Genomic DNA, 140,509 nt, shown 5'->3' with positions numbered 1-140,509 from the left:
AACCAATCCTAGACTTTAATCCATTGGTTAATTCCAAGCGAGGTTTAAACTGTCTTTGTGCAACCGGCCCTAAATAAGAAAGTTGACGTTGCGCAGTTCGACCATGCGCATATTAAATTTATGCTATATACCAATGTTTTTTTTACTTATGGTTTAAATTTGAAAGAAATATCTTCATAAATAACAAGGTTGGCATTTAGCAATCTTGCGTATGGTCACATTTAATTTATGCAATGTTTATTTTTACTAGAAGCGTCTACGATTAACATTTTGAAGAGATATCTTCATAAGTAACATAAGTTGGTATTTGGCAGTCTACGCATGCGCACATTTGATTTTTAGTATGTGCGATATGTTTGCCTTGAAAGTTAACATTATGCGACTTGTTTTTCTTAATTAGAAGATGGTTAAAAATTCCAAGAAATACTTTCATAAATAAATTGAAAAATTAATTGTGAGAAATGTACAAAAATAAAAAGTTTAATGAGTCAATAAATAACTACACCTTCAGTTACAATTTAACACCCTTAATGAAGTAAGAAAACCACATAAATCCGGTCATCGCAGATAAACTAAACCATGTTATTATGTACGATAAATGTTCATTGCGCAATGCGATTCTTGTTTGGCCACCAATAGGCCCACCCTTGACATCGCAGGTATCTACAGCATCCAAGAAAATGGGATCGGCTCCCGTTACATCACACATCTGATTTAAATCCCTAAAAATACACAATTAACGCCCCATTATAATAGTAAGTAGTGTTACCTGTAGAACCAAACATTTGCGAGAGGTTTATTTGCTGGCACAAACTGTGGTCTATTCTCGTGAAGGCGAACGACACCCACTAGATCGATTACTCCTTTTATTTGACCTAGAGGACGGGTTGCAGGATCCTTATTTTTAGTAGAAACCCACCCACGATTTACCAAAACTGTCGTGCTATAAATAATGATGTAACGTAAAGGAACTCGAGTGCTGCATAATACTCACTCTCGATTTTCCAACTTGAAGGGGGTTATAACTAAATAACCTTGTGTATTACTTTGCTTCGTAAAAAGAGAACTGGAACTAACTGCGTCGCCATGATGAAGTAAGGAGCGTGGACCTATATAAAGTTCTTTGCTATGATCAAATTCTCCTCTAATGTGAATAGGATAAAATTCTAGTTCACTTATTTCATCTATGCTATAAAAACCCTGTTAGCTGGAATAACACTAGCAGTTTGATACCTTTGCGGAAGTTCTACAGCAGTTGCGTTAGTCCTTTTCTCAAGCTCGGCAATTAAAGATTCTTTCCATCGTTTACGTTGCACTTGCCAAGTACCTAGCGCGAAAGTACTACTCGGTATTACCTAAAATTAAAACGATACAGCCAAAAAAGTTTTGTAGTCTACAAAAGTACAAACCAATAAAAACCAGCCCAAAGGCCCAATTTCCTTCTGTTTATTTATTTTGAAGGTTTTTGAGTAATTACGGGATGCATTTTGGAAATTAGCTCGAAGTTTAAGCCCTAATTTCAACGTTCTTTGAGAAAAATGCAAAATACTTGACATTTTAAAGGTTATGGTTATTTTGAATTTTGACTAATTTTTAAGGTTGTCGGTAACTAAATATACGTCGACGGTTGCTTATGTTCATTGTTCAATCACTGGGCTTATCCATACTTGTCTTCACCGTAACACTGTATATTTATATTTATTAGTATGCAATGACCGTAGTATAATTGAATTGACGAAAACAGAACATAATTTACTATTTGAGAGGATTTCTTTTTCAATACCAAGTTGAGTGTGTATTTAATTACGAAGTTGTATGTATCTATTCACAAAGGGAACCTGACGAGGTAATACTTTCACCCCAAAGGCCCATTGTGCCTACTCCCTTTTCTTCGCAACTAGGTTCAGAGCCTGTTCCTCTAAATAAAGGATAGGGCCCTGTTTAGCTTTTTAGTTGCTTCACTATCCCCTGTGTCAGATTCAGATACCTCTGGTCAAGGAGCTGATGTCTGTCTCTGATCAAGATTCAAGGCGTCACAGAGACAGACCACATGCTCTGTAATTTCATCTATCTAGCCAGAGAACCCGCACGTGGGCTCCTCTACAAGCCCAATGTTATGCACCATCCAGTGTCCCTTGAGGAATCCGATATATGATCTTCGCCTAATCTGGCCTCTATTTCGTTTTAGAAGTTTTAAGAGACCCATATTTGCCGAGGAGTTCAAATAAGAAAACCCTGAACTTAGTTACCACTGAGCCTGGAATTGAATGGTCGCCCAGTGTTTAAGTCTGGTCCCGGCAACGGAGAGGGAAACAACAACCCCCCTAATGCCTTCGCGACCCATCTCTTTCGCTCTTTCGTTCGTTATTAGAAACAAGAATAAGAAAAAACTACCAATATATTTATACAAAAGCTTTTGGTCATTAAATAATTTAAAACATTTCTAGTAAATTATATATAGTAGGTACTAGTTGTAGCTATCATGGAATTAAAGTGTCACCAATTAATGGAATAAAAAATTAGCCAAAGCTTAAACGTTAGAAAGGGTACGTTTTTCTTCTTTTGTCAATTCCGGATGCCAGAAATCTATAATTAAAATTAACCTGGTGGAAGTTCCATTATGCCATATTTCGTGTTCGAAACTATCGTCAAAAATCAAAAATTCACCTTCCACCCAAGACCTTTAATTATAAAAATTATATTGAAACATAAACTTTTATTTTATTTGTAAGTTGCTATACCTTATTTCGTTTGCAACACGAATAAAGACACCGGGAGGTACCTTGAGACCCAAATGTGATCGTAGCCTGCAATTTGTTGGCCCACAATGAGGCCACACATGTGTGCCAGGTTGAACAACGCTGAATTTAATTTGACCTCTTCTACATCCGGTAGCGTCGGGAAACGTTTCAATTAGCTGGCAAGTTTTGGGACAGCGCTTACAATTTTTTTGGTTTTTTACGCCGCGTGCGTAAAGTTCAAATTGTTTCCAGTCACCTACTTCACGAAGATCTTCACTCTCACTTTTAAACAGGCCGTCAGTATCTAAGAGACTGAGCCCCTCATCTCGAATCGTAGTCCACTTTTCCTCCAATCTTTTAAAGAAATGCGCATTGGACAACTGCTCTTTCTTCCACCACGGTCTTCCTGTGAGTCTATCGACATTATGCAATGAGCGTTGATACTTGGAGAGGAACACTTTATTATTAACACCATCAATATGTATCTGAAATGTGGAATTAATCTCTAAGTGAATTTAAAAATAACTTACATACTGCCATAGCCTCTTCATTCCTCCCTAGTCGTATTAATGCGTCGCCCAAATGATAATAAAATCTTCCATCAATTACACCTGGATCTCTGGTGGAAATTCCCTTCTTTAGGTATTTAACCGCTTCTTTTAAGCTTAGATCATAACGCTTTAAAATAAAGCCATAGTTCACCATGGCAAAACCATCATTCGGCCATTTTAAAAGTATATCATGTAACACTTTCTTGGCTTCGTAAAAACTAAAACCACCTGGATTTAATTTGAAAAATCGGATAAGCAACTAACTTGTTCATTGTTAGATAAGTGACTGCCAGTTCATTTTGATAATCTACGTTCTCAGGAAACTTCAAAATTAATGATTTATGAATAGAAATGGTTCTCTTGTAGTTTCCTTTAATATCGTTCTTGTTAAAGAAAAATTATGGTTTTATTAATCCTACCTCTGAATCGAAGTCGATTAATGCATCGGTCGGCAACTTGTATAAACAAGACGTCCGTTACGTCAGGCAGTACAAGTGTCTGCTCGTAGGCATCGATTGCAGCCTCCAAAAACTTGTTACTTCTTTTTTGTTCGGCTAAAAGATCTAGTGACTGCGCCCTTCCATATAAAGCACGGGGTGAGGCGGGATAGTTCTCAACAATTTGGTTAAACAGTGTTAAGGCATAAGCGGCATCCTATATTAGAATTTATTTTCTTAGTAATTAGGCAAACAGTTTGGACTACTTATATTGTTTTAATTCATTGACACATTGATTTCTGAGCAGAACTTAGTAATGAATTTGAGCAAATGTTTGGTACATAAAATAGAACTCTTTGTTATACTAATGATGTATACTTACTAAATGGCGATCAGTGTATGGTAGTGACGAATTTTTTACTTCTTTCTGACCAACACTGTCTTTCTTTTTAGAATGTTTGATTCTCTTAAAATTTTCTAAATCTCATGTCAATTTGTTATAGAAGCAATTTCTAAAATGTTGCCATAGTAATCATTAGTCTCTCATCCATTATTCCAACACAACAATATATATGTACTTGTCCAAATTTAGAAGCAATATTAGGGGCATATAGGTATAAATGTTTGTCTATAACGGATAAAGTGCCTTTTTTTCATATAGTGTGTTATTATTTATCAAAATAAACATTTCAAATCGCAATCATTTCAAAGTTAATGGCTAAGTTATTATCACAACGTTTTTGTGTCAATACAAAAACACATCAAACAGTAATAACATTCCACTTGTTTTAGATTAATATCGCAATTCACATAAGTCACACAATCAACGCTTTTAGTTTAAAATAAAAAAAATCTATAGAAAGGAATTTTAAAGGTTCAGGTATTCTCGACTTATTCCTACCAAAGAATACGAAATGTAAGCAACATCAAATAACATAAAATTGAAACTTGGGCGTTTTGTCGATGTTGTCTGCAGTTTTTCTGGAATTTCATCTCAACAAGTAGACAACATCGACTGTCACCAAGTAGGCAATGCTTACATTTTTTAAATTATGTCCAGCTCGATCGAGTTCATCTCTAATTTTCCAATCGTTAGTGTTTGTAATATTACTAAAATCATAATTCGTCTGTCCACTAGATTGTGGATTAGCCCAACTATTTTCGTCTTCAGAATCAGAATCCTCAATTGGGACAAACGTTTTACCTAAAACCGATAAGATTACATGCATTATTAGACTATCACTTTTAAAATTAACAAAAGGAAATATTTGACAAATGGTTTTTAATGATTAGGAGAAATAAGTGGTATACATATTACGTTTCCAGTGATCATAATTTGTACTTCCATCCTCTTCATATTCTTCTTCCTCATCCTCTTCGAGTTCTTCTTCCTCTTCTTCGTCTTCATCCTGATGCAACGCACCGTATCGTTCTTGCAATCGTCTCAGTAGCTCCGCGTCTTCGCTTTCAGATATAATTTCGTCATCTTCGTCGCTACGATCTGCCTCCTCCTCTTCTTCACATTCCTCCTCGTCTTCTTCCTCGTCTGGTTCATCCTCGTCTTCCTCTTCCTCCCCCTCTTCCGAATTATTATACATCTCTCTAGGAATCCAATCAGGTGATAAATTGTGGGAATATGCGGATCGCAATTGTTGATATTCTTGCCTTAAAGCAGAGGAATCGAGCGCTCTCTCTTCTTTAGTTTTGCACTCTTCATCTTCGGAATAATCTGACAAGGTTATGTCTCATTATTATACACTTTTATGATAGAACCAAAATTCCAACAGTAAAATACCTTCTTCGGTTTTTTCATAATCTCGTTCAATTTTGTCTAGGTCAGGTGGTAGTACTATTGTATTTCTTCTGGTTAGGTCTAAAACTTGCACATCTTGAATGCCCCCTTCTGGTTGGTTAACACTTATCTTGGCTAAGTAGAAAAATCCAAAAATAAAATGTAGACCATGACCAAGGGCATTTTGGGGTTATCACACAACTAAGTATATCAGGAAATGCACTTCGTTAATTGCGTTATTATTGTTACATTACAGCCTCTTATTTGAAGGATTATTTAAGGGTTAAAAGAACATGCGACAGTTATACCGACCAGATCTCCACTTCTTAATTAGAACAACGTGTGCCACGATCAACAATGCCGTTCCAACACCGAATCTTACGACCACTGCAACATACAGCGGTATTTAGAAACAATTTGCATTTCCTGATCTTAATTACATACAAAATCATTATTAACCATTTGTCAAATAAGATAAACAACCAAGTACTCACTATTAGAACTTTCTTTTACTGTTTCATCAACGTCTTCCGTCTGGATTTTTTCAGGCAGCTCCTAAAATGTACAGTATAACGTTTTTATTTCTATTTAAATCACGCGTACCTTTTCGGAAGAATCCATAGTTTCTTCACTACGGTTTTCTGGTTCTTCATCGGCGTTTTCTTCGGCTTTCATTTCATCCGAGTCTGGTCGTCGTAATCTTGCGGTCTCAATTTCTGTGTCATCTTCTTTACTTTCAACGGAATCGCTTACTTCGTATTTTTCTTCGGTATTCGTCACTTCTTCCGCTGTTTCTTGATCTTCAGGAGTGTCCGATAGTGGTATATCACTTTCTTCTTGTGTTACCGAATCAGTTTCGCGCGTTTCAAGTTCTTCATCGTCATCCTCTTCGTCTTGTTGAACTTGCTCCTCCTCTTCGTCTTCTTGGGTTGCATCGTATTCTTCTTTTTCCTCATCGCTTACAGTTTGACTGTTCTCTTCCTCTGAAAGTTCGTTAAGATCATCACTTTCGTTGTCATCGTGGTGCGAGGAGTGGTCGTGTTCATCGGCGTCGTCACCCTCCTCGTCCTCTTGTGAATGTTCCACACTAAGCGTTTCTTCGTGCTCGTGGGGATCGGGGAATTTCTCTATCCAACCTTCAAATATATGAGCAAATGCCGATTCTGTCTTGATAGTATCCACTAATTAAATAAAAAAGTAACTAATTACGAAACTTGTCAGTTTAGCTGAGCTTACGGTCTGTAAGTCCGCGATGTTCCGTAATTATTAATCCTATAAGCGTACTTAGAATTGTTAAAAGAACAAAAAATACTAATTTCGCACACAATCCTCCCCCTGTCGTGGCTTCTTTGTGCAAATGTATATTTAGGTCGTCGGCGAGAGTAGGTGTTATGATGGACGGCTGGGGTATAAATTCTTCAGGTCCATCTTCTGCAATAAGAATATGCGAGTAAATATGCGACGATGACACGCGCCTAATTAAAGCGCCATACAAGATCTAGAAGTAGTGCGCAAAACTAGCTGTGAGTCTATTTTAAGCCTGACATTTTCCAATTTTTTAAGAGTTTTGTTAATATTCATTACGCGTTAGTATTAGAAAGTTTAAAATCTAAACGTACCTTTTCTTTTCCTTTTGTCGCGTTTCTTTTTCGTTTGCACGGCGCTAGCCATCACCTACACAGGGTTATAATTCCTAATTTAGCCTTACACCTGCGTTGCGTTACCTCCTTCTGATCTCGCCTTTATACCTAAAATCAAACATATTAAAATTTTAGTTGGAATAAAGTATCGAAGCTGTTAAGCAACAGCACTGGCTTTAGAATTACGTTTACTGTCCACCATTAGCGAGAAATCACGATCTAATATCCGCACGCGTCGTCTATTAATACCTACATCGTTGGAGAACAAACGTATTGTCTTCAACCACCTTTTACACGTACACATCACACATGTAAAATTCAGGGAGATCCCTTTTGGCCAAATTAAAATGTTTGTTAGAATTAACGTTTTTAGACGCCTTGGTACTTGGGTACGCGCGAATTGATTCCAAAGGTACCTCCAAAAATTTGAGAGAAATTCGATGGGTTTAGACATAAGCACCGTCCAATTAGATGAAAGGTACGGTGACGGTATGCCTTCAAAAGCATAGGTAAATACGAGGGTAAATGTTTTTTTGTGAATCCTTTACGCTGTAGAGTGCTATTCTTTGTATAAATTGTTTTTATATTGCCAAATGCGTACCAAATTATTTTACACTTTGAAAAATTTGTGTTCAAACTTGTCTAGAAAGCTTTTGGAAATCGGTGTATTCACTTATTTACAATTAAATTCGTTTGAACAAAACAATTTCAATTGATATTATAGAATGGCTAGCAAAAACTGATTCAAAATAATTCGGTACTAATCAAATTGCGAAGTAGTACAATTCTAAATTGATTACCATTACCATTCAAAGGTAAAATTGTAAGTTTGCGCTTAAAAAAAAATAGTGTAGGGAGATATGGTTATCCCTCTTTGTTTCGAGTTGTGGTGCTTGAGGGGTGAACTCAGGCAATCGTGGGAAATGCGGCTTTTCGTCCGTCACACGTCGTAGTGCCGCCACGCGACCAGACGGATCCCATCGTATACTTTGGGGCATTCAAATGATAAAAAGGCCATTACGTTTACGTAATTAATTTATACTTTTTATTCTCCATACACCTATCATTATAGACATTTGAAAAAAGGGCTAAGACAATTTTACGAACACAAATCTGTTATAAGCATCGCCGGAGTTAAATTAGAAGGGTTAAGCACCAGCGACGGCATTCTTTTGTTAAGGCTACCTGAATTTTAGAGAACTAGTTTTACCTGGGAATTAGAAAATATTAATTTGTAAGTATGGGATGATGTTTCATCGATTCGATCGTTCTTGAATGGTAAAGTAAAAAGCGAGATTTCTCTGTAGTAAAAGGCGCAATAGATTTATGAATGAAATTAAAAAAGGATAAAATAAGGGTCAGCACGAGGGTAGCGTTCGCGTGCTAATTCGACAAGTGGGGGTAAGAGTAGGGGTAAAAACGTGCCAGAACGGCGTTAAGACGGCCGTCAAATCAACAGGCCAAGATACATTCGATTGCGTACGGTACACACGTCGAAACGTCGCTGTGACAGTCGTCCGACACGCGTTTAATTCCGTCGCCGTTTTCTTTAAACAAGTGATATTAGAACGACTTAACAAATATCATACCGTTTTTGATAACATGGATCATTCTTCCTCCCACAATGCTTCGATGCACTGGAATTATTCCGCTGCGAATACGACTGCTTCCTGGACTCCACCGTCTCGACCTGTCAAAAGACCACTATCTGAAAGTGATGATTGTGACGAAATATTTTCAGAAGAATCATCTAAAGACCAGTGAGTACATTTATTATTAAAGTGACTTTTATTTATCTGGGGCAATTTTAGATGCACATCTCCTGGTGACACCGATAGCTGCCAAATGCTCTCGAGGAAAAAACGTCGAGGAGTAATTGAGAAAAAACGGCGCGATCGCATCAACACTTCGCTTTCGGAGTTGAAGCGCCTCGTTCCCAGTGCTTTCGAAAAGCAAGGTTCCTCCAAATTAGAGAAAGCCGAAATTTTGCAAATGACTGTGGATCACCTGAAAATGATTCATGCCAAAGGTAACGACATTCTATTGCTAATTTAACGCTAGGGTGGCGAAATTGTGGAAATACTATACGAGGCCCATTCTTTTGCATACCTGTTGCGTCACAAGTGTCATTAGAATAAAAACACAACTGTTTACTTAATCGACTTCCGGTTTGAAATGCTGGTGAAACTGATAATAAAAATTTTCAAAATGAACGTACACCAACCGTTATTGATTTGATTAATATTAATGCCTTTATTCACCGTGACGGTTCCCTTATTTCTACGCGGTTGCAATTACCTGCCCCAATTGTACGGAACATATTTCAACAGAATTTGCCTTTCAGGATTGGATGCACTAACCTACGACCCTCATAAGTACGCGATGGATTATCACGGGATGGGATTTCGAGAGTGCGTCGCGGAAGTGGTGCGTTATTTGGAAAGAATCGAAGGGTTGGACATGCAAAATCCGCTAAGATTACGACTGACATCGCACCTGCAATGTTGCGCGGCCCAGCGGGAGTTGGCAACGAAACAGGCGACCACAGCTGGACCGTGGAGTTACCCCGCAACCCAACCGTATCCACCACTAAATCCGTTACCATCACCTGTAGGACCTAATCACGGTCCCATAGGAAATTTGGGGATACAGCAACAAACGACATCCGGATTACACCATCAAAATGTGCACCACGATTTAGGCAGTTTTGATGCGACGACCACTTGCTCACAGACGTCGGTATCCCCTGCCGATCCTTCGGCACGTTTAGCTCCCGTGACGACAGTTTTAACGCCGTTAACGACGAGCACCGCAACATCTCTTGGTTACCCTCCTCATCAATATACGCCAAATTCATTCAGTGTACCAACAACAAGTCACCATCAAAATTACAATCAAAACAATACGCAAGGGATGAAACCGTATAGACCTTGGGGCGCCGAGGTCGCGTATTAGCGAATAAATAAGCGTTACTAAAAGTGCCTGTGGTAATTAGTGGCCTATTATAAGACTACACATTCGCACCTAATGGTGTTTTAGTCATTTTTGTACCTTAAGCTATTTATTTTAAAATTATTGTAAGTGTTTAAAGAAATATATTTTTATTTTTTCTAAATCTAATCATTTGGCAATTGTCGAACTATGTTCACATGGTACGTACGCCGCAGCTGTGGTGCTAAACAAAAGTTTTTCATGCAAAACATTTCGTACAACTGGAAAAACTGGTACAAATCGTATTGTAAATAGTGAAGTGGAAGTGCAAATCCCTGGCGGACTTGGAATCTGCAACCCTTATTGTTAATGACTGTTTAGAAACCTGTTTCCTTTTAAACAGCATCCCATCGACCGTAAAAATATCAATGGAGACAAAGGATTTTTACACGCGTTTCCGTAATTTTACTTTTGTGAAACTGGTTGTTTTTGTCCCATACCCCTAATATAACAAAGAAGGGTTTTAAAGAAAAATACCTCAACGTGGCGAAACTAAAAATTGCGTACTAGTTTACAAATGTAAATTCTGCAATGCGAGCGATTTACGCGAAGTTCTACTAATCGATAATATAAATAATAGAAATGTAAATAATATTTTATCCTGGGTGTAGGGTTGGAAGGATATGACTTAGTTGGGGTGGCAGAACGTGGGAAATGGACGGGCAACCGGCTCTCATAAAGGTAGCGTCCGGCCTAGCAGCACACGCCAGTAGAGGGTAACATTTTGTCCCGCATATTAATGTAACGAACCTGCTACACCGATACGTTTAATTACAATGTAACTTCCTTTAAAAATAATTTAAATTCGTAATTAAATATGGAAAAAAATTAGCTTATTGAACGCACGGTTCATATGACTTTATAATTTTGCTCACGAATTTCAAAAGGTTGCGTGTACTTTTTTGGAAATTACACTTCATTTTTCCAAGTGTTGAACAATAATGGGTAGCGAAAAGATTTACCTGTGGTAAAATCTTTCAGGTGCTGAGCTTAAATTGATGCTTATTCTGAGCACCTGTTGGATTTACACAAAGAAAAACCCTTTAGTCCTTTCTACGTCACGCATTTTGTAATCATTGAATATGAAGATTAGAAAGCCGAACATTTGCACATAGGTACCTATACGTACTTAGGTGCTCTTGGTGGTTCAATGGCAGAAGTGCCAGTGTTGAAGTCGGGGTCATTTGGAGACGACAATGTTTTTGACAATCAAACCATTGTAGGTAATCATTTTATTTGGTTCAAAAACACTATCGGAGGTAAGAGAAGTTAATAAAAAAAACAGTATAGCCAAAATCCCACCCTACAGTATAATACTCTTACACGACAATTCAACGGAATCGGCGCAAGACACGTTAACATTTTCATTTTCATTCATCAGGGCCTATCATGGTAGTTGCTAAATGCCTAGCATCCACTCCGATATGTAATTTGTAGTTGGTTAAAAGTGCGAGGGGTAGACGGTTTGGTAATTTTGTTGTACTTATATTTTAATATTTTGAAAATTTAGTATGATTTCTGTTTTTATCGCTCTTGTCTGAATTGGCTCGGGACATTGAATAAAAGGTTAAAGTTTTATTCAATACTCAGGATTAGACCAGCCCATACTGAAGATTCGTTTGTCACTAGTCGGCACCTGTATTAAGTTCAAAATTAAACATATTGTAACGTAAATTTAATTACGTTCTTTATTTAATAATTAGGTATATATATTTTAATAATTAACAATGCATTTATAACAGTCCTAAGAAGGATTAATTTATAACAGTAATTTTTATTTAGCACTCACAAACGCACATATACACAATTTCGTTCTTTATCGCCGCTGACTAATTTTTCATGGCGCCTCGATGTGTATCAGTATCAGGATTTCTGAAATATTCACTGCCTTACCCTCCTCTTAAAATTGCTGCGTCTCGCAACACGGACGACGGTTGTAGCGGAGACACAGTCCCAGGCAACCCTTGTTCTACAGTGCGAACTTAATGGTGGTACTTACACAACGACCCCCTCGTGCATCTTACATTCTTGAAGAACCAACAATCCATCGTCTTACGAATTGATTGCGGGGCTCCTCTGGGGTTAAAGCAACAGACCGCGGTGCCCTGGAATACTACTTCCAGCATGTTGCGCACAACTCACCAGTCAAACCTATCAAGACCATATTCGATCTTCGGAATTAGCCAGCTTTGTAAACGCCATGAATCTGTAGTCGATTCAAGTTCTGTAGCGCGTTCCAAAATCTTCGTAACTAGTTTCTCTTAAGCACCCAAATTAGAACGTAAATCATCGTCATGTACTTGAGCCGTCCGGGGTTTTTGCGGTGCCCAACCATCATCCACAAGTACCTTGCGTCGCCCAGTCTCCGGGGCCCAACTTTCTCGCCCCTTCCCTTTGATCCGTTCTAGTTTTCTTGGATTATTCGTTACTATATTTTCGCCGTTTTTACCACAGCTTCCCCATCGCAATCCTCATCGTTTTGTCTAACTGCTCCAATCTTTTTACTATCTCTCTTATTTTTTGTTGCTTTCGTCCCTACCAATAGCGTGCACGCGCGTTTTCTTGGCAGCATTAAACTCCAGTGCATGCGCCAAAACCGTTTCCAATTTCTCATGCCGCGCCAGTTTCAAAGTTATCTGCGTTTCCCCGTCGCGAACGCCACTGATGAATGTCTGCAACGCCAGCTGCTGTATTAAGCTTTCTGGCGCTGTAGGATACGCCAATTTTATCGACCGGGCTATATCGGCTTCGAGTTTTTGCAAAGTTGCAACCGTGATACATTTTCTCCAAGTCCTTTTGCTGGTTTCCACGTAAAGTAGCTATCAGGAAAGTTGCCTTCTCTTCCACTGTCCACTTATTTGTACCTGCAGCGGCCTCAAACTGTCTCAAGTAGATGGACCACAGTGATTTTCCATCGAATGTTGTTGGCTTAACGTGAACCAATACTTTCACATGGTTCGGAGGCTTGTTTGCGGGACGATTGTGGAACAGCAAGTAGATCTTGTGTTATCACAGATGACATATCACTCCTTTTGCGTTCTTCAGTCAATACCATAAATCGTTTTCGTAGTTCATCGATTTCGTTTTCTATCCTATGAATTTTATCTTGGACACCCTGCATTTCGTCTTGAATCATATGCCTCTCACTTCTTGTTGACATGCTTCTATTTTAGCCTCCATGGATTGTTGACCAGTTTCGATTTTGGCTTCCATTGATTGTTGACGAGCTTTCATTTCAGCTTGACCGGCTTCGATTTTAGCTTGACCCCCTTCCATGTCTTGCATTAAGTGCAGCAGTTGTTCCATTTTTTTCTGACGTAGATCTGATCACTATTGGCGTACACATTCATTAATCGTTCACTTGAACACAACCCCACATCTGACACTGCAGTATAACGTAAATTTAATTACGTCGTTTATTTATTTACAAATAATTAAAATCAAATTTATAACAATAATTATTATTTCTCACTCACATATACACAATTTATAACAGCGCGAACTATTTATTACTTAAACGTACAACAAGATTCTTTCTAGAATGTTCTAGAGTGCTCAAGGGCGCTTCACACTGTTCTAGAACAAACACCTCATATTTCCATGAAAGATTGCGTCACATCCGCCCTCGTTCTTTATAGCCTCTTTCATGGCGCCTCGATGTCTATCGGGATTTCTGAAATATTCGCTACAGTATTTGTTTGATAATTCATTAATTCTAATTAAATACAATGATCTAGATTTTGACCAGCACCATACAAACAAATACAAAACGCAAAATTCAATCGTTCAATAAAATCGTCTTTTCGTCGCCGTTTTGAGTTTTGTAAACAGAAAAGACTCCGTGTCTAACAGCAATGCCGTACGTTAAAGTCAGAATTCCGAGCAGAATTCTTTTCGTAAAAAAATTTTTGTTTTCTAAATTAGAACACAGATTCGTCGAACTTGTATATTTAAAATAAAACGAGATGCAAAAAAAGTACGTTACGGCATGATAGTGAATGAAATAAACCAGTTTTAGATGATAAGGCGTACAGTGGAATTTTGTTAACAGTTGGGCCCTTGACAAATAAAAAACATCATCTACCAGATCTCTTTTGGGAGTGGACTATATCGATGTCGAACCTTTTGGCACGAATTATCGCTAGTAAGCAAACGATTCATTACTTTACCCACATCAGATTAACTAAAAAGTCTCTGCTTTACCGTTTACCAACTTAATGAAAATGAGAGTATGACAGGGAGAGCACACAAATTGAGCTCAAATCAATGTGTTAAGCAGTTTTTCCGACGAAATTGGTGAATAAAATCGCCATACAAGGTTGTACTCTTCTTTTCTTCGACGCTGCGTACCACCAGCTACTAAGCCATAATTCTGGAGGGTGCACTCGAGAATGATGGTATTGTAGTAAACCAAGGGTAAATTCATCCTTTGTTCATGGTTCTTCGAACCAAATGGCGGTGTAGTATAAAAGTTGAATAAAAAATGAATTCACTGTTGGTTTACTACAAGACACCCTACAAAATTTTGGCTTAGTGGGTGGGGATATTTAGAGTCGCAGCAGATTACTCAACATAACAGCCTTATGCATCGGTTTTGCCGCTTGGAGAGTACCCTGAGACTCAATAATGGTTGTGAATCTGCTTTATTATTAATAATTTTACAATATGGCGTATTACTATTTTTGTGTGACCATGTTATCAGCCTGTGGTTATACTGGAAGCCAACGAGAAAGACAAACGACAAAAGAAAGCGCAACCGACTAACATCCGTAACATTATTTTGATTGTATATTCGCTCTTACAGAATGTCTGTTGAAATCGCTGAAGTTATTGTAAACTCACGGAAGCCAGTGAAGGAACTTCAACATTAATACAGAACGAATCAGAGAAACCGCACGGTTTGACAGATTTATAAAGGATTGGGCGCGAAATGTGGTCCTATTGGCATACCCCTTGTTCTGAATAGAATACTTTATTGCTCTTCATGTAGTGACACACTGCCCACACTCCACATTCTATGTAATTACAAAAGCTTACGTAATGTATAGAGCTGGGGGTGTGCTCATTAACTTAAAAATTTAAGCATACCTAGCTCATAAGAAGGTCTTTTTCACCTGCTTCCTCATTGTATACCTACTTACGCATATATTGTAAGGGGAAGTATTCAAGACGGTCTACTTAATACGGTCCTGATTTTTTTGTATAAGGATATTAAAAGTCGGCCATTATGGTCTCGTGGCTGCCTCATACTGGAAACAAAGACCGACGATCAGCGTACGCTAGTACACGCGTCGCTATAATTACGACTAAAATTTTGGGTTGCGTCCTTTGTCGCCAATCAGCCCTTACGGATGAATTTGTATTAACGTGTTTTGTAACGAGTCGAGCGCGTTAATTCGTTGACAACGAAAGGAGTGAAAATGAAAAACGGTTAAAAAAGAAATGATTCATAGCAAATAGTTCAATTAAAGATGAGTGCAAAGGGACATACTTGTTACATATTGATTAGCCATTGGTCAATATGATTAGACTCTGGGGAAAACCACTAAAAGTGCGCAAAATTTGTATTGCATAATTAAAACACAGTTGTCAGAGAGCTTTATGTTTATCTACTCGGGACCTTTCTCGATTCTGTTATTAAAATATGTAGGTGGACATTGGTCAGTGGCATCACGAAGTTAATCACCCCAATGCATTGAAATCGAAATCAAACAAGAACATTATATGGCATCTGCCCTCTTCACGGACCGTAAATTTTGATGGCCAACTATTGATACTAGTGATCGCCATTCAAATATGACATTTTTATATTTGCTGACTTCTGTTAATCTTTTCACTGCTGTACTTAAATCTAGTTTATGAATTATATAAATGTAAATTCGAAACGCTTTTGCATCGTAAACCGTCACTAATTGACGTATAAGTGATGTAATTAAAACACATTGTCCATTCATCGTCATAAATTCAAATGTCAAGAATTCGTCACTTAAAAAACAACTTGTCAAAAAAACGCACATTCAAATGCATCCCTTTCGGAATAGTAACCCCTTCGTGCTAAGGGTTACGCATACCTACCTCTCTTTAAACTTTAATTTAAAGAATGGAACGTAAGTAGTACATACATTTTCAATAATCCGATTTGGGCAATTCAGAAAATTGTGTATCAGTTGTAACCTTTCTCTCACAACAAATACTGAATTGTAAATTTTACTATATGGAAAATATTTGAGGGTGGCTATGTCCAAATGCGGTCAAGCAACTTACATTCACTTCTTCAGTACAATGCAAATCAAATATAGCGAAGTTCTTAATTTAATAACGTTTTATAACGTAATTTATCTATAGAAAAGTAAACGTACCTACGTTGCATACGTGAAAAGGAAACGAATGATACATTACCAATTAGTTTTGAATTAAAAATAACCGATCATGCCCTAACAATTTATCAGTTTAGTGACATCCAAATTCAATAGAAATTTTAGATTCGATTATTGGAATTGAGACCTCCCCAATTGTAGTTTAACAAGTGATTGATTGGGTTTCTTTGAAATTATAAAGTTATAAGAGGGATATGTAGGAAAAGTAGTAAGGCCCATCCCTGTATATACGATAATACAATTACTGTATGTTCGTTATGAACTGTTACACAAACTTAGGTCTAATCATTCTTGGACGAATTCTATAGTACCTGTATAGGTATACTTGTACGTTAACTTGTTGGAGTTGAAATCACGCTGTATTGTACTACATCTTCACTTTATTATTTATTCCCAAATTAAATAAACTACATAGCAAAGACTATCACGAGTCCAGCTGAAGAGCGACCATCTTACTTGCTTTGGTTTAGGGAACTCCATCAGGGGTAAACGCACCAATACTTCCCGTCATTGCAATGAACGGAAAATTATAAAATAAAATTAAACCACCGAATGCCATTCAGTTACGCAGGGCCGCCTTAGCCTCGACGGGCCTCGGGAAGATTCTGATGATCATCCCTACCTACCATATAAATTAACCGATTTCCTTCTTGACTACTGGAGAACTTTTGAATAATTTATACATGCACAGCAGTTTCTATAATTTATTATACTTTATTTAAATAATCGAAATTATAACACATTCGATCAATCAATTTCTCTTCAGCACGTATAGGAACATTCGCAAAAAAATTGCTATTAAAATGCAATTGAACATCAGGTCACTTTGGGCCGGGTTTCCAAGGTTTGCACCGGACATTTACCCCCGCTTATGCCCCGGCCCCGTATTGGTGGACATGGACGGTATCACAACCATACAATATGTACGAGAGAGTAATTACACTATTAGTATAAATGTAGTGTACGTATATAATCAGAATCGAAAATATCTAAATTTAACGCAAATCTTTGGCTATACTTGCACCATTGTATTATTTTGTCTTTTTTTAAATTAGTTTACTAAGTGCGGTACCAAAAATAATAATTAAAAAAAATTTTCTATGTTTTGGCCCATCTTGCCGATTTTTAAATATAACTTAAATACGCACATGCGCCACTCACATTCGAGATCAGGCACCAATACCAATTTTATATTAAAATAAAAGAAGGGGAACGATTGACAGACAAATTAAAGAATTTAAACTATATAACGGAACTATAAATAGCTACATACGCGATTAGCCGCTTTCAAATGCACGAAAATTTTTAATTGTCTGAATTTTTTAACACATCACCACATCACAAAGGATCGGCACAGATTAGCGAAAGAGAGTAAGTAAACAAAAGTGGGTGGGTGCACTTATCAAAGCTACTGTTGTATGCATGGTTCACGAAATATTCCTTAAATTGGTAGAGAACTTTTTCAACATTGTTAGTATCTATAACTTTTCCTGTATACCATTTCCGAACAAAGTTTGGTATACTTGACCTCTTGACTCGTTAGATTTACGGCTACTGTTTATTCTGCACCTATAAGTGACATTAATTTATGGATCACATCGACGTACGTAAGAAGTGTTGCCTAAATGCACGGGCATAACTATTAACTATGCATTTACAAAAGCACTAATAGTTTTGTGTTTTGGTACATAGGTAACATAGGTTCTCAATTTCGGAGATTTTCAATTCATAGGCAAAGAGTACCCTTTGTCATAGGGAAGTTACTGGTTTCTCCTACTTTTCTCCAAATGAGCTAGGCTGCTGTATCATGCTTTCCTTTGCAGTTCATGACTTCTCCAGATGTTCACTTCTTAGCACACTTTTGCAAATTTATTTGTAAAAAGGTAGCTTTCAATCTCAATTTGGCTGGCTGGCTGGCAGCAAATGCGAGCCCGTAGAAAGACGAGGAGTCTACATGTACCTATACCTATAACCGAGGTCGTGTAATTTACAACTTTAGGAACGGGGCAACATGGTGGGGTCGGCTACACCTGGGCGCGATCCCCGGGCGTGGTTTACGAACCTGGTGATCTTTCAATTTTTTCCTATCTCCTTCTACAGTTTTGATTCGATTATTTTCCATCTGGTGTCGCCGAAAAGATCTTGTAAACGCGCACAACTCCTCCTTTTGCAAGGCGCATCTTTCCTCTGCGAATTTTGTCACGCGGTTTAAAATTTCTTAAAGCTGTCTTTCTCGTGTGGCCAATAGAAGCTCGAGCTATGAGAAGTGCCCCAAAAATTGAATATTATTTTGTGGTGAGTCTTTAATGAAATCCACTACTATTTCGGACACTGTTCCATTATGCTTAATTCTCATCTCGCGAAATAATAGTTTTTTAAACTTGCGGAAAAGAAAAATGGATAAACAAAAATCTACAAAGATACGGGCTACATTATCTAGATAAATTAAAGAAATGATCTGTCTGAGAAATCAAAACAAGGTAACAGCCTGTGCTGTGGCTTTTGTAATGGTTTAAAACTGTATTAGAAATCTCAATAAGTACTGCAATCCACTGCTTAAGTGAAAATAACTAAAAACTGCCACTATTTCTAGAAAATTTCAAGTAGGCGTCTTGAACCTCAAATATTTTGACGCACTCTATATTGCTTTGTAAATTCAGAATAATAATTATTTGTGTGATTCGATTTTTTTTTGGAAATTTCTGGTCAGTATTAATGAAGTCCTTATTGGTTTTATCACATAAAGGGCGGATGAAAAAGAAAAATCCTGTCGGAATACTCTCCGTATTTGCGTGCAGGTAAATTTAGACTTTCCTTCTTGTTTATATATTCATTACAAGTATTTCCTCCAGTTCCGCCTTCAGAATTATTATTAGCGGTACCCCGTTCGGTCTCAGAGCTGTAGGTAAGTATTCGGTTTTATGGCATCTATCGCATTTATATACATAGAGTTCCGATTCTCCTTCGTGCGTCAAGTGGTTCTTGTGGTATATGAATACCATAAAATGCCTCCGAAGATATCCCATGGCACGGACCGCATTTTGCTGGATTGGTAACCACATTTCTGAGCACTTTATGGCACTAGAGGGAATCTTTCGAAGCTTCAAGTCCTTTTTTCCGGTATCGTCATCTTTCACCATTCGCCGTCTTCAGGGTTCAAATCTCTTCGCTCCAGCGCGTGTCGGTTCGACTCACCGTGTCGCCTTCTTGTTTTTTATTTACCATTTACCAAAGTAACGTAGATGCTGATTTTTGGCTGAATTATGAATTGCCTTCTACTTCTGTGACAAACCGTCAAGGTCCAGTACGATTGCCTTCATTTCAGGATTCCAACGAATCCGATGCAAAGATAGGTATTGAACAAAGCGTCATAAATACTGTTAATCGAAGTTTAATGTTTAAAAAAGTGACGGATCGATGAAGACTGACAATCGTTCGCTAACCGTTAGGTACCTCGCGCTTAGACGTTGACAACTAGCAAAAAATGGTAAAAAAAACTCCAAATTTATGGTTTGACAATATTACAGATACTTATACCTACGTAGGTAATACCATTGAATATCCAACTCGATATTCAATGGTAATACATATTTAAATATTCCCGATAATACGTGCGAATCCATTTACGAATGACCACTTGTATATGATATCTTGCGTTTAAAACGGAAGGAGGATCGGCTATATTATATCCTCGTAAGTCCAAATGATGAGCTGTATCAGGCATAACAATAGCATATACAGAACGCGATACGTTTTGCAAAACGCCACCTCCAGACCAAGGATCCATTAAACCATTTGTGAATATTATGTTGGAAGCAGCAGCTAAATGCTTGCCACCATACTCTCGAATGGCCAAATTCGGTCGCGCAATGTGAACTTTCCAAACTTCATAGCAGTCCTGTGAAAACTTGGTATAATTCCAAGCTTGTTCTTCAAACATGTCGCGTTTGGTCGAACACATTGGCATAATCATTTCAGTACAAGCCTAAAAGTGTCTTGTATAAAAGTTAATTAAATAATATAGGGTTACCTGAAAATTCCAAGCAAAATCGTCGATACCACCCCAGGAAGATTTGGTTATATTCACGCATTTGGTCTGTTTGGTATAGTTAGTGTATATATTTAATGCTCTTCCCAATTCTTCAATGAGAGGCTTTGGTTTATGTGTAGTTACAGGTAATTTACTACAAAATGCTTTAACGGGATTTGCGGGTAGCGTCGAGAGAAAACTGGTAGGATATGGGTAGTTAACCATTGCCAAATTGCCATACACATCTTGCAACCAATTAAATAGCACCTCGACATCGTTATCTTTCAAAGTATCGCAAAGCTTCCAAGTTTTTGTCAACCATTGGCGACCCTCGGCACTTCCAGTTACATTCCTTGAATGTCGTCTTTAATGCTTTGTAAATTATTATTTCACAACTTACCGAAGTGCTGACCAGGATTTCTTTATTACATCCGCACAGTCATTAGTTTCTGACGATGTTCGAAACACCGAAGTAACAATGCTACTAAATACGTCACAAGGTGTTTCAAATTGTAAGATTGGAGCCGACGATGCCACTGCGCCCAAAACACTGGAAGGATACTTCATTCGTAACCATGAAGACAACATTCCTCCGTATGATCCCCCAAATGCAATAACGGGATTTTTCGAATCATCCTCACCATTTCCGTTTAGAGTTTGTATATGGTCTATGACATAAACAAAATCGGCAAGCGCCTGTGCAGAATGTAAGTAACCCACATATATGGGATCTGAGAAAGATTTATCTCCAAACGGTAACGATGTTCCATAGTATCTGAAACACATCGACGATATCTGGTATAAAAGTCATCCTACAGAAAAGTTTAGGTACTTACCTGTGCTCACAAAATACGATTAAAGCCTTAAATGAGGGAGCAATTTCCCATATAAATCCAGAGTTTTGAGCAAACGTGTTAATATCCCCTTCGTTTCCAGTATAAAAAAATATCGGTCCATCGTTATTCCAATATGAACTGTTTATCAAGTATCTTAGCTTAAATGTGGCATTATTTGTAAAACTGTTGGAAAAAACATAATTATACTTTGCCGGATGTCTTAAAAGTCTTACCTGAAGTGATCTACTGGAACGTCGACATAATTTACATTATAGACGTATTCACCTGAACTAAAATTAATGCCAAAGATCAGTATCTCAATAAATAATACAGAACATTTCATGATTGAGCGTTGTTATTGAATTATCTTTGACCTCTTGACTAAGTATTACTGATAGAATTTAATCCAGCTTAATCCATGTACTTTACAAGAAGTATTAAAAACGTATAGCGATTTAAATGATATGTACAAATAAATTTGTTGCTACTCTTGATTAGAAATGTATCCATAAATAAACAAGTTCACTGATGCATGGTTATTATTTATATGCCATGGTGGTGTAGGTATACTGAAAGAAAAGTTTACTATGTAATTAATTGCAGTTATGAAATATCAGACTTAAATAGGCGTCAAATCAGTTGCTTTGTTACTGCTATTAAAATGGTTTGGTTACATTTTATTGGGCAGTGCGTAGCTATGGTAACGTTTTCTTACCAGTAATCTGTTATCAAAGTTAAGATTGATAGCTACTATTATTTATCTACTACAACTACAACAATATTTTGCCGGTGTAATGTTCTTAAATCGAACAAAAGTTGTGATTAGCGCTCTTCACGGCTATACTATTGTATGTGTACTAGTGGGTGGTTAGTCAGAAGATAAGTTGTGATTAGTAGAAGCTTTATTGTGCTCACTTCATGATGAGCTACGGCTACGAGCGTACAATGCTAATTAATGGCAATTGAATCACCTACTTACCTCGCTCTAAATAAATTGAGCCATATAAAAAAACTATTATTATTCTGTTATTCTAACACGTTCCTCGTTATTATGGATAATTTCACTCAAAAAATAGTACCTACGATTTTGGGGGTGAGATAGGTAGGTACTACATGCCTTTGGGAAGAACTGAAATAAAATAAATTGTTCACTGTCTTGGGTAAGTGTAGTAAACATAAATATGAATAGGTAAATAACAGAGTTTATTATGATGCACACTTATAATATAATAAATCAAATAAAGTAAACACCGTGAAATGAACTAAACAATATTCTTATTATAAATAAACGTGCAAAACCAAAATTTGAACTTGGTGTTAGTATTGCTTTTATTTCAAGTGTTTAGGTACCTATGTATTAATATATCCTGGAAAAAAATAAACTATAAACAAAATTTAAAAGAATTATTGGTGTCAAATTGTTTTTATAATTGCGATACTGTGAAATAAATCCAAATCTCCAATCAGTTGTAATAGCTAGTGACTCCTTAAGCTCTTTGACAAGCCTGCAGAATCTTGCATCGGCGGATATTTTAACTAAAATGTGTCAAGAAACGGTTATTGCAATTGCGTCCAATGGCACTGTGGTGACGTTTGTATGGATACCGGCACATGTAGGAATTTTAGGAAATGAAGTTGCAGATCGAGCCGCAAAAAGAGCAGCCTCGGAAATAGAAATAGATGTTCCTGAAATTAAAAAAAGTGATCAAAAAGTGTACATATTGCAACGCATGAAAGAACTGTGGCAACAATCATGGCAAGAAAACAATACCTTCTTAACTCAAATTAAGCCCAGTGTTGTAACAACATCACCAGCGTTAAACTTACCACGTCAAGAAAGTGTGCGTCTCCACCGGCTTAGAATGGGACATACTGCAATTACACATACTTACCTTTTAAAAGGCGAGAACCCTCCACTGTGTGATCTATGTAGTAATGCCATGTCTGTAGAACATATATTATGTAACTGTCCAGCCCAAACCGTGCAACGTAACTTATGTGACGTACCACAAAATCTGGAGAATTGTCTCACAGACGTCCAAGGGATCAAGAGTACGTTACTATACTTAAAGCAGTCGAGTTATTTCACTAAAATATAGTATTTCGCAAAGGTGGTCGATACCCGACAAGAATGATTATAAAAAGGATATAGTGATAGTGTAGTAACATGGTAGGGAAGGAATATCTTTGTAGAAACAGGGCTAATGACCAATGTAGTTGATGCCCACAAAAAAAAAAAAAAAATATGGAGGAATTCTATCAATTTGTAAAACCTTAGTTTAAAACGTATTTGGCTTATTGTAAATCTTTTGACGTTTATTTTAGTGCTTTCGCAAGAACCGCAGTAAAATACTAATAAATATTTTTATTATTATTATATGAAATTTCATTTAATTGCTTCCATAAATAAGAAAATTGGCACTGCACATCATGCACAAAACCAAATTTAGAAACTGGCGCTACATTTGCTTTTATTCCAAGTGCCTATGCATCAAACGGACAGACGGACAGACACCGCAAAATTATGAACTCACTAGGAGCTCGGTAATAAACGTGTAAACAAATATGGCAAACGAGCTCCTGGGTATGGCTATAGTATGTGCAAGACCTTCATAAATAAAAAAGTTTGCAATTCGTTTCATAAATGGTCGAAATGTGAAACGGGCACTGTGAATGTTGAATCGATTAGACTCAACTTTTGGAGTTGCGTATTATACAGCTAGAGCTATGCCCATTTGAATTTCATACAATTCGGCTCATAACTAACAGATATGTCAAAAGGGCCTTCCTTATTTTTTGACCTATATTGCCAATTCACGAACTGCGATCTACAAATTTGATAAAGCATCCACTTACAAAATTTCATCGTAATCGGTCCATTCGTTATCGAGACGGATGGACATACGGACAGACACCGCAAAATTATAAACTCGTTCATTAATAATGCATATATAAAGTTGATCAATCATTTATTGGCTTCATTTAAAAAGGCAGGAAACTTAGGTATCTTTAATAATTAATTCAGAATTAAGTCTTGCAAACCAAAAAAAGATGATGTCGAGAATATAAATAGTTTGCAGATCAAGTAGATTTAACATTTGGTAGATGACATAATAGAAATAAACGACGAAAGATAATATTGCTCTCAAGACTAATATTGTACACTGGTAAATCTCAATATACGTAACTGTTGTATAAATAATAAACATGGTCCTTCAAGCACGGATATTGAATTCACGAAGAAACTGGTGTACTGTGTTGCGAGGATTTTTGAAATTTTAGTTTCGAGAGTGAGTGGATGCAATTCGGATAGATCCCAATTTCCGTCCGTGGGACGTGTTAGTTTATTTTAGGATTATTATCCTGATTTTGTGTATTGTTATATTGTATAAGCAATTTTGTGCAGTTAACGGAATATTCTCAAGAAAACACATTGTATTTCGCGGAAAGAATGCCTCACATCCGTCGTCTTTTCTTGTCGCCGGTGAGTAATCTTTTATGGCCCCTCCATGTCTATCTGGATTTCTAGAATATTCGCTGCAATATTTCCATACATCTTTTATAAACAATCGATGAGTCCGACATATTGTCTACAAGAATAACGGTTCCTGCGTTTTAAAACAGTAGTAAAATAGGTTCGATTTGCGCACTCACTTCACTCGCTGTTTAACAAAGTTAATAACAGATACAGGTTTGGGCGTAATTATTGCATGAACTGCAACAACAAAAATGTGCGAAATAATCAAATTCGCAGAGTTGCTAATGTATGGTCGTAAGCTTGGTCGATAAATTCTGCAATCCCGCAAATCCCGCGGGATCCCACTCCATTTACGCACGGGATTAATCCCGCAAAAAAGCTGCGGGATCCCGGTATCTCGTGGCTGCGGGTGGTGGGATAATGCTTTTTAAGCAGAGTTCCATTACAATCAATAAGCACTATTATATTTATATATTTTTTATTTGCGACATTTTCAATTCAGCACGAAATTAGATCACTCACTAGTAGGCGGGGGACACTTTGTAACCCGAAGGCCCAATCTTCAAATAAGTATATAACTTTTGTCAGTGGCGTATACAAGGGAGGGGTTTGGGGGTTCAAACCCCCTCCTTTGGGTGATGCGCTCTCGCCTCGGCACTTGCATATTGCGGGGCACCCACAAAAACAGCAATGATGCTACGCGACAAGTCGGGGATATCTTGGATATCGATGGGGAAGCGGCAGTTGGTGAAATGAAAGTTTGGTGGCAATATATTTCTTCCTCGCACAGTTCTCCAAAAAATGCTCTGGACGCACTGAAAATGTGCCATCCAGAAATGTTCCCAACAGTGAATATCTTACTAAGAATATTAGTTACCTTATTACCTGTGGCAACTGCCACCAGTGAGAGATAATTTTCTACCCTGAGACAGCTCAAAATTTATTTGAGAAATACCATCAGCGAAAATCGCCTCAATGGTCTAGCTTTGTTGAATATTCACAGGCATATTGCTGTAAACATTGAGAAAGTGTTGGATGAACTTGCTCTCAAAAAAAGGAAACTTCCACTCCGCTCGTCTATCTTCATATTTACTTCTTTATATATTTATTACTTCATATCTAATATGATACGAAAATATGTTTTGTTTGAGTTTGATATTATATTTATAATTATTATCTATTCAAAATAAATTCTTTGATAATACTTATGAAAATAATCTTCACAAACTGAAGATATCCTTTCGTTCTAAACTAAGTTCCTATGCATATTCCTCCTTCAAGATTAGTTTAGAACCTGAAATCGTAAGTATACTTACAAATGAAGCAAATTCCAGAAGCACTAAAATATATCCTAAACCCCCCCCCCCCCCTCGACGACATTCTGGATACGCTAATGACTTTTGTTAGAAAAGTTATTTTAAAAAACTGTTCGACAATTTAGATGTACACAACAAATTTCGTGGAATTCTCTCCATTTTCGTTGTCCGGCCAAGAATTGCAGTGGAACTTTTTTTTTCGAATTTTCAAAAACTTATTCCAAATTCGTCATTTTCATGTTCAAAAACCCACAGAGGCCACAGATACCAAATTTCGTCGAAATTAGAATTTTTTCCCCCAAGTAGGGGTGCGCCCTTTCGTGGTAAGAATTTTGAAAATTTTTTTTCAAAATAGGATAGGGCATACCCGAAAACCTATTCAAAGAGGTGCCACCCATCTTTGTAACTCCTAATTTTACCACTTTCACCACTTCTTTAGGGGTGGCTAGCTCTCAAACGAAACACGTTGGACCCTCGGTTTATTGGAAAAAGTGCTTGTCCTGATCCTCATCTATCACCCAATTTTTTTTACATGCGGTCATATATGTAACTCCTTGTATACAGATTTATGGTAACAGACAATGGCGGAAGTGGAATCGCATCATAAGATCGACGCGACTTCTCACATTAGAATGCTGTAAAGGAAGGTCGGAAGAAATAAATGAATGTCGATATTATTTATCTCAAAGTTAGCAATTACAATATTGCAAAACGTTAAACATTCTGCATTGTTTACTCTGAGATAGGGACCAATAGTGTTACCCGATTCTCAAATGAAAAAAATTGCTGTGACCAGCACACATACCACCCGTACACATGCACGATTCTGCACGGCTCTTTCTTTTATGTGTAAGTCAGCGTCCACAACGCACCGCCCATCGCACCGCACCAAGACTTGCCCCTAGCCTGGTGTTGTCGAAGTAAAACAAATCATAGTTTCAAATACGCTCGCGTCGCACCCACTTCTCTCACTGGAGAAAATTAGTATTCTTGAAGCTTGGTGCATAGTACTAGGATCGCGCGATGGACAAGGACAAACAAATGCTCCTTCTTTGGGAGAGCGGTGCGGTGCGCCGTTATGGACGTACTCTATAAGACTATGTGCATCAAATTTGCTTCCAATTGGTTCAGTCGTTTAGTCGAAAATGATAGTGCAGACAGACCGACATTATCGACATTTTGTTTGATTCGGATTCCTGGTGGTTCAAAACGTGAATTTCCGTAAAAAAAAGTAGGGGCCCATTTTTTACACCAATGCAATACCCTCTCACTTACGTTCGGCTGGTAAAAATGTAGCGGTGTAATTTAGATTCTACATAATTTCCAGGGTCTTCTATATTAAATATGTAGGCGGGGTACATTTTTTGGAAACGATTTCGCAATCTTGTTTGCGTACGCTCCCTTTTAGTCCGCCACTCTGAGACGTCTATGGCGCGCTAAATCAAATTTGTCCTACCAATGGCAAATGTGTATAATGAAGTTAGCTATTTATTTCTACATAAATGTCACCCAGAAAAGAAATGTATGTATGATCGTTTATAGAGAACGTAAAATTGTTTGAAACCGCAGTGTAATTTCTGTTAAAAAGTATTTTGTACAGAGAAATCCACTTAGACACACAGCGTGCAACAAATTACAGTATCGTATGCAGGTTCATAATAAATTTCGTATAAAATGGAAGCTATAACCGCTGTAGCCCAAGACCCAGAATCTGATATGGATTGTTCTGATAATGAAGGTTTTGATGACTACGATTATTATAACGCAACAGAAGACAACGACATTGAACAGGTGGACCCTAGTAAAACGGATCCTGAACATTTCGAATATGAATGTCTCACAGAAGAACAGGTAGAGCGACTTCTCAACGAAACTGTCGAAATATTGAGTAACAATTTACAAATTACTCCTTCTCTTGCCAAAGTAAGTCTGAAAATGTGTTTTTGTTACTCCTGCAACTTTTTTTAAGGTTTTATTACATTCACATTCATGGGCCGTTACAAGTATTATATCCAAATATAGAAGTAATCCCGATAATTTACTTATTAACTCTAAAGTGAAGCCTGTAACAACCCCTTCTACTTCAAGCACATGTTCAAGATACATGACCTGTCCGGTGTGCGTCTCTCCGCAAGTCAACGAGAGGTTTTTTAGCCTTTCTTGTTTGCACTCATTTTGCAAAGACTGTTGGACAACGCATTTTGAAGTTCAAATTGGTCAGGTGGGTATTAGTTTTCATGTGTAGCCTTTTTATTGCGAGCTTTTTAGGGTATTTCTACTGCCATTAGCTGTATGGCTCGAGAATGTGAAGTGCTAGCCCCCGAAGATTTCGTTTTGAAACACCTTTCGCGTACAACAATGAGGGAGAAATTTCAACAGTACTCGTTTCAAGACTATGTCAAGTCGCATCCCGAATTACGCTTCTGTCCAGGACCGAATTGTCAGGTTGTTGTTCGTAGCAGGGAGCTGAAGGCAAAGCGATCCGTCTGTTGTCAGTGTAAGACGATTTTCTGCTTTAAGTAAGTATTTGTTTCAACATTTTGTGTTAAGGTGTCATCACATTTGATAATGTTGTGCAATGCCACAACGCAATTCAATTAGGGGAAAATTGCTACTGAAATTGTGCGCACTAAAGCCCTCTTTCGAAAATTCCCCTGAAAACAAAAACAAAATAAAAAATTTTCTCTTAATTATATTTTTAAAATCATCAGCGATTCACTGATGATGATAGCCTTGTGTTCGGTATTTTAATATATTGTTGTGTTTTGTTTTACTTTTTGTATACAGGGTCACTGATAAGTCTGGAAACGGTTGATTATCAGGAAAAATATACAAGGTATCGAAAAAAGGTTTATACAATTTAGGGTTCTTCAATGTCTACTATAAGGTGTATTCTTTTTACATTAAAGTGAGGAAATCGACTAACTTAACTAAGACAAACTGAGCTGAATTTATCTGAGTCAATCGCTCGCTAAAAAGAATATCTTTTTGGTACAAGCAAGAAAACATAACCTTAAAATGTTTGTTGATGAGTGATAATTCATTCTTTGTCTTTTTTAAATGTTAATAGTCACATCACAACTAACTGAAAATAATTTACACTGCATTGAATGAATGGGTACTAAAGTTTATTGTTGACATTTTTACACAATTATAACCTCAAACTTAAAATTCCAATCCGGCTCAATTTAAACTCTACCTAACAGCAAGCTCAGTTGGGGTAAAGGGGGAGGTAAAATGTCTTAGTTCGTCTCAGTTGTTGACAGCTAAAAAGAATAACTTTTCTCAATTAGTAACTGAGATAAGCTGAGACGCTCACTTAAAAGTGGTAAAAAGAATACAGCTATAGATAGTAATAATTTTAATTATACAGGGTTGGTCATAAAGGTGTGGCACACCCAAAGTGCATTTTTTAAAAATAGAACCCTGTACATTATTCGATATTTCCATTCTTCTCTCAATTTTATGTACAATTTGTAAGAAGCATAATGTACCTAAATTCAATCGTTTTTGGGCTAGGTATTGAATTTTTTGTGCATTCAGGTAGGTAAACAAATAACAAATTATACCTCTACAAATTTCAAATTTTTAAACTAATTTCATCAAAAGCATGAAAGGGTGTGATTTGATTCATTTGAATTCAAGTGGTACTTTTGGATTTCTGCAGGGAGGTAGCTATAGGTGTACCAGGGTGTGGGGGTCCACTTGAAAATTACCTGGTTAAATTACAGTAAAACCCCCTGATTATCCATGCTCCACGGAAGCGGACGAAACACGGATAAATGAAAAGCACGGATAATCCAGATTAATGTTTATTTCTTATATAGCTATGAACATATTGTGTGTCAAACCACAAACAATCGAAACGTTATTGGTACTTTCAAAGCAAGCAAAAATATCATGAAGAATAAATTTGTTTCATAAATCAATATTTAAAAAAAAATTCCCTCTTGTATATACCCCATCGCCTTACACACTGTATATATGCATGTTACTAAAAATGATAGAATTTCCTAATAAGCCCTTAATTTACAAATGTGTAATTAATGATCCAATAAACCCCTACAGACTAGTTTACTTGTCTACTTGCTTCTAAAGATTTTTGCGCAAACAGTACCATGGAATAAATAAGTAATTATTATTCCATGACAGTACCCATGTTGTTCCTCTAATAATAGACATTATTATCTGGTTAACTTTCACTTCCCTGTAATTATTAAAGTTGATGAAAACAGATCAAGACTAATGAGAGTTTATATACAACGCCTTGGTTTTTATACAATATGAGTCATGAAAAGTGTTTTTGGAAATGATGCAAAACAGTGACCACTGTTCCTCCAAACAATGGCCACTGTAGTTGACACAGATAGTACAGTGGCCAGATTACCTATAAACAAAAAATATTATTTAAATAAATAAGAGATTTACTTTGTATTGTCTTATATAAACATTATCAACATTAAAATGTGAACATAATTTTTGCACTAAATGCACAATAAGGAGCCATATGGAATTGGTACCATAATGCATGAAATGGTGGCCACTATGCCCCCTCTGCCATGGTGTTCGTGTGTTGCAAATTGCGTTTCTTGTTTTCTAACAGGCACACGTTTAATATTAAGCACTGTACTCACAAAGAAGTGTCTCGAAACTTCAAGCATGTGCTCTTCGTCAGTACGTACTTATGTGACCAAGTAATAAATTGATTGTCGAATAACGGATGTAAACCATCCCTGTGTGGCACTTGATGTCTCTCTGTTTGTATTTACCCCTACTAGTCCTCCAGTTTTTTCGTTGTGGTTTCATTCTTATACTGTGCAGCACAGCCTCGAGATCAGAACGACAAAAGATATTTTGGGTTAGCCACTTCCTTACCGAGTGTTAGTAATTCTATTCTATTCACAGGGGAGCCCGATCAGGTAGCACTTAAGCACACCAAAGGCCCATTGTGCCTATCCCATTTATTTTGTAACTAGGTTTAGAGCCTGTTCCTCTCATTAGAGGGTAGGGCCCTATTTAGTCTAAGTTGCCCCACCCTCCCCGCTTCCAGATAGCTGTCTCCAAGGAGCTGATGTCTGTCTCTGATCAAGGCGTCACAGTGACAGATCAAATGCTCGGTAATCTCATTTGCCTTGCTACAGAACCTGCACTTGGACTGCTCCACAAGCCCAATGTTATACAGGTGATAGTTGACCTTCCAGTGTCCCGTAAGGACACCAGTGATCTTTCTAATCTGGCCCTGTTAAGAAGACCCAGGACTGTCCGGTCCGGTTGCTTGTTGCCACTGAGCCTGGAATTGACTGGTTACCCAGTATTTAATCCTAGCCCTGACAATGGAGGGAGCAATTCCTAGGGTAGGGTCGGGCCAGACGAAGACCCCACCTCTGCCTTCACGAGCCAGCTCGTCCGCCCGTTCGTTGCCCCTTATTCCGTAGTGCGCTGGCACCCAGATCTAGCTTACCCTATTAGACTCGCCTAATCTATCTAGAATTCGCTTGCAATCAAGCGCTGTAGCCGATCGTAACTTGTCTGCTGACAGGGTCCTCAGCGCCGCCTGACTATCACTGCATATGTATATATGCTTATTACCATCTCTATGGAGGTTCTCCTGTGCACAGGTCATGATGGCTAACCTCTGCCTGAAACACGGTGCTATGCCGCCCAACGGGGAAGCTGACGTCAGCTCTTGCTCGATCACCATATATACCCATACCTGTTCTCCCTCCTGTTAGGGACCTGTTTGTAAACCACACGAGCCCCTCAGTTTGAGGAATGGGCAATCCGAGTTCAGCCACTGCTCCCTGTCCTGCAGAATGACTATAACTCTTTGGTCTTAGTAAGACAGCCCGGATCATATCCCTTCTTACGAGGAGGGGATTCGATCTGAGGGTTTGCCGCAGAACGGCCCGTGCCCGAGGTTGCCTCTGCCTCCACAGCTAAGTGTAAAGGCTTTGTTACAGGAGAGCCCCCATGGTCAAAGTTGGGTTGGTTTTCAGTAGTGGTGTGTAGAGGTAGTAATAATTTTCATTTGTGGTGTTGAGTAGTAGTTAGCTACTTGTTGCCAAAAAGAAAGACTAGAGCTGTGTGGGGATAGGGTAGGGGACTTACTTAAGTGTTTCATATGTTCTACAACGAAGCCGTCATATAGTGTCAGATTTCTTATTTGACACCTCATAAGCTATTTTCTGCTAGCAAAATGCGCCAAAAATGTCCTGGCGATCATTACTTCAACGTCCTTTCTGTACCTTGCACCAGCCCTGACCACAGTGTCATTGACTCGGAGCGGAGGTTAAAATGAAAAAAAAAAAACATCAAAGAACAATCAAAAACGGACATATCTAAAACTAGATAAAATTTGTAATGGCTAGGGGCGGCATGAAGTTGACTCCCTACATTATTAAAATTAATTTTTTATGACTATATTTGTATATAAAAATGCTTTCCAAAAAATTCTTCGTTAGGTATAACCGAGGGTAAAACCATTGATTATATACTACGTAATCAATGGTATAACTTAAATTCGAGTCTGACCCATTTTGTTTCGCGTAAGACAGCGAGAGGTACCAAAAGTTACTAGTTAACTCTGGTGAAATTCATATTTGCAAGGATTCCGAAGACGAATTCTGGACACTTTATTTTTAGGAATAATTGTAGAATAGTGTCAAATTGTTTTTCAATATTTACTTGAATAATGTAATGATAATGTTTTGAAAATTGTCAAAAGTAACTAAACTTTGACGCGTTGAATCTTTTTTTGTATTAAAACATTTTGAAAAGGTTTGATTAACACAATTGCCAAAAACATAACCAAAAAAAGTTCAAGGTGAACTATCAGGTCTGCGCAGGAACCCTTACAAGCATCTTAAATGCGATCCCAGTGTTAGCAGATATCCTTGTGCAAAAAAATCGATTAATCGTTTACTTGATTAATCGATTATTTAATTAATCAAGTGCTTGATTAATCGGTACAATCTATATTAAAAATAATTGATTATTCAAACCTGTAATCGCCCACCCCTAATCGTCAGAACGTGTTTTTAGTGAGCGAGGCTCTATTGTAATGATAATAGGGTTGGCCTTACTCCAGATCATGCAGTACAATTAATTTTTGCCTTAATTTGCCTAATAATAAGTGTATATGTTATTCAATAAACAATATATTTTTATGGTACATTATAAACAAAAGCTTTTTATTTTACCAAATCGTAGTTGTAAGACATGAATGCCGAGATGAATGCAATAAGTGCATAATGGTAGGTATTACATATAAGAAAAACTAAAAAAAATTAACTAGAAACAAATAATAAATCAACATCATTATAAACAGTGACAGATGTAGACAATTTACTGTTTATTCACAATTAATAAATAAAAAATTATTTAAAGCACTAGAAGTGTATTGAACTCAAGGTACACACTACCCAAACTAACATAAGTTTTGACCTAATGCCTAATTGCCTAATGATTTACTGTTAGGTGATTATTGATTAATCGATTTGCCTATTTGGACGATTTGTTGAAGAGAATTATTAGGTTATGAACGTATTGAAGAGAACAAACATGTTTCATTACTCCTTGTATGTGACAATTAAATATACTGTTAATCTTAATCGCTTATTTGGCAATAGAATATTTGATTAATCGATTATTTAATTAACCGAGCATTTGATTAATTGATTATTTGATTAATCAATTATTTAATCAATTATTTGATCAATCGATTATCTAATTAATCGATTAATCGGTACAATCGATCACCACCCCTATTAGCAAATATTGATTCACGACATTTGAATGATGTTATGGTTGTTCAACTTTTCAATAATTATTATTACATGTGCATTTTATGTTTCAGATGTGGAATGGATTACCACGCACCAACAGATTGTCTCACAATAAAGAAATGGTTGACGAAATGTGCAGATGACAGCGAAACTGCAAATTACATTAGCGCTCACACCAAAGATTGTCCCAATTGTCACATATGTATTGAAAAAAATGGCGGATGCAATCACATGCAGTGTTACAATTGTAAATACGACTTCTGTTGGATGTGTTTAGGTGACTGGAAAGCTCACGGTTCCGAGTATTACGAGTGCTCTCGATACAAAGAAAATCCTAACATCGCGCACGAATCGGTACACGCGCAGGCGAGAGAAGCGCTAAAGAAGTATCTGCATTACTACGAAAGATGGGAGAACCATTCGAAATCGTTAAAATTGGAAGCTCACACGTTGGAGAAACTTAAAGCACGAATTAATCAAAAAGTAATGTCCGGTTTAGGTACCTGGATCGACTGGCAATACCTGTTTACAGCTGCCGCACTTTTGGCAAAGTGTCGGTACACATTGCAATACACGTATCCGTATGCATATTACATGGAGACCGGCCCTCGAAAGGAGCTTTTCGAATATCAGCAGGCGCAATTGGAAGCGGAGATTGAAAATCTTTCTTGGAAGATTGAACGCGCCGAAACGACCGATAGGGGCGATTTGGAAAATCAAATGGATATAGCGGAGAAACGTAGAACTACCCTTTTAAAGGATTTCTTAGACGTGTGATATTTTATTTTAAGATATTTAATCAATGTTAACTTTAAGTAATTGTGTATGACTATGATTAACAGCAGCTTGTAAAGTTCGGTCAGGTTTATTTTACAAACTTATGCAGATACTTTTATATTGTCCACATTTAGCTTCTCAGGGTGAACCTCTACAGTACTGGCAGCTTATACTGTTTCACTTTTGTTACATTAATGATAGGATTGTAGGTTCACTCCATATCTTCACACTTTTTATAGATTCGCAGTTTAGCCTATTTTACCGTAAGAAGAAATGACGCTGGGTGTGTTATATTGATAACGTAAAAGACAAGATTGTGTATGTGTGAAGATTAGAAATCGAATGAACGATTAGTATATTAAACGCATTTGTGAATAACGTTGTAATGGCGGAGTATTAGCTGTTATTAATAGAAAAAAAAGAATTCATATACAAACAAAGAGAGAAGCATATTTGTGGCAATGAAAATTGTGTCCGTCCATCAGAGTAAAGTTTTGTCAGGTGTGACCTTAAGAAGCATGCTTACAGTCGACATGTGCAAAAAACAAGAAAAAAGAACACCCGTTTACCATACCATGCTCTCTATAATTCAGAAAATGTCTATGAAAAGTACAATAAATGTGAAAAGAAGACTTATTGGATTGTATGCACTTCACTTAACTTAACCTCTTTGCATACATTTTAATGCACTTTGAGATAGATTTTTAAATTTATATAATGTCTACCGCTTTGTTGTCCTTTTCAAAGTTGCATCATTTTAAGGCTTTGCGGAAGTTGCAAATTTGGTCTATTTATAATCGACAGCTCTTGCATCGCTCTAAATTTGATGTATGTATAAACAAGTTTACGTGGAAGTGTTTCAATCTTACGTATTGTCACTGTTTCTAAGTGATAGTTTTTCGAGTTTTACATCTTACTAGTAAGAATTACAATGTTATATACCATTACAGTTTATAAGTCACGTGTTACTTTTTTAACAGTCAACTTTGTTTAGTTGATGTTCACATGTATACTGCTTATTTTGTCTAAATCTTATAAAATATTTTAAAATTACACCAAAAATTTCTTTAGGTATAATATATATATAGTTAATTTAAAATATGTGTTTTAAGGTAGCCACTTTTATATCAAAAATTAAATACAAAACTATGGCAATGGTACATTTAATACTCAGAACCTTAGATACTTTGCAACGGGACCCCTTCCACTTCTGCGAGTGGAATATCCGAATAAGCAATGCAGATAGCATTCTGATAAGCTACAGACAGTAGTGTCAACAGCTTTTTAAGGGAAGCGCTTTGCAAAGATTAATTGTCGTGTTAATTGCAGCGTTTTCTATCAACTGTTTTTTATATGATATGACAAGGAACGATTTCAATAACTAAGTTTCACCCTCCAAAGCTTACTTTTTTGTGCCAAAGTATGTTTTTGGATAAAGCGGAGGTTTATACTGCTTCCATGATTGGTCGTCTGCTCCTTTGCAGGGGAAGTGGTTTTCATCTTGAATTCTTCCCTCCGTTGTCGGGACCAGAATTAAAGACTGGGGACTATAGTCAATACCAGGCTGAGTGGCAACAAGCAACCAAACTCGGACAGTCCAGGGCCTCTTGGCAAATCTGGGTCTTATAAGCTTCGAAAACTGAATAAAAACCAGATTAGGAAGATTACTGGTGTCCTTAAGGGGCAGTGGTTGATCAAGTGCATAACACTGGGCTTGTGGAGACCCCACGTGCAGGTTCTGTGGCAAGGCAGATGTAACTACCGAGCATGTAGTCTGCCACTCCTTGATCAGAGACAGACATCAGCTTCTTGGTTACTTGTACTTAGCACATTTTCCATGAATTGATCAGTATTTCCTGAAAGGTTATGTAACGGATATGTTTGCCTTCACTACAAGAATCTGTGGTTATCAAATTTCAAAAATATATCTATAAATCAAAAGTTGACATTGCGCAGGTCTCATTTTTACAGTATGCGATATGCTTGTGTTTACTAGACACATCTGTGGTTACAATGACAAAGAAATATTTCCATAAACAATAAAGTTGACTTTGCGCATGCGCACATTTGATTTTTAGAATATGCAATGCAATATGCTTGTTTTTAATAGAAGCATATATCTGAGTTGACATTACGCAGTGTGCGCATGCGCACGTCTGATTTTTACAATGTGTGATATGGTTGCCTTTACTAGACATTAAAAAAATTAAATATAATAACAATAAAAAACCTCCGAACAAATTTTTGAATGGTGGTATATTTTTTATCCGGACTCAATTTTGGTTCAGGGAGGGATGGTGTACCGGAATTCAATGTGGCAACCCTACTGATCGAGAACGTTCTTTCACCGATGTCGATTATAGGCACTCAAGTCCCAGAACTTCCAGGCGTATGCGTGGCTCTCGCACGTAACAATTTTTATGAAAGCGGGTGATCCGCCTACGCCAGGAAAGGGAGGGCTCAATCCATCGCTACCGATCTCGAAGGGGCGTCGGGCTTACTTCCGGCTCCCTCAGAGGTCGATCAAGATGTCGACGAACGTCTGGCTCGTGTGGCGGTTTTTGGCTTTGACAAGGGGCCTAGGGCAGCCAACTGGTTCCTAGAAATTGCATTTATGTCAATAGATGAATCAAGTCTTATTCAATGGTTGGTGATTTGTGTTTCAGGGATCTTGTGCCTGTAAGTCTAAGACTTCAGCTCAAAGATGGCACTTGGTGATTCTAAAGGTTCCACCTCTACGAGAGAGTTGACTGTGATGAGTTTATAAGTACCGTCGAAATAGTGACTTCCTCTTGTGGTTGGCCGTGATGCTAACGCATGTCATGTTGCGTGGAGCAACCCGGACACGAACTCAATGTGCGACCATCTTCTGGTGTAGATACTGTGTACTTGCCAACAACTTATTTGAATGTTTTCAATCAGGGAGCAGCCCTGACGTTGGGCTCCTTTTCAAGAGCTCGCATGATCACAAACTGGAGGGTGTCTGATGACTGATGAGCCATTGTTGTCGAACCACATTCTGTTCCAATCCTAACTGGTATCTCACTACAGGGTTTTAGGTTTCGGTATCCTTGATCGACTGATGAGTTGGACTACTATGTGGAGTAACTGTCAGAACGTTTGGATAGACTTTTGTATTCGCCATTGGTGATGTCGCCTCTGTTGTTTGCCTACGGGGGGCTTTAGCCTAATCATTCTATGCATAAATCTAACGAGTACCGACATAATTATTTATTTAAGTACACATAGATAGATTATCAAGTCAAGTTGTATGCAAATTATAATGAAAGATATAATTTATTTATTTGTTTAAAAAATACCTAGCTTTCTACACGGGCACAAACAATTTGGTCATTTACGCCTACGCTTAGCTATGGCGCATGATACGTGGTTACTGTGGACATGGCTTCTGTTTCGCATGTTAAACTAAGCTGTCTGAGTTGACTACCGCCATTGTCTATTTAATGAATAAACAATGCTTCCGCTAAATTGCGAAGATCATTTATTAAGTAAATCGCGTAAACCACAAAAATTGTCAAGCCTACACGGTTATTCATTTTGACGCGCCCTATATATAGTTATATGAAGAGCACAGAGTATATAATACGTCAGTTCATTTTGACACATTTTTCGACTCAAAAATGTAAATGTAATTTTTGTGTGGTGCAAATATGGCGTGAAGTTGTAAATGAAATGGATCATTGATAAATGCATTTATAAAAAACTTATCAGTATGTTTAAAAAGAATACACGCAGACGAAAAATTAAATTTCGTTCTGATGGTTTCGTAATATAAGTTAAAGTGTTATCCCTTGAAATATTTATAAATAAGTAAGTAGCTGGAGCAGGCCTGAAACTTTTATTTATATTTCCAATATAAACATTTACCATAAACCCAATTCATGAGAATTATGTAATTTTTTGTTTTCTTTTTAGGTCTCAAAACTCATTTTATGATCACAAATAAGAATTAATCTTCCTTAAGTAAGTATGAGATTTACTTCGTTATTGCAATTTTCTGTATTTTGAATATTAATACAATAAGGGGCAGTCTCGAATTAACTAGTGCAATTAGTGTAAAATGTGTTATTAAAGGTTGGATAAGTAATAAAATTCTGTTAATTGGGAACAGTAAACTAATCTCATAAAAATGGCAATAAAAAGTATTGTTTAGGATTTTAACGATTTGTAAAAAAATCTGCAAAATCAGTTCACTGTGATTGATTTATCAAGAAATTGCATTCGGAAAACGAAAGTTAAAGTCATTGTTTAGATTTTATATGACCGCATTGTAGTTGCCTACCTGATAACAGTAATGGCAAGTAACGTGTAAGTGATTGGCAGTCATGCACTTACTCGTGAATTATTTTGCTTTAGTGTTGTGTATTTGGATTTAAAATTTTGCAGCAGTAAACTGTGAGTATTCGTATTAGATCATTCACACAGAACACATTTGTGGATTGTAAATTAAACGATTTGGACTGGTCATGTTCAGAGTTAACAAAGAAGAACTAGCTCTGTTTTATGTTCTTAGAAGTTGTATCGACTTCGGTGCCTTACATGGAAAAATTAGTAGGTAACAAACGTTGTTGTTGTTTACAAGTGCATACAATGTGTGAATTGCAAATCTATTTTCTTAGTCATCGTATCACCATTGCATACCTGTAGTGCTATACTCTGATTCATTCAGCTGTTAAGGAATCGAGCTGAAAGTCATTGTGAATTAACACGTTTGTTGCTTGGCAGTTTAGTTTAGTAGTGAGCAAAGCAGTGTGCGGATTAACAGAAATGACAACCGAAATGGAGTATTTTTGGGGACCTTTTCTAGCTTGCGCATGGACGTTGTGGCTGTGGTTCCTTGCGGGGAAAATGTCCTTTTGGTTCTTGACAGGTATTCTTTAAAATTATTGATAAAGAACGTCAAGTTATTACTACAAAATCCACACCCAAAAAAATTATTTACGAATTTCCTTACATTTATGATCGATGTGTTTGGATCCCTATTTTTGTTCTAAAGCGTTCGTTTATTGGTGCACCAGAAAAAGTGTTGACACGAAACAGAGTAAAGAGTTAACTTCAAATACGTAATGTTTGTCTGTTTCGGTTTGCGATTTGTTTCATAAAGATAATTTGGACATCATTGGCGTCTGCAATGAATATTTCTACACACTCCCATGATTTAGTATTTGACCAGCCAAAATGTACACAATTTAGGTTTTATTTTGCCCCTTTATCTGATTCATGTCTATTGCTTTTTGTACAGTTATTCTTATTAATTGCGCTAAGATCACGTGACTGCTACACCCTATGGTAATGGATTTTCAAATTGTGGCCTACTTAAACTTTTCCAACAAAAAAAATAAAAACACACCCTGTGCACCAACTGACACCACATTTAAAAATTGCACCAAATTTGTGCAATTTACATTATACTTTTTTCGTCTACAAACTTTGACTAGAACTTGTACTAGACGAACTTGTTAACATTTTGACAATGTAAATCCGAAAATTCCGTCCAAGTTTCTAATCTAGAAACTAGATTTGAAACTCGATCCAGACCCATTTTCCATCCAACTAACGTACTTGTCACTTGCGCACTAGCACCAAATTAGAACAAATTCCGTGCTGCCAACAACTTTATTTTTATACTCTTGAACATAACCTCAAATATAAGTCTCTTGAATTGGGTACATGTACATAGCAAAAATGAATTTCTTTTGCTTGTTATTCATGTTTGTTTCCAAGCAATTTAAATTAACCTCAAAATGTACAATATTGAGATTTGTTTTCGGAAATTGGCAGCACTGCCATTGAAACAAAAAAAGGTAAATTTAAATTTCTAGTATAGTGTCGGATCTAGTACAAGGTCTACTCAAAGTTTCTAGACGAAAAAAGTATAATGTAAATTGAGCTTTAGAGGAAAAGGTTAGTAAGCAACATTGGAGAAATTTTGGTTTTTAATTGCTGCATAAGTTGCTCTCAAGTATTCGGTGGCCAATAGGATTCTATAATTTAGGACACCCAGTATATTTTTGTATTTTCTCTCTTTCAAAAATGTAGTGATACTGGATTTCCGAAAAGTGACTGAAAACAACATTTTTGATGTACGTGTCATTTTATTAATGTTTACTACAATGCATAAATAACACTCAACAATACGGAAATGTCGCCCAAAGGCGTGGGAACATATGGGCACTGTGTATGGAAAGAATTTCAATCTTTTTTGCAGAACGGTCAGTGGTGTAGTCCTTGGCACTTGGATCTCCTGGAATAATCATTTTACTGATTTGGTGGGAGTCCACAACATCAAGAAAGTTTTCTTCTGATATCGAAGGCCTTGCTTCTCACGTGGTTTCTGGTTCCCTTAAATTTTCCGATATTACGGAACACGTGCTCCACTAAAAATATTCTCTCGCGCTTCTCTACATAGTAGCATTGAATAATTTCAGATTCTTTATTCAATGATAGTTGTCTCTAACGAAGTGAAGTGGATAAGAAATATAGTGAGTGGGAATCTCATTTCCCCCACGTGTCTGAGTGATCCAGTCCACTGGAGAATAGAACAAAAGCTTACCTAAACGTTCTTTACTGTAACTTTTTGAACACCTCCTATACACTGTGTCCGGGATCTCGGAGTTCGGAAACCACTGTAGAGGATACGAAGAGCAGAGCCGTCTTTAGGGTGGAGCGAGTGGAGCGGCCGCTCCAGGCCTCGCGCCTTAGGAAGGCCTCGCGGGAAGCTTTTACTCGCGCCAAAAAATAAGTAAAAGTTTTGGTTGAATGAAAATAATATAATAATGTGCAGATATACGTGCCTAAAATATACAGGGTGTTCATTTGAAAACTTCTCACGTCAAAAGATTTGTGTTGTCAAGGGGGACAACTTTTTAACCAAAAACTACTTCACCTTCTGCCCCCAGGGTTATTCCTTGAAAAATTTTAAATGACAAATGGTACCAAGTAATAGCTTGTTTGAAAGGTCGTTCGAAGTCCTTTATTTTGACGTTTGATTTTTTAAAATCGCTGGAATCGTTTTCGATAAAATTAGAATAATTTCCACTCTTTCGGCTAGTGTATCAACCATTTTGGCAGTAAAATCAGATAAGAATCAATAAATTAATTTTCTCTATCACAAGATTGTCACAAAGGTAACTGACCGCAAATTAAATTCTTTCTTTCCCATAGCAACAAATAAGTGTAATTTTCGTTTGTTTTTGTTTTCTATCTGAACAAATTAAGATAAACAAACATTTCAATTCACCCGCGCTCCCCCTCGATCCCTCTGGTAATCGTTGAAAAAAAAGGCCCCGAAAAAATATTTCGCTCCAGGCCTCGCATTTGCTATGGACGGCTCTGACGAAGAGGGTCAAATTAGGCAAAAGTTGCGTAATTAAAGAGTTATTATCACGTTTTAAACAAAACCAGAAAATTCGTTTTACCTTTAGTTGCCACATAGGACCATGTTGAATTCTGGGACACCATCCTTAGGTGCACCAAAATTGTGACTGTAAAAATATACTACACTCAAAAATGTATAGGTAACTTGTGTGTAATTTTCATCATTTTGACAAAAAAATTCTTTTTTTGCTGCTATTTACAACAATCGACTGTCTCAAGATAAACATGGCACCCTGTGTATAAATTAATTAAGTGACATTCAAATATAAGATTACCAAACTGGAAGTCGAAAAGTTTACCGCAACAAAACAAATGACTGCTTATGCAGGTGCAGTTGAACCCCAATAAATCCCCTGAAACGGATATTTTTTCTTATTTCTTCTTCATTAAATGGGAACATCGTCCCCAGTTGCTCTTTCGTGTTTTTTTTTAAATAAGATTTTTATCCCCTCCCTGCTCTGGTTTTTTTTCATCGGAATGTTTTTTTATCATTCTCGAATGCTTTTTTGTTTTTTTTTCTTTGTCCCCTGCTCTTTTGATTTTTAAAAAAATGGATTTAATTGGGACCCGTGGGATCTTTCTCTTTTGTTTATTTTTTAATTTATTATCCCTCTATTGTATTATATTAATTAAAGTATTGTCTCTTGCTCTTTTGGTTTTTAAACACTATACAATTTAAAATGGGCCTTTGTCGAACAGTAACAATAACTCGATAGACTGCCCTAATTTTCGGACTTGCTTTGAGGTCAAGTACGAAGTCTGTTTTGTGTGGGTCGCACACCCCTGTTATAAATAAGCTGCCTTAGCGAGCTCTAATTAAACGTGATGTTTTCATGTTTAGCGATATTTCGTTTACCATCTTATTCTGAAGTGTGTAGTATCCGAGAAGTTCTTCTTTATTCTGAGAATTTTTCAGGCCTGCCAGAGTCATGAAATTTTGTTGCCTTAAATGAAAGGGAGGGGTTAAAACGTGCATAACTTTTACATGTGCGGCCCATTTGTCTCGGATTTTGCGTACGCATGCCTTTAGTGGGTGCCACTTAAAATAGAAAGGAATTGGTTTCTAGAAACTATAACTCTCCTCTGCAACTCCTTTTCGAGATGAATGGGTGAGAGCAGGGGTAGTGTTCAGAGATTGGTTTTATCTTTCATGGTATTCAAATTAAAGGTGTTAATGAAACAGTTTTCTACCAACCACAGTCCTGTTCCTCGACCCCTTATCAAAATTGTGGAGTTGGAGAAGGAATTCGTGTTATCCTTCATGGTACTCTAATGAAAAGTCTCAACAAAAGGAATTAATTTTTATCACCCACAGTCCTAATCCTCGATTCCTTATCGTGATCTGTAATAATTTCTTATATCTCAAGAGTGAAGTATCGGAAGAGGGTACTCACAAAGAGCGATTGGGACGTTTGGAAGAAATATATTCATGGGTGATGTCAAAACTTTAAGAGCGAATATATCGAAAAGGGTGTGTCGGAGAAAGCAGTTACTCTCTGTAAGCGCTCGTTGTGTATATAAAGTAGCGGAGGGTTGCTCTCTAAACTTAATTTTTATTCAGTCTCTTTTCAAAATTTCTTGTGTTAGTATAGCTATAGATTGATGCAATTTTTATTCCAGAATTGAATTCTACATCTTTGATGATTTAGTTGAAAATGATACCAAACTTGACTTAGTACCTAAACTTGAACAGTTATTAACCTCAAATATCACCAAGGTTTACCCCCCTCCCCCTCCCCACGTGCATCAAAAATTTGGGTGGCTCCGCTCCTTATCTTAGGAACACTAAAATTAATTCTTCAAAGGTAACCTTTGGTTCAGAAAAAGCCGTGTTTGACCTGTTTATATCATGTAGAAACATATCTTCAATTTTACGAATACTCATTGTGTGTCGTCCTATAATTATTTCAAATGGGCATAAGGTATAAAGGTGAAAAATTGGTTCGATTTTGGATCAATTTAATTTTAAACTACTTAATCTTTTTAGCCATGGCTCAACTCCAAATGCAGAAGCGGGGTCGTGGCAACAATACCAGTGGTGAACCATCAAGCTCAGGTGGGACGGCCAGCGCGACAAATCAATTACCGATTATGCCAACAAGCCCCGGTACATTGACCGACGAGTTAGCGGCACTATTTGAATGTCCAGTGTGTTTCGAGATTGTACTACCTCCGATTATGCAATGCCATGTCGGACACCTTGTATGCGCAAGTTGTAGGCCGAAGTTATCTTGTTGCCCTACGTGCCGGGGAACGTTAGGTAAGTTAGGGGTTACGCAATGAAATATTTCTTTGCAATTAAATACCCTTTATCGTGATATCCTGATAGGTATATTTTATCATATACAACATTCCACATTATAAATAAAACAAATCAAATACCTATTCTCAGGTGTATGTGATTAATTTGTTAATCTACCTCCACTAATTAGATTCCATGTTCTTTGTGTGATTATCAAGAGTTGGCAGGTGGTTGTTGATGCAAGTTACATAAAGTACTTCGGCTGTGATCTAAGTGCTGCATTTCTTTTGTTTGAGTCGCCCTTCAATATATAAATTGAAAATGGAAAGTGGACCTAATGGATATTTTGTAGTACTCACACCGGACCATAGAATTGAGAGTTATAGAAGGAAGCGTACAAACAAACATTTCCAGCTCATGCTACGACGTAGAAGAGGTAGTATCCTGTTTGTTTGATTGTTTAATGTGAACAGATTTTTTGCGATCTAATGTGCACTAATAATTTAGTTCATTTAACTGTAATCTAATTTGGGCGCGGTTTTAAAGAGGTTTTCTGAAATTTAATGATGATGCATCTCTGTTTTTGCATTGAATTCATCCATTGGAAAGGATAGATCTTTTCTAGAAATTACTATTAATATAGTATAGTTGTGCTTGATAATCAAAGGATGGATGAAGGTTTTGCAGATGCGAATAGAATATCAGCAAATTAACTCGTGAAAGAGGAGTGTTGTAAATGGGCATGGATTACTCTGGAAGAGTGTTCTTGGGGATGTTATTGACAAAACAGGAGGATTTCGTAAGATCGTAAGAGTTTGAACGTTTCTTAATCAGCGCATAGGATTAACAAAATGAGAAAAGAAGCGGGTCTTATTTCTAGGGAGCTTGTACAATATTGGTGCCAGGTTCTACAAGTTGTGTTGGTAGTGAAAGGGAGAGAGAATTTCTGTGCTACCGTGAAACCATTTGTGGCTTGAGTGATTTTTCTCTAGGGCACCAAACTGGTCTCAAAAAACGCTTCCCTTGTTTTTTTTCTCTTGTCTGTAGACAAGGTTAGGTTAGTCATTAAGCTTCTATGATTACAAAAAGTAGATACTTTATTGTGTGTTGGTCAGCCTGATCTGGTGTTATAAATATCTAATTTCTGTTTACTGTCTGAATTTTTTCATTGCATTTCTTTAACTGTGAATTAATAATTTTGAGTGTAGTGTCACCTATTTGTTTTGCTTTTTATGAACTTGTTGAGTCATTAACATCGGGACTTTGTGAGGTACAACTTTTACTATTAAATAAAATTGGTGTTGGTCAGTGCTATTTCTTCGTTAAATGACATCGAATTTTTTATTTATCAGTTAAACTTAGCACAATCAATCAAACTTGCTAGATTTATCTTGTTATTTGCTCGATTTGCCTGACAATCCTGTAGAACTGGTTGCATAAGTGCAAGGGCGTACTTGTTCTGGTTGGCTGCTAGGTTAGATGTAAGATAACGTCGTTACTAAGGAAGACGTAAGTGGCCTTAGTTTGGAAATTAGATCTTTACAATAGGATAATGAGATGTTGAAGAATCGGCTTGACGATCACATGGTTGGTTTGAGCAAGAAGCTGACATAGTTGAAAAAGAGGGATGAGATCAAAGAAGAGTGGATAAACCAAGAAGGAAAGGCACAGAGGAGCAAGAATAAGGAAAGAAAAGTAACGAAAATTACAAGAGAGAACAATTCATTTTGATGGATTGATGTGTGGTAAAGAAGATGGGGGGAAAAAGTATGTGGAGAGACTGAGGTATTAGTCTGGAGCCGGATGGCGTAATAGAGGTCCCATGAGTGGGTTAATGACGCAAGGATTAAATCGAGAACAAATAATGCGTTGGTGTACGACCGTTTTTGCCAATTTACTCCCTTGTAGCGGTCCAAATGTATCGCGGATAGACGCAAGAATCTGCTGAGGATAGGCATGGCCGAGTATGCCAATTTCATTTTGTATCAGTAATTTAGTTAGTATATGAGGTGATGACAGTACAATCGGGAATTTCTTGTCTACGTGTAACGCCGGGTTTGGTAATCGCCCCTGTGTCGTGTCAGCTGATTGAATGTACTTTGAGGTTTTACTGAAGTTTCGGCGTTGAGCAAGTTGGGTTTGGCTCGAAACTCACCTTTCTGTGCCATCTTGGCTAACATTAGTAAGTAATGGTGAACCTCAATACTTGTTAAGTAACGGTTTGGCAGTTGTCAAATGCATCAAATAGATAATCCACTGAGGACCCTTGTACCACTAGACCCTTTGGCGCCCTTCCCTCGAGTAATTGGACATCGACTAATTTGCTATCAACCATTCTGTGCCATGCCACCAAGTGTTATTGACACCAAATGTTCCGGGTTATCAGCGCTCCTGACATGTAGCCACATACGAAGTTGCATTAATTCCTGAATGAGGGCTGATCTGTTTGATACAGAGGTTTGGAGTAATGCAGAATGCATATTGATCCAGTGTAGGACCACAGGAATCGTACCACAGGAAGCAGTCGTCCTTAGTTATATTTACTGTATTCACTAGTAGTAACACACCACACAACTCCAGGTGTGTAAGGCAGCAACACGCCCCTTGGCGCATAGCCGGACTGACTTTGTGGTTCAATGATAAAGTGTTGCGCTATAAATCCGGAGGTCAGGTGTTTGAACCTGGGTTGAGGTGAATTTCTCATCTGTGGCAGAGATGGGAATTGCCTTAGACCAGTTTTGAGCATTCTGCCAGTTACTCTGAATTAGGTTTTCCTGCAGTTTTCCTAATTTGTGAGGTAAATATCGGAGCAGTATAAACAACTTTAGACCTTCTGCGGAGACACCTCTAAAAAGCATTATGCGGGTCACTCTGTAATTGGGCGCAAGCCTGTTGAGGGCCCAGAACAAGAGAGGGATAATAAATAAACAAATAGGAGTTGAACAGTCACATCTCCACAGGAGTTGGTGCTACTACATAAGTACACCACAACTCCATAGGCGTTCTTGGAGGCATTGTTACAGCCATGGATTTGGGACCTTGTTAATCGCGGTATCCGAAGTATATTTAGATTGAGGAACTCACGCTGGAATTGGCGCCATGCTGTATGTATGTCAAGTGGAACGGCTTTGACCGATGATAATTAGTTTTTGGAGAATGACCTTGGCCATAATTGTGGATGGACTGAGAAGACTGGGTGGATCAAATACGCGAGCAATGTCAGATAGGATTGATCTCTTGGCCACAGTTTGCACCTCGGAATCTTGAATTATACTGAATTGCAGAGAGCCGCTTTGACAGTTCCAATAGAGTCCTAGGTATGTGGATTTGTGTTACTGTGTTGTCACCAAAGTTAACCCTCGCCAACTCCAATGCTCTGTAACAAGTCAGATGAATTGGACATCCATTTGCTAAGCGGGAATGCAGCGGAATTAAGGATGGCCGCCTAGGAGATCATCGACATAGCGGTTGGGGGCAATTGTCACTGAAGTTATTGGATTTTGGTTCAAATGTTCTGTGGACAGTTGCTTGTGACATCGGCTGGCTAAATATGAAGTCGATGTTTTCCCATAAGTGGTGGTGGTTAATTGAAATGTTCAAATGGGTTTGTCGAGGTTTTCCACCATAGAATTGGTTGAAGACATTATACATTTTATAAATGTCTGTTCGCACTAAGTATTTGTGCTGTCTGAACCGAAGGAGAAGAGGTCTTCCTGCACTATTGGTCCCGAAATTTGTATATCATTAAGGGATACTCCTGTATCTGAGGAAGCAGATCCAGCAAATACAACTCGAAGCTTTGTTGTTGAGCTCCGTTCATTTAGAACTACATGGTGTGGTAGAAAAAATGACGTGTTATCAATATTTGAGGAATTTTTAACCATGTTCCAAAGTCGCTCGTACTGACACATGAAATCAACATATTGGGCCCTGAAGGAGGGGTTTCAAGCAAATTTCCGCTTCAATGCCAACAGTCTATTCCTAGCCCTGCATTTTGACTCACACGGCTCATCCCTAAGAGGGATCCTGACCACAAACCGACTATCCTGGTTGGGATAAGTTGATGATGTAAATAAATCCTCACAAGTAACTTCATCAGGAGTTAAGGATGATCTTGGGTTAGGTACTTCTTCTGTCAGCCAAAATTTTCTAATTGTTCTCACAAGTCTAAGGACACCACAGTGGATGTACATAGGTAACAAGTGACTCAGTGGGAGTTTGCCTGCGACTACCCACCCCAATTTGTTTTTTTGGATGAGTGTAGTGGTTGGAATTACCATCAGTGGATTCCGAATATTTCGCAACAGTTACCTGCACTTTAAGTTTCTTTGATACTGAGATTTGCTCAAAATATTTATGTTCAAAATTGGCGATGATTTTGAGCTGCTCCTTGGGAAGGATTGGTCTTGTTAGGCGCTTGATGATATGATGGTGTATTCGGAATAGTTTTGGTCTTGGTCATAGGATTTGGTTTAAAGGATCGACAGGATGACGGACAGTGCTACACTTACAGTGAGCATGCAAAATTTTAATTTAGCTTGACAAAGTGGAAAAGCAAGCGGATGCAGTTGTACTCTTAGCCGAGGGAAAGTTCTTTCAGTAGTGGTAATAATTAGTGGATAGTCGAGGGTTGAGTTTCCAGTGCAAGGGATAGAAGTGTCATGGGTGTAACTATCATTTTTAACTTTCTTTTGGTGCATTTGTGGAATAGAAATGATACACAGTGAAGATTGTAAGGAAGTATTTTGAGAAAACCGACGATTTCATATTAAACTAAGATGGTACAGTAATATGTGCAAGCAGGTGTTTTAGTGGTGTACATTCGCACCCTGATTCACACAATTTTATAAAATACGTAATATTACTCACATTGTTTCCAGGCAATATTCGAAATCTGGCCATGGAAAAAGTAGCAAACAATCTTATGTTTCCATGTAAACACAAACAAACTGGGTGCAGGGTATCTCTAGGATTAAACGAAAAAGCCGAACACGAGGAGATATGCGAGTTCAGGCCTTACAGTTGTCCATGTCCAGGTGCTTCCTGTTCGTGGCAGGTACGTTTCATTATAAATACAGAGTGTACATGAAATAAAGTCAAAATCTCATAGTTTCTACAGGATTCTGTTGATAAAAATGATAACTGTAAGAAAGATGTTTACCAGATTAAGTGCTGCCGTGTAGGGATCCAAACTGGGAGATTTTTGCTGATCCTTTGGTTGAATGTACAATAGAAATGTAATTGTTTTAATTTTTTGTTGGGATTGCATAGGGACAATTAGAAAAAGTAATGGGTCATCTACAGCACGTACATAAAAACATAACTACACTGAATGGCGAAGACATAGTATTTTTAGCAACAGATATAAACTTGCCCGGCGCTGTGGATTGGGTAATGATGCAGAGTTGCTTTGGCCACCATTTCATGCTAGTTCTCGAAAAGCAAGAGAAGTGTGATGGACATACTCAGTTCTTCGCGATAGTACAGCTGATCGGGTCACGGAAGCAGGCCGAGCACTTTGCATATCGGTAATATTCATTCGCATAATCTTTTAATGTTCTTAACATTTCCATTAGACTCGAGCTGAATGGGAACCGGCGCCGTTTGACGTGGGAAGCCATGCCTCGCTCCAGTCATGAAGGTGTGGCCTCTGCAATTATGGGCTCTGATTGTCTTGTTTTTGACACGTCGATAGCTCAATTATTCGCCGATAATAACGGCAATCTGGGTATAAATGTTACCATATCCGTAGTTTGCTAAGGCAAAGTTGCATTATTTGTTAAAAGTGGGTTTATTTCGTTCTTTAATTATTCATGATTTGTATCAATACTTTCGTTTATGGCGTTTCTTAAAGACTGTTCGTCAGACCTGAGAACTGAAAGTTGCAAACGAGAACGTTTGACTGAGTAAACAAATAACAAAGCCGTTTTGCAGATCAAGTACGTAATCTCACATATGATATTGAATTGTACTTCATGTGTTGTTAACTAGTTATAGTGCTGTTTAATAAACGTAAGTTTTGTAGTGTTTTTTTAAGGTGAAAACAATCTGGTTTGTAACTTTACATGTTTTTACAATCACAATACGCCTTATTGATGATTTCTTTGTTTATACAATGGAGAGCTATTGACAGTCAGGTTCCTAACTTTTATTTCGGCTGTCATACTTATTAATTACGTACTCTTGTTCTTACATATCGGAACCTTAACCTCAACATCGTTGTTAGGGCCAAATTGGTCTTCTCTTTGCACGCTTACCCTATAATTTATTACTTATTTATGTTTTCAATTAGTTGTTTTTAATAGGAATGGTATAAGAGTCTAAGTTACTTTTGAGCAATTAACATTGCAAATGTGATAAATATTATAACATATTTTGATTTATCACTTTTTATACGTTGTTCTACATTTTAGCCAAGCTTGCAAAGATCACGTAAGTGTATTTTTACCAAAAATTTGTAATCGACATCGACTATCTCGATATTTTGCAAATTTGACTAAACTGTATTAAATTTTTATAAAGTGTCTATAACAACTCTGCGCAATTAACAACATTAGGGCATGTTTAGGCCAAATTAATTTTACCATCAGACTAATAAAAGTATTGTAAGCAAAACTTATCAGCAGCATTTCCTGTATATGCGAGTTTTTTAACAATCTTGTATCACTATTTTACGTTCTTGACACACCCTGATGAACTGGAATAACTTTGGTCTCTACTGCTACATTAGTTTTGTTTTGTTGTGCTTGTGATATACTTGTTGCGTTATGTAGAGTCCTGTTGTGAGTCTTGTAGCAATACAATACAAAATATTTGCATTTTTACGTTTCGTTTTTAGAGTTGTCCCGATTAGAAATCAATCCTGGTGTCATAAGTAGATAGTCATGAATTTATGCATTAGGTACAATCAACTAGACAATATTGCTATTTGATGGCTGACAGCTTCAATTATTTTTATTTTCCGTCTTATAATCATCAATCTAAAAGTCGCATTTTCAAATTTTACCTTCGAGTCTCTCTTTACAACCCAAATCTCACCTCGTATCCTCTTTGTCCCGCCATACAGGCTTCCAAGGTTGCTCAGATCATTACAGGTCCCCAATTTCTATACTCCAGGTCTAACAACCCTATTCATGTCTGAAGAAAACGGGGTGACTGACAGACAGATTAACATTTTTATAACGCGAATAAAACTCACATATATAGGTACTTATACTTATATGTATAAATATACTCGAAGCTTAGTTAGAGTTGTATCTATGAATAAACAAAATGATTGCCCTAAAGCAGATTTATTCTAGAGTAGATCTGTACGTACATACATTATTCATTATCTGAAATAGCGTTTGAATAATATTAAAATGCTACCAAATCGCCGATTATTATTTGGTGGCGGTCTATTAATACAAAAATAACTAATTTGTTACACATCGATTAAAGTAATATGTTCATTAATGTACATGTTGCCTTACTTAGTTACTACAAACATTGTAATAAGTGCAGACATGCATCATTACCATTGGTGACTGCGTACAGTACAGATACTCTATTTTTTGTGATAAGCTATCCATTGTATTAAGGTTATATAGGAAATTTCATTTCACTAAATATTACCAATGTATATAATTCCAAATATATTTAGGATTTACTTAATAAAAATAAAATTATGATTATTGTGTTTATTTTTTACTTAATGTACTTAACATTAACTTGTCTTATTCAGTAACAAACCATTTCGTTTCTAGTAATAAAAGGAGGACTAAGTCAATAATACAGTTATATGAGTATCTTATCTACAATAAGAACACGGCTGAAGTATATTTGTTTTTTCTTTAGCTATCGTGTTCTTATTATACTCATATAACTGACTGAACGACTGACATTGAGTCATACGTAAAGTCAATAAATACAAACTTTAATTACCTAATCCAAATGGTAATGCAACAAGGGTGTAACAAGTTGGTGTGTAGAAAAAATAATACTTGTTGCATGACACTAAAACAAACATTTTTTAGGGCATTTTACAACTCCTGTTGGAAGGCGCTATTAAGGCCACTTTCTCCATCCCTCGGCAACTACTATTGCAGTTTTCAATATATTTAGTTAGTTTTTTTTTAATTCGGTAGCTTATAGCTCTGGCACCTGAGCCAAGACTGCTAATAAAATCAAAACAAAGTCAAGGCAAACATATCGCATATTGTAATCATCAGGTGTACGTGATGCGCATGCGCATACTGCAATGCTAACTTTCATATTTATAGAAATTTTTTTGAAATTTTAACCACGTGCTTCAAGTAAAGGCAGATATATCGCATATTGCAAATATCAGATGTGCGCTTGCGCAGTGCGAACTTACTTATTTAGACACATTGCTTTGAAATTTTAACCATAGATGCTTCTGGTAAAGAAAAACATACCTCACATAGCTATGGCCTTTTGGGAAGTACTGATCAATGCATGGAAAATGCGCTAACCTTAAATCACCTTAGGGCGGAAACCTTTTTACTTGTTTTGAACTTTGGATTTCTTGTTTTTTTTTACCATCACCACTCATTCACAAAGTGTTGTGCATAATAATTAAATGCATATTATTAATAAAGAAACATTCAATCTATAAATAAACTCTTCCGATGCTGGGGGAATTCGTTCAGGTTAGGGACGGTGATCCATACCCGCAGTTATTCTGTAAAAGTGTTAAAACATCATCAGATGTTCTAACTCGGGGGCTATTATTACTATTATTATAAGCAGAGGTCTATTGGATCACTAAAAATAGTCTTTTCCTGTAGGTATTAAAATTGGCCGAAAAAATTGGATTCAAGATTACATTGCCTTTTCCTAGGGAATAATATTTCCATTATTCGCAGCACTACTGAGCACTTTTGAGCCTCCAAAAATCTCAAACGTTACGTTTCTTGTTTATAGTCGTTAGCAGCAATAAGACAAAGAGAGCCAAATGATTTTGCCTAGATTTTTTGGTATTTATTACCTACGATGTTTGTAAAAGTTTACAAAACTATAAAGGCAAGTCTAGGTTTCATGGTTTTATGGTTGCTTATAACTCTTTGGTTCTGGGTATATTTGGAAAAATTGTTTTTGGTCCTTCCATCACACTCCTGCCCGTTAAAGATGCTAATATCTTTTCCAAATGAAAAATAATACCTATTAACTGTCAACTTTGAAATGGTCCACAAATTTTATAATTCATAGGTAAGTGGTTGAATTTAGGGATATCATTAAAAGTAAGTAATGCAAATTCATGTTATAGGGGAAATTTGCCTGATTCCCAACCGCATCGTCGGTTTTTCAGTGTTGCACAATTTTTTCTTTGGTTCTCAGGTCATGGCAGTAATAGACACCCTGTATAAGAGAAGTGTACCGACTGCCATCTATTGAAGAACACTGCAAGTATTTCATCAATATGAAAGTCTCTCAATGCTGTCACTGTCACTTTTAGTTAGTGAAGAATGATTAGCGATTTTAATTAATTTATATTTTCACCTAAAACGAAATAATGGCATCGAACGAGAAGAAAGCGCAGCAACTGATTGCCGAAGCAGAGAAGAAACTATCGGCTTCGAAAGGTTTTTTTAGTTCCTTGTTTGGGTAGGTGTAACTTGTCATTCTTGGAATAATAAATACCCTTTCATTTCATTTTCTAGGGGTTCCGCTAAGGTTGAAGATGCCGTCGAGTGTTACCAAAGAGCTGCGAATCTGTTCAAAATGGCCAAGAATTGGGGACAGGCGGGCAGTGCTTTTTGTGAGGCTGCCAATCTACATTCAAAAGCTGGTTCTCGTCACGATGCAGCAACCAACTACGTCGATGCTGCGAATTGCTATAAAAAATCCGATATCAACGGTATGTACACGAATGTTCAGTTGCCACGATTGTGATAATTTGCACATTGCAGAAGCTGTAAATTGTTTACTGAAAGCGATAGAAATCTATACGGACATGGGACGCTTTACGTTGGCCGCTAAGCACCACCAAACCATAGCAGAAATGTATGAAACCGATGCTGTGGATTTGGAACGTTCCGTTCAGCATTATGAACAAGCTGCTGATTATTTTCGGGGGGAGGAAAGCAACTCGTCAGCGAATAAATGTTTACTCAAGGTTGCTCAATATGCGGCACAATTAGAAAACTACCCAAAAGCAATCGGAATATATGAGCAAGTGGCGTCCTCGTCATTAGAAAGTTCTTTACTGAAGTACAGTGCTAAAGAGTATTTATTCCGTGCTGCATTGTGCCACTTATGTGTCGATTTATTAAATGCTCAGCATGCGATGGAACGATACACGCAAATGTACCCTGCATTTCAAGATTCTCGCGAATATAAATTGTTACAAACGTTAATTGAACATTTAGAAGAACAAAATGTCGACTCATTTACAGATGCGGTAAAAGAGTACGATTCCATCTCGCGTCTGGATCAATGGTACACTACGATATTGTTACGCATTAAGAAACAGATCAACGAAAGTCCCGACTTACGTTGAGTGTGTCTTAGCCGATCATTTCTTGCGCTATACTTATATAGCACATTTCTAGTTGCTAACATGTTTTTGAATAATTAGGAAAAATTCACTAGTACTGCGAGCGCGTCAAGTGCAAGCGTGGTAATTAACTTTGCATTGGTATCAAGTTATTGAGGAAACTGTGTTAGTTACCAGAGTTACTAGTAACATTTTATACTATGTATTGTGCACTTGTCTCTTGTATCATTCCACTGTATACATTGGATGTAAATATATATAAATTTATCAATGTTTTGCGTCAACATTAGAATGTAATCTATCAGCATTACTGTTTTATATTATCAATGTTAAAGTCGCTTATAGAGTATATTGCTCCCCGCAAGGTGACATGTTGACATTATTATAAGTTGATTTTATGAACGTTTTGTTAATTCTTGTTATTATTTGGACTAACTTTTTGTAAACTATCTATAGTTTTAACTTTTTTTTGTTAGGCAACATTCGAAAGTATCCGGTTTTGTTTCTAAAACTGTTCATATAGAATAATCTACAATTACACGCATGATTAATGATGAATTTTTTAAATTAGAATTGTAGGATGCTACATCGATAATGTAATAAACTTTCTCTTGCCAAATATTGTTTTTTGAATCAGTAGCATCCTGTTTAGCAAGTTCAATTGGCGCAATGTGGCAACATTTTTCATCCCATTGCATTCAGTGTTTTAGAGAGGGTAGTATTGAATTTAAAATACCTTTTTGAATATATTCTTAAGTGGGTGGGGATTTAGCCGGAAACTGCTGCACTTACTAAACTTGAATGCCCGTACCAGGGTCTACTTAGTCACATTATAGTTAATACATATATAAGACTTTGTAATGTACTTTTTCTAACATCAATTTATTTCGAGATTTTATGTACGATAGTGTCATAAGGTAAGGGAAATTACGATTCATTCATTGAAAGCCATATTTAGGAAGTCTTCATAGTGGTGTACTGGGTTCTTAAGAAGATGTCTTTAGACCACATGCAAGTTTCTTTCACTACGAGGCAGGACAGATGTAGAGGTTAATACCCAGGGGCGGACTGGCACGGGGGGGCGGGTGGCAATTGCCACCTGGCCTGTAGATCATAATGGCCAGTTGGCAATTTATAAGTATTGTATGTGCTGTATTTAGTTTCTTGCACTATTAATAAATTATTAACACGTTTCTCTAATTGGGGTTGATGTTAAAAAATTCTGTTTTAATTGAGTTTTTTACAATGAATTTATCATTTTTTGTCGTAGCATGAAAGTGTTGAAATACAATGATAGGCGACGCACCTCATGTGGATTGTATATTTTGTTACTTTTAATTATCAGCTGCAATTTTAAAAAAAACTGTATGGTAATTGATTTTCGAGAAAGGGGTACTTTAAAATGTTTTTGTGGTGCACCTCAGAGCTACCCCCCCCCCCCCCCCCCCCCCCCCCCGCCTCCATCATTACTACACTAATACTTTAATAGCTCATAACCTATGCAATTCCACCTGGCCCGCAGTTACCTAGTCCGCCCCTGTTAATACCTACCTCTGTTTGTTGCTTGTGTAGCATACAGTCTGGATTTAGGGGGAAGGTGGAAGTTTGTTTTAGGATAGCAATGGGAGTTTTTTGGAAGGATACTGACATCATTAGGAGTGGAAAGGATTCTCAGGAGGATATGAAGCTGGACAGTTCAGTATATTGTAAAAAATGGCTTACAAGAGGTTTGCCTGTTTATTCCCTCTAGCGTTCTGATCGCCCGTTTTTGTTTTTGAAGTATTTCTTTGGCACATGGAGAGTGACTCCATATATTTCTATTGCATATGTCACAGAGTGAAATAGAGCATGATAAATAATTGGGGCAGCCGCCTGACGTCTATGGCACTCCGGCGGACTCCCGTGTGGGCTACCTTTAGTGTTTTAGTAACGATTCTTTCCTTCGCCCTGTGTTGTTGACTATAGGCCCCTTTTTGGAGCTACTCTGCTTTGTTTCATTCAAGTATATCCATTCCCAGTCTCCGCAACTTTTGATTGTGCCTTTATCATTGACCAAATGTTTAATGAAGATATGACGCGTCTATTACCCTCGTTTACCACTTGCTATTATATCAATTTATTGATTGATCTACCATCCATTAAATTAAAATCAGTAGTGTTCACACTTTGCGTAGTCCATAACATAAAAGCTCGGTCGCCGTCTTATCTCGCCCATATGTCCTGCTTCCAGATAGGACATAAGCCCGATATCGGCGGCCTCACGCGTAATTTTACCAATTCAGGAACCTTTGCAGGTATATGCAAACGTCCAACCATTCTCTGAAGTTTCATCGCAATCGGATGAACGGAAAATAAGCTCTGTTTCGGCGGATGCGCCGCCTCACCGCGCCCGACGTTTACTACATCAGAAACCTTCGTTGGCGTACTTCCAAGTTCCAACCAGTCCCCAAAGTTTCATCAGAATCGGATAAACGGTTTTTAGAAAGATATACAGACAGACAATTTGTATTTATACAGAAACCTTCGCGGATATATACGTCCAACTATTCCCCAATAAGCTTCATCGCAATCGGATAAACTACGGTTTAGGCAGGCATAAGAGACAAACAGATTTATTTATATTTATATAGAAGATTAAATACGCTTGGCTGTACATTTTTTTTGTAAATTTGTAACCCCTTATATAACATTGTCATTTTCAAAAAAGTGGAAATGCATCCTCCCAAAAATTAAACCTAGATCAGCCCCTGTAAAAGCGTGTAGTAGATCCACTGATCCACAGACTGGTAGATCTTTGTTTAGATTGTTCCATGTTTCTCCGTAAGATGGAACTGTATATACATCGCCGGTAACGGCAACCGTCTTTAGGCGCGTTCGTGTTTCGTAGTACGAATGGTACGATCGTATTTTGTTTTTATAAACATGTCTACTGGTTTTAATTAATACGAGGAGATTTCGAGTGTTCGAAGCATACTAAGGTATAGGAACATTATCTGAATGAGTTTAGGTATATTAGTGAAGAATATAACGATTTTAATGAAACATTGTGGTTTTACTCAAATATTGGTCATCATCAATCAACATGAATGAGAAAGGTAATTGTAGAATGAAAGCAAGACCATTATCTCACCCCCCCTTTGTATGGGGTTCGTTTATTCTTATCTGGAACTCTTCATTGTGACCTTTGAAGCCGCTTTATTTTTTGTTTGTTTATCCATTTATACTGAGGTTACAATGATCTATATTATTTTTAGATGAAAGTGTTATTACCAGAGTGCAGAGGGGTGCGGACCACTTAGAAATAAGTATAGTTAGTGATTCGGCAGCTCCCGAGTGCTCCGCCCCTAGTAAGCCCAAGAAAAGGGTTAGATTCGAGAAAGTAGACGTGGACGGTCAGGTTGGTGTGCGTCTGAGAAAGAAAAGAAAGCCAGTGCCAGATGATGAAGATACGGGGGAGTTTAAAAAGTCAAAGCTCGATAACGGTCATGATCACGAGAATCCGGATGAAGATGATGATAGCGGCCATGAATATCAAACGAGTAAGTTCACCATGTTCTTTTTTGTATATGATTTTGAATTAAAGGCTGTGTGATCAGAATCGCTGACTGTTAAATGTTTTCTTTTGTTATTTTTGTGGACTTGTGTTTTTAATCAGTGAAGATAAACTTGTTATTTGAATAAATAAGAAAATTATTGTAAAGAAGATATTGCCTTATGGTGTAGAGCAGGACCTGCCACCAGGTCACGAACAAATCGAGGAACAAATTATAATAAACAACATAACAATGGTCATTTTATGGATTAGGCTGTATGTCTTTTTTTATAAAGCTGCACTCCATGATCAGGGACACCATCATCTATTGTAACAGTTTTCTTTTTGCAAGACTGCTGTGCTAAGAGTCCCTGGCTCGATTCCGGGTTCAGCCATGGATCAAAATTAAATAAATTTTTGCTTGACTGTAATTTTTGTTGGAAATTTAGTATTTCGTCGTGGCGAATTATAATTGCGTTTTGATTGCGCATATTGGCTTTTCATTTCCGCTTCATTCTTCTTTCGGTACGTTTGGTTTGACACACTGAAGTGTGGTTTTGCTGGTCTAATTGTCAGTCCAGTTGCTTGTGAGATTGTCGAATTTGTTTTGGATTGAGATACTCTTTTCTCTCATTTTGGAGGCTATGAAATAATTGAGTTTCAATCGTAGTCCCAAGCTCTAATTTTCAAGTTTACATCCATGTTTAATGATGAGTTTCAGTTTTAATTGACTTGGACACCACCTGTATATTCAATCGTACGTGAGCACAAAGACAGTGGCTTATTTAAGTTAGTCTATTGACAGCACTTGGAGCAAAGTTATCGAAAACTTGGTCAAGGGGCAATTTATTTACTTTCATTCGTCAATTAATCAAGTTTTAATTAGTGGTCAATTTCCTCTGCAAGGATTAATCTTAATTTTGATTGTCAGTAACTAGTGTTAGCGTCACTAATTTATCACTGCCTGATCGATTCAATTTTGCACGTGTTATGATTGTGGGCGCCCTCTCGTTGGGAGACCGCAGTGCCTTGTTAATGTATTTGATCGTGAACCAGGTACGAGTATTATCTTGTCATTGTTGTATTTTAGACTGAATTGTTGAAGTTCTCTTCCTATGTCTGCAATTACTACACCAAAGGTAAGATTTTTATTGTTTTATTTGTTGTTTGTACTTTCATTTTGCTGCAATTTGTAAGTGGCCACGTTAGGCTTTAAAGATCTTGCAATTTACAAATTTGCCGGTATAGTACATTTTATACGTGTACCGCTTTATAATGAAAGAGAACAGAACTAATATTCTAGAAAATAAAGTCCGTTAAGATAAGAAACAAATGTTCAAGCAGATAACAGTCAAAATGTTACAGTGTTGCCGCGGTATCATACGTTATATTTCAGTGCTAAAGTTGAAATTAATTACTGAATTACTAGAGAAACTGTGCCGTCATTTCGACGAATTTATTGACGTTAGTAGCTTAGTACCTTCTAAGTTTGTTACGAGTTGCCATCTAATATGTGGCTGGTTCATGCTGAAAAAGAACTTCAATGCGTGGTGGCGGCGATCGGCTGGCGTGTTGTTTAGTCCGAAGTGATACTATTGAAGATTGCATTATCGGTAAAAATAAATTGTAACTACGAAGGTGCTGAACGTTCCATTGCTCTATATTTGGAATTACGTTAAAAAACCAGTTTATTGATCACCTAATTTGTTTAGACCAGGTTCTAAGAGCATAAATAAAACGGCAACCGGCAAAAAGGTTAAAGACAATTAATTCGTGCTTGTGTTTGCTGCAAACGCTAAATTTTAAGGTTAAATTCTAACATTTCCATACTGCGGAACACTAGTAATTTATTACCTGAATCAAATTAATTTTCAACAAGTAACGAACACTATGGGAATAAGGGGAGGCAAGCAGTGGCTTATACAGGGACAGTTAAGCATTTAAAGAAACTGGGTGGCGCTCAAGCTTACAGTAAGTTACGAGAAAGGTACGAAGATTTTTTTCCCTACGAACTAATCGTTCTAAAGTATCTCATGCGTTTTTACTTTCACATTCCTGAATTAACAGGCGGGTTTTGAGAAAATGCAATGCCATCTTGACTCATGTCACACTATTGATGTTTCATTAAAAATCGGTACACAAAAATGTCAGATCAGTAGCACTAGCACTCTCTAGTAAAAAGGAATGGGTGACATAATGAACAGTGTAAGGGTGGTCGCTTTATGGCTCAGTGGTAGAGCGTTGGGGTATAAATCCGGAGGTCGGGTGTTCGAACCTGGGTTGAGGTGAATTTTTCATCTGTGGCAGAGATGGAAATTACCTTAGACCAGTTCCGAGCATTCTACCGGCTACTCAGAATTAGGTTTTCCTGCAGTTTCCCTAATTCGTAAGGTAAATACTGGAGTAGTACAGAACAACTTAAGACCTTCTGCAGAGGCACCTCTAAAAAGCATTATGCGGGTCACTCAGTAATTGGGCACATGCCTGTTGAGGGCCCAGAACAAGAGAGGGATAATAAATAAATAAATAAATAAATTTAGACGTAGAAAGAGAGAGAGAGGCATTTTTTCGAATTCATATTCTAGTCGGCATAGGAAATTTATACATGTACCGCTTTATAGCGAACAGAAACCAAATTAAGTCTGGAAATAAAAGATAACGACGGTGCCTGGTTGTTTTTCCGAGATAAGCGGGCATTGGTTAGAGCGTGTATCCGGAGGTTTCAGGGAGTCAAGTTTGAACGTTCAAAGATGAAGCACGTACTCTTTGAACGCGGAAAAAGTTAGTTATTCCGCGTATTGGCTGTGGTTAAAAAATTCAAGTGCCGCCGCGCTTAAAGATTGGTAGATTTAACTAACGTACTGCCATTTGTTCCATCACTTGACCCCTCTTATACTAAGCTTGATAGGTCAGTCAATGGCAAAACATAAGTGGATGATATAATCCAAACAAAATTTATAAAATTAAAAAACAAAAAATAAAGAGTGGAATATTAAATGCAACATGCTGTCAAGGTTGACCATCTACAGCCGCTTTGTTTGAACGAATATATCTATGGTTAGATGGCTCTTCTGACACATGCCGTTTATGTACTGAACTGCAGACAGTCACAGTTTCAAACGATATGGCAATTACCTCGCCTATTATTGACGAAGGTTGGCTTATTGCCTACGTTAGGTATCTCTAGATTATTGTTGATCATATAATCTAGAAGAGATTCACCTCTTCTGTTGATGTCGGTGCTGCCCCATAAAGTGTGGTGCTCATTCGCATCACATCCAAGAAGGAGTTGTCGTCCTTTTCGCTTACAATGTTTCACCAATTTGCTAACTTCTGTGGTCATGCTCATTTCTTTGGTACTCCTAATTCTCAAATTGAGTCTTAGGACCTTGACAAAGACATTAAAATCGTCATTTAATCATCAATTTCTACTGGAAAACGCCAGAACGCATTTATTAAAAGATATCTCTTCTGGAGGACAAATTATGAGCTGAGGATGGGATAAAAAAAACTTACTCTCTTCTTCTTTCAGATGACACCATCGACTGGCCTCCAAAAGATGTTCAAACTTTAGTTAGCCACATAGAACAGTCGCTACCGAAGAATGATGTCTTACATTACCAAACTCGCGTGGAGAAATTAAATTGGGATGATGTAATAATATTGCGCTTGGGAATTTAGTAAATGCATGTCTATTTCTAGATTTCCTTCAGTAATTATACCGGTAACGATTGTAAAAGGGTCTGGTTTATAATACAAAAACGGATAAGGAGATTTCGGCTGCTGAACGAAGTGCTTCAGGATGCCAAGGAATTGGTATCAAAGCCGTGGATAGACTTCTACCATAGATCTAAAATGGCAAGTCAAATGGTAATGAAATTCTAAGTAATAATAGTAATTGTAGAAACGCCACCCCAAATTTCCAAAGCGTCCATTGTCTGCTTACATGCTTTTTTATTTGCAGAATAAACAGAAAGTACAGACCGAATGTCCCGGATTAGACATGGTAAACTCTATTCATTCATCGTTTACATTGTTTGACAATTAATGGAACTTGATATTTTCCTTTCTAGATGGAAATATCGAAAGAGACTGCTCTAATGTATAAAAATTGCAGTCCGGACGATCGACAGGATTACATAAAAATGGCTGCAGCAGAAAAGAAGGCATACGATGAAAAATTGGAAGAATTTCAGTAAGCGGCACGACATAGTTTCTGTTTTTTACCATTGCGTTTGCCATTGTAGGCGACTACATCCAGAAACTTGTGTCTCTGAAAAATCAGTTAAGCCTGCCGATACAGCTCCAGCTCCAGAAAAGCCCTCTACTCCTTATAGATTGTTTTATAAACAACAACATAAAAACTTCTATTCCAATTGGGAAGGAGATCTCTCCAGTTTTAAGGACCAATGCAAGGAGGAATGGAGAAACTTGCCTGATAAACAGAGAGTTGAATGGATCGATATGAGTCTAGAGGAGGAGGAAAAGTATCAGGTAATGATTTTTCTGATCAAAGTGGGTCAGTTTTCTTATGTGTTTGGTATATTTCTTTTGTTTGTAGTTGTAGTGTCATTTTCACCACTCTATTTAATATCATAAAATGTGCGGTATTTGGTGAGTGAAAACAACAAACATAGAAATATTGTTGTTCTAAAAATAAAATTAAAGGAATAGCGAAAGTATGTGAAATAATAAGACTCTTACGAAATTCCTAATTAATTTTGGGAAGCAAGGACTTGATTACTTAGGCCTGTATTCTTGAATGTCTCGGAGGACTCCAGGAAGTGGGCGTGGTCCACCTTAAAACGGTGAAAGTCATATTCTTGAAAACGTGACTTGGGAAGTGGGCAAGTTGTAAGAGAAATAAACTCCCCCAAGGTTTTCTAACTTTGTTTTGTTTCATTAAATTTACTGGGAGTGAAAGTAAGCTAGGTTAGGTTAGTATCCCAAGAACGCTCCCATAGAAATTCAAGAATACAGGCCCTGAACATGTATGATAATACCATAGTGCGAAGAATAGAATAGTGAGTTTGGAGAAAAAGGGAAATTAGTTCTAGACACGCCATTCTGAAAGAAGGGTGGAGCTGTCACAGATCTTACCTCTGCCTATGGATTTCTTCCTTCTTGTATTTTGCAGCATAAATTCATGTTCTTACCTGTTTGTTTTTTTGCTATTTATTGATGGTTTTTATAAAAAAAAACGAGTGGTATGAAAAAAATTGGCAGTGTGGGCAGGGGCGGAGAAATTGCATAGGTTACGGGCCATTAAAGTATTACTGTAGTAATGATTGTGGGGGGGGGGGGTAGCTCTGAGGTGCACCACAAAAACATTTTAAAGTACTCCTTTCTCGAAAATAAATTACCATACAGTTTTTTTTTAAATTGCAGCTGATAATTAAAAGTAACAAAATATACAATCCACACGAGGTGCGTCGCCTATCATTGTATTTCAGCACTTTCATGCTACGACAAAAAATGATAAATTCATTGTAAAACACTTCAATTAAAACAGAATTTTTTAAGAACCTAACATCAACCCCAATTAGAGAAACGTGTTAATAATTTATTAATAGTGCAAGAAACTAAATACAGCACATACTTATAAATTTCCAACGGGCCATTATGATCTACAGGCCAGGTGGCAATCGCCACCCGCCCCCCCGGGCCAGTGCGCCCCTGGTTATACACTGCCTTTTTTTGAGTCCCGAAAAAAACATTGTCTCAGATCGCCCCGGAAAAAAAATTTTCTTATAGAATGTGGCCTGTAGAATCCATAATTTCAAACAGTTCCAAGATTGGGCTACTAGTTCAAAAGTTACAGCCCTTTGAATTTTTTTTCGAAATTGGTTTCTAGTCTATAACTTTTGATTGAGAAGTCTGATCGAAAAAGTACGAATTGTTTTGGATTCTACGCACCAAAATTAATAAGAAAAAGTGTTTTCCCGAGAAATTTTGGTGCAGTCGATTTTTGGTAAAAAAGGAAGGTTATACACTGCCTTTTTTTGAGCCCCAAAAAAAAATTGTCTCAGATCGACCCGGAAAAAAAATTTTCTTATAGAATGTGGCCTGTAGAATCCATAATTTCAAACAGTTCCAAGATTGGGCTACTAGTTCAAAAGTTACAGCCCTTTGAATTTTTTTTCGAAATTGGTTTCTAGTCTATAACTTTTGATTGAGAAGTCTGATCGAAAAAGTACGAATTGTTTTGGATTCTACGCACCAAAATTAATAAGAAAATGTGTTTTCCCGAGAAATTTTGGTGCAGTCGATTTTTGGTAAAAAAGGAAGGTTATACACTGCCTTTTTTTGAGCCCCGAAAAAAAAATTGTCTCAGATCGACCCGGAAAAAAAATTTTCTTATAGAATGTGGCCTGTAGAATCCATAATTTCAAACAGTTCCAAGATTGGGCTACTAGTTCAAAAGTTACAGCCCTTTGAATTTTTTTTCGAAATTGGTTTTAGTCTATAACTTTTGATTGAGAAGTCTGATCGAAAAAGTACAAATTGATTTGGATTCTACGCACCCAAATTAATAAGAAAAAGTGTTTTCCCGAGAAATTTTGGTGTAGTCGATTTTTGGTAAAAAAGGAAGGTTATACACTGCCTTTTTTTGAGCCCCGAAAAAAAAATTGTCTCAGATCGACCCGGAAAAAAAATTTTCTTATAGAATGTGGCCTGTAGAATCCATAATTTCAAACAGTTCCAAGATTGGGCTACTAGTTCAAAAGTTACAGCCCTTTGAATTTTCTTTCGAAATTGGTTTCTAGTCTATAACTTTTGATTGAGAAGTCTGATCGAAAAAGTACGAATTGTTTTGGATTCTACGCACCAAAATTAATAAGAAAAAGTGTTTTCCCGAGAAATTTTGGTGTATAGTCGAATTTTGGTAAAAAAGGAAGGTTATACACAGGGGCGGACTGGGTACTTACGGGCCATTAAGCCATTAAAGTATTAGTGTAGTAATGAAGGTGCCGGGGAGGGGGGGGGGGGTAGCTCTGAGGTGCACCACAAAAACATTTTAAAGTACTCCTTTCTCGAAAATCAATTACCATACTTACAGTTTTTTTTAAATTGCAGCTGATAATTAAAAGTAACAAAATATACAATCCACACGAGGTGCGTCGCCTATCATTGTATTTCAGCACGTTCATGCTACGACAAAAAATGATAAATTCATTGTAAAACACTTCAATTAAAACAGAATTTTTTAACAACCTAACATCAACCCCAATTAGAGAAACGTGTACAGCACATACTTATAAATTTCCAACGGGCCATTATGATCTACAGGTCAGGTGGCAATCGCCACCCGCCCCCCCGTGCCAATCCGCCCCTGAGTGTGGGGTCAAAATGTCATGTCCGTTCGTCTGTCTGTGCGTATAATCTGGAACGGAAGGTAGATATTGGACCGGGTCGGATTACTGGAAGTTCATCAATAAAAACGCTTAAAACGGGTGTTGTATTGTGCCAAAACAACTAATAAAAGGTATTTTAGATTCCAAAATGACATATTCAAAATTCTCTAAGAAATAATATTTTTATAGTTAAACTAAAAAATGAAAAATAAACATAGTTTCAATAACGTGTCTCAACTGGAATCCCACACCACACCCGTCAAAGTGCGCAAATTACCGGCGTAGTACTAGATTATAGAGTCTACTGTATTTGGGAATCAAACACATACCATCAAAAGCTATCTACGTTCGGCCCCCTCAGCGAACAACTTCGCCACCTTCTTCTTCTCGGTAGAGCTGAAAAGCATAACGAACCTTCGCCCTTGTGCAATTTGAATTTGCTGCACTTCCCGCGAAAATATTTCCAGTGGCGTAGCATGCGTTTTTCTCCTTTAATAAAATGCATAAAAGCACAAAGTTTATTTAGTTCAATGCTATAGAAAAGGCAATATTAGAGACGCGTTTTGTCTTTTTGGACTATATTCTCGTACTTTTGTATTTATCTCTGAAACGGGAGTAAAATTTTTAAAAAGTAAATAAACTAGTTTTTCCTCTTGTAAAGTCGATCCAGGGACATACAGTAGACTGTGGCAAGGGATTTTTCAAAAGCTCCCTTTTATAGACTTGATACCCAAGCCAAATTATGTTAGTTTCGCCACTATTCCTAACCTTGTTGATTAACAGTCATCTCAATAACTTTTGAACTAAATTTTCATCTCATTCTCACAGTACATTATAGAGAAACCATTTTGGTTTACTGACAATCTTAAATAATGGTGACATTAACACCCTTGCGACATCTCTAAATTTTAAGTATTCCAAATGTTAATAGTATATGTCACCTATTCTTCACACTATGGTAATAGGGGAGGCAAGCAATGGCTTAATCATCAATAAAATTAATTTGTTTGTATTTTAAAGGAAGAATTGAAAAACTATGTGCTCCGAAATCCCAGTTATACTGCAGGCGTTTTTAAGACTGTCGTGTCCAAAAGTGAAAGGGCAGTAAAAGAACGTCTCTCTGGCAAACCAGTTAAGCCACCGCTTTCTGCATACAGTTTGTATGCACAGATAATGCTGAAAAGCGATGAGATGAAGAAAATTGATCCCAAATTGAGAATGAAAGTGCTCGCGGATCACTGGAAAAATTATACCGAACAAGAGAAGAATGTCTACCACGAAAATTACGAACAGGTAGGTGAACGTTTGGTTGAAATCTACTGCTAGTCTATATCTTATAGTTAGTGGCTCAATACAAAATAGATTATGCCACTTACCTAGATTCCCTTCCCGAAAGTAAACGCCAAGAAGAACTCCTAAATAATGCTAAGCGGAAAAAAAAGAATGAAGAGGCTAAAAGTAAGACGGATGAAAATGTAAATAAAAATGGGCAAAAAAGTAAAACAGAAGATGAAAAGGAGGAAGAGAGGAAACGTACTGAGTTAACCCATGATGTAGGGAAAATGAGGGTAAGGCAGGCTACATATCGGAAAGATTATGAGCAAGATGAAGGAGTGACCATAGTAACAAAGATCAGAAAAGAACATGACATTAAAGTGTCAACGAAAGAACGTGATAAAAAGAAGAAAAAAGAAGATGGATTTGAAAACGGATGTGTTTCTCTAACGAAAATCATTGAAGCAGAACCTGTACAGCCGCCTGTGTAAGTGTATCCTACGTTATTATTCGTTGAACCTTTTTAATTAATGCTTGTTTTTTAGATCTGGCTTTGTCCTGTTTAGTAAGCGATACCATGGTAAGGCGCCGGTGGAAACGGCATGGAAAAATTTGAATAAAATTGAAAAGAAAGAATATGAAACCGAAGTCCAAATGTTAAAACAGAAGTATATTAAAGATTACGAAGCGTTTTTGAAAAGTTTAAGTAAGGAACAACTAACTGCCTTTTCTCAAATGAGAAAAAGTGGCAAAGGGAGAGAGGAAGTAAGCGATCCTACGTGTATTACAATACAATTTTAATCATTAACTTATAGAAACGCCCCAGTAATGAAGATGATTATGAGAGTACAGATTCATCTGACTGAATTATGATTTTGTTCTTTGTTGTCAATTGTTTGCAGTAAGCCAGTTATGCGTGCAGTAATTTTTTGTTTAATTAATTCTTATATTATTTACAAATTAACATTTTACTCATGAGGTATTCATGTCGTAATCATCTTCCATCTGTAAACTAGATACCATGACTGAGAAGCGAGTGGTTAACCTCTTTTTTACTTAGAGTTTAAGCATTTATTGTAGAAATCATGTAAACAATATTGTAAATTACGAATGAAATAGTTACTAAAAAAATTCAATTTGTGTGTTGCTTACTTTAGCTATTTTTAGCGCGTTTCCTCAAAGAGATGCAGCTATTATGCTCACTGCTTTTTTATTTATTTGCAGTTTACAGTTTTCATTATTTTCCATTCGCGTTTTTTCAGTGTTTGTTTATTTATATTATGGGAAAGCACAAAAATTAATTGATAGCTTATACATTGTTGTCCATTTCTCTCGTCTGATCATGGAATCTCGGTTACCTTTACAGCTATAATTGCGGGGTTCCCAAGCACAAAGTAGGACTGGGGCCTGTATCTCCATATGGAAGTTTACTTCAACAGTAACATACTAAACCATTTTACAACCTTCTCTACGCAACATTTTAACTCGGCCCCAGCACTTGCTTGTACGTAGATCCGGCCCTGGATGAACTTACCAAATTTTTAAACTTAAAATGTATCATGAAGGCACTTACGCTAACTCTTAAATGTTTGTAATAATTTAATCAAAATGAATTTTTGTTTTATAAAAAATGTCAATGTGACATACACTCAAGTTTTGAGTTTAACATTTGGACAAGGTTACAAACAGTATTTTATATAAAAGACAAAGAGAATTTTAGTAATTTGGATGACAATTGTCATTTTTTTCTAAGATTTCATTTATTTTCATTTCGTATAGAACAACTTAAGTTACCGAAAATGTATATCTTTTTTTTTTAAATTTTATTTGTAATTATAATATTTTCTAGAAAATTATAATTCTGCTGGTTGGGAAAAACAGCTTACAGCTGGTCTCCGCCAGAATCATAAAGTATTATTATTATTATTAAATTCGGACATCAGCTTATGCATGTGTGGTGATCTCCAACAAATCAATCCATTATATTCTGTAATGGTAGCAGTCGTTGGTTTCATTCCATTTGTGTTGAACTCTCAGATATTGAAGTTCGTGACCTGAGTAAAGACCAATTAATTCCTTGTATATTGGCTGATTGTGAAGATATCTGAACCTCTCAATATTCTCATACAACCTAAGACCATGCCCGCATTACTCTCCTTCTGATAGTCCTATGACCAAACGGGGACGTGACTTAAATATACATATTAAATGGAAACATCTGGAAGTCTATACCATTCTCCCAAAGCATTGGAACTCTCATCAACTTCTTTGGAAACTCAAGTCTAATTTGGGATTTGAAAGGATTTGGGATACAAATAGCAGAAAGTTTCGCTTGTCTAATCAACAAATGTACTGATATTACAGTAGACACTTCCTTCTTCCTCAAATCATGGAATCGATGAAAACATTTGTACCATAGCCGGAACTTAAAGTCTCCCTTTAACAACTGCACTTAATTAAGTACTGTTCGACAAGTGACATGACTTTGTCGTGGTGGGGAGATAGAGGCGAAGATGGCACACCAAAACCTTCAAATACCAACTGCTCAACAACGGCCACGCAAAACGGAATAGTCCTGGAATAGTGGCGACCATTTTGAATGACGTCGTACTGGAAATACGTGGGGGGTACGGAATGTCCTTGTTGCTTCGTATACACCCAAGCATAACTGACTCACAAAGAATTCTCTCTATACGCATACTTGTAGACAGAGGTGTTGTGAGCTGCTGGACTATATCTGGAAAATCACTGAATTTATTTCCTTTCTTCAACCAAGCATATTCTTCTCGACTCTCTTTTATGGTTCCAGGAGTATTGCGCCACAAAACGGATGCCACCCAGGTACCCCACGGGCTATTCTGTTTAACTTTGCAACCAATACTGGAGAAGCTCCTTTCTGAACTCTGCTTATTTGATATAGACGATGGCACATTGGCTGGTGATCCGAATGTGATATTAGAAGACTTCGGAACTCTATAATGGAAGAATGTGAAAAGATTGGCCTTAAAATACACACCTCTAAATGTTTTTCACGTCTGTATAAGTATATTGAACATACAGCTCAACGTTATCAAGAACTATAAATGTCCAGGAATTCAAAAAAATTCTTGGATGCCCCATCACCCTCGCTGTATGTGAAAAAGTTCTTGAGAAGAAGCTAAACACTTTAAAAACATTGATCAGTCACCTAGAGGATTTGATGAATAGCCACTATATATTGTATTGCCTATTTCCTTCTTCGGAACTGTTTTGCAATTCCTAAATTAACATAGGTATACCTTCTGAGCAACTGTCTAAATTGATTCTATATGGAGCCATAGACATATGTCTCTGCTTGGAGCCATAGACATGAGAATATATGCTTGGAGCACATTAAACATTAATAGATAATGTAATAAAAAATTTCTTTGGGAAAAATATCGAACATTGAGTTAGATGAGGAGACTTGGATCGTAGGATCTTTACCAATTAAATCCGGTGGTCTCGAAACATGTTAAATAAAATAATAAATCGGACGCTACTTGGATCTCTTATTATAATCTTGGATTGGATTTGTGAAGATGTTAACTCCCTTTACTATAACCTCAAATTGGGACCAATTCAATATCAATAGGTTTGTAGGACTATAGATCTTAACTCTGGTTCGAGTCACGCACGCTTTAATGCCTTCCGTTGTCTAGAAGCAATGTCTATACAATCTGCCTGCCTCCATAGATTATTGATTGAGCAGAGGTTTATGGGTATATTAAACCTTAGTTTGAAAGACGGCGGTGCGCATCCCCAGAGGTCCACTATTACCTACTTAATAAAGCTAAGATAAAGAAGCCGTTGATGGTTGAATGTCGACCAGAAAACTATAATGAAGCGTGGCGCGATTGGTTGAATTGGTTCAGTATAACCAGAAATGAATAAATAATGCTATATAACATACGTATTAATGTAATTGTCACGATCCCACGGTTGAGGTTTGTGGCTATATTTCTTTTGGTTCGTGCAGTGGGAATATGGTTTTGTCTATGGTCGCAACTAGCACCATAGCTATACGGTTTGCTATATGGGTATTAGTAATCTTATTTTTTTTCCTGGATTTATGTATGAAAAATCGGAATCCAGGACTAGTGTAGTTAATTCCGGGACAATCCCCGAAAATCCTGGCCATATGGCAACCCTATCTGTATAACATGTCAAGATATAGATAGCCCCCCCCCCCCCAAGTAATATTGTTGATGCTAAATGTGTTGTTGCTGCACAGCATCTGCTGTGCTCCCAAGACAGAAAGAGCATGAAATGCAAGTTCTTTTTCATCCACAAAATTATGAATTGGACGTCCTCACCCTCGAGTTCAGTAAAATTCTTTATTTTTGTAGCAATGGGTCGAGGCCTATTTTTATCAGATGAGACACACCAAAATGCAATGTTTTTCCAGTATGTGGTGGAATGCTCCTTTTGGAGTAAAAAATCTGAATAACCTACATTCATCTGAATTTTGAATTCGTCACACCACCACACCAATTATTTGGCAGAACATAATATTCTTCCAAAAGAAATGAGAAAGAAAAAATGTTGTGGTCAATCTTTTAATTAGAAATAGAAATGAATACTTCTGTGAACAACTGTACCAATAAATTGTAAGAGTATTTTACATCCTATTGACCTATACTACTTCATAAAGCTTCAGCCTTAACTTGTTTATACTTAAACGATGGTACGTTAGCATTAAAAACTAAATGATTTGCCTTCACAAAATGAACTGATAAATCGAAGACTAACCTGCTAAAGCTTTATGATTACAATTTACGTAAATAATAACAATTACATAAAAAAGTACAATACTGCGAAACATTAGTAAAAATTACGATGTCCCAATACCAATGGCAATTCCGGCAACAAATGAAATGAGAAAAACATGAATTTCCCTTAGCTTATTCTGCGGTATGCCAGTTACGTTGGAATACCATCTCTTTGCAGCCTTTTTGCGATCTTTAACCAGAGATTCAACTTGATCCGCTTTTCTATCGACAAAGTCCTCCACCTAGAAATAAAAAAATTGTTGAAAGTCCACGAAAACACCACGTACTTTATCCATCCAATTTGCACTTTCGCCAGTTATTTGTTCCTCGACTTTGTCAGATACCTGATCAATTTGCCTGTTGATCTTATCCCAATTGATCCTAATGTAACCCTTTTCATTGGCCAATTCTAATAATATCACACCGCCGCCAAGAGCAAAAGCGGCCGCCCTTCCCACTTTCATTGCTAGATAGCCGGTTACCCTAAAGTTATGGATTAACAATCGATTTCGGATGACACACTTACAAACCATCCAGACGAAGCTCCGATAATAATTTGCTTTGTGGCGGACGTTTTACTTACATCCCCTAGAATTTCGTCAATGATTGATTTTGTGTCTTTTGTGTTAATTGGTTTTGCAACTTTTTTATTCGAATCCATCACGAATATGTTTCCTTCGAACTAAAAATTACCTTTAAGAAGTGATCAAGTGGATATTAATCATCAAACCTATTAATAGTTTAGGAAGTTGACATGAATTTTTAAAAAATTCAAAAAAAAAACCAGCAATAAACAAAATTATCGTTTTGTGGTTAACGATCTGTTAAAAGCAGAGTTGCCAAGTGTAGTCAACCGACATAAATAAAACTAATTTATGGTTAGGGGCAGGGCTAGAATCCGATTTAACTCCGTGAAAAGCGCACGCGTTCGTTGAGAGGCGAAAAATTCGATAATCTAAATTTGCCCCCTCCCTCATGGGCCAAGATTGTACACATGGGGGTCATACCTCTTGAATACGATACCTAACCATAACTGTATTGACATTTGCCCTCCCCATAATGTCATCCTGAATGCTCCGCTGGTCATAGGCATAATGTCGTCATTCAAGGCGATTCTACAAAACCCAGATAATATATTGTTAATATGTATGATCTAAGACAAATCCATGCGGTGAGGCTGTTTACAGTTAGGTTCCACAGAAGCGATGATAGCACCCCACCTTGATGGGGCCATCCTCTCACTGCTGTGCACTTTAGTGTTTCGTCGCCAAAGCTGATATGCACTGCTCGAAGGCTCGAAGTGTACCTGAGTTTTACCAGGCTGCTCTAACCATGCTTATGCTTCTGCAATCTACCTCTGGTCACCTCCTAACTAAAGTCGCCTCGCAACACAAAGCCGTGTTATAACGCTGGTATGACAAGTTGATCTGCCAAAGGCAAAGGCTTGAATGAGAGTTAAATCGGAAGATTTCCGTTGCTTCAAGCAACGCCACTGACTATCCACTATAATCGATTTAGTAACATTTGTTTTCCCCTAAGTCACTAAAATTTGATTAGAAATTTTTATTCGTATCAGATTTGTGCTGCTATTCGGTTAAAAAGTACATATTTTTCCAAAAATACTCCAAAATCTATAAAATAGAGCGGCGGTAGTTACAATTATTTAAGAACTGCGTCCCAATTCGGCTTCCAATAGCGAGATTTTACGCTACTTAACCTGAAGATGAAATAAATGTGCGGTTAAGGACAAGGTAGGAAAGACGCCCCATTTGTTTGGAAGATTTAAATAAACAATCAAATTTGTTGTTACAGATTTGCAAATAAAACCGTACTACCATGACGTCTTTGTGTAAAACCACAGTGGTAAGTACTTAGTCACAATGTTGATTAGGTTATTTTCCATTCAAATTTGAAGGGTACCTAATTGGAATTGTTTTAGTTACGTTTGTACCAAGAGGTCATTGAAGATGTGGTAGCGGGTGTGCGAGAAGTGTTTCTGGAAGATGGAGTAGATGAGCAAGTTTTGCAAGAGCTGAAGCAGACGTGGGAGAATAAGTTAGTAGCTAGTAAAGCTGTACATAATCAATACGATGCGGAGAACAGTAAGCAAGGTAAATTTTTCTTGAATATTATAATTGTGCAAGGTAGTTTTTTTGTTTCTGTGATTGGGTGTTGCCTGTAAATCTATTATTGACATATGTTTTGTTATGAAGGATTGCATAGTAGGTATGTTGAAAGTTGTCTATGTTTTGCTTTGTACTGCGTAACTTATTTGGTTGCGTAAAAAGTCATTTGTAATAGGGTAAAGCATAGAAGAATGATGGAATCTCCATCTACGTTTTGGAAACGGCAAATTTAAGAGCAATAAAACTCTTTATTGAAGATTGTGGTAAAAATTACCAATTGATTTGATTGATTAAAATTAAAATAAACTAATCCACAAGATTCAATGAAGGTATTGTTTACAAGCCTGGGAAATGCAATGCAGATGATATCACATAAACATTCTGTTTATATAAACACTTGATTATTTTTGCAAGAAAGTGAATAAACAATTTTGTCTAGAAATTTCTGAAGAATGATTAATGTACCTATTTCCGCATCTTGGCGATCTTGGCACAAATTTAAAATGTGACTTAACAATTTTAATATTTTGTTTAATTTCTTTTATTTAAATAGCCTTACGAAAACAAATTGACGTGGCGAATGGGTCCAACGGTATCCCTAAGCCGCAGCAACAGCAAATTCAAAAGCAAGTGGTGGGCCAAGTTACACCGAACAATCATGTACAGATACCAATTATTCGTGACGAAAATAAGCTAGTTCCAATTCAAATAACTTTACCTGCACAACCCGGTAGTGATAGTGGCCAACGTGTTCTAACCATCCAGGTTCCGGCTTCCTCCTTACAGGGAAATCAGTTGCACAAGGTGCTTACTGGGCCCGTTATTACAGCAACCATGAGTTTACCTCAAGCGTTAGCGTCATCCGTTTTACAGCAGCACGTTAATGCGGCATTAAATTCTCAGCAACAAACAGTTACCATAGGTTCCATAGTAAATAAATCTGTGATACAGACTGACGGAGTATTAGATTTGGACAGTTCCGATGATGAGGTCAACTCACTCGGCACATTATGTTTAAGCCGGCCAGGTCCCAGTCGTGGCGGGGGGGAGGGCTGCTCGTTCAAACAACTCGATGGTGCTAGAGATACTTCGGATGATGACGATCAAGGATCTGATGATGATGATGCTTCTGATGAAGCAGATGATGATAAAGATGATGATGAGCAGGAAATGGAGGAAGGGGGTCCCGAAGAAGAGCCGTTAAATTCAGAAGATGATGTGACGGACGAGGATCCCTCGGATGTCTTCGACACAGACAATGTGGTCGTCTGTCAATATGACAAGGTATTTGCAGCTGCTAAGTTAAAGTTTTTGCAGACGTAAATTGTACCAATTTCAGATCACTAGAAGTCGTAATAAGTGGAAATTTCATCTTAAAGATGGTATCATGAACCTCAACGGCGAGGATTTCGTTTTCCAAAAGGCCACCGGAGACGCCGAGTGGTAAATTATGGAAACTTATGTGCAAGCTGTTTGTTTGAAAGTTGTTTGTTTGTGTTAGTTATGTTTTCATATTCATTATAGTTATTTATATGTATTCATATCAACATTTGTGTAAGACAAAGTAATTGATTTCTGTATTTAAAAATGCATATAACAGAGTTAGGTAATTGTAAATCTTAATTTATGGAACACACTGTTAGCATTAATTCTTGTACTTTTGTTTAACTGTTAAGACTGATACAAGTGAAAAAATATATTTGATCGAGCAAAAATTATTGTGGTCGTCAAAGTGTGACAAAAAATCAAGTCAGAAGATACAGAAAATTGTATTCACTTTAGCGAAAAAAATTAATTTTAAATTTTTTCAGGTGAGTGGCAGTAGGAGTTCTTGTTGGTTCTGCTCTATACTATACTATGGAAATGGTTGCATTTATTTTTGTTCCATGTTAAAAGAAGGGTCATTTTTTAGATAACAAAAACACATTGCGTTTGCCATTATATACCTTTCAAGAAAAAGATTCAGAAACAATTTAGACAAGCTAAGCATACACATAACAATTGTAAGAATTACAGCATGAAATTTCATAATGCAATAATCAACCTCTATGATATTAACAAAATTTCAAACATGGAAGGTGGGCATTGCTGCTCCATCTTCATGAAGTTTCCTCGTGCCTCTCAACCTCAATGACATGACTCGGATTATGAAAATCTGTTTTTGTATTCTCAGCCATGACAAAACATTACATAACGCATTTGCCATTCTCTTGAGGTTTTTATACCGAACAGATTAGAGAATCAAGTCCTCTACAGCAGGTCGTATTTGTTATACATTTCATTCGCACGCTACCTATTCTGGCAAGTATAGGAGGAGCCTGCATTTACAATGGGATTATCGAAAAACGTTATTCTTCCAGACCCCAACATTCTTGAAATGTTCATACACTGCAGAGACACCTTTGCTCGCTTCTCTCATTATGAGTTTGATCGCGAAGCCATTCCATTCAAGATTTGTCATGGCAGCACGCTGATCATGGCCATACCTAACTAGGCCACCTTACAGTTCAATACATGAATTCATAGCACAATCACTGACATTCCCCTGCACAATTTTGGTTAGAGGGCGTTTTTCATGTGCTGGCAATACCTCCACCAATCTTGAACTTTCTTTCTTTCCTTCATTCTTAACATTTTTCATGGTACACAAAGGGGTCATTGAAATTCAAAATGTGTAGATTTGATGGCATCTGTGAGAATTTTCATACATCCTTTAGGTATTGTGCAAGGATTTTCAGCAGTTCTCTATAACGATTGGGGAGTTCAAACAACTCATGTCCAGTATTAGTCCAGGAAATAGAGACTGAAAATGTACCATTTCCTGCAAAACGAGAAGTAGTTCCAATTTTTTTTGCATGTCATGAAAGAATATCTGGTGGTTAAGAATCCAAGTTTTCGACCTCCCACCCGTACCACCCTTAAAATCAAAGAAATTTGGTTGGTTTTTTAGTTTTTCAATCATATCTTTTTATAGGTTCATTTTACCAAAAAAATATTGTTATCAGAAATTGTAGAGCATAAAATTCTATACAACTTTGATGTACACTACTTTTTTGTGAAATGTTTATTAAAAAAGATATAGAGCTTGAGAGTTAGTTATATTTTTAAGAATTCTGAAATTTCTATGTAGATGTTTTAATCAAATTTCATACTTTATCTCTATACTTAAGAGTTTTATGAGAAACTGTCTTGAATTTATCGTGGTATAAACCCCCTACGCTGCACCCTTACCAAAGGGGATGCATAATAATTCAACTTTCAACCCTTGCTAGTGGGGATATTTGAATCACTGTGAGATTGTAGGGCTTTCTAATATACGTTTGAAACAAAAAATTATCTCACTTCAGTTCAGCTTCAGCCTCCATCCCCCCCTCCCAACCGCGGTAGGAATAGATATTTAAAGAGGAATAGAAAATATATGTAATAAGCGTTGTACTCTCTGACTAACTTCACAAGAGCGTTTAAATATATATTCCTTCCGCCGGGGGGGAGGGGGGGGGTTAAACTGAACTGAAGTGAGACAATTTTTTAATTTCAAAAGTATATTAGAAAGCGCTATAATCTCACAGTGATTCAAATATCCTCACTAGCAAGGGTTGCAAGTTTCATTATTATGCATCCCCTTTGGTAAGGGTGCAGGGTAGAGGGATTTATACCACGATAAATTCAAGATATTTTCTCATAAAACTCTTAATTATAAAGATAAAGTATGAAATTTGGTTAAAACATCTACACAGAAATTTCAGAATTCTTAAAAATATAACCAACTCTCAAGCTCAATATCTTTTTTAATAAACATTTCAGAAAAAAAGTAGTGTATATCAAAGTTGTGTAGAATTTTATGGTCTACAATTTCTGATAACAATATTTTTTGGTAAAATGAACCTATAAAAAGATATGATTGAAAAACTAAAAAACCAACCAAATTTCTTTGGTTTTAAGGATGGTACGGGGGAAGCACAAGGGGTGGGAGGTCGAAAACTTAGATTCTTAATCACCAGATGACTGTCTATGACATGCAAAAGAAATTGGAACTACTTCTCATTTTGCAAGTTAAAACCCTCTATTCCCTGGACTATATTGGTAATTTCAGGTTCGAAGAAAATTGCCAAGGTGAAATACTGACATGGTACTCAACAAGTCTTGATATTCATCCATGCCCAACAACTCTGTGTAAATATCTATTCTGCTTGAAGAGATTTTGTGAAGGAGGTGTAAAGCTTGTGCAGGAGTCTTTTAGGCGCCACTGAATGTTTCTTCGCACATTCAACCCATTATGTCTTTTAGTCTTTTCCGTTTTCCTGAATCTCAACAGCACCGCTATCGAAGATAATATGATTTTCCAGCGGGTTGAAAAGGGGGTAACTGGAAGGCATCGGTTGAATGAATTTGCTAGGAGAGGTGTCTTATTAGTATGCGTCTGTTAATGTTGTCAAGTCCGTGAGACGAGCTTCATCTGTTTAACGGTGTAAACGATTAGCTCTCAAGGGGACCGGGAATGTCCTGATCCCAAATGTAACCCGCATCAGCTAAATAGAGGTCAGCTATGTGTTTGGGCGAGAATCGTCAATGGGGCGTGGATTTTCATCCTGGTGTAGCTAAGAGCTCCAGAACTGGTTTCCATTTTGTAACAGGACGGAAGTGGTCATATGTGCTGTACCTGAAATGGAGGGGGTGGTAATATGGCTATTAGATATTCCATTGCGATTTTCCAGCTGGTGCAGACGATGTTGTCAACTATTCATTTTCAATATGGTAAAGTGGGCGGTGAAATATAGCGATGAGTGAAGGGCAAGGAGTATTGTTTCAGTGTTTGTATTGTGCTGTTTCATAGGCAGTAGCAATGAGTAAGGTTAGTAGTGTTAGATGATGGATTTTGAGAACTGTCTTTATTTTGGAAGAGTAGAGGGGATTCTATAGGTACGCATCCGGTCAACGCTTCAAGTGTAAATATCGCGCGGCGGAAGAGAGCAGCACTTACAAATGATACATATATTTAAACTATGAAGCACATTAATTGTGGCACAGACATCCAGAGGTGGGTGCGGAAGCCGGAAAAGTATATTTTAGGCGATAAAACGGTCGATTTATTCTTTGTCTTTTTCGCCACCCTTTCATAACTACACAACTTTTTCATTCCTTTTGTCTCGACACTTGTGTTCTTTACATATAATTCACTGCAAAATCAGCCCTCTAAATTTTGACACCCTATAGAATTCGTAGGACAAAAACGGCCCCGGGAATATTACCCCCGGTCAAAAATCCCTCCCGCACATGAACCCCTGGGTGACAATAAAATAACCCCTGGACAGTGGACAGTATAACCCCCCGCCTCTGAACAACTTATAGTATACCTAGTATCACAGATTTGTAGGTATATTTAAATCTGTGCTAGTATGCACTCCAGGAAAATTAAGGAAAATAACCTGGTGTCCAACAATGCCGAGTGTCACTGTCACGCTTCCTTAAGAATTTGGGTATGAGTTGTTTAAGAAAAGTATCCACATGGGAGTGGTGAATGATCCAACTGTAGAAAATGCTACAGGGGGTTGTCTCCCAGGGGATTTTGGTCGGGGGTTATTGTCCTGTACCTGCCTAAACTGCGTTAATCTTTAAATCTTCACAACGAAATTTCGAAAAAATCTAAATTCAAACTTAGAGCTACCGTTACAAAAACTAAAATGACAATTCATAAGATAATTTTTATTCCAATACTAACATATTGTAACGTAAATTGAATTACGAAATTTATTTACTTATATAAAATTATTTTACTTATTTTTTATTTATTTATTATCCCTCTCTCGTTCTAGGCCCTTAACAGGCTTGCGCCCAATTACAAAGTGACCCGCATATAATGCTTTTTAGAGGTGCCTCTGCAGAAGATCTTAAGTTGTTCTATACTACTCCGGTATTTACCTTACGAATTAGGAAAACTGCAGGAAAACCTAATTCGGAGTAGCCGGCAGAATGCCCGAAACTGGTCTAAGGTAATTCCCATCTCTGCCACAGATGAAAAATTCACCTCAACCCGACCTCCGGATTTATAGCCCAGTGCTCTACCACTGAACCATAAAAACTAATCAACTTGTAAGCGTTGAGTGAAGCATATGGTGTAAGTATTCACATGATAACACTTTACAACGAGCGCAGATTTCACTATTTGACACCGGCTTCGATGTTAAGATTAAGACAAAAGTACAAGTCAATTTGGCTGTATAGCACATAATAAACCTTCGCGAAAAATCTGGAAGGTATATATCATTTCACAAAAACAATGCTTTCATTCCTTAGCGCTGGTGACTAACCTTTTATCGACTTGATGATCTCCTCCAGAATACTCTAGAAGCATCCCTACAATATAGAGACGAAAGTCGAATATTACAAACGCAACAGAGAGCAAGTGACATGAAATACTCACAATGACGGGAGGGAATCAATAGAATCCACAGGATACGAAATGACACTGTAAGGGAAGAGCTAGGAGTAGTAGGCACAACGGAATTAAACGGACCAGTAAAACAAGCAAAGATACAAAGAGCAAAAGAAGACCAGGAAAAAATGAAGTAAGGACACAATTATTGGAGACGGAAGGAGTTTCATGGACAGAAGCAAGAAAGATACGGAAGTACCCATTATATTGTGTCCTATATTCACCCGCTTCGTTGAATTTCTTACGGGAATATACAATGTTACGGGTTACATGCACTCAAGGTTTTGTGTCGCAGGCAGCCGCTCGTGCCGACTGTACCTTAATCCGGCACTGGGTGGATGTTGGGCTTTAGCCCGCGTTTCTTTTAAAATATAGCAATATTAAACCCGAAACAATTATGAAAGGGTTGTTTTTTCTTATAATTTACGATATCCCAACTGTAGACAGTATAATTAAAGGCATTAATGTTGGACAGATAGGCGAGGGTCTGTAGCAAATGCATGAAATTTGGTTTATTTATACATATAAATAAATGACTTTTCTTCATAAATAATAGCGTTTAAAAAGGTTACAAGCTGTAATAAACTTCCCGATGCCTATTGAGCGCCGAACTCGCTCGCTGAAGCTGAACTGTGCTGTGTTCGGTTTTCGGTTCCCCCACACCCCAAAAATTCAGTAATGGCGACCATCTAAGACGGTGGGTGGTCGGCTGTATTCTAAATTTTAATTGTGCTTTCGTTGCTTGTTATTCGTATATTAAAAACAATCATCTTCCGCGAAAGTGAATTTAGCAATTAACGAAGTGATGGATGTATACAAACCCTTATTGGGAGAGTAATGCCCTTATGGGTGTATGTCATTGGTGATACGCTTGTAACTTGTTATTTTTTTCAACTTCATTAATAACTAGAAATGATGACCGTGTACCGCGGAATGGGAAAATGTTTAATATAAAGGTACGTCTAAATTGATAAGTGTAAAGCTGTTGTGGGTTTATTCTGTCATACTTGCCCTTTAATTTATCTACCTGTCTAGGTACCTACATAAATTCTGCCAGCTAACTGGAATGCATGTTGTAAAGTAACCGATATTTTTCAGGAGTTTATCATCATACGCTTGTTTATTCAGGCAGATCTTAATTCATAACAAGTATGCTTACCATGGCACGGAAGACGGAAACCGTACGTGCCATTAACATATCCATTGTTGGCCTGTCTGGAATGGAAAAGGATAAGGGACACGCGGGGGTCGGTAAATCGTGCCTGTGTAACCGTTTTATGAGATCTTTAGCCGATGACTATAACGTCGATCATATTTCGGTGTTAAGTCAGGTAAGTCGTTAGTCGCGTTGTCGTAACGTAATTGACCAATTTTCAGACGGACTTTAGTGGACGTGTTGTTAATAATGATCATTTTTTGTACTGGGGCGAAGTTATTAAGACGTCCGAAGAAGGGGTGGATTATCAATTTAGTGTTATCGAACAGACTGAATTTATAGATGACGCATCTTTTCAACCGTTTAAAGGTAAGTTATGTGTAACGTTGGGCCCATTTTACCATACATTGTTATGTCTCGTTCACATTTTTACAATATGCATTAGATCTCTGCCTCATATTTGTGATTCTACTGTGTCATTTTATTTTAATTTTATTTTGCCTTTATTTTTGACACAGCATGACTATACGTAGAAAACAATTCGCGTCAATCAAAAAGTGGGCATGTTGCATGCTTGGGCAACCTGTTAATCATTAGGATTCATGTGTCGCTCTAATACAATTGTAAGTGTTTTGTGTGCCCAATCTGAAGGGAATGTACAGGGTGAGTCAATGATTGTGAGAGTATCACCCTTGGTGCTATAACAATAACTATGTATGCTATATACATCGTATATAGGCTGTTTCACGCAAACCTTTACCTAAAAATATTCCGACGTTCATTGATAATTTTAATCTGAAAATTCGCATACGAACATTGTTATTCGGGCTCTATCAAAAGAAAACATTATCACTCCGGTTTTAGCTGGTGTGGATATCAACTTTCTTATTTTAAACAGAACACCCTGTATTTTATTGCATTTTAGAAATCTACATGAAAATCTACGTCATGTTCCAATATCAAGCATCCTTCTTTCTTAACAAAATACTGAAAGGATTAACCTCTGCTTACTTTGGCGATAACACGTGCTTATCTTGAAATTAATTAGCTTACGCAACCATTAGAGATATTGCTTACAGTAACAATAAACTTAAATCTTTTAATTTTACAATAAAATAAACAAAATTAACATAGCGATTATTCGAAAATTTACAACATTCTGATACAAAATAAAATTGACTTCGAATTTAAATAATAAAATCGGATTTGCGTTTAATCTAATTGCAATTAAATGTACAGGATGACTCAACATTACCGTAGGTGGTGAAACCAAATCAAACGTCTGCATGGCGTCGTTTACACAACAATGTAGGATAATGAGCGAGTAGATTGTATATGGAGAATGGGAGGCATTTTATTAATTCTTAACTTAACCTAATTAAATTGAAGATTGAATCGAAATTTATACAGAGCCCTCTTTTTTTCTAGGTGGAAAAATGGAGCCATATGTAAAAAGATGTGCAGCTACGAAAATCACATCTGCCGAAAAGTTAATGTACATTTGCAAAAATCAATTAGGTATAGAAAAGGAATACGAGCAGAAAGTTTTACCCGATGGGAAATTAAACATAGACGGTTTTATATGTGTTTTCGATGTAAGCATTGTGCCAAGTCGGTCTTTAGACAAGCAAGTAGATTTCGTAGCGGTCATATTAAATAATTTAGTTAAAACTAAGAAACCTATTGTTTTCGTCACGACGAAGAACGACGATGCGAACGAACTGTACGTTAAAGAAGCGGAGAAATTATTACAAAGGAAAGAGTATAAAGGTACCGTTCCCATCATTGAAACTTCGGCGCACGATAACGTTAACGTTGATCTCGCATTCATTTTGCTCGCTCAGATGATAGACCGTAGCAAAGTGAGAGCAAAAATTGTATCCTATTCGGAGGCCGCTAGAGCTCAAAAGGAAATGATGGACGCAGCTAGTGAAGCATTTTTAAGGCTGATAAGGTTACACGTTACTGACTGTAGAGCGCTTTGGTCACAAACTGTTAAAAAGCTTAACTCTCACAAAGAGTGGATCTATTTTGTTCAGCTGTTTGGTACGTACTTTCATTAAAATTTGCGACACTTTTGACACTTTTTTTACAGGATTGGATGGAACACAACGACTATTTAGAAGGCATATAAAAAAGTTAAAAGACGAACAGTTAAACAAACGGATCGCTCACTATATGGAAATGTTACCAGATATATTACACGAACTAGTCCCAGATATAAGTACGCTTACAGAAAGGTAGGCTCCCACCGCTCGCTTTTAATACAAATAGTTATTTATATAATTTTAGTGATTGGCCATCAATTCAACAGTACCTGAAGACACACCCAGATTTTTCTCAGTATTTCTACGAATGCCCAGAAGACATGTCGTGGACCGAATGCGAACTAGGATCCGATGTTGACGACACGCGAATTCCTTATGATGTATTGGATACTAGCGACGCGGAGACGGTTTATAAAAATCACGTCAATGTTCTTCAGCAAGAGCAAAAAAGATTAGAGTGAGTATAATCGAATGTAGAGATTATTGTTTCTGCCTGTATTTTGAGTGGGCAAGTTTTTGTCCACTACTTCATTGACATCTTACAAAACTTGCATGCCTACTGCCTACTACAAGTGACAGTTTTTTAATGCACGAATTGAATTTCGCACTCTAGTTCACACCATAAAGCAAGGGTTTGCCTTCTAATTAGAAAGTGCATCAACGCGTCCGTCTACGTTTATAGGGACAAAGATTATAAATCCTGCTTTGTGTAGTTTAATCGTAGATTTGGTTTTTACAAGCAAGGAAGTTGCAGGTCAGAATCTGGGTTTAGGCATTGAATAAGCATCTTAAAGAAATATAACGCCCGTGTTAACTGATGAAATAAGAAAATCTGCCCAGGATTCTGTCGTCCCTCTGTTGTGGGGGAAAGTGAACCACAAATTTTAAGCTAGTTACCGACTTTGCAGATTTCTTTACTTCTTTAAAATTCCGACGTTGCCAGATTTTTTGGCAAGCGCTTTGAGTTTGAATAAACTAGATTAAAATATTGAATAAGCTTTTATTCAATGCCAATAACAACATTATGTAAGGGAGGATCAATCTGAAATGTAAGATCATAAGGAACAATAAATAAAGTAAAAAATGTAGTTTAATCTAATAAGAAAACAAGAAGAAGAAAAAGGACCATTATCTTTACATAATAAACAATCAAACTTTACCTAGCCCCATATAAGGATCTGGCAATTTTAGGCACATTAATGATCTCAGTAATTAATTTCAGATTTAATGTTAGAATGCGGACTTTCATTATAAGTAATTACTAATTAGGTAGGGTGGTACCATTGAATAAGCACCTTAAAGAAGTATAACCATCGAATCAGCACCTTATATTCAATGGTCGAGGCTATATAACATTTTTTTACAAAAAAAATTAGTTACTGGTTCAAACCGGGTTTTTCATGCAGGTGAAATGATTAGAAATTAGGGAAAACTAATTAAAACAGCTGAATTTTTCCGCGGATGAAATCCCGGGGGTTGAAAGGGGTGGAAAGTGGTGTTTTGCAATTTGTGGCAAAACTACTAATTTTAGGCTAAAATGTTCAATATAAAAGTTATAGAGAATAAAAAAATCAACGACTTTTGTATCTACACTATTTTCACATAACCTCCAATTTTCCTAAAAATAAACAGAAAAGCTGTTTTTTTAGTTTTTTATTATTTTTGCGAAAAAAAGTCATAGGGGTTTGAAATTTGGAGAAAACATATCTTGTTTTATGATAAAAAAGGAGACAATTTAGGGCCTGTAAAGTTGATCAGTTTCCGAGATTTCACGATTTCTGAAAAAAACCACCTCTTTTTCAAGGGGATGAAAAATCTATAATTACATTCGCTTCAATAAAACGGACTAGGTACCGAAATACTCGGTGCAAAAACATAAAATAAAATAAAGCTACTTTTCGATATAACAAAGAAAAATATGACAACACTGTTCAACTCTGATAAACAAGGAAAACAAAGGGCCCCTAAGTATAACTGGTTTCCCTGTTTAAAATAGTCATTATTTACCGCCCGAGGCTAAATATCCTTCAATATTTGTGGTAATTAACCACTTTGCAGTGTATGCAACACACCTTACAACAATTTCAGTTTTTCCTATGTAGTTATACTTCTTTAAGGTGCTTATTCAATGGTTTAGGTATGGATATTCTCTAAATCTGTATGGGTGGATCTTAGGCTGGTACAGCAGTCTGAGAATAAGATGCAGGGAGAGAGCCACCTAAAACTGTTGAAAAAAAATTAATAAAATTATTTTTATGGTTATTGATTTCTAATATATCATTTTGTAACCCTCTGTAGATGTTTAAAAAATAGACGTCGTAAAACAGCTATATTGGATGATACCCAAAAAAGTATAAATATTATAAAAGGTAAAAATGAATTCTTATGTGCACCTTTCCATTACATATTCAATTAAAGTACAACTATAGCGCGTTCGCACCTCCAGATGCTGTATGGGGTCTTATGGACTAATTGCCTCTCTTACTAGTTTGCGTCATTCTTCTATAATACTATCCTTGTTTCTAACCGCATTGATGTCAAATTGACATATGTTTAAATTGAAGTATTAAAACAAAACATAATCTCCTTGTCATTGTCACGTTTGGCAAGCATGTACTGTATGTCCATAAGCACCATACTGCATCTGGAGGTACGAACGCGCCATAGTGTAAAACCAGACATAATGCTAATATGTGTTTAGTATGGACAGAAAACTTAATAACTAATTAAGGTTTAAACATGGCATTCATAAAGTCGTCTGGAGCTGCAAGGGGTCTGTTGTAAAAAGGAGCGAACGAGGACGAATATTCGGTCCAGGTCAACAGAGTCATATCCACTCCCGCTTCTCTAAGTGTTGCCTTTACCCGCTTTAGCAATTTTTCGCTTGCCTATGTGGTTTTTTATAGGTCAAAAACAAGTTGTCACATCCCTTGGGTCTTATAGGGTCAGTCAGGGTTAAGTAATACCTAATTAAGCTTGATACACACAGTCTTGGATTTTCCTCAAATAAGGGCAAATTCAAACGTCTAGGTCGGGTGGTTTTTATTTGGTATGGAATTAGGATTTTACGCCCGAATCTAGGAGCTTGATATTGCTCAACGAGATGGTCTGAATTCTTAGGCCTGTGTCATCAGGGATACTTCCCAAAAACTTGAGCATCTGTTGGGGGTCCCATGTAGCGTCATATCTTTGCGGTCTAATTCTAGAGATCCCCTTCAAAAACCTTTTGAAGTTAGGATCTGAACCTATAACTGAAGTGATTAAGGTTAAAGCTGCTCTGTGGGAGTTGAAGGATCCGTATCTGTTTCCTGCGGTTTCCAGCAGGTTTTGTAAGAATGGTATTATTTTTATTACTTTTGCTTCGTATGGAGAAAACTTTTGTCCCTCGCATAATTCTCACCAAAGTTTTAGAACACTAATCTGTTTAACTGTGGGATCAGCTAAAGAACTAGACATTGTGTCTAAAGCATTGTCCGGTAGTCCTTTTTGTTGGAAGGCCTCTTTGATAACTTTGTAACTACTAGGGTAAGGTGTGCTGATAAGGGGGGGTGCTGTCCGTTGAAAGGGCAGAGCAAAAGATTACGCCTAGGTCCTAAAAAGAGAGGTAACCTACAGTCAATTTCACAAGAAGTGGGTACAAGGGCTGAGCTTGCCAAAAAGGGGGCTACGAGAATCCCCTTGTCCTTTTGCAGTACTCTAAGTACTAGAGAAAAAGGAGGGAAGGCATAAAAGAAATGCGACAACCAATTTAAAGTAAAGGCATCTACTGCCTCTGGCCCCAGGTGCCGAAACCAAGAAACACATTTACTACACTGTAGGTTACTGAAGCAAACAGATCACTTTCTGGTACTCCAAAGACTGGAAATTATCTTAGACCAGTTTCGAGCATTCTGCCGGCTACTCCGAATTAGGTTTTCCTGCAGTTTTCCTAATTCGTAAGGTAAATACCGGAGTAGTATAGAACAACTTAAGACCTTCTGCAGAGGCACTTCTAAAAAAGCATTATGCGGGTCACTCTGTAATTGGGCGCAAGCCTGTTGAGGGCCCAGAACAAGAGAGGGATAATAAATAAATAAATAAATAAATCAGTGTAAATTATTAGTTCAAAAGGAACACTCTTCCTTAGATCTAAGTCCTCGTGTGAGATCGAAGGGACTTCAGCGCATTTTTGTGTGCCAGATCAGTATTCTATTAGCCACTTTCGACTCAACCATCAATCACAGATCTTGTCGAAGGCTACTACATTCACTAACCGCTTCCCACTTTCCGCGTGCACCCGCAATTCGCTTTTAAAGTTAAAATCGTGTCGGAGGCTACCACATTCCCTTTGACGGTAGCCACTTCCGACGTCCCGTTCACCCACCCGCAATTCGCTTCTATTGGCGACACGAGAAAGAGAGACAGCGATTCGAGATTTACGAAACGTTAAACCGCGTGATTTCGCAACGGAAGGTAAAAGGCGCCCGAAGTTGACTACTTCTCGAAGATGCGCGCGCGCCTCGCAAAAGGTCGTTAATTTCGCCCCTAGGACAATAAACAAAATTCCGCCACGCAGGAGTTGTGCGCGTTTACAACATCTTTCCGACGACACCAATTTGAAAAGAATCGGACCAAAACTGTAGTAGAAGATAGGAAAAAACTGAAAAACCTTCACGTTAGTATACTACGAGGATGACGCCCAGATGTCGCCAACCCCACATCATGTAGCCATGTCCCTAAGGTTGACAAATTTCACGGCCCCTTGCCTTTCTACAAGAGTTCTTCTACGCGCCCACATTTGCAGCCAGCCAGCCAACCAGCCAGCCAGCCAAAGTGAGATTAAAAGCTACCTTTTACAAATAAATTTGCAAAAATGCGCTAACAAGTATAAATTGTGGATAACTCTTGTGCAGATAAAGCGCATTTTTTTGTAATCGAAATAGCTTTTGTCTTGACATTACCAATGGATATATTTCTTGCAGACGTCTCAATCGCCCTTTGTGAGTACCCTCTTCCTATCTTACTATCTCTCTGTTGTTTGTGATGAGCTGGCTCTTTTTTGTCCAATCTGCTCCCGTGTATGGTTTTGTCTGGCCCCCTTGACGGACCGGGCGTTGCGAGTTTAAATTCTTGACCTGAAGGGGGGCCCATTGCTGGTTACTCCCTCCCCTCCACCATTTCGATGATTTATTGTGAGTGGCAGGCAAATTAGTAGGTCTAACCATTTTCAGGTCTTTGCTGACGATTTCTAAACTCGGCCAATTTTGTTTTTTCCTCGAGATCATCTCCCAAGAGAACAAACGATGGTGGACAATTTTCCACTTGTTCTTTGACCTTTTTGTTTAGGGAAGGGTAAATTAGATTCTTACTTGTCTCAGACTCACTGTGATATAAATTAAACCCCACACATGAATCCCCGGGAGGCAATAGTTCCCAGATAACCACTGGACAGTAATCCCTCGGACTCAATGAATAACCGTCGGACAATTATTGTATTTCAATAGGTAGTATAAAAGAACAATAAACTGTTTCAAAGCAATATAGACAAACATAGACGGACGGACAGAAAGGTCAAATGATCAAAATTTAATCAGTTAGTCCCTTGACCATTGTCTTCCCATTAATGAAAACAGAATTGGAGAATTCAAAACCCTTCGCGAGTTATCATGTACACAGATTGACGGACATAAAGTCCAATTCACGAATATCAATCAAAATGTAATAAGTTAGAGGCTTGACCATTGTCTACCTATTTACTGAAAAAAGAATGGAAAAATTCGATACCATGCGCGAGTTGATCATGTACACAGACGTACGCACGGACGGACAGAAAGTACAAAATCATGGACAAACTGAGTCCTTAACCTACCAATCACGGCCGAGGACGGTTCAATGGTCAGTTGACACCATTTTCTTTTACCCTTGAACACTCTTAACTTTGTATCCATATACGAACATAAACATTTCCAATGTTAAAATTTAAAAAAATACCCTAAACTTTCAAATAACGTAAGGTCCAACACTGCTGGGTGTCGCGCTCCTTGTGAATTCAGTAAGAATGTTGTATGAGTTTGCATTAGAAAAGGATCCTCATTGGAGTGTAAATTATCAACTGTAGAAAATACCATAGGGGGGTTATTTCTCCTGGGGTACCTGGAGAGGGGTTTTTTGCCCTTGGGGATTTTGGTCGGGGGTTATTGTACTGTACCGTACTTTTTCAACTTTCTTTCAATCGACACATGAGAGTAGCATCATCTCACTTTTATCATTCTTTGATTATTATTGTTTTTGTTATATTAAAACAGAATGTTATTAATACATTGTACTTTTTTTATTGCACTCAGGATGCCAAAGAGGTATGTAAAGATCATTTCGTCTATGTGCCAAAGGCAAATAATTGTGATGTGGAGACTAAACGCCACCTCTAGGACATGTCAGGATGTCAAAAATCTTGGGTCGTTACTAAAGGTGGTGACTTCGTTATGTGGCGTTTAGTTCCTCAAACATATCTTTTTTAACCAATGAAGTATTTCAGTACACAAAGAGAAATGTTATATTTTGCTTACCTTTTAGATTGAAAAAACAATTCAAGCAGCTTTTAGAAGATACAGGTTATGTGACGCCCGGTAAGCATCTGTCCGAAGTTAGGGTGTTGTTTATGGGCCGAGAATGTTTTGAGGCTTTATCCGAACACGAATGCCAACAGATTTATGATAGCCACCAGCGGGAACTTATAGAAAATGCCAAGCACAACTTTCAGGTAAGATTTTTCTAAGCTGCTATCTATATTAAAGCATTTCTTTTTGTAGGAGTTGCTGCTTGAGCACGCGGATCTGTTTTATCATTTTAAGAGTATTACGCCAACGGGTACAATTACGCAAGAAGATGTTAAGGAGATAACGGATGTATTACAAGATGACTTTAGGTATTTATGTAGCAAGGTTGTGCGATTTACTAAAAGGTGTCTTTTCTAGATATAAATTGTTAGATAGGTTGGACCAAGATAGAAAATTAATGCTTTTTCAACATTTAGGTTTTGTACATTGCCCCATAAGGGAGCATTGTCCTGCATTTCCAAATTGCATGGATGCTCTTATTACCCGAATACTTTCCTCTAAAGTACACAGGTAATAATATGGAGTTTACTGTTAATGTCTATCTATAAGAGCTATTTCAGACCTTCGTCGTGGAATCGCAGTACTCAATGGTTGTTTAATTCAGACAATAATCAGCTCAACATCGTGATTCTTGGTATAAATAATTTATCTGAGGATTTAGCGGCAAAGATTAGGGTAATCGTGAATCTCTTAGAAATCTTGTTTAACGTGTACATTTCAGGCACAATGCGACGATGATGAATACGAAATAGATTGCCATTATTATAGTTTGGATTATCGAATAATATCGGGTGATGTTAGTTTACCTCACAATTCGTTTAGGACTAGCGACTTTCTTCCGCATGGTGCTTTTTGTGTATATTCGAACGCAGAATCGTTTGAGTATATTCGTGAGAGTTTAGAGAAAACACTTCTGTCTAATTTGGAACAGGAGGACAAGTTGCCATTTCAAGGCTTGCCAATTGTATTAATGTTTTTACAAGATTCTTTTATCGACGAGAAGGAAGTACTGAAGTTACGTGAAGAGGGACAGAGCTTAGCTGATAGGTGAGTTACAACCTTTTTTCAGTGAAGAAATAACAACCGATTTCTATTTTACTGTGTTACACTATTTTTTCAATCCTTTTGGAGGCATTTTGATTTTTCTGAATGCTCCTGGGTGCCATCCTAGAAGCCATGAAATATACTACACTATTTCCACTTTTCTCTGTGACAATCAGATTAGAACTGATTTAGTAAAATCGTTAGAGCAGAAACCAAGGTTATGTTCCATACCAGAGTGACACATGCGGGAACGGGACATTAAGTATAGATGGTACGAAGTTCACCTGATTTTTATTTTATTGTATTTATTTATTATCCCTCTTGTTCTGGGCCCTCAACAGGCTTGTGCCCAATTACAGAGTGATCCGCATAATGCTTTTTAGAGGTGCCTCTGATCTGCTAGTTACATTATAAATACGTCGTCATATTGGAAATTGTATATGTGTATCTCTCAAATGGCAGTGATAATAAAGAAGCGTTTGTCTTAGTTTTATGCGGCTTGGATTTCTTCACATTCTTGGTTAGGGTACGAATAAATAAACTTACAAAACGCGTGATAAATCCAAGCTTAGAAGAAAACAAGAATAAAAAAATCGTCTCTTTGCATTTTTAGCTGATACATGCCTGAATTCCGTCCATCCATTGTAGACCTCAGTACTAGCATTGAATAACAAGTTAAAAAAGTAATCGTAAGTGATTTACAAAAAGCGCATTTCCACTTGCATTCATTTCCTATTTGTAAGATGCAACTTCTGTTAATATCGTAAAAATACGGCCACAAATATGAAAGATAGCGTTGCACATGGGCAATCCATTTTTGACGTGCTACTTCAATTTCAGTTTATGAGAAGAATTTCATTTTAATGCTTTTCTAAATAAGAAAGTTGGAAAGCGCATGCGCAAACCTACATTTTGAAACTAATGTTAGATTTTCCTTTGTTCCAAGCGCCTAAGTATCAAATTTCACTTAAATGCTTCCATAGATAAAAAAAGTTGGCACTGCGCATGCGCAAAATAAAATTTTGAAACTTGCGTTTGATTTTCCTTTATCCCAAGTGCCTATGTATCAAAGTTCGTTTAAATTCTTCCTTAAATAAAAAAGTTGGCACTGCGCATGTGCAAAACTAAATTTTGAAATTGACGGTTGATTTTCCTTTATTCCAAGTGCCTATGTATCAAATTTCATTCAAGTACTTTTATAAGTAAAAAAGTTTGCAATTCGGTTTATAAATGGTCGAGATGCGAAAAGGGCACTGTGAATTTTGAATCGATTCGATTCAACTTTGGGCATTGCGTATTATATGGCTAAAGCTATGCCCATATTGAATTTCATGCAATTCAGTTCATAACTAACGGAGATGTAAAACCGATCGAACATTTCTAAACAAAGTTATCGTTCACACGGACAGATAGATGGACAGACAGACAAAGGAATAGACGGACAGACCAACAGGCAGACGACAGATAGCAATGCAAAATTATAAACGATCTCTAGGATCGTTAATAAACGGCAAAAGTGTAAAATTATGGAACATGTAAAAAAGCGGTAAGCGGTACAGAAAAAATTCCTTCCTTGGTACAAGACTCGACACCATAACGAACCAAATAGCGAAAAAAGTAGAACAATAGTTCTTAATATAAAGAACTAGTAGTGTCGCAAAACGAGCGGACGGACGGACGGATAAAGTGGCCACAATAACGCATTTTTTTTTATTTTTGTGGAAATGCGCTAAAAAGTAATCGTAAACGATTTACAAAAAGCGCATTTCCAATTGCATTCATTTTCCATTTGTAAGATGCAACTTCTGTTAAAATCGTAAAATACCCGCCACAAATATTAAAGAAAGTGTTGCATATGTGCAATCCATTTTTAACGTGCTACTTCAATTTCCGTTTATAAGAAGAATTTCATTTCAATGCTTTCTTAAATAAGAAAGTTGGCACTGCGCACGCGCAAAACCAAATTTTGAAACTGGCATTAGATTTTCCTTTATTTTAAGCGTCTATGTATCAATTTAAATGCTTCCATAGATAAAAAAAAGTTGGCACTGCGCATGCACAAAACCAAATTTTGAAACTGGCGTTAGATTTTCCTTTATTCCAAGCGCTTATGTATCAAATTTCAATTAAACGCTTCCATAGATAAAAAAAGTTGGCACTGCGCATGCGCAAAATCAGATTTTGAAACTGGCGTTAGATTTTCCTTTATTTCAAGCGCCTATGTATCAAATTTCATTTAAATACAAAGTTTGCAATTCAGTTTATAAATGGTCGAGATGCGAAAAGGGCACTGTGAATTTTGAATCGATTCGACTCAACTTTTGCCGTTGCGTAATATATGGCTAAAGCTATGCCCATATTGAATTTCATGCAAAATTCAGTTCATAACTAATGCGCTAATAACACTATAAGAAGCATAACATTGTTGGAGGACAGCGCCACCTGTTCCCTGCTCGTCGCGTTCGTGAAGATCACTGAACTGTATGTGCGATAAATACCGCCACTAGCGTCTTGCGATATAAATGTACATTATAGAAGTCACTCTTTCGAAATTTCAAAGTACATACTCCCATTTTTCACGTACTTACAATCTGTTTATACCATTGATTTCCACTTTCTGAACTCTGAAATTTGAAAAACGATTTACTTCAAAATCTAACTTTTCCGCACAGTAGTAGACCCAGCACCTTTCTTTTGGTGTATTTACTTCTCATGCATTGCTTCGCCTTTTATTAATCGAAGTCTCTCATCAATGTACCAATTTTTGACAAAGATGTTCAATTTGCTTTTATAAGCAGCTAAGAAATTTACTTTTGCGCATGCGTAACCGCAGCTGTTGGCATGTTTAATATGTTTAATGCTAAAATTAAAATGAGCAAAGAAAGGTTTTCTTTGCTACTGTTAAAATTATACAATGGAGCACTTAATCAAAAATGTTTAATACTGTAATAACCCAAGTCCAGCCGAGTAACGACTGTGCAACTCAAACTCAAAATTCCCGCCAAAACTAACTGAAACTCGAGGCACGTGATCATCAAGTAACAATTCTCTCTAGTGGCAGGATCACGTTTTGTTGGGAAACGAGTTGCTCATGTACGCGAGATAGCCCTAGGGTCTTCATTGATTACAAGGAAGGGAAAAGAGCTATTGAAAACCTTCCAGGATATGTACTCACTTACTGTCATTTCTTTTCCGATTTGCATCTAACAATTTGACATTATAATGGCTTTCAACTTGGCTTCCTGCCTTGCACAATAACATCGGAGAATTCCATTTCCCTCGTAATTATAATTTTATACCGATATTGAAAATATTGTGCCACCATCTTTGACGGCAATGAATGATTTATTTATTACTACTGTAATACTTTTGCAGTTTGCAATGTCCTTACATGGATGTATGTGTGGATCAAATAAGTACCGAACAATTAGTCATGGATGCCTTACATCAATTGGTCCAAAGTATACATCACCGCGCTGGATTTTTGAATATTTACCAATCTGTTATTGAATGTGTAGAACCTGATATTAGGTAGGTGTGTTTTGAGACTTCCAATTAAAAGCTGATCTTGAATCTTTTTAGAATAATAATGTGCATGTTTTGTGGTGATCCGTATTCAGTAGAAAACGTGTTATCCCCATTATTGTCTCACCAGTGCTGCTTTCTGTCTGGTGAACGTAGTATTATTTTAGAAACATTCTTAGGTGATTCCAAACGTAAAGTAGAAGTTATTATATCGTCATTCCATGGAGCTAATGCATTCCGAGATGAACTTGTGCACGGATTTATTTTGGTATATTCCACAAAAAGGAAGGCGTCGTTAACAACGTTAAAGTAAGTTCGTCCAAGCCAGTGTGACTTAGTCAACGGTAATTTTTTAGCGCTTTTTCATTGAACATTCCAAATTTACCAATACAAATATTAGCCGTAACGGATTCGGGAGGAGCCAACGCTTTCTTCAGTAATGACCTCAGCCACCACTTGATTACTGACGGTAATGCGACTGCTGATAGACTTCACGCCCATTTTATGACGACCAATTCATCTTGTCAGCAAAAAAGTAGTTTACTTGTTCATCGCGACCAGTGCCTTATTGATTATTTCTAGCCGCATTTTATACTCCATTCTTTAAAGAAGTGTGGGAAAAGAAGCCCGAAATCGAGCAAGCTTTTCATATGGAAGAACCATCGGGGCTTGACGACAGCGGTGAGGGAACGTTGGAACATCCAAGGTCGCAGAGGCACGGGCATCCCCTTCCACCTCCGCGTCATGAAAGCTATCATTTGAAGATTAATGACGGGTGAGTTTTAAGAACAGGTCTCTATATAACCTTGTAGAATCTTTGTTGTCAATAACAAGTGCGATTAGGCACTGTTTTGGCGATTTGGGAGCTTCACTCAATCAGTCACATTTTTGAACCATGAAATTGTAACGAAAGTCAATCAATATGAAAACTGAATACCGCGACGACGGTAACCCTGCTTTTGATGCTTTCAACATGGCGGCTTGATCTGCGCCGTGTGATGCGCGTACTTATAACGCAGATAAGGGATAATTTTCTGCTTGTATCTGTTTTCAGTTTTTTGCTGCTTCTTAAAAACAATACACTCTAGTTTTTGTAGATAGAAAGGGTTTCACCACAGAATCTTGCCCACGTAGTACAAAGTTTGGCATTAATTTTAGTCAATTTACGGTTCAATAATCTCAAATCAAGTGGCATGGATACCCATAATATTTAACCTTAAAATCAATGATGCTGTAAAATGAATATTATTATTATCTTTTTCAGTAGTGGGAGTGAAAATTATGAACATTTAGGTGAGCTTAATGGACCTGATGAACGTTTAAGTTTGAGTGATCACAGTGATAAGTATTCGCAAATTTACATGTACGGTAGTGAGAACGGTGAAATATTATCATCTAAGAAAAGACATATACATCACGGTAATCCATTTGTTTCCGTCTAGAGCAGGTTTAGTATCTTTTTTGTAGGTTTTCAAGTATACCCTCCTCCAACGACACCTCCGGAACCTGCGCCGCCCGATCATTCGCAATCTCGGCAGTGTAAACGAGGTCCCATTCTTTCCACCTCACAAACGAGCCTAGATGAAATTACATGTGAGTGTACATACAATGTATAAGAGCAAATTAGCGATATTCATGATTAATTTTATCATATATTCTTTTAATGTGCGTACAGCCGACATAAGTGGATCAAGGGAATCTCTTGCAACTCATGATTCAGGTGAATCTGTTGTTTTGTTGCTTGTGATGTCGATTTAATGTTAGATTTGGTACGTGGGGGTAACTACAGATTAATTTTATTTGACTTTGTGGTTTTTAGATGCCGACGGAGAACCTCCAATACCAATTACAACCACGTGGAATAATTATGGTCAGCACGCGTTCACTACCGGTCGCAGGCACATCACCACAACGAAGGGGAGACCGAAGGGTATTTCTCAAACATTAAAGGTATGATTATTTTTCATTTATTTGCTAGACTTTGATGTGGTTTACATTTTCCTGGGTCGTAATGAACTCTGTGTAAAATCATGTTAATTAAACTAGATAATGTTGTATTGAGAATCGGGGTTAAGGCGATTTTGACAGAGCCATCTGCACAGTTAAAATCTTTTTTTTAAGGATGTCAGTTTTATTCTCTTGGGATTAATTTTGCTACACTATAGTCTTAACTGAACCTTTTATTATTAAGGATCCTCAGGTCCTTTATAGTTTTGTATTGTCGTACGTCCGTCCGTCCGTGTGCGCTCTAACTCTTTAAAAGTGACCGATTGTGTTGAAATTTGGGGTACGGGTACTTTGGACATTAAGGACGGACGCTTTGGACATTAAGGACGGACGCTATTGTTTTTCATGACGCTGGTTCAACAGGCACATAAGTTATAGGACTTCAAGTGAATCGGGAACAGGAAAAACTGTGGGCTCAATATAATAGAAATCAACATATTTCATTCCCTAGGGCCTAGGTCATGTATCGAGTTTGGACTTTCGCTACATTATTCCCTATGACTCTTAGATGTGTAGCAATTCAATACAACTCTTCTCTGTGGTATAGGTCGAAAGTTTTAGAGCAAAATGAAGCCAAAATTATACTTTATACATGAATTTATTTTTTTTTATTTATTTGTTTAACCAGAAACCATACAGAATAAAAATTCCAATTACATGGCACTGGGGCTCTGAACAAACATTGTGACTTAAGATCTAATTTTATTTATTATTGAATTTAGGGGATCGTGAAAAAAGTCGATATCATTAACTGAGGACAACTTATTTAAAGTGATCAAGATCTTAATAAGTGGGGAAGTTGTGTTGTTAACTGCAAAAATAGTATTATTTTGCCTTAGCTTAACAAATGGTACCTTAAGCTTAATTTCTTGAAGTAATTCGGAAGAGTATAACAAATTGTGTAAAATTTTGAAGACAAAAATTGTGGAGGCAATGTACCGTCGGGTTTCTAACCTCGTTATATCTAAGCCGAAAGTACTATTTAAGTAATTAAGCTGGGTACCGTAAGAGATCAAATGTGGATAATTTTGGGTTGACCTAAAAAACATTACTCGGATGAACTTTTTCTGCACTTTTTCGATCATGTCTGAGTATTTGAGAGTTTGAGGAGACCAGGTACATGCAGCATACTCAAGCTTGGATCTAATAAACGCATTATATAAGGTTAGCATTGTCTGTATATTCGTGAAATTGAGTGTATTTCTGATACCGAAACCAAGAAGTTTGTAACACTCATTTGTTAGGTATTCAATGTGTAAGTTTTTAATTTATTTTTTATTTTATTGCCTTTATTTTATAGTGGGCGGAGTGTTAGCAATTTGCTACTCTTCCCACTCAACCCACTATACAATCACAAACAGCCATGCCTTACCTGGGATTCGAACCCAGGACCCTTGTAGCCAATGTTAGAGCTCCTAACGTAAGCTCATCTGAGCTACGCAGGTCGGCAGGTTGAAGTTAAGATTGGTATTGAAAAACACGCCCAGGTTCTTAACGGAGGTGACTCTTAGTAAGACCTTTCCATTCATCTTATAGTCAAAAAGTAAGGGATTTTTCGATCTAGTAAAAGTAAGGACTTTACACTTATTGATATTTAGTTTTAGTTTATTTTTGATACACCACTTAATTACTGAGTTAATGTCTTCTTGAATATTTAAACAGTCACTTGCGGATTGGACTTTATTAAAATGTTTTAGGTCGTCGCCAAATAGTAGTGCTTTCGAGTTTTTTATCACTCATTTATGTATAAGAGAAACAGAAAAACAGAATTTAGAGTTTTAAAAGGTTTCAAATGCATTATCTTGGTGCTGAAAGAGTACATCACGTGCACATTTGATAACCGCAGGTGTGTGATTCAAAGATGTTAAATTATTTTTCTGAGGCCACATGGATTTTGGTCAAAATAAATCAAAATCGTTATTTATGCACCAAGATCGTTGAGAAAAAGACCAAAAGCATTATCTCAATGATCAAAACATGAATTTAATCTATTTTTGGCGACCATATGGATTTTTATCAGCACATGTCAAAATCGTTATTTATGCACCAAGATCACTGGGAACAAGATTAAGAGCATTATCTCAATGCCCAAGACATGAATCTGATGTACCTATTTTGTAAGATTAAAATAAATTATCGTTAAAAGTGATTGTAATACTGAGGATACTTCGATATTTCGTTGTATCGGTTTATTCATATACAGTTCCTTTGTGACGAGAGGAACAATTCTGGAAAGATCCTCGGACATAAATATATTAAGATTTTGTATACAGGGTGTCCCAAGTGAGAAGTATGACGTTAATTTTTTTAGGTGGAACATCTTGTATATTTTATTTCTATGATATATTCTCAATATACGCTTAAAGTTGATTTGTTTTCTGAATAAGACATGATAAACTAATACGCCAGTCAGGCCTCGGGTGATTAATAAAAAGTGCAGTTGAGAACAGTTTATAAACTTTAAAAATGTCTTGAAGTTACAGGTTGAACGGTGTGTATAGATCTAACGAACCAAACGCGTAATGTAATTTTCATATGCTTTTGTCAGAACGAGCTCGAGCACATTTGTGGGTCGCAAATTGCTCTCCAACGCGTTTGCGTGTTTTTTTACCCCCTGCATGTTAGTAAAGGGTGGTGTTGCATTGAGCCCCCACTTTTGTGAAGGAAATACACGTTTTGAACCACCAGGAATTCAAATCAAACAAAATCTTGATGATGTCGGTCGCTCTCTGTCTGTACTTTCATTTTCTGCTAAACGGCAGAATCGATTGGAACCAAATTTGGTACACATAGCTATTTTTAGGCATAAAAGGTAGAGCTGGGTAGTAGAATCGGTATGTCAAAGTGTCAAAAAAAACTGTCAATTTTTGATGATTTTCCATATTATGGCTAAACTATTGTATCAAATTGAACCGAATTTGGTACATATGTTCTATACGCACTTTACTAAGAACTGAAATACATATATAGTCAAAATCGCGATTGCGCAAATCATTAAAAATAATACTTTTCTGATTTCATAAGTAATGGTCACTGTGCTTTTCTAATGCATAATAGCCCAGGTTTCTATTCTAGTACATTACGTAATAGTTTGTAACTGTAACGCGGTGTGGAATGTTATCTGCCATGTTTTACAAAAACACTAAATCAGTGGTTCCCAAACTTATTATTATGACGCATCCTTTCTTAAAACTAAAATTGCTCACCTCACCCCCCCCCCCCCCCCCCTCCCTGTCCTGATTAAAAAATAAAAGTTGCTCTTACTACAAACGTATTTATTACAAATTACACGGTGAGTTTTTTTCATTTTCACTATGGGGATAATTTTTTTAACGCATTCAGTGTATAACAGCAGCTTCGTGCAAGTTTACAAACATTATCAATATGAAAAAACCAGGTGAGATCATGGGTTATTGTTAGACCGAGCATTTTAATAGTTTCAGAGCACTTCAAAATATTGGATTCAATTTTTGTGGCACCAAAAGGGATCACGGCAGTTTTACTGGAATTAAGGATCAAATTATTATCATTGCACCACTTATTTATTTGATCTAGCGTGTGAGTAATTTTTTGTTTTAAATCTAGTGCACTGTTTGCCGTTATCAGGATGTTTGTATCGTCAGCGTAACATATAACAAAGATACTGTCCTCAACAGCACTCTCTTTAACAAAAGGTACGAGATCATTACTGTAAATGACAAATAAAGTAGGACCCCGTATGGATCCTTGCGGGACTCCTGACAAAATTGGCGTTGCTACACCGCGCTGCCCATTAGGTAATTCAACTAGCTGCGATCTGCCCCGTAAGTAGGATTCAAACAATTTTAGAATAGTTCCTCGAATACCGTAATGGGATAACTTACTAATCAATTTTTCATGGCAAACAGTGTCGAAAGCCGCAGAAAAATCAACAAAAACACTTACGTTGAAAGCCGACGATCGACAGCTGTTACAGCTCTGGCAACATACTCACATAGCGCTGTGTCAGTCGACCTGTTTTTTATAAAACCATGTTGAGAGTAATTAATGATCTTAAATGTTGTTAGATAACTAATTAATTGATTATTAATAACAATTTCGAAAACTTTAGGAAAGCTGGACAATAAGCTGATCGGCCTGTAGTTGCAGACGTCACTTGGATTTCCTTTTTTTAACAGTGGCCTTACGATCGCTATCTTTAGACGACTCGGAAAAATACCGGTGCTACAACTTAAATTGATAATGTGGCATAGAGGCTTAGATATTAAAACATTGACCGATTTTATTAAATTGTTACTAATTTCGTCGTATCCACAAGAAAACGAAGATTTCAATGACCGAATCGCAGATCGTACATCTTCATCAACAATCGGTGTTACAAACATTGAATTACTAAATGACGGTGAAAAAGGCATGTTTATATTATGAGTTGGTTGACTAGTGATGTTATAAAAACGTGAAAAATGAGTGGTGAACATATCAATGGCCTTAGGGTCAGATACAGTAGCTCCATCCTCGGTGATCTTTACATCTTTACTTTAATACGACCAGTTTCTGTGTTTATAATATTCCAGATTGTTTTAGTTTTATTAGTAGAGCTCTTTAATTTAGAATCGTAGAATAACTGTTTTGATGCAAGCAGTTGCTTTTGATAGTAAGCATGGTACTCTTTATAATTATTAGTGAGTTCGGGATATCTCTTAGATAAGATTTTTAAATCTATGACCTTTCGTTGCAATTCATAAAGCTTCGGAGTTATCCATGGGTGTAATTTACGTTTACTCTTAGAATTTACTAGAGTTAGAGGAAAATTAAGATTAAAGTAATACATAAAAGTATTTAAAAAATTATCAAGGGCCTGTTCAGGGTCATCACTGCAGAATACGTCTCTCCATTCTTCTCTTGAGAGGTCTGCACTAAATTGCTCTTTATTCGTTGGAGAAAACATCCTTTGTTTACGTTGGCTAAAACGATCCCCTATTGATTGACTTTGGATTGCGATCTTTAATAATTGACCATGGTGATCCGACAGGCAAAAGTCAATGTTATCTAAACTACATGCAATAGACTCCGAAATGAAAACGTTGTCTAGACAGGTTTTTGTTGTGGGCGTAACCCTCGTTGGTTCATGGAGTAATATTTTTAGACCAAAAGAGTATAAAAGGTCATTAAGCGCGGTCGTATTTACATTTACGGTATTTAGAAAATTAATATTAAAATCACCGCACAAGATAATTTTTGAAACAGACACTATTTCTTCTAAGATATTTTCCAGTAAATTAAGGAATATGGCAACATCTCCACCTGGTGGTCTATATGCAGCAACAACGACACAGTTTAGATTAATTAGCTTAACTGCACAAAACTCAAAATGACCCTCGCAGGGTTGTACGTTTAATTTGAATGCAGTAACGTGTACATCATTTTTGCTGTAAATTGCCGTCCCCCCATGCTTCATTGAAATACGGCAAAATTGCGAAACCAACGAGTAATCAGTAATGTTTATACACATTAATTTATCTTTAGGTTGCCAGTGCTCAGTAAATAACAACAAATCTAGTGAATGCTTAGCAGAGATTAGTAACGAGGCCAAGGCGTTGAGCACCTTGGATAGGCATTTGTCTAGAATTTGATAAGTCGGTCCTCCAACAAGTATGTCATCTAGTACGACTGCTACCTCTGGAATGGGCACAACTAAACCTTCAGCATTAGTATAGGGTAGGGTTGTCTCCATTTCCTGTTGAAAAATGGCTGTCACACTTTTTAAACCAAACTGCATCCTGTGGACCGAAAAAAGGCCCAGCGGCATATTAATATATCAGTCGACGGTAGTTAGAGCACTGTTCTTCAATTACTTTTCAAATATAGGGAAATGTGCCTGGATTATTATGGGGCTTCGAGCTCTATTGAATTTAAAGCACTTCTAAGAGCTTTAATTTTTCTAAATATAACAAAGTTGCCTTACCTATGTAATGGTTTTGTCTATCTGTTCCTTGTCTAATTCGAGAACGAAAAGAGACAGCGATGTAAATTCTTCGCCAATTGACTTCTACAAGTTCAAGGATTAGTGCTATTGAATATGAGCTGGATTAAAAGCCTTGTAGGTGGTCTGTCTGAGACGCATCCAATGGTACCACATACGACCTGATCGGATCACTAGTAACGGGGCAACGGAATGTTGGAACAGAGTACTCACAAAGGGAAAAGGGTGGACGAGACACATCCGATGGTAGGGTCAAAATTTCATATACGAATATATTGAGAACAGAGTGTTGAAAGTCGACTCACAAAGGGAAAGTGGTAGGTTTCCCTGAGACGCATCCAACTTACTTTTGAAAGCTAAAAATTTGATAACCACTTTTTTGCGAAAAACTGTTCATCTTGACGTTTGACTCCGTGTAACAACATACCATAAAAGGAAACTTCATGCAAAAACTCAGCTTTCCCCTATTTTTACATAATGCAATGCCTTTATTCTCCGTATTATTGGATTATGATTTTTAATGATGTGCAATCCCGATTTTGACTAAATTGATGTCAGTTCTTAGTAAAGTATCTATAGAACATATGTACCAAATTGGGTTCAACTCGATGTAACAGTTTAGTCATAATACAGGAAAACGTAAAAAATTGACAGTTTTTTGTCACTTTGACGGATTTGCGCGTGCGCCTTTCTATCTAAAAGCTTCAGCTCTTCCTTTTATGTCTAAGAATATGTGTACCAAATGTGGTTATGATCCGTTCAGCCGGAAAGGAGAGCATAGATAGACAGACTGACGGGCGGGTCGACATCATTTTTGTTAAAAAAGTAGGGAGTCATTTTTATCCAGTTGCAAATATGCACGGGTGTTTGAAAGCAATTCGCCTTAAATCAAACGAGCATTACATGACATGTTACATTACACGCTCCGTTCGTTAGATGTATACGCACCTTAACAAGAAAGTCTGTATGTTATTATCTCGCATGTTTCTTAGCCTACTACGTCACGTTTATAAAAGTGTTTCGGACAAAAAGTTTTAAAAATTGGTTTTGCGCATGCGTTTAAAAATTGAGTTTGGGCATGTGAATTAAATTAAATCTGTATTTTTCGTAAGAGTAAGCGTAACAGCCCGCCCTAAACACTCCAGTATCTTACTTGGCCCTGATCATTTGTTTTTTTTTCTGTAGCAACCAGGAAAACTGAACCTTAAGAACTTTTCCGTCGTCACCGAAGCTATAACTCGAATGAATATATGTAATAAAGATGGCTGCAACGCGAATTTCGGAAGTGCCCCATTGGCAACGCCGGAGATTGTCGATTTGGGATCGGAATACGCTCAAGTGAAAGACGTGGTTCATCCTTTTTCTCACGACGCCGAGTATACATATACCTTAGTTCAGGACGCGATTAGCGGGAAATCGAAATTACGACAAAGAAGAGAGAAAGGTCAGCCTTGTAAGTCTTCTTCATTTGCGCGATGGAGAAGTAATCTCTCTCTCTTTTTTAGCATATTCGGATACAGACAGTGAATGGAGCAGCTTGGAACGACGGCAGCGAGCCAGCGAAGTCTATTCAAAGGTTAATAGGAAACCGGCGACCCATAAAAGACTGCGTAAGAAAAGAATTGCCATACCTGTTCAACCACCTCGTGTTCCCCAGCTGGGTGGATATCCCCTACCTCCTGTCCATTCAGCCCCCACAACTGAACTAGATACTGATAAAGCAAATGGTAACTTGCCCCCTTTTAGAAAGCTTCTAATTCCTTACTTTTTTAGTTGGAAGTGGATCAAATTCGGAATCGTCAGAAGCTAGTGATGTAGAGCAGTATACTGGAACGGGGGACAGCCGCACTCGACTTTCGCAGAAGCGTTCTTTCAGCTTAAAAAAGCGGGGTGTTCCGGCCGTCGTACCGATACCTCCAGAAATACACAACACACACAATTTGCATCTTAACTCTCCTGACTTATTCTCAGCCAAACCTAACTCGTACGGGAACATTCACGATGACGAATCTAGTTTAGATGTTTCCTCTCCTCGTGATAATAATTCCCCGATGGTAAAACCGCAATCGCTAGAATACGTTTGTTTCAAATTTAGGTTACAGTTCGGTGTCTTACCAAAGCAGTTAAAGGATATAGAGCAAGACAAATTGACGAGGAAACGCGAAAAACAGAAGGCCAAAGACGATTCAAAGTTGGAGAAGCGCCGCCTGAAGGAGGAGAAATTGCGAAAGGTTGCCGATAAAGAAAAGGAAAGAGAGAAGAAGAAGCAACAGAAGTTGAAGCAGAAATCATCCAGCGGGGGACCGCCAAAAATTTCTGATTTCATCCAGGTAAGTTCATTTCTGCAGCTGCTCTCATTTACTTACAGTAGAAGTTCTCTTTGTGCATGACTGCTCTTGTCTAGTCTTTTATGGTGGTAACGCAGCACAATCGGTAACTTAACAATGTCAAGGTTATGGCTTTTTTCTATATTTTTTATTTTTATTTATTTTTTTATTTTGCGTGAGACGAGGCTGCCTATTAGTCGAGATAAAAAACCATTACCTTGACCTTTTTCATTAGAAGTGTTACCACCAATTACTAATTCTTTTCCTTACACTGTTATATGCGTTATAACAAAACTCTGCAATTTGAGAAGTTTTTTTTGCTTTGTTTGTCCACATTTATTGCGTTAAGTGAATCATAGTGCAGTGCTAGTGCAAGTGAAGTTCTGTGAATTAAAAAAAATCACATTCTAAGTTGAACGTAAGTACGCGGGGGCGCTCTTCGGTGAGAGGTGTAGTAATGAGAGCAATTTGCGGACACTTCCTTTAAGCGAAGAGATCTAAATGTGCTGTTACTATTACCACAGATGTAAAACTACAGTTAGCTCGTCCATGTTATAAGTTGGCTATGGGAATTTGGATTTAAGCATCTGGTGAGTTAAATCTGAACTGACATTGTTGGGATAGATCATAATTATTACAAACCCATAACCCACGTATGCTCTAGCTGTATGTGATGAAGGATGAGTTACGTAAGCTTTTGCAATATTAGTATGGTGAGCAATAGTATTGGTTTTTTTGTCCGTCCGTCCGTCCGCTCGTTCGTGGAGACGCTACTGGTTCTTTATCTTAAGAGCTATTGTTCTACTTTTTTCGCTATTTGGTTCGTTATGGTGTCGAGGCTTGCACCAAGGAAGGAATTTTTTCTGTGTTTAAAAAAAACCAAAAAACCTTTTTTTACATGTTCCATAATTTCACACTTTTCCCGTTTATTAACGATCCTCAGAGATCGTTTATAATTTTGTATTGCTATCTGTCGTCTGTATGTTGGTCTGTCCGTCTGTTCCTTTGTCTGTCTGTCCCTCTATTTGTCCGTGTGAACGATAACTTTGTTTAGAAATGTCCGATCGCTTTTACATCTCCTAATTGCATGAAATTCAATATGGGCATAGCTTCAGCCATATAATACGCAATGCCAAAAGTTAAGTCGAATTGATTCAAAATTCACAGTGCCCCAACCATTTATAAACCGAATTGCAAACTTTTTTATTTATAAAAGTATTTAAATAAAATTTGATACATAGCTGCTTGGAACAAAGGCAAATCTAACGTTAGTTTCAAAATTTGGTTTTGCGCATGCGCAGTGCCAACTTTTTTATCTATAGAAGCATTTAAGTGAAATTTGATACATAGGTGCTTGGAATAAAGGAAAATCTAACGCCAGTTTCAAAATTTGGTCCAGTAGGCGCTAGTTTTTTTTTATAAGCTCTTGTTTTTAGTAGCTTCACGTTCACATATGTGTAAAGTGTATGGTTAAATTCTAACACCTTGTAAATCGGTAAGAAGCTTTTGCGGACTTATGTTTATATTAACTTTTAGTTATACAATAAGCTAAAGAATTCGCTCATTCCGTATTTACATCATAGTTAGGAACACCCTGTATAAGTGTATACACACGTTAAAATTTAGTGGCCCTTGTGGCCTTTTCTACTGCCCTTATGGCCACCGTAAATTCAGTTCAGGCCATCGTCCATGAGGCATGCCTGGTCTATCACATATCAGGCATTTCTTATTGTTGGGGCTTTCATTTTTGAAGTTTAAGTACTTGTTTGTGACCATTTGTCCCTTTTTGGGTGGATTCCCGAACACATCGACCACTTGTTTATTTCTATTTTCATCCGTACTGGACATTTCCTGATCCCAACCCACAAGCAGAAGCAGTGTGACAGGCCTTTGTCCACTCTTGGAAGTCCTTATTTCTGTGACTTCTAGCTGTTCCTCACTTTCATCCCCTAATGATTCTTTAACCGCCGCCCGTACGTCTTCTTTGTTGGATATTACGTCTTATAAAATATACCACTCTATTCTCCTCCCTAACTCTACATTGGGCCCCACCCCGAGTTCACTTAGGAGTTTCTCTTGGAGGCACAATCTTTCATGTTATCTCTCTGGTTTAAGTGTTGATAAAGATCTTAGGCCGATTTCGCTTGCAAGCCAATAATTTATTCGAGGCTTACCGTGTAGTCTTGTATATGCTTCTAACAACCTCTTCATCATCGTTGCCCTCCAGGGCTACTATAAAGAGACCTCTTTCTTTTCATCGTTTTCTCCTTCGTCCAGTATCGCCACCGATTTTTTAAAAGTAGTGGTGCCATCTTCCAATATACCAGATTCTCTAAAGTTACAGGTATTTGTAGTTAAATTTAATTCATGTACCTTAAAAATGCAATGCGTCTGTGCAGAATGCGCAATTCTTTTTTTAACCACTATGTATTAACATGTAAACAAAAAGTCCCACTTTTTGACAGGATCAGCGATTTCAAGCCCAGATTGTCGGCATTGACACAGATCTGAGCACCATATTTTGCTAATAAATGACACATTTGAATATTATTCTCCACGAAAATTCGTGTGTGGCGACGCGACTCGATTTCCCAATGTCATGAGCTATATGTAGTATATTTACATCTGTGCTACCTGCGTTGCAGCTTTTTTTTTTATCAACGATCGTGCAAATAAATATACGTGCAGTGATATACGGGACAAACAGCAGTGTTGCTTGCATGCGAGTGCTATGCTTAATAATTTTCTCCCTTTATGGTATTTTTATTTGTTTCGGAACCGAGACTATAAAACAAATTTTCTGCTTTTTAAGTCTGAAAAGAACTTCATACCTCTATTTATGGAAAAATGTGTCAAATTCATCGAAGCGGAAGGTTTAGATTCGGAGGGTATATATAGAGTACCAGGTAATCGGGCGCACGTTGACCTCTTATTCCAAAAGTTCGAAGAAGGTGAGTATGATTCGACTGACGATACTTTCCAGACGGCCGCCTTTCAGATCCGAACGTGCAAATTAGCGAATTGGACATTCCGGTAAATGCGGTTGCGACGGCTTTAAAGGATTTCGTATCGAAACGGTTGCCTCCACTTTTTGAAGAAGATATTATCACCGAATTGGAAGAAATAGCAGGTAAAATTGAAATGATATTAAGGTATATAAATATTTTTGAGTGAAATTGAAGTTTTTGGGGCATTAGGCACTAGAATTAAACCGATGGCGACTACTACTGGAAATATGGAGGTGAAGGCGGACCGTAGTTGTCGACTTCTGGCATTACGTAGTATGTTAGATAAACTTTCGCCCGTCAATTTTGAAGTTCTGAAGTTTATTTTTCAACATTTTGACAGGTGCGTAGTATGTATTTTTAGTCAAATTTCTCACTACCAATATTACAATTTTTTGTTGATGTCAACAGAACAAAAATTGATGGTGAATATTAAGTGCTAATTTAATCCCATATTACTTTTTCTAAAAGTAGGTGAGAATACACAGTGTAACCTGTTTTGTGTGCCATTGGAGTGGTGACAACATATCGTCTTAGCAGAATAGAATACTTTTTGATGTAGCACTGAGATCATTTAAAGCAGTGGTTCCCAAACTACTTTCAATGGCGCCCCCTTTCTGAAAACTAAAATTGCTCACGCCAGATCCAAGTTCGTTAATACACGACATTGTTATTATTATGCACAGGAATAAAACGCCAACGTTCCGTTGTGTTGATATTAAAATCTTGCCCTAAGTAATTAAGCTTTTGTGGTGTGAGTAAATGCACCAATATTGTTTGTACCGAAAATTATTTATCGCACAAAGCACTACACTTCGTTTTGGTTCACTTCCACCATAAAATAAACTCCTTTCAAACAAATTTCAAATAACTCGCCAATCAACGACGGAACGCACCACCTTTCCAATATGAAACGCGCCATCCAACCTAAAATCTGTATCTCCTTATCAGCACCCACTTGCGATAATTAAATTTCGCCTGATAATTAAACTGCTTATCGCAAACACCCAGATGTGTCTTACTTCTAACCCCTGATCTAAATTGAATCAATTATCAAAAGCGATAAAATTTAAACAAGAATCACGCATGTAGAAAAACAACACTGAGATACAAATTCAAATGAAACGAACTAACTTTCTTTTAGTTCTGAATTCCATACTCTCAAATTGGGTTGAAATATTAATAACACAAGATGTTGTCTTCCCCAATCAAATTTATATTTCTGCTGTAGTTACAGATGTTGTTCACCTTGTCCTCAACATGTGACAATCGTTTTACTTTTGCTCTTCAGGGACTATGTGACATGCCTTAAGCGTCCATAGGTTGGCTTTATCCCGTGTTTTGCCTGTAATTATGTTTTATTTTAATTGACCACATGTAAACCACATGGACATGGTTTTCCCTACTGCGGGCGAACAAACATTGTCTTCAGCGCCCTAGCTTGGCACCAACGTCAACTTCGGCCGTTTAACCAGTGTTGTTAAAATCTTCAATGTTTAATTTTTAATTTCTGTCTAAATTGGAATTCATCTTGTGAACTCTAAATGGGGTTTATTAAATTTGGCAGAGGATTTTAATTTTTGCTTTGAAAATGGCCTGTTGTTAACCAGACCGAAACATACATCAGCAAATATAAATTTGATTGAGGAAGACAACATCTTGTGTTTTGTTTTTATTTTGTAAATAATCCCGAGATTTACTTAATAAATTGAAACACTTTCATATACAAGGTGTACATTATTTTTGACGTTTAGACTGAAATAAAGTCTACCTGACGTTGTTTACACAATAATATGTTGGTAATCAAAAATACACATGGGCATTGAGCAATCGAGTTTGGCATTTTTCTCAAGAAAATGGGTGAATAATAACCATTTTGACATCATTTTTGGGTACAAACATTTTGGTCACCAAAAATACACATGGATCATTTCATGGGCATTGAACAATTGAGTTTGGTCTGTCTTGCCGATGTTATATTCGGCCTGCGCGTTATTCGCCATGCTATAGCGCGCGGCCTGTATTTATGGCAGACCAAAGATAACATTTTACCATAACCGTATGAAGAAAGAGGGTGCTTGGAAGCAAATAAGTAGAATGATTCACCTTGGATAGAAGTGAGAGGTCAAGAAAAAAAGAGCACTATTTCTATTGTTGTTTTTTATTCAAAAAAATTAGGATCATGGCTGCAAATGCTGCACTCTGAGTTACAACCAACATACTTGTCTCGCGAAAACGGGCGGCTGTCAACCCGAAACGTTTCGCCTGAGTGCGAGACAGCGACTAGTGAAACATTCTTATTTTTTTACCAGCACTGTTGCAGGCCATGTATATAACCAAATACTATAATATTGAATCGAAAATTTTTAGTGGCCCTTTAAAAACTGGGAAATTTTTTATGTAACTTTTGGCTCTGCGTTGCCGACCCCTGCTCTATACTATACTTTACCTTTCAAGGTTGAATTTGAATGCGTCAGTTGATAATGTAACACACCAAACTGACCTATTTTTATTAATGATCTAGCAAGTTTATAATTTTGTGGTGTCTGTCCGTCTGCCCGTTTGCATGAAATCTCGATAACGAATGGACCGATTACAGTGAAATGTTGTAGGTGAATTCTTTATCAAATTTGTAGATCGAAGTTCATGAATTGGCAATGAGGGCGAAAAAATATGAACCGAATTGCATCAAATTCAATATGGGCACAGCTCTTGCCATATAATACGCGATTCCAAAAGTTGAGTCTAATCGATTCAACATTCACAATGTTTCTTAATTTATTCTTCTGTTCTGGCTCCTTTTGAGGTAGTCTGTTGCTGAGTTCCATCTAAAACTAGCGGAGCATGTTGTAGCTTCTAAAAGAAAAGATCTGTTAATTCTTATTGGGGCATTAATTAACATGTAATTATTCACCATGTGAATTTTTGTTCTGCTATTAATATTTGTAACATTGGATTTCATTTCTTAACTTGATCATAAACGTAGCACTCCTTTAAATTACAATTTTTCAGTACATTTGATATGGACTGTATCATTGAACTTTTTTTAAATAAGTGACTATAGCTTATTGTTTGTTTTGATTAATATGTTAATAATTGTTTGATATTTAGAATATCTGAAAACTCCAAGTTAAATAGTATGGACAGTAAGAATTTGGCGATCTGTTGGTGGCCAACTTTGTTACCGATTGAGTTCAGTGATATGGGTCGATTTGAACAAATGCGTCCATATTTGGAGGACATCGTGCAAACTATGATCGATCAATATCCGTTTCTGTTCTGTGGGAAGGAAGCGTTTGTTATGGTTTGAGCGAATGACTTGTCGAAACGCACAACTTATAGCCTCGATATGTAGCATTCCATGACTTAATAAAATTAATATAAATTTGGGGAGGCCTTCGATAATTATTTGTAAAAGTTTACAATAAGGTGTATAACCGCGAATTTGGTTGTAACCTACTTGCGTAATAAAAGTATCATAACAATTTTATTAAGTTTCGCTCTGAGGTGAATATTGTGACCTAAGTAATGACAGTATTTTTACATGGATTTTAGGATAGGATTACATCATTTGATACTAAAGTATGAAAGTGTTGTAAGAAGCTTTTTATAAAACAAATTTACGTTAAATGTTAATCTCTTTTATTTGTTACTGTTTTCTCTTACACTTATTAAAGGAATATTGTCAGATCCGTTCATAAACTGTCTCCCTCCCATTATCAACGATAAAAACGGTATTTACTACCAAGTCCATATAAACTATTGTTCTTTTATAATATTTAAAAGATTTTATGAAGATGTATTTATTTTTTTGCTGATTTGTACTAATTCCGATGATAATTCATGGTAGTAATAGAACCAGACGATAGCTATATGATTTACTAGTGTTAGATCTTTGCAATATTTAATTTGCAAAAATCGTCATAAGCAGTGTCTGGCACAAAGTCAATGTTTTATAGTAATAAGTCTGCTATTGTGATGCACAACTCATTGCTGTGTTAAGGGCTCTAGTCTGGCTGTCAATAGCCTACATCGCCCTACGAGTAAAACGATTTATTTCAATTAACATTTCAGAAGTGATATTTTTTAATTTAGTAATTTATTGAACATTGATATGTAAAACAGAACTATGTGTTGTTATACACTATAAATAAATTTGTGCAATTTTTTGAAAACCAAAATATTTATATCTACATTAGGAATTGATCTGTCATAATGGATCTGACTGCGAAGATTTCGGTCAGACTGAATATAATAGTTTGTAAGCATTTCTTGCTTGACGGCTTGTGGATCCTGGTCGTGTATATACAGTTGGATGTGCACCACGCTTTAATTATCGGGATCCATAAATTGTGAAAATGTTTTTGTAAGCTATAAATACAATACATGTAACATATGTGGATATACTAGTAAGTTCCCATATAATGTGACCCGAGTGTGGGTTAAATACTCTGTTTTTGTAATGACAAATTTGTATTAATCAACTGCCTAATAAATAATTGTACGCTAATAAAGTTTTCCCTCATGTGTGTGTATTCTCATCTTTACAGGATTTTTAAATGGTGTGCTGATCTATGTAGTATTTGTGAGACGTCAAACCTCCACTGCACCTTACGATTTTTCAGGTACTTTGTAAACCATAAACCATCGTTTCTCTATAAATATAAATGCTTGAACAGGACATTGGTTGCTTGATTTAAAATGTTTGACGCATAACTTGGTGATGGTAGCTTAGAATGAGGAAAGGTAGCGAATGATGAACTTAACCCAAGGGCAATTAGACACATACATAAAGAAAACTAAAATCTCAACCATTTTTGTGGACAAGCAGTGAATAATGTGCACTTTTCAGGTCTATTGCAGATGTGTAATTAATTTATTTACTGTTCAATAATTGACCCATTTTAACTGGAATCTGGCGAAACTAATAAGCTTGCTGTTAGAAGAATTCAAAGCATGCGCCAAATATTACTAAAATACGTAATGAGCAAGTTCCCTTGGTTTTTTCCTGGTATTATTATCTCATAACACATTTAGTACATCCTAAACTAATATCATTTTTAAGTAAGCTAACATTACCCAATCGACGCAGTAACCTTTCAGCCACCAAGGGGAATAAATACAGTATGTAACATAGTAGGAAAAACAGGTGGTGGTACTAGACCTACTTGCGTTTCTTTCTTAATTTCTTTTCCAGCAACCATAACACGTAGGAAGATTAGCGGCTTTATCTAGGTTTTTGAAAATGATTATTCAAAATTGCTATTCTTAAGATGGCGCACCCCAAACTGAAGGTACTAGATAATAATCTGATGAAAAAAATCTATATCCCTTAAAGAAGCCTCACGGTGATGCACATTCATCTTATAATATTATTGTACCATAAAGTGGGTACCTTTCAAAATATATATATTATTCGTACTGGAGTATAGTATAGGTACGAAATTTTTTACCTCTGTTTTGTGGTGTACAATCTTAAGTGGGAATTTTGGAAACATTCTGACAAAATTGGAAACTTCGAAACAAAAAATGGATTCCCAAATTATTTGGAAAATTTTTTTGTTTTGGTACTCTACAATATAGGAGCCTGTTGAAGTCATTAGTTTATTTATGAAAAGCGACACAGGTAAGTGGATTTGATTTTCCGTCTTTGTTCTGGCATTTAATACTTACATTTAATAGAATTTGATTATTTCCTATCGTGTTTGTAAACTTTATTTATTAGCATACCAATGAGTAAGTACCTAACTTTATCTAATTGTAATAAATGAAATGTTTTAACTATCAAGAGGATTGTCAATATCTTTAACATCAAATGAAAACCCCATGTGGTAATCTTCTATGTTTTTCCACAGACGGCTGCGATTCACTAGGATTGAGCATGCAAGATTATCAAACATTCCACTACATCAATAATCGAAAAGTGAGTACCTTTTACTGTCTATGTAGAGAATAAATGAATAGGTCTATATTGCTATGAGCTTTAGTGTAAAATTGCGTAGTTATAATAAATTTAAAAAAAATAATTGACAAAAATTGGACAAATTATTAATAAGACCAGATTTTACAGATCACCTACAAGTCTGGGAAATTGCTACACCGATGACCTTGCAAGGTAAGTACATTTATGTGGCTAAGTTGGTTAAAAATTGGTAGGTATTAATTGTATTTTGCAAAATTCTCGCTTGGTTATCTACCAATTTTTAGCTGTATCTAATTTTAAGGCATGTGTGATACTTTTGGGGGCACTACGTAACTCAAATGTTTTTATATCAAGAAGCAGAGACTTTAGTTAAAATATGCGAAGTTGGATACTTTTAGTGAGACAATTTATACTCGCTGTCGAGTAGTTGGGGTCAATTTATATTGCAAAAAATGTTATGCATCATCATTAAATTTTACTTGCAAAATAGAGATACGTTTAATATGTATGGGCTCCCTTTAATGAATATAAATTTACAGAACTGAAACCCCAAAAGATGTCAACTTAAGATTGATATACAATGGCCTTAAGATGCAAGGTGATTTGCATTTTGTATGGGTGTGCATGCATGAAATGTGTTCTCAAACATTCATCGAACTTCAAAATTTTTGTCTCTCGCCTTTGCATTGAACAATTCACAGTGAAAGTACAAAAAGATTTTATTGCATGTAACTCTACATTAATATGAGTAACAAACTGGTATGTCACTTGTTAACAGGTTCCGTTATAACGAAATTAGACAAATCACATTTCATAAGGTACGCATCCTCGTCGTCTTCGAAATATCCATAGTCAATTTCTTCAGGTTGAAAGTTTAATTTTTTATACAATCGTATAGCGGCAGAATTGCTAAGTCTAGTGTATAAAGTTACGCTCTTTGCCTTATGGTGACGGACCATGGAACTAAGGAAGCGATGACATAATTTTTTGCCATATCCCATGTTTCGAAATTGTTGGTCTACTGCTAAGGCTATTAGTTCACCTTCCCGTCTCCTTTTCATTCGCCCGATTATGTAGCCATGTATTTTTCTTTCCTCACTTTCAGCCACAAATACCAAATGGGGGAAATCCGTCATGTAGTACTTCATTTGTAACGCTGACGTAGTACGAAAAAAGTTTTTTGCATGACAGTTTAGCATATCATTAAGATCGCTAATATTTGCGCTACGAATTTTAAGCATTTCTTTCAACAAAGGGGATAATTAAGTCTTAAATCGTCTAAATTTGGGTAAACTAAAAGTTCTGAAATTTTGAAATGTAGTGGTACCTTGATTTTGATAATCAAAACTCCCTAATTGTTTTCCCGCTTAATTTGAATTTGAACACACTGAGTCAACTGAGTGAACAATTTAGCGTTATGTAGACACTTACAATGGATAATGAAATTTAGCATTGAAATTCTTAAACTCTTTATTAATACATGTAACTTAAACGGTATAACAAAATATGTACACTTTATCACTATTACATCAATTGGCAACTCCTTCAGTTATGACAAAGTTGGTTAAATTGTACTTCAGTACATAGGCATCGGTCTGGTCGGAAAAATACTCTGCTTCGACTCCTTCATTTTCAAAGTCTAAATTTTCGTAAAACTGTACTGCAAGCTCGTTGGTAAGTCTGATGTATACCGTTACCGTATTCGCTTTGTAAGTTTGGATCATGGCATTAAACAGGGAGTTGCACAATTTCTTACCGTACCCCTTCTCTCGGAATCGTTTATTAACTGCCAATGAGGTCAGTACTCCGTACTCCTGTTTCTTTTTAATTCTCATTTCGCCAAGTATGTAGCCGTGGATCTCTTTGGTCTTGCTTTCCAGTACAAATGCTAGGTGGGGGAACTCACCCATATGAGATTTAAGTTGTGTAGCAGACAAATACGGCTCAAAGTTTCGCTCATGGCACTTGATGATTTTGGGGATGTCACGGATCTCTGCAACGCGAATTTCTAACATTTTTCTCAGAATTGAGTTATTAAATCAGCAGAATTCAGAATTTCCGTTAAACTTTAAATGTTGCCATTTACCTGGTGATGTTGGCAGCCCTGCTTTTTAGTACCAAATTTTTCAAATTAAATTTCTAATCAGAAATGATTATGTACAGAGTGTTACATATAAGTATGTAAAAAAATGTTTAAAAACCCACTCGTGGGCGTTGCCGCGTAACACAACTGTAAATGATGAGTAACGGGAAATATAGACCATAGCAGTTATCAATTAGGGAAAACCAGAAGTCTCTAGGTGGTCCAGGGGCCGAGATCTCGATGGAAAGGCAGACAGACGACCTCAACTTTGTTGTGTTACGCTAAAAAGCTGGGTGGTAGGGAGATTCAAAACAATCATATTTTCCAAATAAAGCGAGGGTCCAACGTGTTTCGATTATGAGCCAGCTTCAAAATAGTGGTGAAATTTGGAAGTACAAAAAGAATTTATTGCATGTAACTACATTAATATGAGTAACAAACTGCTGTTTGTCACTTAACTGGTTCCGTTATAACGAAATTAGACAAATCACATTTCATAAGGTACGCATCCTCCTCGTCTTCAAAATATTCATAGTCAATTTCTTCAGGTTGAAAGTTTAATTTTTTATACAATCGTATAGCGGCAGAGTTGCTAAGTCTAGTGTATAAAGTTACCCCCTTGGCTTTATGGTGGCGGACCATGGAACTAAGGAAGTGATTGCACAATTTTTGGCCGTATCCCATGTTTCGAAATTGTTGGTCTACTGCTAAGGCTATTAGTTCACCTTCCCATCTCCTTTTCATTCTCCCGATTATGTAGCCATGTATTTTTCTTTCCTCACTTTCAGCTACAAATACCAAGTGAGGAAAATCCGTCATGTAGTACTTCATTTGTAACGCTGACGTAGTACGAAAAAAGTTTCTTGCGTGACAGTTTAGCATACCATTCAGATCGCTAATATTTGCGCTACGAATTTTAAGCATTTCTTTCAACAAAGGGAATAATTAAGTCTCAAAAACTTGTCTACTAAATACGGGTAAACTGAAAAGAAATTTTGAAATGTGGTAACCTTGATTTTGATAATCAAAACTCCCTAACTGTTTTCCCGCTTAATTTGAATTTTAACAACTACTTTTTGTTGCACACGGCCATAATTTCCACCCAAGTTTCTTTTTAATTCTCATTTCGGCAAGTATGTAGCCGTGGATCTCTTTGGTCTTGCTTCCTAGTACAAATCCTAGGTGGAACTCACCTATTCGAGATTTAAGTTGTGTAGCCGACAAATACGGCTCACAGTTTTGCTCATGGCACTTCAGGAGGATCTCTCAGAATTGAGTTATTAAATCAGGAGAACCAGAATTTCCGTTAAACTTCAAATGTCGCCATTTACCCAGTAAAGTTGGTAGCCCTGCTTTTTAGTATAAACCTTTTCAAAAAGTTTTTTTAAAGTAAATTTCTAAGCAGAAATGATTATATACAGAGTGTTACACACAAAAAAAATTCCACTCAAATTTTTGGCCAACCAAAATTGAGAGAATTCTACGAAATTTGTTGTGTACACACTTGACGAGCTAAGGAACAAAATTGTCTAATAGTTTTTTTAAATCATTGTGTTATGCATTATGAAGCCCATCATTTTATATGTAGACGAAATAGTGAAATATGAACAGAGAAGTTAAAAGTGCTATCAAAGGTCTTTGAACGTATCTTGTCATAATAAATTTGTTGAATTAAGAGAATATTGAGAAATAAAAGGGAATTTCTTGCGAGTATAACAGACATTTATTAACATTTAGGGATAGTTTATTAAGATGGCACCAATCGGCTAAACAATTTAACTCGAATTGAAGGACAAGGAAATGTGATAAACAGAAACAAAGAAACAATTTCACATCGTCAACGTACATCAAACACTATTTGCACTTATGTAAGTGGTGGAGAAGATTATTGATGTAGATCAGGAACAACAAAGGGCCTAAGATAGAGCCCTGAGGTATTCCTGAAGTGGGGATATATATGATTTGTAACCATTGTATGTAACATAGTTAAGTAAGTAGGTTTTAATTAGGTTCATAATTGCGTTACTAAAACGTAAAACTGATACTGTTAAGTTTGATAATGGGCATATTATGGTCTATTCGGTCGGACGCGTGGGATATAGGTCAGTATATTGTATGTACTTGGCCTTGTTTATCAATCACGTCTATAACGTACTGGGAAAAACAGGCCAAATTGGATATGATAGAGCGCTGTTCAGCAAAGCTTTGGTAACCGCAGATATAAGTAATGTTTGAAATGATTATACATGTTTCTATACAATATTATTTCAAAGATTTTGGGGAAGTTAGCAATAAATATAATTGGCCAATAATCGGATACAATTGAAGCATTGCCGACTTTGCGGATAGGAGCAACTCGAGAAATTTTCCATATATCCGGAAATTTCGGTGTTTTGATAATGAAATTGTATATTCAAATCAATGGATAAATTAATGCTTCTTTGCATTCTTTCATAAAAAATGAGGGTAGCTGATCGTGGCCTGCGGTAGGTTTGTTTTTAAGCTCTTCTAGCTAACTCAATATCATCAGGTGAAATAAATTTTATATCAAGGGAACCATAATAAGTAGGTGAATCGCATCCCACGCCATCACGAGTGCGAGAACAGTTCTCGTGAGTATTGTAAACGCTCATAAAGAATTGCTTAAAACCATAGACAATTTCTTACTGATGGGAAAACTTAGTGCCATCATTGTAGGCAGACGAGAAGTAGGTATCCTTTTTGATCAGAAGATGTTGCCAGAACTTCTTGAGGTACTCAGTATGTTCAACTGAACTAATAAAAGTAGAATAAGCTATCTTACTAAGTCATCTTAAGCTTTATTTCACATGGTCTTTATGATTAGGTACTTATGTGTAACACACTGTATATGTATATAATTCTATTTTTTCTTGCGATGAATTTAAATTTTCTGGTAAATAACCAACGTTAGATTTCGAAATTTAGTTATAAACTTTACATTTCTACTGCAAAGCATAGGCGGCAGATGGGTACCTCAGTAATAGAAAAAAATTGAAGTACTTATAAAATTGTTTTTATTATAATATGTAACTTAGACGGACTAACAAAATATGTACACTTTATGACTATTACATCAATTGCCAACTCCTTCAGTTACAACGAAGTTGGATAAATTGCGTTTCAGTACGTAGGCATCTTTCATGTCGGAAAAATACTCTGATTCAATTCCTTCATTTTCAAAGTTTAAATTTTTGTAAAACTGTAAAGCAAGCTCGTTGGTAATGCTGGTGTATACGGTTACCATATTCGCTTTGTAATTTTGGACCAGGGCATTAAAAAGGGAGTTGCACAATTTTGTACCGTACCCCTTTTCTCGGAATTGTTTATTAACTGCCAATGAGGTCAGTACTCCGTACTCCTGTTTCTTTTTAATTCTCATTTCACCAAGTATGTAGCCGTGGATTTCTTTAGCTGTGCTTTCTAGTACAAATGCTAAATCGGGGAACTCGCCCATACAACATTTAATTTGTATAGCACACAAATACGGCTCAAAGTTTTGCTGATGGCACTTGAGGATCTTGGGAACGTCACTCATATTTGCAACCCGAATTTTTAACATTTTTTGCAGAAATGATTATTAAATCAGCAGAATGCAGAATTTAGGTTAGACTTTAAATGTCGCCAGTTACCTAGTGACGTTGGTAGCCCTGCTTGTTAGCTTCAAACTTTTTGAAAAGTTTTGTTAAAGTAAATTTCTAATCAGAAATTGGAACACTTAAATTTCTATTTTATTTTCATTAGGCGGTTTTTTTTTAATATACATACCTACCTAGGATAATCAAATAACTTTCGTAGTTCGAAATTCTGTTGTCTGTCGCGTATTGGCGCGAAATTTAAATTTAAGTATCATGATATTTTACTCCAGCTAGTTCATATTTTTTGTAAAGTTAAATGAAGTACCTACCTACTTAAATATTTGGCTAATGCAATTTAGTAGTGGATGCTGGCATAAATTGGTCTAAATGCAGCTTATGTTTAGTCAATGCCTAAGAGTAGCTTAGTTGAGCTGATTTTACATTCTAGAATCTTAAAGGGACTCTAGCTCAAAAATGAAAATAGTAGGAAAAAAAGAACAGTTCAGACGGCATTTTGATACCATATCTAGAAATCTAAATATTTAGTTTGTGTTTTAATGTGTTATGCTTCATACCAACGTTTTGTCTAGAAATCATTATGTCCAAAGGATAGGAAATCCTTGCTAGCGAGTTTTATAAGTACTGCTGCGTTAATATAATAGCATCATGATGTAAACCCAACTTCGTCATAACTGAAGGAGTTGGCAATTGATGTAATAGTGATAAAGTGTACATATTTTGTTATACCGTTTAAGTTACATGTATTTATAAAGAGTTTATGAATTTTAATGCTAAATTTCACTATCCATCGTAAGTGTCTACATAACGGTAAATTGTTCACTATAACAGTAGGTAGAGGAGACAAATCATCCGTCCTACAAAAACTTGGGTGGAATTTTTGCCTAGTGTGCAACCAAAAGTACTTGATACTTTGGCATATGCCTGATGGCGTAGCCGCCTCTCCCAGAATTTTGTCAATTGTGGTGGGGATGTGACCCTGGTAGGTACTATCAGGGGTGCATGTCCACCACTTTGTTGCCATTGCGCTGGTCCGCGAGTAGTTGTTAAAATTTAACGGGAAAACAACTAGAGAGTTTTGATTAACAAAATCAAGGCTACCACTCCATTTCAACATTTTTGAGAACTTTTCGTTTAACCGAATTTAGTAGACAAGTTTTTGAGACTTAATTATCCACTTTGCCTAAAGAAATGCTTGAAATTCGTAGCGCAAATATTAGCGATCTTAATGACATGGTAAACTGTCACGCAAGAAACTTTTTTCGTACTACGTCAGCATTACAAACGAAGTACTACATGACGAATTTTCCCCATTGGCTATTTGTGGTTGAAAGTGAGGAATGGAAAATACATGGCTCGGGCGAATGAAAAGGAGATGGGAAGGTGAACTAATAGCGTTATAGCAGTAGACCAACAATTTCGAAACATATGATACGGCGAAAAATTGTGTCATCGCTTCTTTAGTTCCATAGTCCGTCACCATAAAGGCCACAGGCGTAACTTTATACACTAGACATAGCAACTCTCCTGCTATAATATAGTATAATAATATAATAACATAATACGGTTGTATAAAAAATTAAACTTTCAACCTCAAGAAATTGCCTATGGATATTTTGAAGATGACGGGGACGCGTACCTTATGAAATGTGATTTGTCTAATTTCGATATAACGGAACCAGATAACAACTGACATAACCAATTAAATATTTGTTACTCACCACATGCAGTAAAATCTATTTGTACTTCCATGTGAAACCTAATAAATCATAAGTACCTACTTTGAATTGTTCAACGCAAAGGCATACGACACAAAATTTGGAAGTTCAGTGAATGTTTGAGAAGGCGGAACAAAATCATACGTCTACCGAATTCGTGCAACCCTTACAAATACGCAATGCTGCATTACATCAATTGGCAACTCCTTCAGTTATGACAAAGTTGGTTAAATTGTACTTCAGTACATAGGCATCGGTCTGGTCGGAAAAATACTCTGCTTCGACTCCTTCATTTTCAAAGTCTAAATTTTCGTAAAACTGTACTGCAAGCTCATTGGTAAGTCTGATGTATACGGTTACCGTATTCACTTTGTGTGATGATTTTTTCCCAATCGACCCAAAATTTCAGGACCATCAGAGAAAAAGCCCTATATTCGGGATGGTCAAACAGTTAGCTGTCAGAACTGAGGTTTTAATACATTATCGTGTAACTTGGCGTAACTAAACCGGAGTTACTGTACATATTATACCTATATTACGTAAACGTATTTAATTTTTATCACCACCTCGGCCCTCACTGTGCTATTTTACAAAAATCACGTCTATCATTTTCGCTGGGAATAGTATTAAATAGACAGTTCATGTGAACCCATCTGTGGAAGAGTACACAAAACAATCTTGTTCGTGAGTCCGCCGTTGTTTTTTGTTTTTTTACGCTCACCACTACATCTTTAGGTTCTCGGCATGCCATACACAATACCTAGGTACTTCCAAATTGGCTAAAGATGAATGCCTCACGATATGGTTCCTTAAAACTTGTCGGTATGTAACTGGTTTAAAATCCAACATTTCTTTGCTATTGTTTGTATGCCATAGTTATATCCATCCTTCTGTAAAGGTATATGTCAGGTGGTATATCTTTAACCATTTAAAAGGTGAGTAATGAGGTAAGTAATGCTCAAATAACGTCAAGTTGCAATAAATAAAAATCAATTAAACTATTATCTAACCACATGTCAAGCGTGTTGGAGGACATGGTAATACAGTTTTTCTCATTCCCATAACCGCTACTACATAATCAAGGGCAATGTTTTTTTTATATTCGTGGGAAATCTTATTTTTCTTTCCAAACTGTTTACATATTTGGTTTTAAAATAGTTTGTTGATGACTTGCAACGTTTTTGTTCCATTTTTTTGTGAAATACTATTTCTGGCACATATACACAGATAGGGTAGTTTTTTGGTGAATTTTCTCATGTAGCATATTACATTTGATAAGGCCTATCCAATTTTCAACAAGAGCATTGCTTTTCCAGCCATGGTTGAACAGATTTGACCAAAAAATTAAATAAGTTGGTAGCGCTTTAAACTAATGAGGCTAAGTTTCGTATTATAAAACGAATTAGGCTCTGCCACCTATACTTTTTTTTGGCATCTTCTTCTGCAGGGAATTAGTGTACTGACCATCAAGGGAGAACGTTACATTTGTTCCTCTATGAATAAATGAATTTTTTTTTATTGATATCAATTGCATCTACTCAAATGGGTTGTATAAGTATAAGACATTGAGGGAGATAATCATCCATTGATGTTACTCCTATATACCTATATATTACAGATTAATGCGAGATTAATGTACTATGATGTGTAATAGTGTAATAATAGATCGGTTGGCCAGGTCCTGTGTAGTCTCCTTGGGATTTCATCGTTTGAGAGGTGTCCGTGAGTTTTTGTGTGATAGTTGACAGCAATTCGGCGGATCTCGTCTTGCGCATAAGGGATCCCCAGGTCTTTGTGAATAGCAACATACCAGGGTGCGTTTATTATTGAGCGCATGATCTGGATTGGAAGCTCTGGATAATACTGATATTGGATTTCTTGGCACATCTCCACAGCTGAAGGCCACTATGTCCATATTGGCTTTAGGATGGGTTTATCCGAAAGGCTTGCATCGGTTGTAGTAATAGTTTTCAAAACTGGAGTGAAATGCCTTAAAATGGTTTGGGTAGTGCGAGTCTTCGGCGATTTTGATAAAGTATTTTAAAGACAGGTAGTTCCGTCTTTCTGGGAGCGTTAGGCTGCGTGCCTCTTCTAGAAGTTTGATGATAGGGCTGGTTCGAAAAGCTCCAATTAAGGACTTGATTAGCTATTGATTTTATTTAGATCTGATTTAGACACTGTGTCGTATGTGATTGATGCAGTATCAATTATAGATTGAAGATGACTTGTGTAGATCCTCAACAATGATTTTCTGTCGGCTCCACAGGTTATATTCAGAAGATTGATTGCGTTTGATCTCTGTCTTATATAGTTGAGCTTGAGGTGGTTATTCCGGTTAATTTTTGTGTCAAGATGTAGGTCCAGGAATTTATTGGATGGAACATTTGTGATGGGAATTCCATAGATTTGCAGTTTTACGTTCGGGTGAGGGTTTCTTTTTCAGTGGAAGTTTAATATGACAGTTTTTCCCCTGGAGAATCGTAGTCCTTTGCTTGTTATCGGCAGAATATCAGCCCTCCTGTAATGGGGACTGGATGTTATTGTCATCTACATAGAAAGAATATACAGTGATATCCATGTAGAAGTAGACATAGGGATTTCCTGTCTACTTTTACATGATAAAAAGTCTCCTGAAAGACGCCTAAATTTATGCAACCAAAATAACTTCTTGAAACAAATAAAGATCTGGCTGTCATATTAATTATTAATTTCAATATTGTTGCTTTAGCTTCACAGAAAATAAATCTCTTAAGCTCCTTTAACTGTTATCGGCACTATACCAATTGGAAATATCAACTTTTTCTTTAGTTTAATACATCGCACACGAACCGAAATTAGAATAGGGAAGGCAAAGCGATAATATTCAAATGAATTAGTATGACAGGCAGATCCTCATTTGGTGTAGGTAGTTACACTGGTTGCATAAAATTAGGCGCCTTTCAAGTGACTTTTTATCATGTAAAAGTAGACATAGGAAATTTCTATAGGAAATCCCTATGTCTACTTCTACATGAATATCGCACTGTATATACGAACTGTATCGCTTTCAGATACATATACCTAAACAATGGAGGGAAATACAAATTGTCTTTATTCCCAAACCTGGCAAAGTGGATTACACCTAAAGCATATGGCCCAATCACTTTGATGTATGCGGGTGATATATATACCTATATCCAACTAATTACAGGCAAATTTGATACTCATCAGTCAGACATCATGTTACAATAAATTAAAAATTTTATAATATTTATGAGTATATACAGTGTGTAAAGCGTATAAAGGGTATACAAGAGGGAATTTTTTTTAAATATTGATTTATGACAAAAATTTATTCTTCATGATATTTTTTGCTTGCTTTGAAAGTACCAATAACGTTTCGATTGTTTGTGGTTTGATAGCAATAAGCCGCGTACAGACCGGATTCCAACGCCAAGCCAACGAATCCAAGCACATGTGACGTGACGTTTGTCGTTGGAAACGATTGGAATGCCCTCGTCCACACCAAAATTTAAGATTTGAGTTGGACTTGGTGGGACCGTGTTGGGTAAAGTTCGGTAACCGGTGCTGCTAGTCTGTCAAACAATGTCAAGCGACGAGGACGAGGTAACAACACCATTTAAAAATAGGAGTTTGTATAGTGGCAGTGACTTACTAGAGGAACTTCAAAATGAAGCTGGTGGACATTTTAAAAAGGCAGACAAACGACTAAAAACTAAAATCGCGACAAATCCTGTCCAGACCACATCAAATTTCCCTTTGAAGTACCGCTCACCGAGCGAACGCAATCGAACGCCAACAGCGCCATTGGAAGCGGTTGGAAACCGTTGGCTCGCGCGGTACACACCAATCCGAACACCTCCAAATCTGTAACCACATGTGCCTTGGCTTGCGTTGGAAACTCGGTCTGTACGCGCCTATACGCTATTTTGATTATAATGTAGAATGATAACTTTCAATAAAAAATTTTTTATTTTTTTCCAGATTTCGATTTCTATAAATAAATTTTAGATTATCGAAACGTTATTGGTACTTTCAAAGCAAGCAAAAAATATCATGAAGAATAAATTTTTTTCATAAATCAATATTTAAAAAAAAATTCCCTCTTGTATACCCCATCGCTTTATATAATAGATTTGAAATAACAAACATAACACGAAAATTTAATAAGCGAGGCTATAGAAAGTAATACTCAATTTAATAACGTTTTAGAATTTAAACAGTAAAATATCGAAATAGTTCGTAAATGTTCCTTTAATTTATTTTGTCCGTTTGGTTGCTAAAAAGTGCATCTTAAGATTAGGGCACATATACATTAAATAAATATATAAAAGTTGTCCAGTTTGTTATAAAACTTTATTCCACAATAGAGTGTCGTGCTTTCATAACTACTTTTTGTATGACGAAGCACAAGTGACTGGTTTCTTCTTATATTATACGCGTTAATATTTTTTGGATTAACAGTGTTGTTTATGATATATTTTTTGACTAGTCATAAAATTTTATATATGTAAATTCAAGGAACAGTTAAAATCTTATGCTTAATATAAATACTTAGACCATGTAGCTCTAGGTACATGAAAGATTCATTATATTCGCGTCCAGTCCGAATATATTATCTTGATTATTTACCATGTAGTCCGCTCCCAGCGCTACTCTGCGTGCACCATAATAAACTAAGACTTACTAAGAAAGCAAACTTACTCCCTTTTCCCCTTACCACGTCTAAGCGGCCACCGCCGGAAACCCGTTACTCATTCGTTTTTGGTGCACTCTGCTGTGCGGTCGTTTCTTCCGTGCCTACGTACTGTACTCCGTTGTTTTGCAGCGTCAACTGGTTCTTTTTGTTTTTTTCCATTTACTCAGCGGTTCGTAGTTTTTTAGACTACGATTACGTAAGTAATTTATTATTTAATCTATTATTTAACACAGGACAATGGGTAAACATAAAAGAGACAGATCTAGGAGTAGATCGTCGACTAAGCGTTCTTTTAACAAAGAAATTAGAGATCTCAAGAGGAAATTGGATAAGTTGGAAAAGGAGAGAGACAGGGCTAAAAGAGATTTTTCCCGCTTCCGCGAAAGTTGTTCTCGTAATGAAACAATTACACGAGGTAATAGAGAATGCCGTTCTCCGAGTGAGTCGAATTCTTCAAGGCGGCGGCGGCGGCACTCCAGGTCCCAACGTCGTTCTCCCAGTGAGACGAGTTTGAATCCCGGGCGCGACACTCAAGGTCGCCGTGAAGGTCGTTCTTCGAGTAAGGCGACTTCTACAAAGCTTCCCTTTCGAAGGGAACAAGAAAGCCGCCGCCCCAGCGTCGCTCTCTCTCTCTTTACTCGTACTGACACGAGTCGCGCAGCTAATAGGGCAACTATCGATTTCGTTGCACCTGGCGGCCGTCACTCGAGTAGTGCGGCGCTTGTGGCTAGTTCTGCTGATTTTTCTCCCCGAAAAGAGGAGTCTCCTGCTCTAATCTTGCTTGATGATGCGGGCATCTCTGAAGAAATTCGACTTATTTTGGGTCCCGATCCAAACCAGCAGAAAAAGTCAACATTTAATTTACACAAGGCTGTAGAGCCAATTTGGACTCATATTTTAGGTTTTGGCCTTCCTAAAGAAGAGTGTGATGAGCTCTTCAAAAAATACGAGCTCCCTATCAATTGTAAGTTTCTTACACCCCCTCGTATTAACCCAGAGGTCGAGGCCAACTTGAATACGCTTCATTCTACCAGGGACCAAACGCATTCACAATACCAATTTCGGCTGAGCAAGGCTTTAGCTGCCCTGGGCATTTCTTTGAATGTGATTTTGGAGGAGGAGGAGAATATTCCTAGAGCTTCCAAGGATAGAATTTTATCAAGTATCGCGGATTCTGGACGCTTGCTTTGTAGCCTTTTCAACGATATTTCCCTTAAGCGACGTCAACTTATTCTTCCTCTCATGAATAAACATATCAAGACTTTAGTGGAACAAATCCCTCCTGGAGATTTTTTATTCGGGCCCGATTTAGGTGACAAGATCCAAGCCATTAAGACTATGGAAAAGGTCGGAAAGGAGATTCGTGTACCCCAGCCCCTCTACAACAGATACCAACAGAATTCAGTTGCGTTTCAGAAAAAGAAGGGAGGGGGGGCAGAGAAGTCACATACAGCTACTAGTGGTCAGTTAAACCGGAGACGCCCGACCTACCGAAAGAGAGAGGTAAGGTCACAGAGAGGGCGACTCTCGATGCCCCAAAAATCATCAATACATCAGAAATACCGTTAATGGTAGGTAATAATTTGTTTTTAGCAGGCCGTCTGCAGTTTTTTAAAAATGTCTGGAAAACAGTGACCTCAAATCCCACAGTCTTGTCTTGGGTTGAAGGTTATAAAATACCTTTTTCCAAGACCCCTCCATTTTCGGATGGTCCAATTAAACATAGTTTTTCCGCCAGCGAAATTATCCTTTTGGACGCGGCTATCAAAGAGCTTCTAACCTTAGGAGCCGTTTCAAAATGTACTAGTTTACCGGACCATTTTGTTTCGCCAATCTTTTTAACAGAAAAATCTAACGGAAAAATGCGGTTTATTTTGAATCTTAAGAAACTAAATGTCCATGTTGTTGCTCCTCATTTTAAATTGGAGGATCACAGAACGGCTCAAGGGTTATTAAGAACAGGTTTATTCATGACAACGGTCGACCTCAAAGACGCTTATTTTTCCATCCCGATTCATCCAGATTATCGCAAATATTTAAGGTTTAGATTTGATAATCAATTGTACGAATTCACATGCGTCCCTTTTGGACTTTCAGTGGCGCCTTACTGTTTCACGAAACTGATGAAACCAGTAACGTCTACTTTACGTCAACAGGGCATCCTATGTGTTAACTATCTGGATGATTTTTTCATTCTTGGGGATTCTTTCAAACAATGTTCGGATAACACACATTTGCTGGTCGCTCTGTTGGAGTCTTTGGGTTTCTTTGTCAATAAGGAAAAGAGTTCTCTAACCCCCAGCAGATCGCAAAGATTTTTAGGCTTCATTTTTAATAGCACCGATATGAAAATTAGCCTTCCATTAGAAAAGAAGCTAAATATTAAAAATTGGGCTTCACTTTTTAAGAAAACTTCCACATGCAAAATTCGAGAATTTGCAAGGTTTATTGGTTTCCTAGTTGCAGCTTGTCCAGCTGTTAAATACGGCTGGCTCCATACTAAATCTTTGGAGCGACAAAAATTCTTAGCTCTCTCTCAAAATGGCGGTGACTTTGGTGCGTCAATGTCTATTCCACTTTCCTTACTTCCGGATCTTCACTGGTGGGAAGAAATGATTTTAAACTCATTTAATAACATTAGAAACGACGTTTTTATTACTGAGATTTTTACTGACGCTTCCTTGTCAGGTTGGGGAGCATGTTGCGGCTCTGAGAAAACTCACGGCTTTTGGTCCGAATCAGAAAAGACACTTCATATAAACCTTTTAGAACTGAAGGCTGTTTTTTACGGTCTAAGATGTTTTGCAAATCTTCTTTCTAACTGTAATATTCTTCTACGATGCGACAACACCACCGCCATAGCTTACATTAACCGTATGGGCAGCGTTCGATTTCCAAAGCTCTCCAAGTTAACGAGAGAGATTTGGCAGTGGTGCGAAGTTAGGAATATTTGGATTTTTGCATCGTATATAAGCTCTGCAGACAATTTTGTAGCGGATCAAGAGTCCCGACAGATTTTCTCTGAAAATGAATGGTCATTGTCCCAAGAAGCCTTTTACCTTATAACCGACAATTTGGGAAAACCTGAGGTTGATCTTTTTGCTTCACATATTAATAACAAATGCGATAAATACGTTTCATGGCATAAAGACCCAGGATCCTTTGCTGTTGATGCATTTACCTTGAACTGGAAAGACTTAAATTTTTATGCGTTTCCTCCTTTTAACTTAGTTCTAAGGAGCCTACAAAAGATAATCCAAGACAAGGCCGAGGGCATGTTAGTGGTTCCCTTTTGGCCCTCTCAGGCCTGGTATCCACTCTTTTCCAGACTAATAATAGGGAAAAAGTTATATCTAAACCCTGCCCCTAATTTGTTGTCTTTGCCTTCTAGCAGCAATCATCCTCTGGCCTACCAACTTTCCCTGGTGGCCGCCAGATTATCCGGGAGTCTTTTTTAAGAAAAGGTGTCCCGGAGATTGCAGTGGAAACCACGATGGCGTCGATCGCGGAATCTACATTTAAACAATATAATTCAACCTACCGCCTTTGGTGGGCCTTTTGTCTGGCAGAGAAGACCCCAGTGTTTCAACCTTCGATCAAGGAGGTGGTGACCCTTCTACAAACAACTTCGGAGAAGCATAATACCAAATACGGAACTATTAATTGCCATAGATCGGCACTAAGCCTTATTTTAAATCAGGATCTAGGTTCAGATCCGATCATTAAAAGATTCATGAAAGGAATGTCTCGTTTAAGGCCTTCTCAACCAAGATATTCAAACACATGGGATCCTCAGTTGCTGCTGTCGTATTTCGAAGGTTTACCGAAGGAATTGAGCCTCCGAATGCTCTCTCAAAAGTTAATTACTCTATTGGCGCTTATTACTGGAGGTCGGCTTCAAACTCTTTCCCTGATTAGGCTCTCAAATATAAGTGAAAGTCAGGAGGAAATCCAGATTAATATCACGGATCCAATAAAAACATCAGGACTTAATAAGGAACAGCCCACGCTTCATATTCCGTTCTACAGTGAAAAGCCCAGTCTTTGCGTAGCGTCAACTTTAAAGAAGTATCTCGCAACAACAAAGCCCCTTAGAGCACCGAATCAAGACTTTTTGTTCGTCACAACTAAGAGACCTCATTCCACTGCATCTAAACAAACATTAAGCAAATGGGTTAAGCATGCCTTAGGCTCAGCTGGCATTGATACTTCAAGATTCAAACCTCATTCTACGAGGCACTCCTCTTCTTCAGCTGCTTTAAGACAAGGGGTTTCTTTAGAATCAATATGTAGAACCGTAGGATGGTCAGAGCAAACAGGGACGTTCGCTAAGTTCTACAATCGACCCCTTGGCGATAAAACTGCTTTTGCCAATGCAATCTTAAGGTTATCCAAACGACCTTGAATTATGTATAAGTGTATCTACATACATTTAATTTATACTTACCTAAGCTTTACGAAGTTATTAACTTCGATTTGTTACGTTTTCCATTTAAAGTTTTTTTTTTCTAGAATTACTTTATTTTCTGACTTAGTTTACTGTAACAATGTATCTTTATAATACATTTTTTTCACAAGATTACCTGTGTGGGGTGTTCTTCTATTCGCAACTTTTTTTCTTTGAACATCTACATGGTAAATAATCAAGATAATATATTCGGACTGGACGCGAATATAATTATACGATTAAACGAACTTACCTAAGTGAAGTTCGATCGTAATTATATGAGGCGTCCAGTCCGAATATATTATCTTCCCGCCCTCCCGTTCGAAAGTACCCCAAGTTGCTCATAGTAAACACTTCTTTAAAGAATGAGTAACGGGTTTCCGGCGGTGGCCGCTTAGACGTGGTAAGGGGAAAAGGGAGTAAGTTTGCTTTCTTAGTTTATTATGGTGCACGCAGAGTAGCGCTGGGAGCGGACTACATGGTAAATAATCAAGATAATATATTCGGACTGGACGCCTCATATAATTACGATCGAACTTCACTTAGGTAAGTTCGTTTAATCGTATAATTATTAGAGAATTATTCTTTTTTGTCTTATTAATTGTTTTAAGTTTTGAGTTTTACCCCATATGGCAATATTGTATGTTAAATTTGAGTACACTAAACCATAGTACATGTTTAGTAGACAAAAGATTTTTAATTGATATAGTGCAAAGTATGATTTTGCTAATTTCTTTCGAACCATATCTGTGTGTGCAGCCCATTTTAACTCTTTATCAATCTCAGTCCCTATGAACCTTACCGTTTGGCTAAGTTCTAATGTTATGTTGCTTATGCTTAGAGATGTGTCGTCAAATCTTCTTTTTAGAAAGTCAATATGTGAATTCCTTTGGGTGCATTATTTGGTGCATTATTTGCGCAGATCAGATATTAGTTGTATGACATTGTTTTTGGTGGTCATTGGATTTTTGGAGTTTATATTGGGATGAGTGTTGAGGTATTCGTTTCATTTCATTTCCTTTCAGTTTCATCTTCGGAAAGTTTGTTTTTTTGATTTTTTCTTTTGCGTTGAGCTTTTGATAGTTAAAATCGTTGATGGGCATTGTTTTGTTCGATTTGTATTTGATCGTGAAATTTACCTGGGTTTTTTGTTGTTGCTGAACTTGATCTTTGGGCATTTTTTTTGCTGCGTGACCGGTGTTTTTGCACAGGAAGCATTTCATGGTATAGCTTCCTTAGATAAGAATATTCTAAATTATTTCCCGTTAGTAGTTTATGTTAATAGAATCTGGTATTAGCTGATAACGGCTTTGTCAGGGTCGCGGTTTATTGTGCGTCGAAAACAAGTATGTGTTGCAGCAACGGTTTTGCTTGACCGACTTTGATAAACTTTATAGGTAATTTCAGTTTTATACCAGCTTTATCGACTATCGCGTATATAACGACCGTGTGGGGTGGTATAATCGGGCAAACGTTACATATCGTTAGCTGCTTTCGTGGGTTTTCAGGGTTTGGATTTTCCCTGGATCTTCCATGTATTCATTTCGCATAGCTATACTGTATCAAAGTATAGATTCTTTCTTTGGGCATTCGAGATTGTAAGATTATTTATCATATAAGTGGAAGATGGCCACTTGATCTCTTTTTGGAAGGTCACTTTTTTTAGGTTCTTTTGGGAGAATACGATGGAACTTCTCCTGCAGGACGGCATTTGCTTTTTTCTATATTGCCTGGTTGTTTTAGGTTAAATATGTTACAGTTGACGCATCAAGTGGGCGAACTAGAGACTACAAAACAGTTGTTGTACTTTGATCCTATTCATATTTGACGATGATTTTCCGTTACTTTATGCTACCCTACTGTTACCAGGGAATATTTCCTTTAAGTCCTTTATTAGAACTTACTTGCACTGAGCGTTAGGTATTGCCACGAAATTGTCTTATGACACAGTGCAGTCGTTTGTTAATTTTGAAGTTCAATGCTGGCTGATGATTTTGATGAGGGTTCTTCTTCTGCATTAAGAGGAGTGAGGCATCGCTCAGAACTGTACAAATTTTCTTCTTTATGCCTTGAGCTGCTATTCCTTCAATTTGTATTCCAAATTGAACTGTTTGAGCCTAACGCCCTAACGAATGAAAGAAGAGTTAGTCACATGCGGTATATACTGATGGCGTAGTAAGCAGACTATTTTACATTACAGTATGGTGCTTCCGATCCGTACGGTGCTTCCGCGAATGAAATTAATTTTGTACTTGGGGGGGGGGGGGGCATAGTCCTAGCGCGTCATTGATATGTAGATAATAATAAGATAAATGCACTTACATACTTGTCTATACTTACAAAATCTCAGTTGTTATCATTATTTAGATAACTGAGATCTTTTTCGTCGCGGTAATCAAGAGATATAAATACTTTACCTTAATTTCGTTCATCTCATTACAAAAGTAAAATTCATGCTAATACTGATCACGATTTGAATTATAAAATAGCATTAAGACTGATTCCGTCATCCTTAGTACCTAATTGTTATATAAAATTTCTGTCGGTGCCGAATTTTCAATACAAGTATGATACATAATCGTAGCGGTGAGTTTATGATTAATTTACCCATTTACCACATAAAATGATCATGTTAGTATCTACCCTAAATATATAAATATCCAACTTTGGAGCTATTACTGGTAGTTCATTTAGTATGTAGGTATGTTATCCTTATCATAAACGTAGTAGGTAGCCAGCCTGACAACCATCCAAAGGCACTTAATAAACAGATATGTGATTAAGTTTGTAGGGATTTTTGAGTTAAAAGTATGATAGTTTTTAGAATATATTAAATGTGACTGTTGGTAGCGTAATTAATTATTGTTATCTAAATATTGGCCCTTATTTAGATAGGTAACAATAATTGAAAAAGACTAACATCTAAACCCCAAAGACGTCTACGGGGTTAAGAAACCGTTTAGCTTTTAACGTACCCACAACCATGCAAATAGACACGGAGGAAAGCGAGGGTATAAGAATTTTGGTGGTTTATACTATAAAGTAAATGAATTTGAATGAGAACCTTCACATATTAAAATCTGTAATGTTCCAAACGTCAAACATAAACCAATTTGGCTTCTTGGCATTTAATTACATGAGGGAAGATTTGGCGTAACCCCCAAAATCCCACCACGCACAGTTACCAGTTCAAAAACGCAAGGAGTTGAACGAATATTAAAAATGAGATCTATTTAACATTTAAATTTATTTGTTTAAACAATAACAAAGGTAATTAACAAATATTTAGCATTAATTTGTGTAATTCACGTAGGTATATCATCAACAATTGATTTAGCGTTAGATACATTTTGAGACTGCCGTGTACTAGGTCTCGGTGCTGTTTGTAGTTTCTTTTGTTCTCGAACATGTGCTTACATTTCCTGCCCTGTCCACAGTGATGGCACCAATGTTAATTTGATATTGTACGGGGAATTTTAAAAACAGCCCCTGCAGAAACCTGTAGCCCTACAATTCATTAAAAAATCAATACAACCCCGAGTATTTAAAACTGCCTCTATTGATAAATTGCGGAAACATTAAAGAATGCAATCGAGCTCAGGTTTAGAATGCAAAGTGAACAAAACCTGCATAAGTACTTGTTTTCTCATCCAATCAAAGACGTTTTAATTATCTGCGACGAATCAATTACATCGTAAATATGGCTTGCGGAACGTGTTTAAATGGACCTGTGTGAACAAAGCTTTCGTTCCAAACATGGTGCGACGTTTCCGCCTGCGGAATTATATCGCCGGTACTTTTGTATAATTATGCGCTACGTAAAACAAAAAGACCGGGAATATTGACCTAGCGTAAGTGCCTTTCGTGATTTTATATAAATGTACAATAATGCGAATGTTATTTGCCTGGGCCAGTTTTGTTTATTGTTACACATTAGATGATAAGAGTAATGTTTAAAAAACGCGTAACTGAGTTTCCGCGAATTATTGCTGATGCGATAAATACGTGAATTACGTAGCTAGCACGAGAGCTGCTGTAGTTTTTTGTCATTTTATAAACAAAGAGATTCTAAAAATAAATCTTGCTTTTCTTTTGCTTATATTTTGAGTTCAACGTACACAAGGTTTTCTGGCTCTTGTGGGTTTCTAGTTTGAAGTGGTAAGACGCGCCGAAGATGCCTTCCTTTCCTCTTAGTTTAGGTAAATATTTAATTATGTAACATTTGAGAAAGATAACGAGTTCCGCTCGAGATATTTTAGTAGCGTTATTTTGTTATAAATTAAGGATTTAATTAATAATATAATTAATTTAATCTACCATTCAAGATAACTCATTGATTATAACATGTAGGTGTAGAAAGAAAACCTGCACCTACACAGCAGTTCGTGAAGTAGAAAATTTCTTCAATTGTTATTAATTTTTTGCTATTAGTTGCTATTTCTTCAACTGTGAAAAGGGTGCTTGTTACAATGAGTGATGTAGGTATGTATCCGCATCCTTTTTTCTGGTTTTGTGTCCAACTCTCTTAGCTTTTTTGGAAATTGAGTACAGCTAAGCGGCTTCCCTTCATGGTGGGTAGTTTACCGTATTTAACAAAATTTCGCACCTATTCACTGTGTCCGTCTGTCAGTGGTGTGTTCGTCCTTGTAGGCGCTATGCATTCTAGTAATTTATTATACGAGGGCTGCTTTGTTGCATACACTAATAGGAGGCAGGTAAGCATTTTTGTAAACGGCAGACGCGTCCGCATGCCTGGGAAAATTGACCCTTCTCACAAATATTTGGGAATGTGTTTAATAACTATTGAACGTGTGCCATAATTTCCTAGTGGCAAAGACACTTGGCTTGCAACTGGGCGGCTCGGGTTCGATTCTTTGCATGAATAGTTTTTTTTCGCAAAAAAATGCGGAGGTGGACATTAGTTTATTTGCAGGTTTAAGATCTCAATTTTTTTTGCAAAATTGTACAAAAACGCCATGGAGTTTTCCGACGTGACAACGAGCCTGCTATATACGAATACCGCAACAACCATTTGCTTCATTCCCGGCATTTCTGGAGAACAACTGTACTGTACGGTCTGTTTTGCGCCTTTTAAATGTTCAATATTATCGAATCGCCCACCCTTTGCGAAGTATGGTCAGTGATACGACCATTAAATATAGAAGGGGCGAATGTGCAGTCGACTATTGGCGATCGTTTAATTTAAATAATGTCGAACAATCAATGGAGACACTCATTAAAACTGTAATTTTTAGTGCACTTTCAAAAAATAGAAAGTGCACTTTTCCGCTCCTTATGTCCTGTCTGAGTCACAAGGGCTCCGGAACTACACCACTTACAGACTTGGTATTGGTGTCATTCGATCAGAAATTAAAAATGATTTAATGTTTGTTAAGGCATGAAATGTCCATAATTTTTTCTCGTTCAATCGTTAGGTGCAGGATTTTTTTAAATAAATAAATGGATTATATGGGGTGTAGGTAGTATTTAAGACCCCTGGCATCATAATTACTGGACTATAAAGGAAACCGGAAAAGTTGTTAGAGAAAAATTGCCATGTTTTAAAAATATATTTTTTACCAGGGGAGTGCTGTATTCCAGTGGCGTATCAAACTTGCCGAGGGCACGCGGGGGAGAATTATGCCGCTTTCCGTGGTGTATCGCCTCAGGGCGCTGTCTAGGGCATGCTAGTTCAGGATGCGGTTTTTTAATTTTTTGTAATTGTAAATCGACCCAACACTTTTTTTAGTAAACCGAATTTTTCTACAAATTTTGAGGAAAAACGCGAAATCTTTAAAGTTAAAGGTATAACATGTTACATAAAACAACGTACTTTTCAAATACTTTCGAATTATCCAATACAATATGGGGTGTTCCATTAAAAAAAAAAGCAAGTGTGATGTTTGATACGCCACTGGAATATAGCACGCGCCTAGGCAAAAATATTTTAGAAACATGGCGACAGTTAATTGCTCTTAAGAGTTTTTCCGGTATCTTTTGTGGGAAAGGAATTATGATCCGAGGTGTCTTAGATGCTACACCCTGTATGTTCTAAAAATAAATACTACAGTGGAGATATTTTCTCTAGAACATAGGGCTTCATCCAGTAGTTCATCTAGTGATGATAAAATGCTTGCTGTGGCAATGACGGTGGAAGTTGAACAATAAACTAAAAAAACAAAGAAGAGAATATACAGGGTGCACAAAATTTATAGGGCGCGTTTTTCTGAAGACGAAATCCATTTACTGTACGAGATATTATTGGAAGACCCGCTGAACAATGTCCATTTTACCCTCCATCACGATGATGGTTATACTGACTTTTGTGCAAAATGCTTTATTGCGCACTTATGCATCTCACCCCGGAGCAGCGGAGCAGCGAACGCATACAATGCTCTTCCGACTGTTAGATAACGCGCCGCGCTACTGCTACAACGCGCTGCTACTGTGAGAATTTGGCTGCAGCAAATGCTGCGCTGCGACGCGTTTCTTAAAGTGAGAATCAGAATGGGCCTTTATGTGCGTCCGTGAGTACGTCGTTGTGTAGGCGTTCGTTTTCGTGGTTTTCTCTGTACCTAAATACTATTCCATCAAAAAGAAAGTCATGTCTGGTGGTTTGTCTGTCCTACGGTTTTTAGACGACAGACATATACAGGGTGTCTCGAATAAACCTTGCAGTTTGCACCTCTAATAAATCAGTTTCCTAACAATTAAAAAAAATGTCGAATACGTCAAATATCATTTTCCATTCATATACTGCATCCCCTTTCCCTTAGATGCGGTGGTCACTTTGAAAAATTCAACGACGTGGGGTTGTGGCTTGTGGGCTTGGTCATTTGAAAGGTTATTCCTCGGGTTGTTCTCTGACCAGATGTAGTTGCCATTAGAGTTCTGGACATGGCCTCCTTCTTGGGAACGAGGAGATGCGGGCTCACCCAGACCCAGGGGGAATGAAAAGGTCCGCAGATTCCTAATTCTATCATGCGGGCGAATTCGGCCCGAGCGGTGGGATTATGTCCGGCGAGGTGGCGGGGGTGTCGTCGCATAGTGCCGTGGATGGCGGCGAGGACATTAGTTTTCCGGACTGGCAGTCTTTTACGAACAGGGATCCGGACATTTTTTCTCTCGGACACCGCGCCGACGGTGATACCATTATATGACGCCTGTAGCGAAGTTGCTTCTAGAAGATCGGGAATGCGAGCGTTTTCGCTGCCAGTGATTGTTGTCGCCTCGATCTTGTGTATGGAGGGTGTTGATTCGGGCCGTCAAGTGCTCGACTGGAGATGGCGGGAAATTGCAGTTTCCCAATCAGGTGGTGATGGTTCCATAAGCTTTCGCTTTTGATCTACCGATTTCTGCAATAACGCGTTGGTCGCATACTTCGTGCAGCTTGGCGGCCATGGTTATCTGAACTGTCCGTTAAAATCGCCCGATGCTGTTGTGGCAATCGTGACAGCCACAATAACGTCCCCGATGCATGGACCTCCTATTACGACGATGTAGAAGTAATTGGGACGCAGTGCTGAGTGCTTGTTTTCGGCCGGAGGAGACTTGGACGAGGATTTCGGTATCGATGGCTGCAACCGCTGTGTAATTACTCGTCGTATCATTGGTGATACCAGAGATGTGGTTGCGCCTCGAGTTGGCGGTTTCGATTTAACAAAACGTCCAAGGCTATCTATCTTTTTCACATATGCGATTTTTCTTTATAGTACCCTGTTTCAACACTTGTTCGTGAGATATTCGCACTGAAAACTTTCACCACATACCTACGTCTGATCCAAAGATTGTACTGCGCCTTAGAGATTTTCCCTTTGCAAGTACCTACTCTCTTTCGACTGTGAGTTGTTACACGTTCATTTCTGATACCACTATTATATACGCCTCTTTCAAATGTTCCATTTTTCCTTTGGGAGTATCTTCTTCCGACACGCCTTTACCGAGATATTGACGACCAGCAACAGATACATGTTCTTCAGAGAATCTATTTTACCGATATGAGTGCTCTCTTCCCAGACTTTTTAGCGCATTTTCACAAAAATAAAAAATGCGCTGGGCATTCGTTGGGACGCTACTAGTCCTTTATCTTAAGAGCTATTGTTCTACTTTTTTCGCTATTTGGTTAGTTATGGTGTCGAGGCTTGCACCAAGGAAGGAATTTTTTTCTGCGTTTATTGCTAAAAAAGTTATTGTAAAAAAACAAAAAACCATTTTTTTCATGTTCCTTAATTTTACACCTTTGTCGTTTATTAACGATCCTAGAGGTCGTTTATAATTTTGTATTGCTGTCTGTCCGTCTGTTCCTTTGTCTGTCTGTCCATCTATCTGTCCGTGGGAACGATAACTTTGTTTAGAAATGTCCGATCGCTTTGACATCTCCGTTAGTTATGAACTGAATTGCATGTAATTCAATATGGGAATAGCTGCAGCCATATAATTCGCAATGCCAAAAGTTGAGTCAAATCGATTCAAAATTCACAGTGCCCTTTTCGCATCTCGACCATTTATAAACCGAATTACAAACTTTTTTATAAAAGTATTTAAATGAAATGAAGGAATGAAATTTGATAGGCACTTGGAATAAATAAAAATCTAACGCCCGTTTCAAAATTTGGTTTTGCGCATGCGCAGTCGCAACTTTTTTATTTATGGCAGCATTCAAACGAAATTTGATAAATAGGCACTTGGAATAAAGGAAAATCAAACGTCAGTTTCAAAATTTGGTTTTGCGCATGCGCAGTGCCAACTTTTTTTAGTTATGGAAGCATTTAAATGAAATTTGAGACATAGGCACTTGGAATAAAAGAAAATATAACGCCAGTTTCAAAATTTAGTTTTGCGCATGTGCAGTGCCAACTTTCTTATTTATGAAAGCATTGAAATTCTTCTTATAAACTGAAATTGAAGTAGCACGTCAAAAATGGATTGCACATTTGCAACGCTATCTTTCATATTTGTGGCCGCATTTTTACGATTTTAACAGAAGTTGCATCTTACAAATGGGAAATAAATGCAAGTGGAAATGCGCTTTTTGTAAATCGTTTACGTTTACTTTTTTAACTTTTGAAATATCCGCATTTAAAGTTTTCAACAGATACAATCGTGAAAACCTAAAAACTTGTTTTTCGATTTTCACCAAAAAGGGTTCCAGATCTCTACCAAATTTCTACTCGATAGCATCAAACCTGTATCGATGTGATAAGAAAGTTCGGCACAACCCCAGTTAGAGTAAAGGTCTGATGGGGGGAGTAAATTTGTGCAAAACTGTATCTTTTGTAGAAAAGTTCAATAACAAATTTATTTTGTCGATTAGCGATCCAAGAGCAATTTTGGCACAAATTTATTCACCCCATCAGAGCTCTACCCTGCCTGGTTTTAGAACTCTCGCTTTTGCTTGAAAGTTTAATAACCACTATTTTAATATCGAGCGAGATGAAGACCTCTACTCTGTGTAGGTTTGTTGATTTTAGACTCCCACTTTGCTGAAAAGTTTAATAACCACACTTTTATGTGCTTCCATCCCTATGCACAATTTAGCAATGTTTCAACGCTCTTTTTCATTTAACATCTGCAAATTCTGTATTAATTCGGTGTACAGGCAGTTATTGCCCCTGTCCGAAGATGCCGTTAAACGGAAAATTAAAAAATTATTAATCAGAGGGTGAAATTTAACATAATTTAACATAATTTTATTATTGTTTTGTTTTATTTTTTTTCTTTCCTTTGTTGGTAGGTAGTTACTTAGTAGATTTGTGCTTGTTTTCAATCAAAATTGAATTCTGCTAATTGTTTTATTTTGTAGAATCTACGTGTATAAATATATGCTTTATGTGTCTAGGGGTACAGGGGGAAGAACAGATAACCTACTGGTTTATCTGACCCTGAACCTATTGGTTATGGTGTAGGAACCATATTTTTTCCTGATCAATAAAAACCATTATTATTATTATCTATGT

At 37.1% G+C, this 140,509-nt stretch overlaps 14 protein-coding genes and 1 long non-coding RNA gene across 39 annotated transcripts in view; 9 read left to right on the top strand and 6 right to left on the bottom strand.

Moving 5' to 3' along the window:
- Positions 1–462: 462 nt before the first annotated feature.
- LOC116166272 (surfeit locus protein 1) lies at positions 463–1,707 on the bottom strand. Its single transcript, XM_031481152.1, has 5 exons — positions 1,410–1,707; positions 1,234–1,355; positions 995–1,189; positions 770–943; positions 463–722 (listed from the first exon to the last, which is right to left on the bottom strand). Exons 1-5 carry the CDS (start codon positions 1,554–1,556, stop codon positions 512–514), a joined length of 849 nt encoding a protein of 282 aa, XP_031337012.1. The 5' UTR covers positions 1,557–1,707; the 3' UTR covers positions 463–511.
- A 673-nt stretch (positions 1,708–2,380) lies between these two features.
- Positions 2,381–18,019, bottom strand: LOC116166270 (aspartyl/asparaginyl beta-hydroxylase). Of its 7 annotated transcripts, XM_031481144.1 has the most exons (14): positions 17,803–18,019; positions 7,141–7,269; positions 6,758–6,952; positions 6,125–6,702; positions 6,016–6,076; positions 5,834–5,908; positions 5,525–5,656; positions 5,048–5,458; positions 4,770–4,933; positions 3,712–3,946; positions 3,557–3,662; positions 3,276–3,510; positions 2,742–3,226; positions 2,381–2,681 (listed from the first exon to the last, which is right to left on the bottom strand). In XM_031481144.1, exons 2-14 carry the CDS (start codon positions 7,190–7,192, stop codon positions 2,531–2,533), a joined length of 2,880 nt encoding a protein of 959 aa, XP_031337004.1. In that variant the 5' UTR covers positions 7,193–7,269; positions 17,803–18,019; the 3' UTR covers positions 2,381–2,530. The 7 variants fall into 7 exon arrangements, with proteins under 7 accessions (XP_031337004.1, XP_031337005.1, XP_031337006.1 ...); XM_031481146.1 differs by lacking the exons at positions 2,381–2,681; positions 17,803–18,019 and having other exon boundaries at positions 2,755–2,882; positions 2,944–3,226; XM_031481145.1 differs by lacking the exons at positions 5,834–5,908; positions 17,803–18,019.
- Positions 7,803–10,171, top strand: LOC116166271 (hairy/enhancer-of-split related with YRPW motif protein). The gene is made up of 3 exons (XM_031481151.1): positions 7,803–8,921; positions 8,973–9,190; positions 9,506–10,171. The coding sequence occupies exons 1-3, from the start codon at positions 8,764–8,766 to the stop codon at positions 10,114–10,116; spliced, it is 987 nt and encodes a 328-aa protein (XP_031337011.1). The 5' UTR covers positions 7,803–8,763; the 3' UTR covers positions 10,117–10,171.
- Positions 18,020–20,017: 1,998 nt separating the features above from the next.
- Positions 20,018–22,514, bottom strand: LOC116166019 (lysosomal Pro-X carboxypeptidase). Of its 3 annotated transcripts, none has more exons than XM_031480831.1 (6): positions 22,375–22,514; positions 21,629–21,964; positions 21,396–21,578; positions 20,960–21,334; positions 20,560–20,911; positions 20,018–20,514 (listed from the first exon to the last, which is right to left on the bottom strand). In XM_031480831.1, exons 2-6 carry the CDS (start codon positions 21,736–21,738, stop codon positions 20,104–20,106), a joined length of 1,431 nt encoding a protein of 476 aa, XP_031336691.1. In that variant the 5' UTR covers positions 21,739–21,964; positions 22,375–22,514; the 3' UTR covers positions 20,018–20,103. The 3 variants fall into 3 exon arrangements, with proteins under 3 accessions (XP_031336691.1, XP_031336692.1, XP_031336693.1); XM_031480832.1 differs by lacking the exon at positions 22,375–22,514 and adding an exon at positions 22,111–22,202; XM_031480833.1 differs by lacking the exon at positions 22,375–22,514 and adding an exon at positions 22,015–22,091.
- A 5,160-nt stretch (positions 22,515–27,674) lies between these two features.
- On the top strand, positions 27,675–35,365 carry LOC116165648 (potential E3 ubiquitin-protein ligase ariadne-2). Its single transcript, XM_031480266.1, has 4 exons — positions 27,675–28,112; positions 28,159–28,410; positions 28,458–28,708; positions 34,045–35,365. Exons 1-4 carry the CDS (start codon positions 27,864–27,866, stop codon positions 34,748–34,750), a joined length of 1,458 nt encoding a protein of 485 aa, XP_031336126.1. The 5' UTR covers positions 27,675–27,863; the 3' UTR covers positions 34,751–35,365.
- A 3,014-nt stretch (positions 35,366–38,379) lies between these two features.
- LOC116165288 (E3 ubiquitin-protein ligase Siah1-like) lies at positions 38,380–51,896 on the top strand. Of its 5 annotated transcripts, XM_031479583.1 has the most exons (6): positions 38,380–38,581; positions 38,687–38,734; positions 44,136–44,408; positions 49,271–49,446; positions 49,662–49,918; positions 49,967–51,896. In XM_031479583.1, the coding sequence occupies exons 3-6, from the start codon at positions 44,138–44,140 to the stop codon at positions 50,148–50,150; spliced, it is 888 nt and encodes a 295-aa protein (XP_031335443.1). In that variant the 5' UTR covers positions 38,380–38,581; positions 38,687–38,734; positions 44,136–44,137; the 3' UTR covers positions 50,151–51,896. The 5 variants fall into 5 exon arrangements, with proteins under 5 accessions (XP_031335443.1, XP_031335445.1, XP_031335441.1 ...); XM_031479585.1 differs by lacking the exons at positions 38,380–38,581; positions 38,687–38,734 and adding an exon at positions 38,989–39,166; XM_031479581.1 differs by lacking the exons at positions 38,380–38,581; positions 38,687–38,734 and adding an exon at positions 39,180–39,322.
- A 1,907-nt stretch (positions 51,897–53,803) lies between these two features.
- On the top strand, positions 53,804–55,507 carry LOC116165904 (alpha-soluble NSF attachment protein). Its single transcript, XM_031480656.1, has 3 exons — positions 53,804–53,996; positions 54,053–54,249; positions 54,302–55,507. The coding sequence occupies exons 1-3, from the start codon at positions 53,905–53,907 to the stop codon at positions 54,889–54,891; spliced, it is 879 nt and encodes a 292-aa protein (XP_031336516.1). The 5' UTR covers positions 53,804–53,904; the 3' UTR covers positions 54,892–55,507.
- A 2,239-nt stretch (positions 55,508–57,746) lies between these two features.
- Positions 57,747–68,190, top strand: LOC116165739 (nucleolar transcription factor 1-B-like). Of its 3 annotated transcripts, none has more exons than XM_031480402.1 (11): positions 57,747–57,983; positions 58,143–58,427; positions 61,953–62,074; positions 62,123–62,278; positions 62,325–62,426; positions 62,494–62,615; positions 62,668–62,914; positions 66,796–67,068; positions 67,116–67,537; positions 67,596–67,815; positions 67,866–68,190. In XM_031480402.1, exons 1-11 carry the CDS (start codon positions 57,971–57,973, stop codon positions 67,914–67,916), a joined length of 2,013 nt encoding a protein of 670 aa, XP_031336262.1. In that variant the 5' UTR covers positions 57,747–57,970; the 3' UTR covers positions 67,917–68,190. The 3 variants fall into 3 exon arrangements, with proteins under 3 accessions (XP_031336262.1, XP_031336263.1, XP_031336264.1); XM_031480403.1 differs by having other exon boundaries at positions 62,123–62,290; positions 62,385–62,426; XM_031480404.1 differs by lacking the exons at positions 57,747–57,983; positions 58,143–58,427 and adding an exon at positions 59,943–60,033.
- Positions 68,191–71,738: 3,548 nt separating this feature from the next.
- Positions 71,739–73,236, bottom strand: LOC116165716 (FUN14 domain-containing protein 1). Of its 3 annotated transcripts, none has more exons than XM_031480380.1 (4): positions 72,571–73,236; positions 72,371–72,522; positions 72,185–72,323; positions 71,739–72,082 (listed from the first exon to the last, which is right to left on the bottom strand). In XM_031480380.1, the coding sequence occupies exons 2-4, from the start codon at positions 72,499–72,501 to the stop codon at positions 71,903–71,905; spliced, it is 450 nt and encodes a 149-aa protein (XP_031336240.1). In that variant the 5' UTR covers positions 72,502–72,522; positions 72,571–73,236; the 3' UTR covers positions 71,739–71,902. The 3 variants fall into 3 exon arrangements, with proteins under 3 accessions (XP_031336240.1, XP_031336238.1, XP_031336239.1); XM_031480378.1 differs by having other exon boundaries at positions 72,128–72,323; positions 72,571–73,222; XM_031480379.1 differs by lacking the exon at positions 72,571–73,236 and having other exon boundaries at positions 72,128–72,323; positions 72,371–72,564.
- A 154-nt stretch (positions 73,237–73,390) lies between these two features.
- Positions 73,391–75,681, top strand: LOC116165715 (transcription initiation factor IIA subunit 1-like). The gene is made up of 5 exons (XM_031480377.1): positions 73,391–73,591; positions 73,653–73,703; positions 73,780–73,951; positions 74,520–75,250; positions 75,306–75,681. The coding sequence occupies exons 2-5, from the start codon at positions 73,677–73,679 to the stop codon at positions 75,411–75,413; spliced, it is 1,038 nt and encodes a 345-aa protein (XP_031336237.1). The 5' UTR covers positions 73,391–73,591; positions 73,653–73,676; the 3' UTR covers positions 75,414–75,681.
- Positions 75,682–81,042: 5,361 nt separating this feature from the next.
- LOC116165662 (rho GTPase-activating protein 190) lies at positions 81,043–114,184 on the top strand. 9 transcript variants are annotated; one of them, XM_031480288.1, is made up of 29 exons: positions 81,044–81,355; positions 81,498–81,730; positions 81,777–81,924; positions 82,984–83,601; positions 83,651–83,795; positions 83,848–84,060; positions 89,927–89,938; positions 90,156–90,342; positions 90,392–90,507; positions 90,557–90,709; positions 90,760–90,874; positions 90,921–91,246; positions 94,619–94,774; positions 94,826–95,077; positions 95,125–95,306; positions 95,351–95,543; positions 96,033–96,187; positions 96,236–96,361; positions 96,444–96,488; positions 96,588–96,718; positions 103,923–104,181; positions 104,243–104,464; positions 104,511–104,791; positions 104,840–105,067; positions 107,877–108,015; positions 108,063–108,194; positions 108,247–108,412; positions 111,181–113,992; positions 114,140–114,184. In XM_031480288.1, the coding sequence occupies exons 2-28, from the start codon at positions 81,551–81,553 to the stop codon at positions 111,377–111,379; spliced, it is 5,079 nt and encodes a 1,692-aa protein (XP_031336148.1). In that variant the 5' UTR covers positions 81,044–81,355; positions 81,498–81,550; the 3' UTR covers positions 111,380–113,992; positions 114,140–114,184. The 9 variants fall into 9 exon arrangements, with proteins under 9 accessions (XP_031336143.1, XP_031336144.1, XP_031336146.1 ...); XM_031480287.1 differs by having other exon boundaries at positions 81,045–81,355; positions 103,923–104,190; XM_031480290.1 differs by having other exon boundaries at positions 81,046–81,355; positions 95,125–95,303; positions 103,923–104,190; positions 108,262–108,412.
- A 1,337-nt stretch (positions 114,185–115,521) lies between these two features.
- LOC116165766 (N-terminal acetyltransferase A complex catalytic subunit ard1-like) lies at positions 115,522–116,007 on the bottom strand. The gene has a single exon (XM_031480434.1). The coding sequence runs from the start codon at positions 116,005–116,007 to the stop codon at positions 115,522–115,524; it is 486 nt and encodes a 161-aa protein (XP_031336294.1).
- A 3,162-nt stretch (positions 116,008–119,169) lies between these two features.
- Positions 119,170–119,631, bottom strand: LOC116165765 (N-alpha-acetyltransferase daf-31-like). Its single transcript, XM_031480433.1, has one exon. The coding sequence runs from the start codon at positions 119,629–119,631 to the stop codon at positions 119,170–119,172; it is 462 nt and encodes a 153-aa protein (XP_031336293.1).
- A 1,765-nt stretch (positions 119,632–121,396) lies between these two features.
- Positions 121,397–122,229, top strand: LOC116165666. The gene is made up of 2 exons (XR_004144184.1): positions 121,397–122,091; positions 122,143–122,229. It is a non-coding gene; the product is annotated as an uncharacterized LOC116165666 (long non-coding RNA).
- Positions 122,230–134,595: 12,366 nt separating this feature from the next.
- LOC116165663 (alkaline ceramidase) overlaps positions 134,596–140,509 on the top strand; it is an 8,264-nt gene continuing 2,350 nt past the window's right edge. The window contains exon 1 of the mRNA XM_031480292.1: positions 134,596–134,752. Within this exon, the coding sequence (XP_031336152.1) occupies positions 134,728–134,752 (25 nt within the window). The 5' untranslated portion in view covers positions 134,596–134,727. The remainder of the gene's footprint in view (positions 134,753–140,509) is intronic.

Source organism: Photinus pyralis, unplaced genomic scaffold (genome assembly GCF_008802855.1).
Source record: "Photinus pyralis isolate 1611_PpyrPB1 unplaced genomic scaffold, Ppyr1.3 Ppyr1.4_LG3a, whole genome shotgun sequence".
Lineage (NCBI taxonomy): Eukaryota > Metazoa > Arthropoda > Insecta > Coleoptera > Lampyridae > Photinus > Photinus pyralis.
Note: the sequence above shows the minus strand (reverse complement) of the source record. Positions and strands in the feature narration are given on the sequence as shown.

Coding starts and splice junctions, on each gene's coding strand:
- LOC116165716 (XM_031480378.1), bottom strand. CDS start 72,501: ATGGATTCGAATAAAAAAGTTGCAAAACCAATTAACACAAAAGACACA. Junction 72,324..72,370: donor ATCGGAGCTTCGTCTGGATG/GTTTGTAAGTGT, acceptor CCATAACTTTAG/GGTAACCGGCTATCTAGCAA. Junction 72,083..72,127: donor GTGCAAATTGGATGGATAAA/GTACGTGGTGTT, acceptor TTTTATTTCTAG/GTGGAGGACTTTGTCGATAG.
- LOC116166271 (XM_031481151.1), top strand. CDS start 8,764: ATGGATCATTCTTCCTCCCACAATGCTTCGATGCACTGGAATTATTCC. Junction 8,922..8,972: donor GAAGAATCATCTAAAGACCA/GTGAGTACATTT, acceptor GGGCAATTTTAG/ATGCACATCTCCTGGTGACA. Junction 9,191..9,505: donor GAAAATGATTCATGCCAAAG/GTAACGACATTC, acceptor TTTGCCTTTCAG/GATTGGATGCACTAACCTAC.
- LOC116165715 (XM_031480377.1), top strand. CDS start 73,677: ATGACGTCTTTGTGTAAAACCACAGTG. Junction 73,704..73,779: donor CTTTGTGTAAAACCACAGTG/GTAAGTACTTAG, acceptor GAATTGTTTTAG/TTACGTTTGTACCAAGAGGT. Junction 73,952..74,519: donor TGCGGAGAACAGTAAGCAAG/GTAAATTTTTCT, acceptor TTATTTAAATAG/CCTTACGAAAACAAATTGAC.
- LOC116166019 (XM_031480831.1), bottom strand. CDS start 21,738: ATGAAATGTTCTGTATTATTTATTGAGATACTGATCTTTGGCATTAAT. Junction 21,579..21,628: donor GTTCCAGTAGATCACTTCAG/GTAAGACTTTTA, acceptor TTTTTCCAACAG/TTTTACAAATAATGCCACAT. Junction 20,515..20,559: donor ATTTTGCTTGGAATTTTCAG/GTAACCCTATAT, acceptor AGACACTTTTAG/GCTTGTACTGAAATGATTAT.
- LOC116165739 (XM_031480402.1), top strand. Junction 62,075..62,122: donor AGAAATTAAATTGGGATGAT/GTAATAATATTG, acceptor GTCTATTTCTAG/ATTTCCTTCAGTAATTATAC. Junction 62,616..62,667: donor GAAAAATTGGAAGAATTTCA/GTAAGCGGCACG, acceptor TTGCCATTGTAG/GCGACTACATCCAGAAACTT.
- LOC116165662 (XM_031480283.1), top strand. CDS start 81,551: ATGCTTACCATGGCACGGAAGACGGAAACCGTACGTGCCATTAACATA. Junction 81,925..82,983: donor ATCTTTTCAACCGTTTAAAG/GTAAGTTATGTG, acceptor CTTTTTTTCTAG/GTGGAAAAATGGAGCCATAT. Junction 108,195..108,261: donor CGAATTGGAAGAAATAGCAG/GTAAAATTGAAA, acceptor TTGGGGCATTAG/GCACTAGAATTAAACCGATG.
- LOC116165904 (XM_031480656.1), top strand. CDS start 53,905: ATGGCATCGAACGAGAAGAAAGCGCAGCAACTGATTGCCGAAGCAGAG. Junction 53,997..54,052: donor TTTTTTAGTTCCTTGTTTGG/GTAGGTGTAACT, acceptor TTCATTTTCTAG/GGGTTCCGCTAAGGTTGAAG. Junction 54,250..54,301: donor TAAAAAATCCGATATCAACG/GTATGTACACGA, acceptor TGCACATTGCAG/AAGCTGTAAATTGTTTACTG.
- LOC116165766 (XM_031480434.1), bottom strand. CDS start 116,007: ATGTTAGAAATTCGCGTTGCAGAGATCCGTGACATCCCCAAAATCATC.
- LOC116165765 (XM_031480433.1), bottom strand. CDS start 119,631: ATGAGTGACGTTCCCAAGATCCTCAAGTGCCATCAGCAAAACTTTGAG.
- LOC116165288 (XM_031479580.1), top strand. CDS start 39,539: ATGACAACCGAAATGGAGTATTTTTGGGGACCTTTTCTAGCTTGCGCA. Junction 49,447..49,661: donor GTGCTTCCTGTTCGTGGCAG/GTACGTTTCATT, acceptor GGGATTGCATAG/GGACAATTAGAAAAAGTAAT. Junction 49,919..49,966: donor GCCGAGCACTTTGCATATCG/GTAATATTCATT, acceptor CATTTCCATTAG/ACTCGAGCTGAATGGGAACC.
- LOC116165648 (XM_031480266.1), top strand. CDS start 27,864: ATGGAAGCTATAACCGCTGTAGCCCAAGACCCAGAATCTGATATGGAT. Junction 28,113..28,158: donor TTACTCCTTCTCTTGCCAAA/GTAAGTCTGAAA, acceptor ACTTTTTTTAAG/GTTTTATTACATTCACATTC. Junction 28,709..34,044: donor AAGACGATTTTCTGCTTTAA/GTAAGTATTTGT, acceptor TTTATGTTTCAG/ATGTGGAATGGATTACCACG.
- LOC116166272 (XM_031481152.1), bottom strand. CDS start 1,556: ATGTCAAGTATTTTGCATTTTTCTCAAAGAACGTTGAAATTAGGGCTT. Junction 944..994: donor TTCAAGTTGGAAAATCGAGA/GTGAGTATTATG, acceptor CATTATTTATAG/CACGACAGTTTTGGTAAATC. Junction 723..769: donor GCAAATGTTTGGTTCTACAG/GTAACACTACTT, acceptor GTGTATTTTTAG/GGATTTAAATCAGATGTGTG.
- LOC116166270 (XM_031481144.1), bottom strand. CDS start 7,192: ATGGCTAGCGCCGTGCAAACGAAAAAGAAACGCGACAAAAGGAAAAGA. Junction 6,703..6,757: donor ACATCGCGGACTTACAGACC/GTAAGCTCAGCT, acceptor TTATTTAATTAG/TGGATACTATCAAGACAGAA. Junction 3,947..4,769: donor CTGGACATAATTTAAAAAAT/GTAAGCATTGCC, acceptor ATTCTAATATAG/GATGCCGCTTATGCCTTAAC.